This window comes from Mixophyes fleayi, chromosome 4 (genome assembly GCF_038048845.1).
Source record: "Mixophyes fleayi isolate aMixFle1 chromosome 4, aMixFle1.hap1, whole genome shotgun sequence".
Lineage (NCBI taxonomy): Eukaryota > Metazoa > Chordata > Amphibia > Anura > Limnodynastidae > Mixophyes > Mixophyes fleayi.
This window is the reverse complement of record NC_134405.1, coordinates 208,385,672-208,529,850: the sequence shown is the minus strand read 5'-3', so window position 1 is coordinate 208,529,850 and position 144,179 is coordinate 208,385,672. Positions and strand designations below refer to the sequence as shown.

The following is a 144,179-nucleotide window of genomic DNA, read 5'->3' as shown; positions in this document are numbered from 1 at the left end:
TTCTGAACACCTCACACCTCACAATATTGTTTTTAGTCCAAAACGTTTCACCGAGGTAGCTTTCTGGACTGCATAGTGGAGTGGCCCCGGTACCCAATTTGGTACCGGGGCCACAATACCTCCTCCAACTTTCAAGTGTAGTGTTTATAATTTATAAACACTACAGTAATTATAGCACGTCAATAACTCTTGTTTTAGACGACCATGGTACAGAGCATTCATCACTGAGATCCCATCAAGTATGTGAAAGACAGACAGCGTCGAAGTGTTATTTGTTGACTTTGTTAACCAAAAAATTGTCCCTGTTGTAAATATTCGTGCAATGAAGAGTGACTTTTTCATTTCCAGGCATGACGATTGGCTTTTTCATCCCATGGACATCAGCTGTTTCCTCCCCTGGTGCCTCATTTACAATAACCACATCACCATCCTCATCATCAAGTTCCTCCACAGCGCCAGCTACATCAATGGCCTCCTCCCGGTGTACAACATTGACACCTTGATTATCCAAATCTGGATCTACACTGTGGGTGATCCTTCCAACATATGCAGAGGGTGTGCTGCAAATGCTGGATGGAGTCACCTCTTCCCGTACAGTGATGGGAAGGTCAGGCTTCACAACCACCAACACCCTTGGACTCGCCTTGGGGATTTGTGATGTCATCTGTTTAGAAGGCAAAGTTCTTTGCTGTTTTGTTGTTGTTGCTGACAGCATAACTCTCTTAAATTTTTTGTAGGGGGGGGAGGAGGAGGGCTTAGATCCTTGGGTGAAGCTGGACCACTAGTCCTGAACACGGTCCAGGGCCTCAGCCGTTCCTTGCCACTACGTGTCGTAAATGGCATATTGCCAACTTTACGTTTCTCCTCAGATTATTTTAAGTTTCTCTTTTTGCTACTTTTTGAGAACTTGGGCTTTTTGGATTTTACATGCCCTGTACTAGGAGATTGGGCATCAGGCTTGCCAGACAATGTTGATGGCATTTTATCGTCTATGTCATGACTAGTGGCAGCAGCTTCAGCATTAGGAGGAAGTGGGTCTTGATCTTTCCCTACTTTATCCTCCAAATTTTGGTTTTCCATTATATGTAGCACAAGAGAGCATACCCCTAAGCCACACACACTCGGCAAAGCCTTTAAAAATTAACTGCGGCACAGGAGAGTAACACTGGACTTATACTGCTGAATCAGTGAACTTTGTAATATAGCAGTACCAATGGACTTATACTGCAGAATCAGTGAACTTTGTAATATAGCAGTACCAATGGACTAATACTGCAGAATCAGTTAACTTTGTAATATAGCAGTACCAATGGACTTATACTGCAGAATCAGTGAACTTTGTAATATAGCAGTACCAATGGACTTATACTGCAGAACCAGTGAACTTTGTAATATTGCAGTACCACTGGACTTATACTGCAGAATCAGTGAACTTTGTAATATAGCAGTACCAATGGACTTATACTGCAGAATCAGTGAACTTTGTAATATAGCAGTACCAATGGACAAATACTGCAGAATCAGTTAACTTTGTAATATAGCAGTACCAATGGACTTATACTGCAGAACCAGTGAACTTTGTAATATTGCAGTACCACTGGACTTATACTGCTGAATCAGTGAACTTTGTAATATAGCAGTACCAATGGACTTATACTGCAGAATCAGTGAACTTTGTAATATTGCAGTACCAATGGACTTATACTGCAGGATTGTTTTTGGATATTTTTTTTTAATTTCTTTTTTTTATAATAATTTTTTTTTTATTTTTTTTATAACTTTTTTTTAAATTTTTTATAACTTGGGAATAATGGGGAAATAACAATGCCCTTAGAAGGACAGAGCACAGGACACAGCACCACTGGACTGAACAGGACACAGCACAGGACCCAGCAGCACCACTGAACTGAGAAGGACAGAGCACAGGACACAGCACCACTGGACTGAGCAGAACAGAACACAGCACAGCACAGCACAGCACAGAACTGAACAGCACAGCACAGCACAGCACAGAACTAAACAGCACAGCACAGAACTAACCAGCACAGCATGAGATATAGCAGGACAGAGGACCACCTAACACAGCCTCCCTCTACCCTGATCAATGCCCGAGTGAAGATGGCGGCGACTAGCAGGGAATTTATAGAATACGAGTATCGCGAGATCCGACAGCGGGATTATGACTCAGAGCCTCGGTTTCAGTTTTGCAATTGGCGGGAATACCCAGATCTGTCTCGGATCCGGCTCGGATCGGCTACGTTCGGGTGGGCTCGGATTTCAGATATCCGAGCCCGCTCATCTCTATTATAAATACACATTTGCTACAAGGTCAGTGCCCTATACAGGCATTAAGTAACAATTATACCTTCAGAGATGAGATTATTTACTTCCAAAACATCAAATGACTACAGACATAAACAGGATGCACACACAAACATACATGATGGGTTTGTGTGACCAGTAGAGATGAGACAACACAGACTGCTCCCACTCCTGTCAGCCCAATGCAGTGTAGCATGTAAGCAGGGCTGCCGACAGGGGGGGAGCGGGTATTAATTACCCGGGCCTAGGCATGCCAGGGGGCCTGGCCCGGGCCCTCACTCTGGATTTTTTTTTATTTTTTTTTAACTGTAAAATAATGGAGAAACGCAGAGAGGCACAGGGGGATGAAGAAAGGGGGTAAGAGTTCAAGGCACAGGGGGATGAAGAAAGGGGGGGAGATGCAAGGCGTCGGGGGATGAAGAAATGGGTGGGGGGGAGAGATGCAAGGCACAGGGGGATGAAGAAAGGAGTGGGGGGGAGATGCAAGGCACAGGGGGATGAAGAAAGAGGGATGCAAGGCACAAGGGGATGAAGAAGGGTGGGAAGATGCAAGGCACAGGGGGATGAAGAAAGGGGGGGAGATGCAAGGCGTCGGGGGATGAAGAAATGGGTGGGGGGGAGAGATGCAAGGCACAGGGGGATGAAGAAAGGAGTGGGGGGGAGATGCAAGGCACAGGGGGATGAAGAAAGAGGGATGCAAGGCACAAGGGGATGAAGAAGGGTGGGAAGATGCAAGGCACAGGGGGATGATGTAAGGGGGGTCGAGATGCAAGGCACAGGGGGATGAAGGGGGCAAAAGCAGCATGGAGGGCTCAGTGTGATCATAAGAGGGCACAGCGTAGTTGTGATGAAGAGGCACAGTAATGTGTGTGTAATGGCACAGGGGGCTTGTGGTAATATGTGTGATGGCACAGGGGGCTTGTGGTAGTGTGTGATGGCACAGAGGGCTTGTGGTAGGTAGCGTGTGTGATGGCACAGGGGGCTTGTGGTAGTGTGTGTGATGGCACAGGGGGCTTGTGACAATGTAGTGTGTGTGAGGTAGGTGGTGTCTAATGGGTGCTATTTTGTTTGTGGGGTTATGGTGGGGCAAATTAATAGTGGGTACTATTAATTTAAGATGGGGTGGTTTTGGGGCTATTGAATGTGGGGGTGAGTTTGCGGAGAATGAGGTCTCTTTATTAAATGCGACTCTGAATTATTTAATGGCCGTGATAGTTGCGGGAAATAGGTATATTTATGATATGTAAATACTATTAAGTTATTGCTGGGGCTGTTTGCAGGGAGGGAAATAGGTTTATTTATTAAATGGGAATACTATTACTTTAATGTTGGGGCTGGAGGAAGGCCTAATTATTACCCGTGGGTGCTATTGATTTAACGCCGGAGCTGGTTGTAATTTTCTAAATGTAGCCATTTTTTTTCCAAATAGGGCCCCCAACATTTCAGGATCCAGAGACGCTGCAACTAAAGAAATCTGAAACCACAGGTGGTGCAAATAAGAAGAACAGATAGGAGAGAGCAGGAGAGTGTGTGAAATGTTGAGATTCAAGTGGGCTAATCCCAAATTTTTGTGACTGTTCAATGGTGTACACAACAATGCAGGTTTCTCTTCTGTAGGAGGGTAGCCTAGCACTTGTCACCTGGTAGCCACGCCCAATTATGCATAGCCACGCCCCAATTGTATGAACACACCCACTAGTACCTAGCAGTTCTTTGTGCTACCGCATAGCGGAGGCGCAAATTTTTTTTTACCTTCTCAACTATAAGGGGGGCCCCATGAATTTGTTGTATCAGGGCCCTGAATTCCTGTTGGCAGCCCTGCGTGTAAGTAAGTGACTCCATGGAGAGAGTGACTTGTATGGCAGAATGCTGCACAAAACGTGGGGTCACCTGCAGCTGTGGAGTAGGCGCCCATGGACTGAGTGTGATAGTATCACCCTGCCATTACTATGCATCTGCTATCATAACCAACCAACAAGAGGTGCTATACCACAGCACTATCCCACTCTACCTCCTGCCGCATCATCTCTGATGTCAGGAGAGTCACACCGCCAGTATAAATTGTTATTTGTAATGTGAGCCACGCGCCCTCCCAGCATCCTTCACCTGATATAGGAAATTCTTACTACGGCTGTGGGAGAAATGCTGATATACCTCATTGGTGTCTGACCTTTACTGGTTTACATAACATCCAGCAACATTCAGATGGATTAGGCAGTTAGAGGTAACTATTGATACCTGTAATGATAAAAGTAAAGCAGGTAGGTGAGGGGAAGTATAACATCACATACTATGCTATGAGGAGGTACATAGTACAGAAATAAGTAACCGTGTACGTAGCTTTAAGCGCTTTAAATGAAATGTGTCACTATGTCACTGGCACACAGCTCTAAGAGAACACGTGTAACAGATATGTAACATATATCATGCAATGCACAGTATGACGTGTTTGGTGTACATGCTGTAGTTATAGTAGTACAATGTGTTAGTTATAGTAGATGAGTGTGGTATTCCCTGAATACTAGATTATTTTACAGTGAAGACCAAGTAACCTAATTGGCTGCTGTCACTGGCAGAGAATATGAAGCGTGGCAGCCAGGTTTTATATATTAAGTTAGTCCTTTATAGATACTGGTATACCCAATGTTATCATCCAGTGCCATGTTATGGGCACCATATCTCAGTACTGATGCCCGGTGTACCAGCCTGGTTGGAACCCGCATGACATAACACTGCAGTGACATCACAATGTTTCTGGATTCCGCTGCTGCTAGGAAACAGGTTGTATATACTGGAATCTGGGCAGTTGGTGACCATCGATTGAAGAAGATGTGTTGTCGCAAGTCCTCTGTCCGACAGATGAGCCATCTGCTGAGCTACCTTTGTATTCTGTTATTAGTTAACAGACTTTTCTTCAGCTTCCCGTGAGTACTGAGTGTATTAAATTAAGTAATAAGTGAATCAGATTAATAGATCATGTCATATAACTAATACAATGATCGTACCAGGTGTGGAATCACTCTCTGTCTCCACTAAAATATATCAAATATGTCATCTGTGCTTTACCTGTAAACAGCGATCTAGCTATAAAGAGGATTTTACATACCAGGGTTTATGATTCATAATATCCATCATTGTAATACACTAATAACATCTCCACCAATCTGACAGACCTGTCTGGGCTATTCTATGTTCCCTGTATAAATCACGTTACAGTCAGACTGAAGGGAGTGTTCTCCTCTGAACTCAGGGCCCCCTATGCTGCGGGGCCACACACTGTGTCATGTGGTGATATAGATGTTACTATGGCCTTTCATTGCACAGTTCTTAAAAGTTTCTTTATCCCTCCGTGATGAGTTCTCAGTCATGTTTATATCTATGAATAAGGAGGGAATAAAGTAAAATAAAGGAATATTAGGACACATCCAAGCCTAGATTGTGAGCGAATACATTCCATGTTGGTCAGATACAGTAATAGTAATGAGATTATTGCATATCATTACATATATTTTTTTCCTCTTCAGATGTATTTGGTTGGCTGAGCACCACAGCATGGCAGTAGCAATATCAGCTGGGTTAACATTTAACACCCAGATCCTGCTGACTATAGCACTGGGCTATGTCAACCTTAGAAGATCCTGGAGAGGTGAGCATTGTGATATTAATATTACTACTGAATGGGCACAAATGAGATAACATTATATAACGCTTCATGTTTCCCATTAGTTTCATCACAATTACAACAAACCCTGTTTTTCATGCATAGAAAAATGGAAGATTATTATCTTATTACCTGAGCGCACATTGTTTAGTTCAAAATAACTTTTCTGACACTTTTTTTTTTAACAATTTAATTGTTATTAACATTGTGTATACTAAACAATCAGAAAAGTTGTATTTTCTAATCCTCATTTTAGCATCACAAACTGTAAGTTTCATACAAATAAGCAAAACTGGTTATGGGGTCCAGTTACTCCAATATATTGCCACTTTTATACAATAACTTAATATGATTTTGGTTACGGGTATATTGGTCCTTAGGGGACATCATTCTCTATAAATTGTTTGTACTTGTTATATAAATTATCAGTAGTGAATTATTAGTGACATATTGTATTGTCATTGTAGGTTGCTGCTACGATACCATGACTAGACTGAGGGCCATTGACTGGCATGTCATTGGAGCTTGGCCATCGACAACAGAGGTACATGATAATTACCACAACAGTGACATTATAACGTGTGTAGTATTCATAATAGTAGCCAAATAAATGGCTTCTAGTTCTCCCAGTGCCCCCTGCAGCGCCTTATATTGCTAGGCAACACAAGCATGGCTGCCATCTTTCCGCTAACCGTACTTATGGCAGAGAGATCATCAGCTAATATGGGGGCAATGCCCAACATCTTAAGTTACCTGTATTTTTCTTTTAATTGAATTATAATACGATCACTAACATTAATGAATGTGGTACTTTATGTTTTGTCTCTATAGAACCCTACGTGCATGAAGAAAGCTCACCTGTGCACATTTTTCTTCAGCAACCTATGTGTGCACTCGGCCATCCTCCATATATTCTCCATAATGTACATCCTGGAGAACTGGATGGAGGATGTGGGAGCCGAGATGATTAGCACGTATCCTTTATGTAAAAGAACTGGGCAGTAGACAGGAACGTGGCTTCTCCCAGCAATTGGTATTAGGACACCGGGAAAGAACATGACTTTATGGTGCAGACGTGTCACTTGTATATAACTGTACAGCACCTTTACCTGACATGCCTGTAATTGTATTTACAGAACAGCACAAAAGGCCAAAAAGCACAATGTATATAAATGTATAAACATAGGTGAAAAAAACCCAATTAGGCATAAGGTAAGCTGCACATTAAAAACCCACATTAATATTAACCACCTTTAATTAGATCAATCTTGACCATCTTTCCAAACTAACATAATACCTAGTAAGTTAACATAACTTTACACATGATTACTAATCTCACCTCACATCCAATTAAATAGCACAAAATAATTAGAGATGGTCACTGACCCCCGTGTTTTGGTTTTGGATTCGGTTTTGGATCTGGATTACCGTCGTGTTTTGGTTTTGGTTTTGGTTTTGCAAAACTGCCATTGCGTGTTTTGGTTTTGGTTTTGGTTTTGTTTGGTTTTGTTTTGCTATTTTTTTGGAAAATCCATGTTTCTGGGCCTAAATTAACCCAATTTAGTGCTCCAACTGTTTTAGAGAAAAGTAATCTAATTGTTGAGGTAATAAATCATCCAAAAAAACAGTTTAATTCTTCGTTGGTAGGCCTATTCTACACACAAAACAGATTGTCTTCCTCTCCATCTATGCATATTGGCAATGCAGCCATCGTCTTTGAATGTATATTACACCCTACACTTATAGTTAAATATGTAAAGAAATGGAAAAAGCCAGTTTGGTTTCTGTCTCTCTAGGCCCCCCTCCACTTGTATAAAATACCAAAAAATTCATCCATTATAGACTGTACAATATTAATTGACATGGAGAAAGCCAGTTTGGTTTCTGTCTCTCTAGGCCCCCCTCCACTTGTATAAAATACTAAAAAATTCAGCCATTATAGACTGTACAATATTAATTGACATGGAGAAAGACAGTTTAGGGTCACTCTGTCTCTCTAGGCCCCCCTCCACTTGTATAAAATACCAAAAATTCAGCCATTATAGACTGTACAATATTAATTGACATGGAAAAAGCCAGTTTGGTTTCTGTCTCTCTAGGCCCCCCTCCACTTGTATAAAATACCCAAAAATTCATCCATTATATACTGTACAATATAAATTGAAATGGACAAAGGCAGTTTGGTATTTGTCTGCATCAGATCCTCTCTCCACTAGGAGTAAAATAGAAAACTATTCAGCCGTTATATAATCTAGAATATAAATAGAAATTGAGAAAGGCAATTTGGTATCTGTCTGCATCATAATCATCAACATCATCATTAGCGCCCCCGTCGCCTACACAAATCTCCCCCTCATCCTCTTCTAATTCCAAAGTGGCATCCTCAATTTGGGTATCACCGGCTACACTCGGGCTATTAAGGCACACATCAGCAGAATGCTCACGATTAGACATCCCACAGTTGGATGGACTCTCCACAGGGATTGTTGTCATTTGTGAATCAGAGCAAATATTCTCCTGTAATGCCTCACTGTTATCTTGCAGCTCGTCTTTGACGCGTAACAGTAGTTGTGCACCAATTGTAGGCTGGGTAACTTTTTGGGATCTGCCACTAATAGCCAAAGGTGAAGGCCTCATTCTCTCTTTGCCACTGCGTGTGTAGAATGGCATGCTTGCAATTTTTTTTTTATCGTCACTTAACTTTTGCTCAGTTACACTTCTTTTTCGCTTCAATACAGTAAATTTTTTTTTGGTTTTTGTTTTTTGCACTAATTTGAAAACACTCTGTTGTTTGACATCGCCTTGGCCAGATGACGTACTGGGAACACTAACATCAGGACTGGTGACAGAACCTGGTTGCTCATTCAGATCATATGTGGACTGCTTTGAATCCATTCTGAGCGCAAACCACTGGGGAGTGCTAAAAATTATTTAGTAGATACTGCTGACAGATATGACTTTTGACAGCCAGAAATATTAATGCACAATTAGGGAGGACACCCCAAAAGCACTGAGGAGTGCTAAAAATTATTTAGTAGATACTGCTGACAGTTATGACTTTTGACAGCCAGAAATATTAATGCACAATTAGGGAGGACACCCCAAAAGCACTGAGGAGTGCTAAAAATTATTTAGTAGATACTGCTGACAGATATGACTTTTGACAGCCAGAAATATTAATGCACAATTAAGGAGGACACCCCAAAAGCACTAAGGAGTGCTAAAAATTATTTAGTAGATACTGCTGACAGTTATGACTTTTGACAGCCACAAATATTAATGCACAATTAGGGAGGACACCCCAAAAGCACTGAGGAGTGCTAAAAATTATTTAGTAGATACTGCTGACAGATATGACTTTTGACAGCCAGAAATATTAATGCACAATTAGGGAGGACACCCCAAAAGCACTGAGGAGTGCTAAAAATTATTTAGTAGATACTGCTGACAGTTATGACTTTTGACAGCCAGAAATATTAATGCACAATTAGGGAGGACACCCCAAAAGCACTGAGGAGTGCTAAAAATTATTTAGTAGATACTGCTGACAGATATGACTTTTAACAGCCAGAAATATTAATGCACAATTAGGGAGGACACCCCAAAAGCACTGAGGAGTGCTAAAAATTATTTAGTAGATACTGCTGACAGATATGACTTTTGACAGCCAGAAATATTAATGCACAATTAGGGAGGACACCCCAAAAGCACTGAGGAGTGCTAAAAATTATTTAGTAGATACTGCTGACAGATATGACTTTTGACAGCCAGAAATATTTATGCACAATTATGGGGGACACCCCAAAAGCGCTGGGGAGTGCCAAATATGAAGAAAAAATAATAAACCTCTATCCTCCTCTCTGCACTAGCGATTTTGGTTAGAGCAATTGCAAGAACAATATTGTATTCTCTGTCCCTGCTCTAATTAGCCTATGACTACACCCTGCTCTCTCCCTCTGTCAAATGGCGATGGATTGCTGTGGAGGCGTGTATTTATAAAGTTGAAGTATCGCGAGAACCGAGCCCCGAGATCCGACGACGTCACAATGACGTTCGGCCTCGATTTGGATTCGGAATGGGCGGGAGAGTACCGAGCTGCTCAGCTCGGTACTCAGATACCCAAAGTTCGGGTGGGTTCGGTTCTCGGAGAACCGGACCCGCCCATCTCTAAAAATAATACAATGAGTGTTACAGTTACTCTCCCAGTGCTTCACTTCTCCTAGCAGCCAAGAAACTGCATTTTCTTTTTTCCTAGTATAACAGAAACACTAGAGCCAAAACATAAGTAAGAAGAATAACGACCATTTTTCTGAATTCCACAGTTCACTAAAATGGGTCTTATACTGCAGACAAAGTGTACTGCAACTTCTAACAAGTCTTATGTAGTTCTTACTATTAGATCTATGTAATTGCGGCTCTATTAGTGATGTAATAAATTGGATACAATATATCTCTTGATGTTTGATTGCTGTTTGCACAGATGGGACATAGTACTGTGTAATATGACCGTGTACTACATGGACAGCAATGGTAGTGTGCACATAGGAGGAAATGTCATACAAACATAATACAGCATAACACTGCACAGAATGACATTTATACACATCAGTTTCCTATATAGGGCTAAGTAATGATATATAAGAAACACATTTCTGTCATTGTTAGTTATTATTAATGAAAATATTACTTGTGTATTAAGTGATGACATAAATGCCTGTCTATTAGGCAGCCAGAATTATACACACAGGTGATTACTGTCTCTCGTCCATCCACTATTTTTTACATTTCTTTAATAACGGTGCTTAGTATTGTGGTCCTGGTCACCTCATTCATCAGCTGTATATCTACTCCTCTGTACGTAGCCTGCTGCTTTACAAGGGTGAGTTACACAATGACCACAAGAAGGCGACTTATTATGGGGATACACGGGGGTATCTACATAATGATCTCATGCTCTGGAATAAAAATATGATTAAATATTGTGATGAGTGTTTCCCAGAGGTCATCCACATGTCAGTGTGGTGAGAGGTGTAATATAATTATACTTGTCCGGTGTATACGTGGATAGTGCAGGATTTCTGTCACATTATCCCGTTCCCACATCACTGCCCAGTTCACTGGTGTCCCAAATGGGGCTTCATTGTCCATGCACCGGCCCTGGCACATGCTCGCAAGAGAGGGAGGGGGTTCAGGATATATGGGACCTCCCCGAAATCTTGGTGTGGTGCCCAGTGAGGCCGTGTTCCACCCCTGACATGAGGCCACACTTGGGGTAAGCTATCTCCAGGATATAGGAGTGATAAAGGCTATATGGTTGTTAGTAGGGGATTAGGTGAACATATAGGGCACATACTTACAGGAGTAGAACAATATGTCCTGGATGAAACGAGTGATGTTAGCAGGTAACTCAGGGTGTAATCTCAGCCCAGGTTATTGCTATTTCTAAAATATATGGAAAGAGCAGGAGCTTGGTATGAAGTTGGCAGATGTGGGTTATTGGCAGTAACATTTAAGTATGTAGGATAGACAGATATTACAGAGAAGGGACATGGGAATTACATCTGGCAATCTGCAGGATATTATATGTAGTAATATATTTATGTTCCATGTGTCAGGCTCTGCTATTCCAGGCACGTGCCTAGTTCTCCTATTAGGTACTGTGACAAGGTCGTATTGGAGATGCCATCCTCTGTGGTGGATGGTTGCACTTCAGCCAGATAAATCACAAAAATTCAATGTTTCAGGTTCACTAGCCTCAGCTAGTTTTATTCAGAGACTTGCAAACAGAACAAAACATGAACAAAATCCTAGCCGTCTGACTATTAACTAATACAGAGGTACCCCTCTCTAGAGTGAGGGACCTAGTGTCCTTTACTTAAACCAAACAATGGAACTCACAGATCAAAGTTGCAGTTTCTCTCAGGAGCCACCTGACCTCCTTTCCAGACAATGACAGAGGGTGTGATCAGAGCTGCAGGCTTTTACAGGCAGCACGCAGGTGCAACTCCTAATTAGTCTGCTTTGAAACCTGCACTGAGAAGCTTTCCCCACAAACCTAAACAATCTCTCTCCGGTGGTTTAAAATACAAATTACAGAAATCTAGGACTTATATACCTGTCATTCATTTCTTTCCCAGTACTTCTGTTACAGTATATACAGCCCTGTTTCATGCTGGTGGTGTAATACAATCAGTCCTTTAGTCTTACTACGCTTATCTAGAAATATAATGTATTTATGTATATTTTGCAGAGCGTAGACACAGAGGTAGTAGAAGCCATCAGTAATCCTGAGGCAGGAAACATGACCAGCGTATCGTCACTGCAAAATCAGGTAATTATTATGTTTCATGATTAATATTATAACATACTGACCAGTATTATCTGGACCATTTAAGGTATTGTTGGGTCCTGCACATAGATTGTATGATAGGTCCACAATCCTGTGTGTGCATGTACTTAGATGCCCTCATGACTTTGCATAATAAATATGTATGTGATATCACCGTACGGTCAGGTTCTGACCAGATCAGATCATTTATGTGCATCCAACCTGTCACACACACTGGGCACACGCACACACGTGATTGGGAGATGTAAAACGGGTCCCATGGGAAGCATAGTGTGAGACCTGAAGACTCAGCTAGGAGCTGGTCAGAAATGTCCTTTTGTAGAGTAGAAATGTCCATGTTCCCCTCCACTCTTATACATGTGACTCTCCAACACTCTATATTCTGCGGAGATTAGTGTCATGAGGACTTACATTTCTCACCAGCTCCGAGCTGAGTCTTCAGGTCTCACATTAGACTTTCCATGGGACCCATTCAGCTATTAGCAGCCTGGTGTAGTCACATTAATGAAAGCTTTTATCTAAATGGATGTTATGGGTTACTGGACCATTTTACTATGTGTTCCTTTATTACTATTGTTAATACATAGAATTGAAATATCACTATGAAGAGAGGAGGTAAACTAACACAATGTACATTGATATTTTATCTCTTTGCACTTACAGACCTCATTGCCTGAAATAATCTATGAAAGCAGCTGCTGAAAAAACCTGGCTGAAAAATATACTACTTATTATTGTTATTTTATTATTATTGTTTTAATTATTAAATAAATTGTTTGTTAACACTGTGAATGTACATTTTTTTTCAGGCACTTGTTACTTGTCATGTTTATTTTTAACATTTTAATTGTATAATGTGTGCAATACTTAGCAGAAAGAATGAAAATAGATTATCAGGGTAATTTATTGACTAAAATATGTGCATACACAGCACATTTTGTTTTACGCATTTGTGTCTATTTCTCTGCTGGATACTTTTGCGCTGCACGGGAACTTTCCCGCCATATTGGAGTAGCTGTGTGCCTGGTATGTTTGTTTGGCATCATGCTCACTGCTGGACACAGAGCCAGGGCACTTGTTCCACATGTCCACATAAGGTGTGGCGGCTGCTGCTACCACCAAGGAGGCTGCAGAGATCAGCACAGGAGGAACAGAGATGGTAACAGAAATGACAGTTGAACACTCTGGGTCCAGCAGGTGAACTGAGATGGGTCCAGTAGATCTTCAATACAACCCTGTCCTTGGTGTGATGAATCCTCAGCACTACCATGTAATGTCTCACTGCCCTCACAGAATGAACAGATATTGCCCCATACATTCACAGTGTATATCACACAGAGACTAGTACATGTGATGTTGTTTGCCTTTGTGGGACAATAAAAAAATGTTAAAGTTTCTAGAATTTTAATCAAATTGCTGGCAATAATGGACATTAACAAGCCTGATAACTGAATGGAGTAACATGTAATGATAACAGAGAGTGACGGGATACAGCATTTTCCTCCTTAGGATAGGAGGAACTGCCTCAATTGTGGCTTTCTTTGCTCAATGTGCAGCAGCAGCAGCAGCAAGAATATGCCTCATGTGTTGCCCAAATAGTGGAGAAAGAACATGTAGGGGGTACCCAGGGGCCACAGAGCCTATTTACCCCATCACAACTACTTGATTGTTTCATGTCCTCCAAGGTGCTGGATACTGGACTTTGGTCAATACTTTCATTCAAGTCTTTGTGTTACACATTCTATAAAACCATAAAAAGAAACAAATATGACATATGAAATAAAGAGTCACAATATCCAATACTCTCACGATTATATAAGAAATAAACAAGGCTCCAAGAACTAGGGCCGGTTCTAGACAAGATTGACCCCCGGGCAGAGTGTTACCCTGATATCCATCATATCACCATCATTTATTTGTAAGGTGGAATTAAACTCTGTATTATACTAGGATCACGAGGATGTTATAGTTGTCACTACAGGATCCCAATTTGTATTAATTATCCTGGAAGCCACTATAGTCCCCTCGCTGAATAGGCTGGTGCTGGATCACAGTGCTCTATAGCAGGGGAACTGCGTAGTAATACTGTAAATCATCAAATAAAATAAATAGTCACTTAACTGACCCAAAGGTAACAAGAAACTTATTGTTATATGTCCTTACGCTCCTCTCCCTGTTCATGCATTGATAACCGCTATGTGGGATGAGAGCATGTACTGTACTATAAGCACACGGGATAACATCTCCCAGCACATCTGTTAGTGCAGTGAATAAATTAGTGACATCACGTTGCTGGAGGAAATGTAATTACATCAATGACTTTCATCTCTAGTAATAAACAAATGTTCTCTTTGAGAGGTTAATACAACTCTCTGGTGACATTGTCATACTCTCACCTTGTACACAACTAGAACTTCCACACAGAATATAGATTGAAATGACAGCAGCAAGTCACCACCATTTATATGTCTATCCACAAACATAAACATCCTCCATAATGTCTTGTATAGTTGTATAATCCTCTATCCTCTGTGTCTATGAGATAAGACTATGTTGGTTCTGGTTAGGAGCACGGTAATGTCATCCTGACATCTCCCCCAACATTATTATCCACTAGCACAAGTGTACACTTCACTTATGGCCTCTCCCCAGGGACCCCCAGCACTACAGTGGATATAAGAAGTCTTCACACCCTTACTGACATTGCAGGTGTTTGTGTGTAACGCCTGAAATCAGGATCAGTCATGTCAGACCTGTTCCCTCCTGTAATGCGAGTCTGAAGCAGAGATGGCCGAATCCATCCGAATTCCGCCTATCCGAGTACCGAGCCGAGCACGCTCGGTACTTTCCCGCCCATTCGGAATAGAAATTGAGGCAAAACGTCATTGTGACGTATTCGTATTTCTGAGCTTGGATCTCGCGAGATTTAAAAAGCATAAATACACGCCTCCACAGCAATCCATTGCCATTTGACAGAGGGAGAGAGCAGGGTTAGGTCACAGGCAATATCAGCGCAGGGACAGAGCAATAATTGGACACATTATTGTTTCTATTTTATACAATTCTAATATTAATACCAATTGTTACAGCAGTAAGAGGAGGTTAGAGGAGAGGTTTTTTTTAAATTTCTGGCACTCCAAGTGCTTTTGGGGTGTCCCTTATTCCCCATTGTTTTGCAGTATTTTTTCTGGCTGTCAAAAGTCATATTTGTCAGCAGTATCTAAAACAATATTTAGCACTACAAGTGCTTTTGGGGTGTCCCATATTCCCCAGTGTGAAACACTAATTTTTCTGGCTGTCAAAAGTCATATTAGATAGATACTGCTGACAAATACAATTTTGGCACTACAAGTGCTTTGGCCTCATTAAAATGGATTCAAAGCAGTCCACATATGAGCAGAATCAGCAACCCGGTTCTGTCACCAGTCCTGATGGTAGTGTTCCCAGTATGTCATCTGGGAGGCGATGTCAAAGTACATAGTCTTTTTAAATCAGGGAAAAAAACACACACCCAAAAATTTTTTACCGCGTTGAAGCGAAAAAGAAGTGTAACTGAGGAAAAGTTAAGTGCCGATAAAAAAAAAAATTGCCAACATGCCATTCTACACACACAGTGGCAAAGAAAGAATGAGGCCTTTGCCTTCCTCTATTAGTGGCAGATCCAAAAATGTTACCGAGCCTTCTGCTTGTACAGTCACTCGTGACCAAGCAAGACCAAGTAATTTGGAGTCTAAAAGTGGTGCACAACTACTGTTACGCCCGGGCCCGGGATCTTAATGTCAGCTCTGCTCTCCCAGAGTCATCCTGTGGGCGAGGGGGAGGTATCCTACCATACTACATGACCCGTGAATCCTTACGGTACGCAGTTTATTACACCGTCCCCATTTCTATCTGATATTACACATTGGGCGCCCTACTTGTTTTTCTATCTACAGTTACTACAATTCCTCCGGATTAACCATCCGGACACAAGTCATCTGTGGCTGCCGCTCCTAATTGAGCTAGGTGTGTTTTTCATTACGGGACTGATTATCTGGCACATTTTTATACCAATAATTTATACATTGGTGGTTACAGTGTGGTTGTTAGCGCCTTATTATATTGATTTTGTGCATATATATATATATATATATATATATATATATATAGGCACAGTCGTGCCCTTATATTAAGGTTACATCTAAAAAAAAACACATTCTGCCATTGGAAATCTGTGAGAGGGGGCATGGTGTTTGAGGGTCTACATTTTAAAAAGTATTAAAGCTATTAAGCTGAAATTTGGCATGCGAATGGAGAACTGTCCACAGGTGCCGCATGCCAAATTTCAGAAAAAAAGAATAAAAAATGACAACTTAGGAATAATCTAAAATTCAAAATCTCGCTGTTTTTTTTCCACTTCCTGTTTTGCAAAAGTCACTGTTTTTCTGGTTTGTTTTGGGAGAGCGTAACTCAGTGTACAGGAGGTCTAAAGACTCGGGGTTTGTTTTAAAATAAAGCTATTATGACTGAGGAGTGCCTTTGAGGGTTTAAAATGTTGAGTAAGTTATTAGTTTTTTTACAATTTGGTAAAATATGCCCCATTTTAAAGATAGGATTTCATAATGTTGCACATGTCAGTTAGAGGTTTGTGCTGGGTGTACTCAGACTGGCTTCACTTGAGAGCACAAACATGGCTGTGGCTAAAGGATTTTCATCTCTGAGCTGAAAAAATTACCCACATTTTCTGACCACAGGGGGGGCTGGTTAGTGTTTTTGGCATATGGGAGGGACACCCTGTAGTACTATTAGCCCAGGCACAGTTCTCAATTGAGAGTTTAATCTCTCCGAGACAGCTGTTAGTGAATCCATTATAAACCTCCCGCCCCTCAGTGACATCACTTAATTTATTCAAAAGTGCTTTGTGGTACTTGTAGTGATCACACTCAGTGGTAATCACAGCAGGGAGCAGATGTGAGGTATCTGGACATTAGCATCTGACATGTCCCTCTTCACAAGTGACATGTACTGGAGAGAAGCTGCATATAATCTATATACACCCACTTCTCATTGCCTGCTGTGGGCTGTGTTTTACTCATTGGTTTACTCATGGCTTTACTGTCAGAATCTCTAAAAGTCTGTCTGCTTTCACTGGTGACAGCATCAACAAGGACTCAAGTTTAAGGAGTGGGGAGGTGATTACAGTGCTGCAGGTGCTGGTGAGAAGCACATAAGCACAATGTGGTACATACTGCACCATATTTCTGACTGCCAGAACATACATACATACATACATACATACAGCACACCAACACTGACTGCCAGAACATACATACATACATACAGCACACCAACACTGACTGCCAGAACATACATACATACATACAGCACACCAACACTGACTGCCAGAACATGCATACATACATACATACAGCACACCAACACTGACTGCCAGAACATACATACATACATACAGCACACCAACACTGACTGCCAGAACATACATACATACATACAGCACACCAACACTGACTGCCAGAACATACATACATACAGCACACCAACACTGACTGCCAGAACATGCATACATACAGCACACCAACACTGACTGCCAGAACATGCATACATACATACAGCACACCAACACTGACTGCCAGAACATACATACATACATACAGCACACCAACACTGACTGCCAGAACATACATACATACATACAGCACACCAACACTGACTGCCAGAACATACATACATACATACAGCACACCAACACTGACTGCCAGAACATACATACATACATACATACAGCACACCAACACTGACTGCCAGAACATACATACATACATACAGCACACCAACACTGACTGCCAGAACATACATACATACATACAGCACACCAACACTGACTGCCAGAACATACATACATACATACAGCACACCAACACTGACTGCCAGAACATACATACATACATACAGCACACCAACACTGACTGCCAGAACATACATACATACATACAGCACACCAACACTGACTGCCAGAACATACATACATACATACAGCACACCAACACTGACTGCCAGAACATACATACATACATACAGCACACCAACACTGACTGCCAGAACATACATACATACATACAGCACACCAACACTGACTGCCAGAACATACATACATACATACAGCACACCAACACTGACTGCCAGAACATACATACATACATACAGCACACCAACACTGACTGCCAGAACATACTTACATACATACAGCACACCAACACTGACTGCCAGAACATACATACATACATACAGCACACCAACACTGACTGCCAGAACATACATACATACATACAGCACACCAACACTGACTGCCAGAACATACATACATACATACAGCACACCAACACTGACTGCCAGAACATACATACATACATACAGCACACCAACACTGACTGCCAGAACATACATACATACATACAGCACACCAACACTGACTGCCAGAACATACATACATACATACAGCACACCAACACTGACTGCCAGAACATACATACATACAGCACACCAACACTGACTGCCAGAACATACATACATACATACAGCACACCAACACTGACTGCCAGAACATACATACATACATACAGCACACCAACACTGACTGCCAGAACATACATACATACATACAGCACACCAACACTGACTGCCAGAACATACATACATACATACATACAGCACACCAACACTGACTGCCAGAACATACATACATACATACATACAGCACACCAACACTGACTGCCAGAACATACATACATACATACAGCACACCAACACTGACTGCCAGAACATACATACATACATACAGCACACCAACACTGACTGCCAGAACATACATACATACATACAGCACACCAACACTGACTGCCAGAACATACATACATACATACATACAGCACACCAACACTGACTGCCAGAACATACATACATACATACAGCACACCAACACTGACTGCCAGAACATACATACATACATACAGCACACCAACACTGACTGCCAGAACATACATACATACATACATACAGCACACCAACACTGACTGCCAGAACATACATACATACATACAGCACACCAACACTGACTGCCAGAACATACATACATACATACATACACTTCACTTTACAAAAAGCCATGAAATTCCATAGACAAAAAACCTTACGTTTTAACATGTCCAATTAAGGTTCCTTATACACAATCTACAATGTAAGAAAACGATTGAAACCCTTCAACTCAAACTGCAAAAAGCAATGAAATTACGACAATTAAGGCAGAAACCTTAAGGGACGTGTTCCTTGCGCAATACAGACATGGTATGTCCTCACATCCTGTGGTTAGCTGCAGATTCAGCACTATCGTGTAGTGAGATTGCTGTCACTCACAAAATGGTGGAGCTGCGAATTCACAGATTTGTTTGTTTACTGGAATACACACATACAATAATAGTACATTTTCTTAGTTTACCTTTATCGTAGTTTAGGGTCTCTGGACTAGATTTACTAAACTGCGGGTTTGAAAAAGTGGGGATGTTGTCTATAGCAACCAATTAGATTCTAGCTGTCATTTTGTAGAAAGCACTAAATAAATGACAGCTAGAATCTGATTGGTTGCCATAGGCAACATCCCCACTTTTTCAAACCCGCAGCTTAGTAAATCTAGCCCTCTGTGTCTTAGAAAGGGACAATAGAATAACTTCATAAAAAGCTACAAAATAATATATTTGAAATACATTTAAATGGTAGAGAAGCCTCTGCTTAGTTTGGTTATCAGTGAGCAAAGTTTGCCATTGCATCCCCTTACAAGGCCAAAGCTGACTTTTAACAACAATTCAAGGATACATAAAGCCAATAAGACTTAAGTAATAAAATATTTCCCGGTAAACTGCTAAGTAGTGTAAACTGAACGCACAGAGAATAAAGCTGCAAGGGGTATATACATAAAATAAGAATATGTTCCCACAGCAAAAGAAAAATAAAAACTAGTTTATTTTAATATAATAATAAAGGATATTGAATGTATTTATTAATAAAGTAAAAACTTCATGCAAATGGATTGCCAACAATACAAAGTATTTTAAACGTGCAGCGAGTGCTCAAATCAGCATATACAGATAGACACGGATGTTATAATTGCTCAGAGAAAATTAAGGAACCAAAATTAGTCCAGCTGTGGTAAAAATCAAAGGTCCTCAATTGGATAAGTGTAAAAAGGATAAATATAAAAAAAGTAGTAAATAAAGTTGTGATGTGATATAGAGGAAAAAATATGAGCTTAAGCAGCAAGTAAAACAAATGTGAAAAATTAGTGAAGTAGTAATATAGGGCCGCAGAAATTGTTAGTGAGGATTTATATATTTATATAAAAATTGACTCATATTTAATATGATCCTAAATCCTATTCCTTAGTACCTGAGATAGAAATGAAATATTAAAAGGTACCGTTTTAAAAAAAAAAAAATTATCGGCTACTCTTAAGATAGCATTCTTTCAGGAATGACAGTATCACAGCATTCCACGAGGAAGGGGATAAGCCTTTTATTCAGTTCAATCTTGATACAGAGGCTGTTACCTGTATAGAGCCGTCTGAACCTGGTGCAGCATGTTTCTTAATGGCATTTTTCTCTTGCACCTAGCTAATTCTCAGATATAACATTTATTTATCTGTTAAACTTTAAGCAGGTTTTGTTATATTATATCAATTAGGACACTAAAAGAGATTATATCATCTATATTGAAAGATTAACAATTTAGGATCTCATAACAATTTACTACTGTGATTATTGATTCACCACCAATATATACCCAACATAGCGGGGCAGCAGCAGCAGCTGCCAATTTTAATCACACATTTTGCACTTTTGTCACTGTTCATTTTTGTTTTTAAATATTTCGCTACTGGTGGCTCATTGGCCTTTTAGGGATCATTTTAATTATATATCCAATAAAGTATTTGTTTTTAAATATTACTCTATCACTCCAAGAGTGCCCCTATTTACATTCCATGCTTTCTTTCTTTTCCTTTTCCTTTTCTTAACTTCAATGCTCTTTGGCCACATCCCTCTATTTACAGGGGCTCCTTGCAGGATCAGCCGGTTAATTTAAAAAAGCTGCTTACAGGGACTTGATGGCTGCGATGGATATGTCGCATAGCGCAAGACCGCAGTCTGTGAAGCTACAGCCTTCACAGGTGTCAGTCTCATTCAGAAAGGAAAAGATTGAGACTATCAGTCGTCTGTCCCAACAGAAAGGAGAATGTATACAGATAACGGTTATAATAGGATCATAGCAGATAGTTCTTCCTTCTTAACAAAGGCACATTTTTACTGAGGAGAACCGCTATTATCTCACAGACTGCTCACCTCTGCATTGATAATCTGTTAAATATTCTTGCTCAGAATGTGGAAATTATACATTTTCCTTTTCACTCTGTATGGTTTGAGTGTATGTAACTATCCCTGTACTCTTACTATTGAGTTACTGAGTAAGAATTGAATAAGCAAATATATTACTCAATTTACTATTTCCTGGCTAAGGTTATTACTATTCTGTTTGACACTACTTGGATTACTGACTATTGAATTTATTTAACACTGTGGTCTGTTTATTTATATTTAGTGGTACAACAGCTCATCTCTCTCTTGTATAAATTGTGTTATGTGGTGTACCTTTGTTTTTTCCCTTCCTCTGTTTTTCTCTAATGATGTCAGAGAAACGGACTGCACCCAGATCCAATGCTGCTTTGGGAAAATCTGTGTTGTACTTTACATGTTCCAAATGCGAGGCCAAGTTACCAAATGGAAGTTAGGAACCAGATGCCCATGGCATGGGATACTGAGAACCGAGTTACATGCATGTCTAGAAGGGGACACAACCGTTATGGCTGAGCCTACATGGATTAAAGAGTTAGTTCAGTCCATTGTAGAACCGACACAGGGTACAGCGTGTCCTGCAGAGGTAGGTGAACATAACCTTCTTAATCCTTCTTTATGGATCCCTAACTGTGACCCCACTTTCACTAGATACATCAGCTATGGGGGCTTCTGATCCTATGACTACATTACAGGAACCATCCTAACTCCAGAATTTTGTGAAGAATGTACAGGACATGGCTTGTGTGTCTTTCTTTCTGGAAAGGTTGTTGGAGACTACATCATTCACCAAACCTTGAGAGCGCCAGGCTCTCCCCCAGGTACATTTGTCCGGAGACTCCAAATCTGAACTCTCCTCCTTAGAAGAAGGTGAGATTCAGGGGGATTCAGACTATGAGGACCTGACTGGATGGGAGGATGATTCCTTCAGCAGACAGGGTGTTGAGGATTTAATTTTAGCAGTCAGACAGGTCCTTAATATTCAAGATGTAGAAGCATGAGTTCCTAACATTTCTCTATTGAAAAAGAAACAAACAGGATGTTTTCCTTCTTCCTCACAGTTGTCTGTACTCTTGGAAGAGGCTTGGGGGGGGGGGGGGGAGGAAAGGTAGGAGATTCCAAATTCTGATTCAGCTACACTTTTTCTGCAACAGACAAAGAAAGATGGGAGATTCCCCCAAGAGTGGATGCTTCAATTGCCCATCTTGCAAAATCCACTACTATACCTATTCAGAGTTCTGCTTCCTTAAAAGACAGCACGAATAGTGTCACAAACACGCTCCTAGCTCCCGTGACTGTGGGTGTTTTCTGTATGAGGTTACACACTATTCCAGCCTGCAGTCTGTCTACCTATCACACAGGTTATAGACCTGCTGAATCGCCCCCACACAGCGCTCTCACACCCCCATACACTTCAGGTTTGCCACCACCTATTGAATAAGGACAATAGGACCCCAATATACTGTCCCACACTGCACACAAGGCTTCTGGATACCCACAGGTTAGCAAGGCCCACACCAGCAATCAACGGGTTAGCTCTTCATACCTCCAGGCTGTTACACAAATGTAAATGCAAGCACACACTAGGCTTGTTAGTCAAATGTATCAACAAATCACACACCGGCATTCAAAGGGTTAACTTGGTCGAGCTATATTCTTCTTAACAGGCTAATGGATTCATTAGAGTATCAATGACGCCACTTACTAAATTTATAGATTTAATATACAAAAAGGTACAGGGCATTCAAATATAAAAAATAAATAAACAAACAATTGACATAACATACACAAGCAAAAAAATGTTTAAAATGGGGTTAGATTCAGAGTATAACTTACATGTGTTGTATAACCTGTGCCATGGGAAATTGGCTAGGAAGATGGACAGCTTATCAATGTGAATTGATTTTCCCAAAAGACTGTCAATTTGTTGTAACTGGTCTCGAGTTTTCAAAGACACTTCCACACCTGTCCCTACCCCCAGCGGTTGTGGTCGGTGACACTTTTTTCAGTCACGATTTGTATGTTGCCTGATTTACTACCCAATTCTACTATGTGACCTAACTTTTCTGTGGAGCATCGCACAGACCCAATTTTATTATTAATAGAGCCCTAGGTATAGGTCATCAGTTGAGCTTATACTCATTTAATCAACTACTCTATGTGGCAGAATTCTTAATTTGACATATGAGTCCATCATGCTATTGAGGAATATATGGTTGATCACTACTTTTATTGATTTTGAGTGGCATACTTTAAAACTGAATTAGTTTTGTTGTATATAAATTATATCCAAGTCAGCACATGGTATCTTTGAGCCAGACACCATGCTGAATGGTTCCTAAAAGTCTGTTCATGTGTCAAAATTCCATCCCAGGCCATGATATATCTCACCGCAGGGGCCTTTGAAGCAGCTACAGGTGACACTGCTATCTTCTAACTCTGGGATGTGCACCGAATACACACACAGAAGACTTTCTGACTTCACACTTTACACTTTAGTAGCTCAATTTATCAATGGATTCATTTGATATACCATATTTACACTGCTGTTTTGATTTAGGCCTTATTCCCCACAATTATGTGATGGGTTAACCCTTATAAATAACTGAGTTCTCTATGTTCACGACACCTCCCCTTTTTAAGAGATGGCATAGGGATTGACTTGCAGGTCATTGCCCAGGCCAACTCCCACAGATTCCCCCTGGTTCCACTGGGATAGCTGCCTGATGGCTCTCACTAGGGTCTCCGGTGAGAGGGGTAACAAAGGGGTTAAATACCTCATTCAGCTGTGACATCTAGTCTTTCAATGGTTGTGGGCTAACCTCTGCATTCTTAGTTACACTCTCTGTACCTCTCAGTGACTGCATCTCTTTGTGGGTGCTGCCTGAGAGAACGTCTCCTTCCCACAAAAACTCCTGTAAGAGGAAACCCCTTAATTCTGACAAAGCAGAATACCTACTTCCACTCTGCCCTTCTTCCCAGTTACAACATTCCCTGTCAGTGGGACACACTATGCAATTCTTATCTGGGGGGCTACTCGACAGGACACTCCCCTCCCGCTTGGGCTCATCTATCTGGCGATGTAGAGTAACAGAGTTTGGGCCCCTCATCTACCTCCGCTAATCCGTTAGACAGCTGACTAGGAGAGGGTGGGATAGCAACTGACCCCCCCTTTCTCTATAGAGAATTCAGGTGAATGTTCACCACTCAGCTGGAGATCTGAGTGGTGAATATTCGATCTACAGGTCACAGCAGCGATGTAAGGATTGCTGTCGCTATTTCCAATTGGTCATGACTGTGTCTCCCCCACATTCTCAACACACCTGTGTACGGCTGGTTCAGGCACAAAACAGACCGTTTCACTGTACCCTCACTTCTGAACACATTGCCTGGTTAAGATTGTTGCTGTTATCTAACCCAACAGAAATAATCGCATTGTCATCTGTCCCATTCTAGAAATCTTTTATCTACACCAGTATAAATGCCAATATTTGCAGTAACAGTGTAATCTGTCCCTTTCCTCATGACAAGATGTCAGTGTAAAAACAGGTTTAGATTCTAATCCAATACTATTTTTGGCATTATCATCATTATACACATCAGGTACAATAGAATATACCCTTTCCCTGTCACATCCTGGTTTACACATTTTAGGTACAACTGAACAGACCTTTTCCTTGTCACCAGCGGGTGCCTTGGAAAAACGTGGTTACTCTCAGCTGATTCTAACACAGTAACCTGGGTGGCATTTACATCATCATTAGAGACATACTGAGACATCATCCTTCCTATATCCGTCCACAGTAACACATTTGCAGGCATATTATCTGGTTCGCCTACATCTCTTAGACCTCTTCCAGCACCCCAATCAAGATAAACCTTGACCACAGGCACAGTAAGATGAATTCCACCCACCCCTTGCACAGAAATACACTTTCCTGGAATGAAGTCCTCTAACCCTACCAGTTCTGAATGCAGTAGCGTAACATCCGCACCAGTGTCTCTTAACTCCACAGTTACCTGGTCATCCACAGTGACTGTATGCAGGCTGTCCTTCTGGCCCCCTTGTGATCCAGCAACACACAGGACACCTGGAGAAGATTGCAGGGGAGGTACCCTCCAGGGGAGGGTGAAGTGTTGCTCTTCTCTGGACAGGCTGTACTGATGTGCCCCACCTGGTTGCATGCAAAACATTGGCGGGTGTCTCCCAAAAAAGGCTTTGCTCTCACCCTCCCAAAAGATAAAGCAACAGGGGCTGATTGTGTTGAGGGGGGTGGCGTTGATCCTCCTGGCCGCCCCCTTTTCTAGGCCGACTGCTCTGGCACAAAAGTCCCTCTCTTAGCTGCAGGTGCCTGTGTGACTGTATACTTGTCAGCCAGTCTAGCTGCCTCCACAGATGATTCAGGGTCCCGATCCACTACCCATTCCTTCATATTAGCTGGGCACAAAGTGAGAAACTGCCCCTTGATCATCAAATGATTCAGAGCATCAAAGGTGGTGATCGTTAACCCTCCAATTTACTGTTTGACACTTATTCAGGACTTGTGGCCCAACTGTCTGCTTCTGTCAGTTACACTGCGTTTTAAATCACAGAACTTTTGTCTGTGCGCCTCCAGCATGATATTAAAAATGCTGCAACAGGGGACTTTTGATAGCCTCATAATCTCCGTCCATCTCAGGTGGAAGATCTGCAAAGGCCTCTAATGCTTTCCCTCCCAAACCAGGGATTAAATACTGTGACCACTGATCTTTGGGTAGTCCATACTGTCAGCGAGTCTTTTCAAATCCTCGCAAAAACGTATCCAAATCCCTGTCTTTTTCCAATACAGGGAAATTCTCTGGACAGAATCTGCCGATACCAGCCGCCCTGGCTTCTGGCTGGCGTTAGAGCTTGGCAAGCTCCAGCCAATATCTCTTCTTTGTTTCTCGCTCGGTAGCTTCCCTTTCTGCCTGGCGCTTCGCTGCCTCCATAGCAGCGCGCCTCTCTGCTGCCTCCATAGCAGCGCGCCTTTCTGCAACCTGGCGCTCTGCATCTTTCTTCTCCTGGAACTGCTGTATAAACTGCATTTTGGTTGTAATGTCCGCCGGGCCCAAAAATTTTAGGGCAGTTTGCAAATAAACGTCCATAGCAGTGTCCACACAGGAACTATTAGAATGATCCGAAATTAACTGAGCAATATCCACAGTCAGGTCCGCTTCTGAAACCTGGCTGTGCCGTTCCTGGGACACATCTCTGAATTGGTGCTGATCTCTCTGCACGAGGGCTTTAATCAATTGTGCCTTACTTTTGCCACTAGTGGGAATTTCTCCCTCCTCATATTGTGCCATCAGCGCCTCCTTTGTCATGCGTTTATATGCCGCAGCCATAGCCTCAGTGACGATGCAAAATAAAAGATAAGAAAAAAAAAAAAAAAAAAAAGGAAGAGAACTGCTTTGCACGTATGTCTTAAAAAGTAATAATAAGACCTGAGATTTGTCCTTGTAAAATTATTGTATTCCTCTGAAGGTTACAATCAGTGCAATAATTAATTGCTTAAACCATGCACTTAATACACTTAATACTCTAAGAAATTAAATAATTCCACCACTATGCCCCCAATTTGTCACGAACACGCTCCTAGCTTCCAGGAATTTGGGAGTTTGCTGTATGAGGTTACACACGATTCCAGCCTGCAGTCTCTCTCTACCTATCACACAAGTTATAGACCTGCTATATTGCCCCCCACACAGCGCTCTCACACCCCCACACACTTCAGGTATGCCACCACCTATTGAATACGGTCAATAGGACCCTATTATACTGTCCCACACTGGCACACAAGGTGTCACGCTCCGGTTCCGCATACGGGTACCTGTCTCGTTACCGCCTCTCACAGACCATGAAACCGGCATACCTGGCATCAGGCTCATACCATAAATTACTATGCAGTCAGATCTGCGCAGGTGCAGAGTCTGTTCCCTATTAAGACCTCCTCTCTGTCACTCACCGGACTGTGCGTGCCATTTTCCGTGTGTTCAGGAACCGTGGCCATCCGCCATCCTGAGGGTCTGCGCATGTGCAGCCCTTATCAAACCTTCAGTACCTGTTGCTTTTAATTGATTGGATGATCAGGCAACCCTCCCTATTTAAACCACCTGTGATCATTACCTGGTTGCCTGATCTTGGAGTCTCATTCCCCATGAGCCTCTGAAGGTGTTCCTGTGTTCCTCGCGTATTCAGCTCCTGCTGATTCCTGTTTACTGCTATTGTGGTTCCCAGACCACTTCAACTCTCCTGTGTTCATCATGCCTGCACGCAGCCGATTCCTATCTGCTGTTTCCGTTACTACTACAGAGTTCCTGTTCGTTTCAACTCTCCTGTGTTTATCGTGTCAGCTATCCGCTGCCTCCGTTACTACTACAGGGTTCCAGACCGCCTCTACTCTCCCGTGTCAGCGTGCCTTCTCTCCGCTGCCTCCTCCACTACTACTGAATACCAGACAGCCTCAACTCTCCAGTGTTCTTCATGTTTCCAGTTCCACTTACTACTGCTTCCTGAGTATTGCTTAGTTGATTCTGGATTACCTGCCGTGCGCTGCACCAACCTGATTACCGCTTCCACCCTCCAGTGGTCTCTCCTCCTGCCGGCCTTCAGCCGTTCAGGTATCCCTGCACGTCTCTCTGACAGCCTGCTCTCCTGAACCGCGGTATGCATACTTTCCATTGACTTTGCTTTTGTATTGCATATCCATCTGGACTGAGTTGTGTTCTCCTCCGGAGCCTCCTATCCACTGAAGCTATTGTTACCATTGTCTTTGTTTCCTATTGCCTGGATAGCTATTGTGACTTTGTATACTTCAAGCAGCGCTGGTCAGTTATCGTTGTATAGTGGATATCATCGTGGGCTCAAGTCCTGTGTGTCCCGTGTATACTCAGCTTTACATTCATCTCCTCGTGCCCCTCCTCACATATATATATCAGTGGTACAACTTGCTGACGCAGACCACTGACTCCTGTTCCCTGTGACACCAGTTTCAAGTATCCTCTCACATAAGCAGTGGTACAACTTGCTATACGCAGACCACTGACTTCCCCGTTACCTACCTTCACCTGGATTCCCTTCCTTCACTATAGACAGCGGTACAACTTGCTATACGCAGACCGCTGATTCTCACTACCTCCTCGCTACTCCTGGACATTCCTCCTCACTATAGCAGTGGTACAACTTGCTATACGCAGACCACTGACTCTCCTCACGTCTCCTTGTCCATCTGGTTCCTCGTGTACATTCATCTACTCATTACCAGTTGCTGCTAGTCATAGACTTTCCTTGAGCATTCTCTCACCATCTGCTGTTTCTCCTGTTCCGTTGTCACCCTGCTACCAGAGAACCATAGTACCAGCTATATTACTCTGGTAAGTCCATCATCTGGTGATATCCTGGGCAAAGACTCCTAGTGCCCGTGACACTCTCTTTCCTTATTGGCTATGGGATTATGAAGCACTATTTAAACCTCCTGGATTCATCTGTCTGATGCCTGTTCTTCAAGCTTACTTCCTGCAGCCTGTGGTTCTGGTTCCTGACTTCCTTGTGGTTTGCGTTTGTTCCTGACAGTCAGCTTGTGGCCTGTGTTGAACTATCGCTGTTCCAGTATCTCTATTACCATCTCCTGAGTACAACATTGTGACAGCTTCGGTTCTCTCATCGCTGCCTCTCAGAGCTGCTACTGCTCCTGTGACTGCTCAGCTTTTGTCCCGAGTTACCACCGCTACTTCAGTCTGCTCTCAGCTCGTGGCCTGTGTTGATCTATCGCTGTTGCAGTATCTCTGTTACCATCTCCTGAGTACTACATCGTATCAGTTCTTTACTGCTTCTCAAGCTTCTACTGTTCATGTGACTCCTCTGTTGTACTCCCGAGTCACCACCGCTGCATCGACCTCTGTGGTCGACATCGTATTACCACAGTTCCAGTGCCTCTACTACTTACCTTCTAGTACCAGTGTCTGGCTCCTAGCATCTCCTGGCTCCTCCACATCACTCTGCTGTCCACTCACTTCCAGGACCGCGACCTGCAGGTTTGGTGTCGCTAAGACCATACTTCCTTGTGGGGGTTCCTGGTGAAAACCACCTTCCTGTTAGACTCCACGCCCGTGAGTGGGCCTAGCCATACCCAGCAGAGCCTAGGGATCTAATATCCAGCCTTGGCACAGTGACAGTAAGAACAGGCCAAATGTCTGATCCCCCGGTGGAGCCATGAGCCTGACCAGCTGCCTGACGCTCTACAAGCTGCTCAGCCATCTATTGCTGTTACTCCTCCACACCAGCCTTCAGTTCAACAGAATCTGTCCTCCCCTCTCAAAATGCCTACACTCGCTAAGTTTGATGGGGATCCTAAACTCTGTTGTGGTTTCCTTAACTAATGCTCCATTCAATTTTAATTACAGCCCCAACATTTTCCTTCTGATAGGTCCAAGGTGGCCTACATCGTCTCCTTGTTGTCCAGGTCAGGCCCTGGCCTGGGTCTCTCCCCTTTGTGAGCGAGAGGATCCCATACTCAATAACTCTTGTTTTCCTAGCCTCCTTCAGACGGATCTTTGACAAACCTGGACAAGTCTCCTCAGCCTCCACCAGCATCCTCAAGCTTCGCCAAGGTTCTCACACGGTTGCCCAGTACATCAGAGTTTCATACTCTCTCCTCAGAACTAACTTGGCATACCGGGTTAATGATGCGTTGGTGTCCCATGAACTTCCTACTGCTCTGGATGCTATATTCTCTCTTTACAATAAAGTCCGCTCCTCGCCCCGCTCTCCTACTCCAGAAGAGCCTATGCAGATCAGGAGGACTCGGTTAACATCCAAGGAGAGGGATAGGAGACGCCTAAACAAATTATGTATTTACTGTGGCGAGTCGGGGCACTTCCTGAATTCTTGTCCCAGGAGGCCGGGAAATGCCAAGCCCTAATTTGCTCCGGGGAGCTCAGATTGGAGTCACCTAAATCCTTCCCGCCTTCCGCTTGCTTCCTCACAGTCTGCTTCTTATGGGATTCTTCTGAAAAGTTTTCACAAGCACTGGTGGATTCGGGTGCTGCCGGGAATTTTATTTCTTGGTCCTTAGTTTCGCAGTATTCACTTCCTATTTTACCCTTGGAGACACCTGTTACCATCACTGCCATTAATGATTCTCAGCTTCCTGGAGATGTGGTTCGCTACCAAACCAAGCCGCTCACTCTCCGTATTGGGGTTCTCCACTCCGAAGTAATCTCATTTCTCATATTACCACACTCCACTACTCCAGTCATCTTGGGTCTTCCCTGGCTGTGTGTACATTCTCCAAAATTGGATTGGAATTCCTCAGAAGTCCTGGCCTGGGGGCCTCATTGTCTATCCAACTGTTTAACCAAAGTCAAGCCTGTATGGATTGAAGAGGAAGGAATAAATCGGGAGCGGAATGGAACTGTGGTTGGAGCGTGAAAGGAAATAAAACTGTGGTAGAGTGCGTCCCCTTTAATATTTTTGAAGCCAGGTCTGTAGGAAATAATGAACTCAAAGCGAGTGGAAAACAATGCCCAGCGTGCTTGTCTGGAATTTAGGCATTTGGCGGAATCAATAAACAGATTTTTGTGATCCGTAAGCAGAGAAAACATGAACAGCTCCCTCCAGCCAATGCTATCCTTATTCAAACGCCCATTTTATCGCTAAGAGTTCTTGATTGACCATGTCAAATACTCTCGGCCGATGAGAATTTCTGTGAAAAGTAGGCACATGGGTGAAACTTGTGATCCAGAGGATTCTTCTGGGACAGAACGGCACTGGCACCCAAAACGGAGACATCCACTTCAATAACGAAAGGTAATTCAGGATTAGGGTGTCTTAGGACCGGAGCAGAGGCAAAGGCCAACTTCAGGGCTTCGAAAGAAGCTGTTGCATGAGAGGTCCAGTTAGTGGCATCAGCCCCTTTACGGGTTAGGGTAGTAAGAGGAGCTACAATAGATAAATCTCTGGCAAAAATTTGCAAAGCCGAGAAATCTTTGGATGGCCTTCAGATTGGTTGGGCGCACAGATTCCAAGATTGCTTGGACCTTGCTAGGGTCCATTAAGAATCCATCTGGGGAGATAATATACCCTCGAAATTAGACCTTCTGGACCTCGAATGCACACTTTTCCAGCTTGGTGAAAAGTTGATGCTGCCACAGTTTAGAGAGGACCTGTTTCATGTGAAGGTGGTGCTGGTGCATGGACAAGGAATAAATCAGGATGTCAGCCAGATATACCATGACAAAGTGGCCTAAAAACTCTCGAAGAACATCATTAATAAGATCCTGGAAGACAGCAGGTGCGTTGCATAAACCGAAGGGCATGATCAAGTACTCATAGTGGCCTGAGTGGGTGTTGAATGCGGTCTTCCATTTGTTCCCGTCCCCGATACGTATAAGGTTGTATGCTCCACGTAAAATCGATCGTGGTAACGCTGAGGCACCTCTGAGTTGATTAAAAATACCTACCCGATTCCGCTCATATTGGTCGTTTTCAATGATTTTATTTAACCCACGGGAGTCTATGCAGTGTCGTATAGTACCGTCTTTATTTGAGACAAAGAAGAATCCGGCTCCTACAGGAGATTTAGAAGGCCTAATAAAGCCTTTTTTTAAGATTCTCCTTAATATAATCCTCCATGGCCTGTGTTTCTGGCACAGAGAGAGTATAATCTTCCTTTGGGGAGTCTAGAGCCAGGAACTAGGTCAATTGCTCAATCATAATCGCGATGAGCAAATAGCGTATCCGCTTGTTTAGAGAAGACATTTTGAAATTCATGGTAGGTTAGCGGCAGCGGATCTAGCGGTACCGGGAGCAATCAAATGGGCAGAGATAAACAAGATGCGAAGCAAGAAGGACCCCCAGCAAACAATATCTCCCTTGTTCCAATCGATATCGGGATTGTGGAGCTGGAGCCAGGGATGTCCCAGGATAACAGGAACAGAAGGACAATTAATGAGAGTGAACGATAAAGTCTCGAAATGTAGGGACCCAACAGTGAGCTGTAACAGATGGGGTCTGCGAACATATCTTTCCGCCAGGTAGAGGACCACCACCCAGGCCACAAACTAGGATGGTTGACTTGAGTTTAACAGACGAAACCTTAAGAAACGGGCGAAATCAAGATCCAGAAAGTTCCCAGCAGCACCACTGTCTAGGAAGGCAGAGACAGAGGTAGATAGTGCACCAAAGGAAATCACTGCAGGAACCAGGAGTGCATTCTTGGAAGAAATTATCTGCAGTTCTAGACGAACCTCTTCCATGTTCTCTAGGTCTGCTCTTTTCCCGACAGCTGCGAAGGAGATGACCCCTGTTGCCAGAATATAAACAAAGGCCTAAGGTACGTCTCATTTTTTCTTCCAAAGTGAGGCGATAAGCACCTAACTGCATGGGCTCAACGGCTTCAAATGGTATAACAGAAGGAGTCAGAAGAGAGCTTGAGGAAACGGTAGTATCCTTCTCAGCTTTTCTTTTTTTTTATATCTGTGGTCAATTTTGATAACCAATTGCATTAGATTCTCCAATGTAGTTGGTATTGGGTATTGCACCAGGGAGTCTTATTTGTTCGGAAAGGCCCAAGCGGAACTGGCTCCGGAGTGCCGGGTCATTCCACTTGCTGTCCGTGGACCAGCGCCTGAACTGCGCACAATATTCCTCAGCGGTGCAATGGCCCTGCTTCAGAACCCCGAGACGAGATTCAGTCGAGGCCACTCTGTCCGGGTCATCATATGCGGACCCAGGGCACTAAAGAATGCATCAACGGACTGTAATGGAGGACTCGTGGGAGCAAGACTAAATACCCAGGACTGAGGATCACCCTGCAGAAGGGAGATAATGATACCAACCCTTTGAAGCTCTGATCCAGATGAACGAGGTCTAAGGCGAAAATAAAGTTTACAAAGTAAGTTACAAAATAAGGTTCTATCTCCAGAGAACAGATCTGGCAATTTGGGTTCCACAGTAGGGGCCAAGAGAGCTTGCTGGGCTTGTGAAGTTCTAGCAGCTTCCTCTTGTGCAGAAAAACAGACCTTGGACCATCTGGGATAAAGTTTGAATTTGACCCGCCAAAACTTGAGCCGGAGAAGGATTCGTCCTGCTTTCATCCATGGAAATGACTTCCAATCTTCTTGGCCGGTTATGTGACAGCTAGCAGTATTATCATGAGCTTGTAGAACCGGTAGTAGAGGTCTTCACCTATAGCAGTCACCTTTCCCGTAGAGCTGGTTACGCTTACAGGTACTCAGATGCCCCACAGGACTTAAACTCTATGTAGTACAAGCTTATGAACGTACTGCCGCCCAATTGAGCGGGAGAAGGTACCAGCGGAGAAGGGAGAGGCCAAAGGTCTAGGGTCTGAAGCAGTAAACGTGGTCGAATACAGACAAGTGGTCAGGGCTGGCAGCAATCAAAAGAGGTCCAGGTAACAAGGCAATGAGCAAACACTCAAGGGCTATGTTCCAGGCAAAAGGTCATACACCGTAATCAATCCAAGGTTTTCACAAACAGCAACAAGAGCAGGCAGAGGAACTGAGTGTTATAACATATATGCAGACTGGCCAACAGGAGCAGAGCAGAGCAGCCCAGGAGGAACTAATCAGCCTCAGGGGCTGTTAATTTGGATTTCTCCTGCGCACGCGCCCGGCTACTCCTGATGCCGGGACGCGGCTGTAGTTTAGATGGTGTCTTGCCTTAGCAACGGCCGGGTGAAAGCAGGATGGGACGTCCTGGTCATCATGGAGACGGCCGGGAAGCCGTGGCGGCATGTTACAGAATAAGGAATTTCTAACATGGCTTAGCCCATTCCTCTTTCAGGAGCTCAGGTAAGTGAGAAGATGAAGGAAAAGAGACTCACCCCAAGAATCATACACATCTTACATGTCCAAAGGCTAATGGACTGCCATAACCGATTTGTCATTCCTTGACCTCAAAAAGATTAACCCACTATCTACACCTGCTTCCTGCAAAGAGAATTCTAACTATGAGTTTTTATCCTAATAGAACCTGGGAAAACGGCTGGTGCAGTTGAGTTTCTCCAAAGAGGAAGACATTCACGTCAATCCCAAAATTGACCTTTCCAACTTTATGGCCCAAGATGGGTCAACCTGGGCCATAGCCACAGACTGTCTCCAGCAAAAGAGTGTCTGGCAGAATCAAAGAAGGAATTTCACTCGACTCTAGGAGGCACAGCAAGTTTAGTATAATCAGCAACTGACTAAGCCAGGGATCTCATCCCCCCCCCCGTCCCAGGCATGGACAAGTCATGATACCCCGTTTTGCAGACTGCACACCAGCATCTGGATGCTGCCTTTCATTTGGTAATTTAGTTTGACACCTGGAACAGGTGAAATACATAACATACTTACCTCCTCCAGATTTGGCCTTAGAACTGGTCCCTTTTTCAGACATAGTCTGCCTGGTCACTCTGAGTGTTTTCTACTGTGTCCGAATCGGACCCAGAAATCTATCAATTCTGGTGTGGATCCCTTAACAAAAAATCCCTGAGATATAGAATAAAATCAATAGAAAATAAAGAAATGGAAAATGTAATAATCCCACACACACTATACATATTGAACTCAACAAAAGCAGGGGTGGCCAACCAATCAAACCAAGAGCCAAAAAATATCTATAGGTACTGCAAAGAGCCAACTTTATCTTTTATATATGTGTGCATATACCTAGTATAAAAACATATGCATGTATAGGTTACACACATACATTGAAAAAAGAGGATTTATGTACTTACGTTAAATCCGTTTCTCTGATTCCATCTGGGGGACAATGCTTACCATAGGGGTTTTGGAGGGAGCTGGTGGAGTTGGCACCTAACTAGTTAAGTTTTAGTACTGCCGACAGACCCCTCCCCTCTACAATCCCCCTGGACTCTTCAGTTTATTAAAAAGCCCTAGGAGTAAGGCCAGTCAAACAAGAGCACACAGAAGAACAGAAGGGAGGGATCGCAGTGTCCCCCAGACGGAATCAGAGAAACGGATTTAACGTAAGTACATAAATCCTCTTTTCTCTTTCATCCAGTCTGGGGGACACTGCTTAGCATGGGGACGTTCTAAAGCAGCCCCCTAAAGGTGGGACTACACTGAACATCCCGCTCGCAAAGCATTACGAGTGAAATTTGCATCCGCAGATGCAAATATATTACATTGGTAAAACTTTGTAAACGTGTGGACAGAAGACCAGGTGGCTGCCCTGCAAAGCTAGTCCGCAGAAACCCCATTTCTCGCTGCCCACGACGCCCCTACCGATCTGGTGGAATGGGCCGTAAGTCTCTCCGGCACAGGACGGTTAGCCTTTATGTAAGCATGTCTAATGGTTGCCGTAATGCATCTAGCGATGGACTGTTTTGAGGCTGGCCAGCCTCTCTTATTAGCGTCATAAAGAACAAACAAAGAATCCGTACGTCTAATTTGAGAAGTTCTTTTGACATAGATGCGGAGAGCTCTAACCACATCTAACTTTTCCATAGACTGGTGATCAGACTGGGAGGTAGATGAAAAAGCCGGAACTACAATTTCCTGGTTAAGGTGAAAAGCCGAAACTACCTTCGGAACGAAGGGCTCTTAACACCGCTCTGTCCTCGTGGAAAACCAAATATTGTTCCAGACAAGACAATGCTCCTAATTCCGAAACTCTTCGAGCAGATGCGATAGCTAAAAGAGGACCTTCCAGGTCAACTTTTTTAATTCTGCCACACGCAAGGGCTCAAAGGGGGGCCCTTTAAGCATTTCCAGTACCAGGTTGAGGTCCCACGGTTCTGTCGGCAGAACATAGGGAGGCTGAATATGCAGTACTCCCTGGAGAAAAGTCCTGATATCTGGTAAATCGGCTAATTTCATATGAAAAAATACTGAAAGTGCCGATACCTGGACTTTTAGGGAACCTAACCTGAGACCTGCCTCCAGGCCATCCTGAAGGAAAGCTAACAAGCGAGTGAGGCAAAAGGAGGATGAGTGGCAAGTCCTACCTTCGCACCATCTAATGTAAGCTCTCCAAATCCGGTGATAGATGCGAGCTGAAACTGGCTTCCTAGCTCGCATCATGGTGTTCATCACGCTGGGGGAAAAACCTCTAGCCCTCCAGAGGCTGGCATCAACAGCCATGCCGTTAAACTGAGGTGAGGTAAATTCAGGTGACGGAATGGACCCTGAAGGAGGTCGTCTCGAGATGGTAGACGAACCCCAGGTCCTTCCGCCATGGAGTTTATGTCCGCGTACCAGACTCGGCGCAGCCATGAGGGAGCTACTAGAATTACTGGCAGACCTCCCTGTCTGACCCGTCTGAGAATGCGAGGAAGCATGGAGATAGGAGGAAATAGGTATCCCATCCTGAACTCCTATAGCATGGTCATGACGTCTACTGCCACCGCTAAGGGGTCTCTTGACCTTGCGCAAAACCTGAAGACCTTCCTGTTGTGTCTGGAGGCCATGAGATCTATGTCCGGAAGACCCCACCTCTGTACTAGGGACTGAAAGACTTCCGGATGGAGAGACCATTCCCCCGGCATCATCTGGTTGCGACTAAGATAGTCGGCTTCCCAATTGTGTATTCCTGGGATGAATACTGCCGATATTGCCGGAACATGAAGTTCTGCCCAAGACAAAATCTGGGCTGCACTTGTTTCCTCCCTGTCTGTTCACATATGCCACAGCCGTGGCATTGTCGGACTGAATCCTGACAGGGTGGCCCTGGAGGAGGGATTGTCCTCCTTTGAGGGCCAAAAGAATAGCCTTCAGTTCCAACACATTTATGGATAGGGATGATTCCTGAACCGACCAAAGGCCGAAGCCGGAGGTGTAGGATTACCGCCCCCCAACCTTTCAGGCTGGCATCTGTCGTGGCTATGACCCACGCCCACGGGGAGAAGGATCTGCCCACTGTCATGTGGTCCTGAATCAGCCACCACTGAAGTGATTCTCTGGACCTCGGGGATAGAGAGATCTTCTGGAGGTCCAGGCGTAGATGGGATCCTGACCACTTCGTCAATAGATCCCACTGAAAACAGCGAGAGTGGGCTCGACCAAAGGGAATGGTCTCGAAGGAGGCCACCATCTTTCCCAGCAGCCGCATGCACAAGTGGATTGAGGGGCTGGGAGAGGACAAGACCTGGGATGTTATGCTCTGAATTGAAGCGGCCTTTTCGACAGGCAGGAACACCTTTTGCTGGCTGGTGTCCATGATGAGGCCCAGGAAAACCATGCGTTGACATGGAACCATCTGCGATTTCTTCAAGTTGATGACCCATCCGTGGCCCTTGAGAACCGCCAAGGCAAGGGACAAGTGATAACGCAAACAACTCTCTGAGGATTTGAAGAGCAGGTCGTCCAGATAAGGCACGACCTGAATGCACAGAAGGTGAAGACGAGCTGCCATAACCGACATGACTTGTGAAAACCCTCGGCGCCGTGGAGAGGCCGAAGGGGAGGGCCCGAAACTGATAATGGGAGGGTCCTACAGTGAATCTGAGGGACTGATGGCCCTTCCAAATGGGAATGTGGAGGTATGCATCTTTTATGTCTATGGAAGCCATAAATTGATCTGTCTCCAAACCGTTTATGACCGACCTCAGAGATTCTGTCACGGGCACTAGGAGTCTTTACCCAGGGATCACCAGATGGTAGGCTTACCAGAGCAATGTAGATGGTAATAGGGTACTCTGGTAGCTGGGTGATCACGGAACATGAAATGATGGCCGATGAGATGCTCAGGAAAGTCTATGACTAGCAACACTGGTAATAATGAGGTAATGATACACAAGGAACTGTATGGACAAGAACACGTGAAGGTAGTCAGTGGTCTGCGATAGCAAGTTGTACCACTGCTATAGTGAGGTGGAATGTCCAACAGAAACAAGGAGGTGATGAGAGTCAGCGGTCTGCGGGTAGCAAGTTGTACCACTGCTATGTGAGAGGATAATGGAACAGGTGATACCGGAAACAGGGATCAGTGGTCTGACATCAGCAAGTTGTACCACTGCATATATATATGAGGAGGTGCACGGGGGAAGACTGCAACACAGGATATACACAGGCACCTTATACACGATCCACAGTAATATGCACAATATAGGTATATATATATGTAAATGACTGATCAGGTCTGCAATCTAGAAAGTCTCTTGAAGTAGTCCAGCACAATGATAACACAGTCAATGATGGCAATAGACTCAGCGGATAGCAGACTCCAGAGAGAACCAAACACAGTCCAGCAAGATATGCAATACACAGCACAGTCAATGAGAAGTATGCATACCGTGGTTCAGCAGTAGCAGTCAGATGGGATTGCAGCGGTACCTGAGCGGCTGGAGGCCGACTGGATAGGAAGTCCCTGGATAGGAGAAGCAGCGGTCTAGCAGGTGCAGCGCACAGGTGAGTAGACCGACAGGGACACGAATCCACAGGAGTCAGCAACACGTGGAACTGGACTCATAGGAAACCCAGGAGAATGGAGATGATCCAGCAGAGGGTAGTAGCAGAGATACAAATCCAATGCTGACAGGAGGGTAGAGGCCAGTGGAACACGTGAAGGCGTGGAGAGTGGATCAGCAGGAGATGGACGATAGCGCTGACCACAGCGGCAGGACTCAGCGGCACACGGAGGTAACCAGTAGCAACCACAGGAACCAACAGCGATGGGAAACAGGAGTGCAGCGCAGGGCCGGAGCTGTAGATCACGAAGTGTAGCAGATGGTAATGAAAAGCGGCAGTCTCGAGGAAGTCACAGCAAAGATGAGATGAGAGTGTAGTGCACGGAGGCAGCGGATAGTAATCAGCTGGCAGTCACGATGTTGAACACAGGCGAGTTGCAAGCAGGAGACTGTAGTGCACAGAGGCAGCGGATAGTAGTCAGCTGGCAGTCACGATGTTAAACACAGGCGAGTTGCAAGCAGGAGACTGTAGTGCACAGAGGCAGCGGATAGTAGTCAGCTGGCAGTCACGATGTTGAACACAGGCGAGTTGCAAGCAGGAGACTGTAGTGCACAGAGGCAGCGGATAGAAATCAGCAAACAGACTTGATGAGAAGCAGGTGAGTGAGGTAAAAGCTGGAGTGCACGGAGGCAACGGATAGCAATGAGCAAACAGTCACATTGATATAAAATAACGTTGAAGTGGTGTAGAAGACTGTAGTGCACGGAGGCAGCGGATAGGAATCAGCAAACAGTCATGATGATAAAGTTGATGGTAGAAGTGGTATGGAACCACAGTAGTAGAAGTGGTTTGGAAACCACAGGAATCAGCAGCACTGAATACACAAGTAATACAGGAACACCTTCAGAGACTCATGAGGAATGAGACTCCAAGATCAGGCAACGTGGTAGTGACCACAGGTGCTTAATATAGGGAGGTTGCCTGATCTGCCAATTAAGTTAAAGGGGTATACACTGAAGTATAGAAAAGGGCTGCGCATGCGCAGACCCTCAGGATGGTGGACGGCCACGGTTCCTAAATGTCCGGGAAGAGGCACTCACGGTCCGGTGAGTGACAGATTCCATCCAAAATCTGTCTACCCTTAGGTGTACATTGAGTGACTTTAGGTTTAAAATGGGTCGGAAGGAGCCGTCCGGCTTCTTCACAAGGAACAGGTTTGAATAAAACCCCTGTCCCTTTTAGAATTCTGGAACCCTGCAGATAACTTTCTGAGAGACAAGAGAGGCGACACAATCCTGAATTGCCTGTCTTCTGGATGGATCTCAGGGTAGAGGGGTTACGAAGAAACGATGGGGCATGGGGCCCAGCAGGTCTATCCTGTATCCCCTTGATATAATGCCCCGAATCCAAGAGTCTTGGGAGGACGCTGTCCACTGTTGAAGAAAATAAGACAGACGACCTCCCACTGGGGTTTCCCCCTGGGGAAATAGTGGTCGTCAGAACGCAGGCTTCTCCTGTGTCTTGGAGGCCTGGCGCCTGGCTGAAAATGAGGATCTTCCTCTAGAAAAAGAGCCTCAGGCATTGGGCTGTTTTCCCCTAAATGACTGTCCTCTGGACAAGGAGGATCCTCGAAAGGGCTGACTAAAGGAGCTGAACCTGGGTTTCCGGCTTCTACCCGGGAAAACCGGCAAGGAAGTACTCTTGCCCCCAGTTGCCTGGGATATCAAGGTATCTAATTCCGGACCGAACAAACCTGCTGCTGAAAAAGGAATGATTTCAACAGACTTTTTTGATTCCGCATCTCCTTCCCAGGATTTCAGCCATAGAGTTCTTCTGGCTGAAATGGATGCAGCCTGTATAGAGGAGACAGCCGCTGAATTTTGGGCCGCCTCATAAATGTACCCCGATGCCTCCTTCAAATGTAATGCCAGGGGGAGTAATTCAGAACCATGTAAGGACTCTGCCAGCTGGTCTACCCATACTTCCATGGCTCTAGCAACCCAAGCTGAAGCAAATGTGGGTCTAAAGGAAGAACCTGCAGCCGCAAAAATAGATTTCAGCTGGGATTCAACTTTCCGGTCATTGGCATCCGGAAGGGACGCTGAACCAGGAGCTGGAAGTAAGGTGTGTTTAGCCAAACGGGCTATGGGAACATCTACTTTTGGAATATTTTCCCAACGAATTACCTCCTCCTCCTGTAAGGGATACAAGGAGGAGAATCTTCCGGGAACTAAGAACCTCTTCTCAGGTTGTTTCCATGCTCCTTCTGCAGTGTCTTTAAGTTCCTTAGAAGGGGGAAAACGGCTAGCCCTTCTTTTGGCCTTCTTAAAAAGAATTCTGTCTGTAGGCGTAGGATCCTCCGGTTCTGGGAGGTCCAACGCCTGTCTAACTGCAAAGACCAAATCATTAACAAATTGGCTTTTAGAACTATCCTCCTGTTCCGAAGACTGAACTTGGTCAGAATCGGAATAATCTGCCCCTTCATCCTCAGAAGATTCCTCAGAATCTGAAAGAACAGTGATAGGATTATCCGATCTAGGTCTCTTTCTTTTAGTGGACGGGATGTTTGGGGACTCAAGCAACAAGTTAAGCTTATTTAAACCTTTAAGGAAAGCTGTAGACCATGCCGCTTCTGTTGGGATAAGGGTTTGGTCTGAAAAGGAAGAGGAAGGTCCTGGTAAAGATGTTCCAATGGACCCTGTGGTAACAGGGAGGCCCAGATGAGTGCAATTATTACTAGCCACCGAAGTAGCCATATTAGATAGCAATTGGTTAGATTGTAAAACCATCTGAGCTAAGGAGGAAACTGACTGTGTCAGGGAGGCCACCCAGGCCGGCTCCTCAGTCAGTGGGGCCGAGGACTGATGGGTTTGCACAGTGGAAGCCCCTGCTTCACAGGCAGAACAGAGCGCCAAAGGGTCCCCCTGCCCACACACACAGTAATTTTACTTGACACTTTGAACAAGTGAAATATTTTGCAATAGGGCCCTTTCCCTTATCTGTCATTCTTATAAAGGAAGGCACACCAAGCACACAGACTAAATAGTTAATCTAGCTGTGTAAACAGAGAGAATAGAGAGAGGTATGTATGCAGAAAAAAACAGATTTCATAACAAGTAACAACTAATCTATATAATAAAAGTTGAACTTGTAATAGTTAACACCAATGTTTGTAGGCAAGTAGGAGACTATAATGTAAACCTTACTAGCCTACTATTTTGCACAGAAAAAAAACAATATGTGTGTTTAATAAGCAGATACTTAGCCCAGGGGCCACAAAGGGGAGAAGTCCACGGCAGTTTGTCCTGTCTGCTCCCTCAGCTCTGCTCGGTCTTCCCGGGCTTCCTTTGGCACCAGAAGACTGGGATAGACCATCTCTCTGTGGAAGGAGGGGGGGGGGGGGGAAACTCTATGCATTAGCTCCCCCCCCTTCAGTCATTGCTGCGGTGCAGCTATAGCTCCAAAAACAAATAAAAATGGAGCGTGGCAGATAGTGGAGACCTCTAAAAACAGAGGTCTCCGCAGCGACATACCCGGCGCCCTCTTCCTATGTATGAGGGGGGAATCGTGATATAGCCCCCCCTTCCTCCTATCTCCTCAGCGCCGAGTCAGGCAAAAAACAAAATGGCCGCCGGCATTTTCTGTGTCCGATAACCGGCACTCTATGCCTGTAATGGCAGCGCCGGTTATCGGGGAGGCTGGAGGAGTGCAGCGGTCCCTGAGACCGCTTGTCACTCCTCGATTTAGGCATCCTTCTTTTACTCCTCCAGTCCCTGTCAGTGAGAGCCGCTGGCTCTCATCTGACAGGGGAATGCCTGCGCTGCTAAGCTGTGAGTGTGTTCTCTATTATAGAACACACTCCAGCGCTGCCACCTGTAGTGAAAATAAAAATCAAATAAAACATTTTAAAATTACACTAAGCAAATAAAAAAACACTGCCCAACTCCAGGGCACCTGAAAAAAAACTGGAGTCCAGGGGGATTGTAGAGGGGAGGGGTCTGTCGGCAGTACGAAAAATTAACTAGTTAGGTGCCAACTCCACCAGCTCCCTCCACAACCCCCATGGTAAGCAGTGTCCCCCAGACTGGATGAAAGAGAAAATATCCACCAGTGGTGGGATTGTTCAGAATAATCATAAAATCAGCACAGCTCTGCACTGCACAGCAGAGGAGGGTTCAAAGGGCTACTTATAGTCTTCTTCACAGTAGCTCTCACTGCTACTGCATTCACAATTTCTCAGACCTCTTATCAAGCATCTCTGACCTCTTTTCATGCCCATTGGATCTACCCACATGCTCCTTAGCCTCCCCATAGGTCATCAGACCTCTCCACATGCCATCAAATCTACCCACACTTCCATCAGACCTCCCCATACTCAACAGAAGCCATTATACTACTCCACACACAAACTACCCTTGCCGACAGCTAGACAATTACAGTTTGTTGATGCTCACGGCCAGGAGCCACATTTTAAAGCTCTAGAGCCACAGGTTGGCCCCGCCCGCCCCAAGGCTTCCAGACAGCAGCAAGAGCCCCTGAGAGGAGTCACGGAGGAGAGGCGCATCAGCCCCAGACACAGCACAGTCTTGTAGTGCACATCTGCTCAGCTACATTTCTTCTAGGTAGTGATCTTCTGTCAGGTTTTCTCCTAAGGCAGGGGTGGGGCCCTAGAAATCATTTGGTCTGGCCCTGTCAAGGCATCCGCAGGGTGGACTAGAAATTAAATCTATATGCTTTCGGGTGACTGCAGTTCTACCGCTGTTCCATCCATCAGTAGCTGCAGCCGTGCTCAGACCCTGGACACAGAGCATCACTAGAGCAGACAAGTCCCTGTGATAACACTCCCCCCTGCAGCTCTATCTGACCGCCGCACTGCCTTTACCTTTCTGCTCTGTGAAACTGAGTAGAGCCGCCCTGCTTGGCGGGGCACCTCCAGAGCAGACAGCAGTACCAATCATACCCTGGGCTTGTCGGGTAACAGCTGACCCAACAGGGCAAGCTTGCATCCGCAGAGTTAACTGCGCTCCAGACTGACAGACACAAACCTGGAAAAGCAGTTGCGAGTAGCAACATCATTAATACCAGCTAACATCACACACCTCACCAAAGAGAAGCAGTTCCATCCATCACATTAGGGGCGAGTTAAACGTTTTACTAAATATAGCAGGCTAATTTCAAGTTCAATTTTGTATGGCCCGCGAAAGATAAATATCAAAATGGCCCTTGGCAGAAGACAGATTCCCCACCCCTGTCCTAAGGGGAAGCCGCCAAGGAGGAGACACCAAAAGCAGTAAAAGTGTGCCCCCATGTCCTGTGCAATGGGAGCTTCCCTTCCATAGAATGGGTCCCTGGCTGCTCCATGCTCCTAGTGAAATCAGCCCTAATAAATGGATGCCACTTGACCATATATACCCTGGAACTATACCATGGAAGTAATTTTAACTGTCCCTCTGTGCTCCCCTGGGAGCAGGGGAATGGATAGCCTGTCCTGCAACATCCGGTGGTGGTGGCCATCTTGAAACCAGTAGCTACATAGCTCCAGATAAACAGCGTTCTCCCGTAGCAGTGAAAAGCACTCTGCACCCCCCCCAGAGAGCAATCTCTGTGATGGAGTGGACTGAGGAAGTAGCCGATCAGCACTACCTCCTCCTCGCTGACATGCACACTGATGCATGGAAGTGGAATGAATGCACAGCCAGCAGTTGACATGTGTGGATTGCTCCTGTAAAACAATAATTTAAAACAAAAATCAAATATTAACTCATAAGGCAGCCATTGGCTAAAAATAATAAAAAAATAATAATAATACGAGCCCTCACCTCCAACCCAAGGTAGCAGTGTCCCCAGATAGGATGTAGTAGAAAATAATTTGTTCTTGAATGTTGCCTTTTGTAGTACACCTTGGGATCTTAATCTTGTACTGGAGGCTTTGGGAGTTTTGAACATTTATCCCAATAAAGCAGTGCTGTGAACTAATCCTGCTTTCCTACCGAAGACAGATTTAATGTTGATTTATTTTTGATGACTCATGCTTCTAAATTCCATTGTTCAGCTGTTTCTGCTTCTGGGAAGAGGGGGGGGGGGGGGGATCAAAGAAGTCATAACACAGGCCTATAGCATGAAAGAACATGAGGTGCCTGAAATTCTGAGGATACATCAACCTCTTGGGCATGCAAGGCTAAGTGGACTATCCCTGCAAAGCAGACGGGTGGCCTTTGTTTCACACCTTTACTAGGCATTATCTTCTAGATGTGTTATCTTATGTTGAAGTCCTCTTTGGAAGGAAGATGCTTCAGGCCATAAATCAATAAAGTCTTACGTACATTATAATATTGGTGTATATTTAGTTTAAGAACCCAATCTTTGTTAGTACTGCTTGGATACATGTTATGGCTTGGGCCAAGGTAAGGGGTCTCAGAAACTTTAGCCTGCTGGACACACCTTGTCATCCAAACTGTATTTAATAATGTTTGGGTTGCAGTGTGTTATACATAAAGTACAATTATACATGGTTATTAAGATTATTAACTGTCAGGTTGGGGCACACCCCCTACTATTATTGTGCAAACATGTTTTTTGCTTGTACACTGCGATATGCTTCCTGGCTCTTGCGTCTATACACCATCAGGTATCTGAGTTGCATCTTACTTTGCATACATGCTGGAGCCACACACCACAGGGTTCTTGCATGTGAGTTTACTAGGAGCTGCTGTGGACCTCGAGGGGTTTTTTTTTTTTTTTTTTTTTAAACTAGAGATGCAAAGTATAGGGGGTTTCTCTTTAGGACAGTGTTGACAATGTCACTACTCCTGTCAGACTAGGGCAAGTTCATGCCTGTGTAGACTTGGAAGTCTCAGCAGACTGATTTCTTTGTGGGTCTGATAAAGCAGGAGGACATTGAACCAAGTCCCTTAGAAGGCCAGTTAAGCGCACACTTAGCACAATCTCACCTTGTAAAATTTTTGTAAATATACAAATGATTTTTAATTACAATAAATTATGAATATGTGCAGGTAGCATGTACTGTGGTTGGGATTAAGCTTACTCAAAAAAAATAAATGAAAAAATAAAAAACAACAGCATATATGTTCCCATTAACTCAGTCAGAGGCACTTACAAATTTCTTATCAGACAAGTAAGTGTTATGGAGAAAATAGAAAGGACTAGACTATGCACAAGCTTCAGGACAAGTAGAGGCAGAATAGTATTTTGAAATACAAGGTTGCAAAATGTATGCAGTTAAATGTCTTAGTTGGCCTTGCACTCATGAGCATAAGAACCACCAAACTAGATTTAGCCCACATAAAAATTAATGGGAATGAAATTGCCATATTTTTCACACAGCCTTCACCGTCAACTAACTGTTGAACCAATTCTGAAGCGCTACAAGACCCCAACACTCTCTGGCCAACTGGTTGTTTAGACATTGCAGCTTGGATCTGTGAATGGAAAGCGTTAAGATATTTGTTTATTCTACTCAGCCAAATAACTACATATATGGGATGTACCAGAGGAAGTCCTCTTTGGAACCCATTTGGAAAGGCTTCATACAGATGTCAAGTGCAGAGGGTTAATATCTGCACCAAATTTTTTTTGCCACTGAAATATAGTTGTTGGCCACTGTTTGTAATATTGGACATATAATGCCATATGAGGCAATGGTCTTATTTCAATTTGTATATAGCAATAGTAATCATTACAATGACCGGAACGCAGACAACAGTTATATCGACACTAAAATGCTGATCGCTAGAATACTGATATGAACAGACAGCAAACATTTCCATCAGCCAAGGTAGAGACGCAAAAGAAGAAAATTTTGATAGTGACTACAGCCACTTAAAATGGCGACACTCACATTGTGGCATTAAAGGGGGCAATGCGAGGACCCCGTGCCTGTATAATGTCCAACCCTAGTTATCGTTATTTCGTACCCCCACCTGTATTTAGGTATTCTGCATCAATATAACAACCCCTATCAAATGTTGGATACGCCTTACCATTGTTAGGGAGGTACACTGACAGTCCCTTTAACGTGAACAAATTATGGCCAGTATTCTTTCAATGAAAGCAACCCAACGTTTACAGCCCACAAGGTGCTTTTCCTGTTAAGGATATGGTGGAATAGAGCAAAAGCGTTAACAATACTATATCTGCAATTAGCCACTTCTGTTTCAGCCTTAATTTGCTCAATACACAAAGAACACACTCAGCAGCAAATGGGCAATATAACGCAAGGACAAATATAAATTCTACATTTTAGAAAAAGATGCTGCATGTAGGAGCTCATGATTTAATGCAAGGAATAAACACAACCAGGGATACAATTTTATTTGTCCAGCAAAAGTTTACCAACAGGTGTCAGGAAGCTGCTATTTAGGGTAGGTGTTACCTGGAATTAGGCATAAGAGAAACCTATGAAACTGATTATAGCCTTTTTGTCACCTTATTTCCCATGTGTGGAGTAGGTAGGACTATCAAAAAAGTTTATAATGCAGAGCGATAGAAAAAGTTAACGAAAAAGTACAGGAGTATTAGAAAAAATCATAGTGACAATGCCAGATATTATACGCAACATTTAATAAAGCTTGTTTTCTTTATTAGCAGAAAATGGCCTCCTCTCTTGCTGGGCCAACTATTTCAATGCTATATAAATTTTCTCTTGGTATGCTTGTTGTAAAACTTTGCCTATGTCAATGATGCTAGCAAGTCAATATTCAGAAAGGACCATTTGGTATCGCTGAAATTATTTTGGCTTTTCTGCCCATAAGAATCTTATGTCACGCTTATCGCTGTGTGACACTTCTTACAAAACAGCTTGGAACTGTTTGGGGACATGAGCAGGTCTGGAAAGGAGCAGTCTAAGATCTTCCTGCACAGACAGAAAACAAAATGATTATATACATTCCACCGTGGTAGGAAAAATTAAGCAGAGAAAGTGTGAGCTACAGTCCATTAAGTATATTGTGCTTGAACATGGATAGATGTTGCTTGTCTATAAAAAAAAAAAAAAAAAAAAGTTATTCCACGTTAATAGAACCCTTGGCTATCATTCACAGCCCAACAAGATTGTTGTATATATGCAACTTAAAGGGCCACTAAACCTAAAATACCAGTTTCTTTCCGATAATGTTGACCATGACAGAACTTCACATATTTTAAAATACAGTTACATTCAGCTGCTATTGCAGCTGAATGCAAGAAATGATTCAGTGTTACCATCCATTTTAGGCTACAAGTGACTTGCTGTAGTGTACTTAAAATGTGATCACTGACAGCTGCTGTGTGTTAGAAAATGTCTCCCCTCACACTGAGAACGGAAATATCTTCCATTGTGAAAAAAAAACCCAAACAAACTATACAAACAAAAAAAACAAAACACAGACTTGTGTAAATGAGCATGTATTTTTAAAACCTAGATGCACACACTATTTTTTTTTATATTTAAAGATACCTCACCAATTGGTAATGTTCAAATAAAATTAGAACACAAAAAACACAAAGTTAACTCAAAATAGAGATTCATTTTACTTTAATAAGAACATGGAAACCCTAGTCAGCCCTTCACAAAATCAAATTACAGGAAGTCAAATTAAAGTATTCTACAGTAATCACTTAAAAAACTTTTATAGCTGAATATATAAACAGACCCGCAAAGTGGCTCAACAATGCAGGTGGAGAAATGGTCACCTTTCCATAAGTCATTAAGGAAAGCTCTGAAATTTGGAACAATGTGATATAATGACTCAATTTAATTTGCCCCACCATGAAAGTATTTAACTGAAGTGGCTAAAAATATTGGTTTTCTTCTGATGGGTACAATGTAAAAAGGAAATGGAAAAACCATGTGCCAAACATTTTGCATGAAGTTGCTACAGCAACAGTGAACAATGAAATCGCTATGGTAGGATGCCCAATAATGGCTTACTCTGACAACATGAACATTTGTTCTGTTTTACACATCATTGACTCTTCCCATTTCTTGCACGCTTATATCAATGAATCTACAGAGAAAAGTCAATTTTGAAAGGAAGACTAAATGCAATGTGCCTTTCTTGTAATGCAGGAAAACAGAGGTGGCATTTCAAAAGTTCTAAAAATGTCTAATTTCATGAAAGATTAACTGTTTTACTACAAACCTATTTTCCTTAATAAATACAGTTTTGTTCCAATCCCTTGCTTCCCCCAGTAAAAGCATTAATTCAGCACCCCTCAACTTTATTTAGAACTAGCATATTGAACTATGCCGTTTAAAACATTTTAACAACTTGATTTGTATTGCAAATAACTACGAGGACAAATATCTTATCCATTGTGTTAGACATTTGGGTGCCTTATGATCATTTTTCTGTAACGCTTTAACTATATTAGTTCACCTTGAATTAACTTTGCAGACGTCTGCAAAGACTGGAAAAACTATGCACGAGAAGCCAAACGTGCTCTTCTATATTTCTTGTTCTGAATCTTACTAGAAGCACAGTTGTCCAGTGCTAATGTGGCTAGATTTCAAGGCGGCAACAGAAAAAGATGCCTTTCAATTAAGTGCATACGTGAAACATGTCAATAGTACTTCAGATATGAGGCTGTATAGAAAATCGTGCCTAGGTTGTGTAATGGATCCACTCAGTCTTGCAATAATTGCCTCTAGTCAAAGAAGGTGACAAATCCAAAATGTAAGAAAGGCCCGTGTCACAATCTTCCAAGAGAGAAAACCAATGTTTTCTAAGATCTAACCAATTTAGCCTCATGAGCTCTTAGCGTTCCAACGGCATCTTTCACTGCATGGTAGATAATATTCTTCACCTGAAATAAAAAGAACAAATGTAATAAAGATTTATTTTTTCCTTCTAACAATTTAGACTTTTGGTACTTAGAGGCAGATATGTTGGGGAATTCTAAACAAAGTGAAAGCAAATGAAAACCACCATTGCTTTTAAATGAAAAAAACAAAACAAAAACCAAATTATGTTGCATATCAACACAATATAATATGATAAATTGGATTTTCAACAGATTCAAAAAAACACAAGAAGTGTAAACATGTATGTTTTTTTTTTTTTTAACTGGTCTAAATTATTTTCTTTGAGTTCAAAAGGAGTGACAGACTAAAGATGGAGTTCTGGACAGGAAGAAACTAATGATAAGCTTCTTCAGAGAAGCCTCTGATAATGGGTCAAAGTGACGAACCTCAGTCTGGTTATTTCCCCTCTCTAGGTTAAACAAAGGAGCAAGGATGTAGAATAGCAGGCAGACAGGAACCACCCATGAAGGACTGTATAGAAAATCAGAATGGAGGCCAGCAACTTCTGGAAAATGATTATGAGCATACAGACTGCTCCTTCAGAGAGCTGATGACCACCCCTGGAAAAATGGAGGGCAGTAACTCATGAGTAACATGGTGATCAATGCACCACTAAACGTAGGAGTCAGCCCTCCCAATCTTCCACCCCCTGTAGATATTTGACAGTAGCATCTGATCAACTCTGCTTCTGCTATAGCTAGTGTGCTATGGGGATAGCCTTCTTAGTTTCAACAGGTGACTGCTGTGAATTTATAGGACTAGACCCCTATTTCATTGCCCATAAGGAAAGGAGACTAACCCTGATGGGCTAGACAAATGAGTTCCAAGATTTGTATTTGGAAGAGCTTCTGGTGAGACCAGACTCAGTCTGTTTTGCCAGAGCATTCCCCAGTCCTTGAGTCTGGTATCACTGGTAAAAAAAATCCCACAGCAAGTTCAAAATCTGTCAACCTCGAGGGGTTATCTGCTTCTATGTCAGAGCTCCAGACCTGCAGGAAAAGGTGGAAAAACTGATGTTTAAGAGAGACCTGCCCTATGCATTCAATAGTTCCCAATGCAAATTATGCATATAAAATGGTGTGAAGGGAACTGTTTACATGGTAGATATCAGGCCTCTGATAATGAGCATAACCTGGAGTACCACGGAAGGGGGGGGGACAGGCAGCTCTCCAGAACAGGTCCATACCTGAAACTTCTCGTGGGGGAGAGAAACCCATGTAAAAGATGTCAAAGAAGCCCAAGTGCATGTTCATAACTTTTACAAGCGGTGACTTCTGAGGTCTCTTTAAAAGGAAGCCCTGATAATAAGATCATAATGAAGGATGGTAATGCCCTGCCTCTGAAAATGAGCAGCAAAGGTGGCTATTGCCTTGGTGAACACCCTGGCCCGAATGGCAGTACCAGAAACTAAGTGGTTCTTCCCAATGATGAACCATATGAAATTCTTATGCTCTTGTCACTTGGGGACATGGAATCATCATCTTTGGATGCCATAAACAACCTCAGGTGCATTGTTTGGATGACCAAGTAGATGAACTCCATCTTTGATTTCTCCTACTGGAGAACGATATTGAGCACCTTGACATCAAATACAAATAATGAAAGGAATTTTCCTTTTTGGGAACTAGATATAAATTGGAGTAGTAACTCAAGCACCACCGAGGCAGAAATATCCGGGCTACAGCTTCAGAAGTCAGAAACAACTGAAGGTGTGTATTGCATGTGTATGGTTCTCTGTGGGGTCCAAGAATGAAACAAAGGTGAGGAGGCTCATAGAACTCAAGGTAGTCCTCTGGAAAGGATGCCCAAAATCCATTCCTCTGTCCAGGAGCTCTCTTAAAATGTCACAGAAGTGTGCATCTACCTTCCCACTGGCTCAAAGGGGAAAAACTGCTCTCCCGACTTGCGTCATTGTTCATTTGAGAGGTCTTTAAATTGGACAACTCCAACTTTGAGCAAAAAAGTGGTCTTGCAAAGCTGCTGCCTGAAAAATGGAGAGGGCTGGTCTGTTGAAGGAGGAGTTGTTGTAGGATGCCTGGAGGCAAGTATTGCACACAGACTGAACACAAGAGTATAGACTGGCAGTGGTCACACCAAAATGCAGAAAAAGGTATATTTAAATATATATTTTTTTGAGGAGGGGGGGGGGGGGAAAGAACAAAAAAAACAAACCAAAAAAAACACCCCCTTAATACTAAAGTTTAAACAAAAACAAAGACATAGCAGCACCAGTATTATTGACAAGCACAATGTCACACTTCTATCAACAGCAGCAATTGAACACATTCCCCCCTGAGGACCCTCTAAGCACCTCCTATGGGTGGCATTTAACCCTATAATTAGCCTGTCTAAAAAGGACAAAATGAGCACTGATATAACACAAAACGATTTATAACGGAGCTAAACACATTTCTGCTTAATGAATCTACCCAGAAGGCTAAAGTCTCATTCCCTTTTACAAAAACATTAAAAAAGTTGTGATTATGAGAGTGGAGATTCTTGCATATTTGTAGAAGAGGGATGAAGAGGGATGAGCACAGTACTGTAATGCTTCAATGGCAACGAAGGCAAACAAGTTTTTGTAAGATTGCATTTTAGCTGAACAAATTTTAATGTACAAATATATTTTTATAGGTTTAACTTCCTTTAATTATCCTATTGTTTCATTATTATTATTATTAACTAGCTAGGCATGGAATATTATTTTAATTCTCAGATGCCCACATGACCCTTCTCCTACAAATATGCATAGTTCATGCAGTTTTCCACTCCAAGCAACTGAAACGATCAACTAGAACATATCTTGATATAGAAATTGTTTTCTGTATAGGTGTTCTTACTTGTGTTATGTTGTGAAATAAAGAAGACAAAGAAAAGAAACATTTCTTAAATTGGTATGGAAGGTACTTTACCTGTAGTTTGTCCTCATGATTTGTATGTGTATTTGACAAGTGCCTAAATTCCTGTGTTAGGCGGAAGCAATGTTTCACATGTTCTGGAGAGACAAAATCTTCAGCTACTTTTATGCAACTGTATAAATTGTGGACCTTCGAAATAAAGATAAACACATTTTAATACACAGAATATGGAAATGTTTCTCAGCAGAACTATTTCTTTAGATGAAACAACTTGTCATACAAAACCACCTTTCTCCAAATATTCACCTTCACCTTACACAGCCAAGCATTGTTACTTTACCAATGTAGTGTTTTTCCCCAGTTCAACATATGAAGATTGTCACATAGTACATTACAGTATACAGTGAGCTAACATTAAAATGTAAATGTTACACTACTATTTTTCCTTACTATGCTTTGGTAATAAAAGCTCAATGTAAAGCTAACTGGATAGTTACACAACAAGCCAGTTCGTACATTGACATTGATAAAGATCTTTAAACAGAAAAAATAGGGTAAAAACAAATAATTACTGTACCTGATGTGGTGCTCCAGCTGGAATGAACACGGCATCACCCAAGAATTGTACAATTGCCCAACCTTGCACACCATATTCATCATAGAGACGCTTACGCAACGACTGATCTAAATACCAACTTTGATCATGTATCGGATCATGATCTGCTGGATTTTCTTGGCCTTGTTCATCACCAAACTACAGTAATAAAAAAAAAAAAAAAAAAAAAAAAAAAAAAGAAAAGAAGAGGTTATATTACATCTCAATCATGGTATTCAATGTGACAAATACTGTAACTTTGTATCCATACCAAAAGATACCTTTCTAAGTAGTTCACGGATCTTCTCTGCATCCTTGGCAGCGTAAATATGCCACAAAGCTCCAGGTTTTTCTTTACCCTCGTGAATTCGTTTTTTTGTTACCTCGTCAGCATCTCCTTCTTCAATGGTCTTAAGTACTTCTAAAAATTGTATGTCATTAGTTAAATGTGTTAAAATGATCTTAATTACTTAACTATTGGTTATATGGGAAGGATAGTGGCGCTGGTATTTATGCTGCACTGACTTAGGGGCATATTCAATTGTCCGCGTTACTCGCAAAACTCGCGAGCTGAAATCCGGCTTAGAATTACCGTAATACCGGTAATAATCTTAACGCCGCGTTACTTTTGCGAGTAACACGGACAATTGAATATGCCCCTTATATTCAATTTTGCAACAATGAAGGTGAGGGGGGCTACAAATACGTGAAAACAATTTCAGCACATTCCCACATCATTCTTTCAGCCTACAAAGACAAAAAAGTCACATAAGGGTGCTTAAAAAAACACCTGTATCATACACACAGGAGGCAGACATTCAGAAATATGTCACATACCCATTTCACTAGGAACCAATGGCTCATATACTGTTCATGAAATAGCTCAGTAAGGTCACTGGGCCCTGGTGAATTGGTAAGCTGCATCCTCCTGAACATTGTTCAATATTAGTAAATGACTACTGTTTGTTGGTGGCAGTTGTTCGTTTGGCAATACAAGAGCATTGCAGACAATAGGCGTACATATACCAAAAAGAAACATAATTTCATAAGCTCAGCTCTTCACTAGTGTGACCAGACTAAATGGCTCCGGTAACAGATTTCTGAAAATGTAAGCGGTTTGCAGTCATGAAAGGCATAAAAGGTAAAATAGGATATTGCTTTAAGAGGAAAGTCCATTGCCTAGAAATTTGAAGACAGGATTAAAACAGCTTGACAGGTAGGACTATAGCATATTAACATCACTCCTGCTGCTAGGGAACAGTTCCATTTTTTTACTAAGAAAATGACACGAGACATGAGACAGACATTCAGTAAGGGAGAGAAGGGCCGAGAAGTAGTGCAAAGTACATTCCTTCGATGGAAGAATCTGCCAAGGATAATTACATTTTAAACAAAATTCAACTTGGTAAAAAGAGAAGCGTGCAATTTTTGACCTGGGGTTGCATGTTGGCCATCACAAGTCAAAACCTCTAGTGTATTCTAGTACTAAGAGATGAGACGCTCAAGACGACTAACTTTTGTGTCCTGTGCTTCCAAAAGTCTTCAAACAATATCTCATTTTGAAGGCAAATATAAACTAGATATGGATCTTCAACTGCTCTCCAGCAGCCACACAAAGGGGCAAAACAATAAAATCAGTAAACTTCTGAGACTTATTGAACATTCATCTTAAAAATACACCAAAATTCGTGTTACACAATATAACCAGTATTCATTTGGAAAATGGGAACGACCTAAGACACATCCAAAACAAATAGTAAAAATAAGATTTTTACGCACTGTAAAATCGATTTCTCTTACTCCATTGGGGAACAATGCGAGACATTGGGGTATAGCAGTGGGACTAGGAGTTTAGGCACTTAACTTCTTTGATCATCACTCTCCTCCCCTACTATGCCCCTCCTCTCCTGTAGTTACCTAGGGTTTTTTTTAAGTGCCTAGGAGATAGGTCATTCAGTATAGGCTCCTGCCTATACTTTATTTAGATAATGGTTTTCCATGTTTTTATTTTTCTTCTTCCTTTTAGGTGCAGTGCAAGGATTGAACCCAAGACCCAGAGGGGTGAATAGCCTATCAGCTTCCTTCACTGTGGAGGGGGAGCAGCAGCTTCAGCTCACTCACCCTCGCACCATTGCTGGCAGCCTGTCCTTCTCCTAGATTAACGAGCAACAGGGGGACATATTGTAAGTTTGCCATAGAGGCAACATTTACTTAAAAGGCACCATCTGTGCACTATAGGAACGGCAGACAAATGGCTTCAGTTAGTCTCCCTAGTCGGGTGGATATGAAGCTACAGCAGCCTCTCCTCCCGGCGGACATGTCGGCAAGTGCTCCCCTCCCCTAGACTACGGAGCAGCGGGGGACACAGTAACGATCGTGCTCCTTAAGAGGCGATTCGTTTAGTATTCATTTGCACACGCTGCCTGGGCACTCAGAGGCGTGATTGCAATACACGCCGACAGCCATACTAGAGTATGCGCTGATCGGCAGTCTACAGGGGCAGCCATCTTTGGGGGAGGTCCTGGAGGAGAAACTTCAATCCACCCCCTTCCTACTTCCTGGCACAGAAGTGGCCATATTTGGACACCGATCCTGCTGCATGCTGCTCCTCTGCTCTCTCTCTCCTCAACTGGTATCATTTATGCTATTTGTGACTGGATCACATATAAATAACTTATGGTATCAATTTATTTAAGGGAAGTAGTGCAGGATGCTTATTTATATAAATTGACAATGCACTTATTTTTGACATTGTGTATATTGTGAGATAGGAAATCGTTATTTCTGAGACCAGGGTAGAAAATTAGATTTTTCTATTTTAACCTTTCAAAAGCAAATACCTTATTTCTGATGTATACCTGATACAATAATTATTTGTTTTGAAAGCCTTTTGCATAGATCTTAGTGCAAGAAAATGCATTCATGTCTAAGGTATATGTTTGATTTCTGATAAGCATTTTTAAGTCCATTGTGTAGTGTAGAGGCTGTCCTCTCTAAAGCTAATTAAGTCTAATCAATGTGAGTGACAAACACTTGAATGCACTACAGGGGGGCCATTACCTGTATGCAGGTCCTGTTAGACAGACATGAACTCTAAACAATGGAGACAGAACATCTGAAGGGGGAGGGGGGGAGATGTGGAAGTTAAATTGCGTTGGATGCAAAACTAGATTACATCCTGAGGTCTGATGGAATATTCTAGACGGGTTGGAGCCAGCTAGGTCCAAGGGGCTGGCTTACCTCTGCTAGGAGTTAGAACTGTATAAAAAGGTGAGCTGTGTGAGCATGCAATATATCATTCTGATGTTCCATCTGACCTGACCACTGATACCTTAAATCAGCGGAACTGTCCTTGTCAGGACACTTGAAGCAGTGACGTTTATTGCTCAAGAACCTGCTTGACAACTTCTTCAATATTGCTATAATCCTGTGACCTGCTGATTAGACCCTAAAATCTAATCCGTTCTCCGACTGTCTGAGGTTTGGACCCAAGGTTTTCCAGTACCACCGCTCTGCCTGCTACCCATGCAGCTTTGGTCAGTGTGATAGGCCAGGGAGGATCCATCCACAGCAACCTGGATCAATAGTAGGAGGTCCAGAGTTATCAGCCCAAGTGTACCAGCACAAAAGTACACTAGCAGTGACAGTTACCCAGAAGGAACGTGGTTCTGAGCACCATAAAGGAGCTCAGTGGTGGCAGCATTGTAAGCCCCTCTTACTGCAGCAAGAGGGCGCATTTGGGATAATGAAAGGGAATGATGGCAAAGTAAGCCCAGCTGGTTCCAAGCAACAACAGACAGGGTGGCATTGGCAGTCCATCCTGTCACACTGTTTAATACTGTACTCCATAGACACATATTGCGGGGTTTTTTTTTTTTCACAAATCGGGACTATTGTTCACAGTACCTTGGGATTTGGGTATACTCAAGATATTTACCTAGTATAGAGACTTGGTAAGATCTCGCTGTACTGTGTGCAGACTGTAGCCTTTCAGACTATTTCTTTTAAATCTTGTACTTGGCTTTTACTAATTTGTTATACTTTTTAAATATGTCTGAGAAGGGGACGTCCAAAAATAAGGGATCCTCCGGTATGTCTGCATTATTTTATACGTGCCAAATGTAATGTCAAATTATCTCTTGGACAGCCATAACCAGGAAGCTCTTTGTATTGCGAAGCCAAAACCCAGGAGTGGCGAGATCCAGCCCAGGTGACAACAGCTATGGAAGAACCGCTCTGGGCTAAGTTACTAACCACCATGGCGGAGCTCACCAGGGTACTGTTACAGTCCATAGAGGTACGCGAGGTTCCAGTTTCTCTCACTTCTACACACTTCCTATCGGCTGCAGGCACATCCTCTCAGTCCGATTCAGTTCAGGGAGAGGCGTGTCTGCTTACAGCATCACACAGGGGCAAGAGGATTATTTCTGATGCAGCCCATGACTCAGAGCATTACTCAGAAGAGGAAGGAGAGATAGACATTGATCTACAGGAAGAAGACACACTTAGTGCTGTAGATTTTGCTTCTGCCCATAATGTTGATAACCTCATTTTGGGTATCCAACATACTTTAGGTTTTGCAGATCCGGAGCAGACGGCTCCTTTGGGGTTTTCATTGTTTAAAAAGACCAAAGCACAGGTGCCTGCTTTTCTACCATCCCCTCAGCCAGGCGTCTGTTACCATCTCCATCATCCAAGGCAGGGGCCCTCAAACTATGGCCCGCGGGCCACATGCGGCCCGCTGAGGACATTTATATGGCCCGCCGGGTGTTTATGCCGCCGCTGCCTGTCATTTTTTTTACATGAGAAGGACGGTCATTGGTGGGAGAGGGGGCGGCGGCCGCCGCCGATTGGCTGGCCGGCTGAAGCGGTGGATCATGAGAATTGTTGTCCGGCTGCAATCTAGCTTCAGGCGGTGAGAGGAACCGAACAGCGCAGCCGGACTACAACTCTCATCTCCCAGGATACAGAGGAAGCCAGGGCATTTGGGAGGGCCGCCTGAGCGGTGATTTGTGGGCAGTGAAGGTTGGAAACGGGAGCGCGAAGAGCGGGAGAGAGAGTGCGGGAAACGGAGGCATCACAGCGGAAACGATGTCAAGAAAAAAAAAATTGACTCGGAGTGTAGGATATTCAAAGAACAGTGGACTTCTGATTACTTTTTCATGCAGTACAAGGAAAGAGCTGTATGTCTGATATGCCAGAATATAGTGTCTGTGTTCAAAGAATATAATTTGCGTCGACACTATGAAACTCAACATAAAGATAAATATGATTGTTTGGTTGGAGAAGTGAGAAAAGATAAAATATTAAAACTGAAAAATACATTGACAACTCACCAAAATACTTTTGTGAAGCAGAAGCAGCTAAATATTTCATCACTGCGAGCAAGTTTTCAAGTTGCCAAGCTAATAGCACGCACTGGCAGACCATTCGTGGAGGGAGAATTTGTTAAAGAATGCCTTCTTTCTGTTGCCAAAGAGATGTGTCCAGAGAAGGCCGATTTATTTAGTACAGTGAGTCTTTCAGGACCTACAATTACACGGAGGATTGAAGAAATGGGAGACAATTTGCATCAGCATTTGCAAAACTCCACAAAAAAAAACCCTCATATTTTTCCTTGCCACTCGACGAAAGCTATGATGTTCGTCATTCTGCACAACTTCTAATTTTTATTCGTGGGACGAATGATTATTTCGAAGTCTCAGAAGAGCTTGCTGCACTGCAAAGCATCAAAGGAACAACTACAGGAGAGGATATCTATGAAAAGGTTTGCCAAACTATGAATGGTTTGGAGCTGGACTGGGCTAAACTAGCCAGCGTGACAACTGATGGTGCTCCTAGCATGGTGGGGTCTAAGAAAGGAGTAATTGCTTGCATTAACCAAGAGATGGACAAACAATCATTCTCATCCAATAGCCATACACTGCCTCATCCACCAACAAGCGCTGTGTAGTAAATCACTGAAGTGGGACTCTTATGAAAATTGTGGTATCTTGTGTTCACTTCATTAGAGCTCATGCACTAAACCACAGGAAATTTCAGGAATTTCTGTCTGAGCTAAATGTTGACTATGAAGATGTTCTGTATCACACAGAAGTCCGTTGGCTGAGTCGAGGGAGAGTTTTGAAACGTTTCTATGACTTACTTCCACAGACTACAACTTTTCTGCTTTCAAAAAACAAATAAGTACCAGAGCTCAATGATGCAGAATGGAAATGGCACCTTGCCTTTCTGACAGATATAACAGAGCTACTCAACAATTTCAATATGCAACTTCAAGGAAAGGGGAAGCTCATCTGTGATATGCAATCACATGTCAAAGCATTTGAAGTAAAATTAGTCCTCCTCATCAAACAAGTGAAGGAGGAAAACTTCTGCCATCTCCCCACAACTCAAAATCTGTTAGCGGAAAAACCATTGATTGCATTCCCAAACAAAACATGTGTGGATTCACTGGAAAAATTGCAAAAGGAGTTCCAATGTAGATTTAAAGAGCTTAATTTCCATGAACGGGACATACAGCTTTTCCGTAACCCATTTTCTATTGACATTGAAAATGTGGATACAATTTACCAAATGGAACTGGCTGAACTGCAGAATTGTGACTCTCTGAAAGACGCATTCAAGTCAAGCAGCCTTCATAATTTCTATGCATCTCTCCCCTCGGAGACATATCCTCATCTCAGGAACCATGCACTCAAAATGGCAACCATCTTTTGCAGCACTTCTGTCTGTGCAGACTTTTTCTAGAATGAAACATTTGAAATCTCCAACCAGATCAAGACTAACGGATGCACACTTGCATCACTTGTTACGACTAGCAGTGACAAATATGGAACCAGACATTGACCATCTCATTAGCCAAAAGCAGGCCCATAGTTCCCATTGAAATACTGGTAAATTTGTTGATTTAACTTTACTTCATTTTAAATATTGTATTTGTTCCCGTTTTGTTTCTTCACTTCAAAATAAGATCTATGCAGTGTGCATAGGAATTTGTTCATAGTTTTTGTTTTTACTATAGTCCGGCCCGCCAACGGTCTGAGGGAAAGTGAACTGGCCCCGTTTAAAAAGTTTGAGGACCCCTGATCTAAGGCCTAATAAGCAGTTTATGATGGCGGACAGATTTAAGTCACTTTACCCTCTCCGGCAGAAGATTCCATTAAATGGGAGTCCTCCCCTAGGAGTGGACACTCCTGTAGCGCGCTTGTTCTCCTCTTTGGAGATTCCCACTCAGGAGTGGGTTTCACTGAGGAACCCCATGGACAAAAAGTACGATCACAACCTCAACTCAGCTTATGTTCGTCAGGCTGTATGTTTAGACCCACTATGGCGGTGGCCTGGGCTAACAAAGCTATCCAGCAGTGGGCTGAACAGTTAGTTACAGGCATTCAGGGCAACGTTCCACGTGCGGAACTCATCTCATTGGCTGAACAATAGGACTTCTGATTATGTGGGCCAGGCAGCCATGGATGTGGTCTCCTTTAATTCTAGATTCTCGGCTCTCATTACAGCAGCTCATCGTACTTTATGGTTACGCTTTTGGACAGCGGACGCCGATTCAAAGCAAGCTCTAGAGGGCTTGCATTTGACGGGGTTCCTGTTTGGGTCAGAGCTAGAGAAGGTCATACAGGTGGCCACAGGAGGAAAGACCAACACTCTTCCCATCGGTTCCAGTAGACCGCATCAAGGACGTTTTCGGTCCTCTCCCCCGAGGCACCCAGTCGAGAGGCCAATGCTCTGCCCCTAGGGGAGCATATAGCAACCCCCTTTTGTCCCTTCAGGTGCAAGGCACTTCAGGAGGCAATCCAGAATTTGCCGACAGCCGAGTTTATTGTTACCATTCCAATGCAGGAAAGAAATCAGGGGTTCTACTCCAGTCTCTTCCTAGTGCCCAAACAGGACAGATCTTTACGTCCAATTTTAAATCTGCAGTCTCTGAACAAGCAGGTAAAAACTAAAAAGTTTCAAATGGAGCAGGGAGAGTTGCTGGCCTCCAAAGACATCAAGGATGCCTACCTGCATCATCATTTATATATCACCACCAATTCCATAGCACTGTACAGAAAACTCATTTGCATCAGTCCCTGCCCCATTGGACCTTACAGTCTAAAGTCCATAACATACACAGGGGAGAGGGAGGGAGAGACTGACTCTAGGGTCAATTTTGGTAGCCAATTAACCCATTAGTATGTTTTGGAAGTGTGGGAGGAAACCGGAGCATCCAGAGGAGACCTACGCAAACAACGGGAGAACATACAAACTCCACACAGATAAGACCATGGTCGGGAATTGAACTCATGACCCCAGTACTGTGAAACAGTAGTGCTAACCACTTAGCCACCGTGCACCACGCACCTGCATGTTCCTATATGGAGAGGACACCATAGTATACTCCGCTGTGCGGTAGGAAACTCCCATTTTCAGTTCAGGGCCCTACCGTTCGGTCTAGCTACCGCTCCCCGAGTGTTCACCAAAATCATGGCGATCATGGCAGGGCTCCTGCGACAGAATGGTGTCACAATAGTGCCATACCAACACGATCTCCTTCTAAAGGCACCTACGGTATCGCTCTTATCTCATCACATCCAGATTACAATGTAGTTTCTGGAAGCTCATGGATGGATTCTGAACTTACTCAAATCCTCTATCATTCTGGCACAGCGGATGTGCTTCCTGGGTCTCATGTTCGACACAGTGACCCAGAGGGTATACTTATTAGAAAACAAGGACCCTAGACCAGGACCCTCTTGGTACAGAGAGAAGCATCTCTCCTCAGCTGCATGAAACTCCTGAGAACGATGGTATCAGTGTTCGAGGCAGTGCCTTTTGCACAATTCCACTCACACCCTCTTCAACAGGAGATTCTCCAAAAATAGCCGGCTTCTCAGGAGCATTTAGAGAGGCAGATCATCCGCCTGTCCAAACCCACTCGTCTTTCCCTAGCATGGTGGTTATCCAAACAATCTGGAGAAGGGTCAGTCCCTTCAAACTGGCCCATGGAACTTAGTTACGAAGACGCAAGTCTGTTAAGTTTGGGAGGGGCAACAGGGTCCCCGAGATAAACGTCCTAGAACTCAGAGCGGTGCACAGAACGTTGACGCAAGCTCAGGTGGTTTCTTTCAGGGAAGCCTCTTCAGATTCAGTCAGACAATGCCACGGCTGTGGTGTATCTGAATCACCAAGGGGGAACTCACAGTGTAGAGGCCATGTGGGAGACAGCCAGGATCATGGTATGGGCAGAACGCCATGTACCCCAGATATCAGCTGTCTACATTCCCGGCGTGGAAAATTGGGAGGCAGACTTCTTCAGCAGGCAGAGGGTTCACCCAGGTGAATTGTCCCTCAATAAGCAGGTCTTTGCCCTCCTAGTAGAACACTGGGGCATGCCAGAGATTGAGCTCATGGCATCCAGACTAAACCATCAAGTCCCCCTGTATTGCTCAAAGTCTCAGGACTCAAGTTCATTTCACGGATGCCATGACAGTTCCATGGCACTTCGGCTAGTGTACCTGTTGCCACCGATAACCATGCTTTCGTGGGTGGTAAAAAACTTAAACACAGAGCGGGGGTTTCCACACATCCAGGTTTAGCCTTCCTAGGCTGCTGGCCTTCATGCAGGCTGGCCTAGATAAGGGCCACCGTCTTGGGTCCCTTATGCTCCAGGTCTCGGCACTCTCCATTTATTTTCAGCGGAAGCTGGCGGCCGTCAGATGTTCAGACTTTCTCGCAGGGGGTCCTTCATTTGCAGTCCCGCTTCGTCCATCCAGTAGAGCCTTGGGACCTCAACCTGGTGCTCAATGCACTAATACATACGCCATTTGGTTGATTTACGCCATCTCACTTGGAAGATGGTATTCCTCTTAGCTATCTTGTTAGCTTGTAGAGAGTGTCAGAAATAGCAGCGCTCTGCTGCACCTCTCCTTTCCTAATTTTCCATGAAGACAGAGCGGTTCTTTGCACCAAACCCTCTTTTGTTCTAAAGGTTGTATCAAGAGATTGTGGTGCTGGCTTTCAGCCCTCTGCCATCTTCCTCCTTTTCCTCAGTTGACGCATTACTGTTGCTGGATGTGGTTCGTGCTCTTCGTTGTTATGTTGAACGCACGACCTCTGTCCTTAGGACGAAAGATTTTTTGTTCTTTACTACGCTCAGAAGCGGGATTGGCCGGCTTCCAAACAATCACTTGCTTACAGGATCACTTCCACTATTAGACTGGCTTATGTTCGGGCATTTCTGCCTGTCCCAGTATCGTTGAAAGCTCACTCACGGGGCTTCGGCGGAGCAGCTACACGGTCATCCGTCCATACATTCTCTAAATTCTACAGGCTGCAGAGCTCTGCAGAGTTTTGCATCCTCTGATGCGAGCTTTGGGCGCAAGATACTGCGTGCAGCCGTTCCAGAGCATTCCCTTCCTTAGAGGCAGCTTTGGTATGTGCCCAATGTCTCGCAGTGTCCCTCAATGGTAGGAAAGAGAAATTACAACTGTCTTATTTAATCTATACAGATAACAATTTAACAGATGTCAGATTGCCATCATTCATTATTTTGTGTACACAGCCTTTCGGTTTCAAAAAGATATTAAAACACTTCAATTTGGTGCATCACTATTTATATTCAACCATTACTATCTTTGTTTCTTTTACTATTGCCTATTAACTACTAACATCTAATAATTTTGACATACATAATTAGTTATATTAGATGGTATTTCGGCTGCATCACTTGTCTGGCACATCTAGTTTGTACCTTCAATAAAATAAAGATTTGATTTCCATGTGGTGGTAATTGCATCCACAGAGTGAGATATTAGATCCGATCTAAACATTTACTTCTGAATGAGATGTATGGTTTCATGGAGACTCCAGTATTTCTAGGACATTTCAGCAAACCCTTATCTTGGATATGTTCTCTATGTTGGCTGCCACTATAGAGAACATTGCAGAACCCATGAGAGGAAATGAGCTATGTTAGAGTGTGTCCTCCCTATATGTCTACAAATATAATGGAACAGAACAGTCTAGGAGGTGCACAGCACATTCATCTGCCTTTCCCATGTTGGTGGATGTAATTTTGATCCGGATTTGGTGCGAACATCAGAATTGGCAAAACAAACAGTTTAAAAGTGAACAGTACCCAGGAAGCAGTACGGGATGAGAAATGCAAGTCTTCTTTTCTTCTCCTTCATGTGGATTCATCATCCTAAAGAGTCTAAACTTTAGTGGGATTTTACACCCTTTCCTTACAGATACTGTTGGTGACAGCAGTTTGGAGAAGATAAAGGGGGGTGGGGTCACAGTGGTGACACATGATTAACTGGCAGAGTCCCCTCGGCATAGAAGGTTGCACAACCCCCTTTAGTAGCGGTTATGAGATTTCGTGCAAAAAACAAAGTGAGAAAAGATATTTAAATTTTAAGGTCATCTGCTTAAAAGAGGATGTCTTGTAATTTAACAAAAAATCCTACCTTCATCGTGAGCACTTTCTCCAACTGGGATCCCTACATAAACCATGACATTAACTGCATCAGACACATCCAAATGCAAGTTTGTTGTTCCAACCCGTCTATCTTCAGCAGTAATTAAACCTTAATTAAAAGACAAAAAAAAAAAAAGTGGCGTTTCATGAACCATGGGATAAAAAACAAACAACTGAATAGATCAACAAATTGCATATACACTGTTTATATTTGCACCAAAAAATATTAACTAAAAATAAAAAGGCCTCCTTCAAAATCCAAAAAGTAGTTTAAAATCTTCATCTGATCCAGTGTTTCTCAACTCCAGTCCTCAGGACCCCCTAGCAGTACATGTTTTCTATATCTCCTTGCTGGAGCACAGGTGTATTCATTACTGACACACAGTGTAGCAGGTGGTATAATTATTTTACTGGTCACCTGGCAATCCTGCACTGTTAGTGGGTCCTGAGGATTGGAGTTGAAAAACACTGATCTGATCCAATAAATGCTAGACGCAGTACACCTTTAAATGTGACCTAGGAATATTCACATTGTCAAGTAAATCTCAAATGTCATCATTAAAGACAGACGAGAGTTTGTTACTCCTTAACAGGGACAGGGAGGCATTTGCAAACCAGGCCGGTCCCATAGTGGGCCATCTTGGACTTGGGGGTCATCTGCTTTTTTTTTCCCCATCTAAATGTTCCGAAATAGACTGCCTGCCCTCCCCCGGGCTAAAAGTTGCCAGCCCTGCTCTGCACCTTAAACCATCAACATTCCTAATACTGGAAAGAGGATATCATTATTCTAATAGCTTTTGAAAACATTTGTGAAAAGATCATTAGGAGATAAAAAAAAATGAATGAGATACTGAAAACGTAAAGAGAAAAATCTCAGAAATGTAAATTTTTAAATCTATGGTAAAATAATGACGCTGAACAAAACCAATACAAATTAATAGGCCGGTACTAAGGCCCTTAACATCGCAACATACCATAGGCATTATACATCTTAGGCCCAAGATCTGGTCGAACAAAGTAGCTGGGCAATCTAGAAGCCAAATTGAGCCTCCCATCCCTCTTTGTATATTCTGGCAAAGGAAGGTTCTCCATTAAATCTTCAAATCTAAAAAAATAAAGTAAAAGCCTTTGTATCACAAAATATCTTATAAATGCATACAAATAATAAGTCACATTCTTAAGTGGTCAGATTTGGTATGAATTTACACTGGTTCAATTGCATCTGGTCTTTCAACTGGTTTTCTCTATTTCACGGTCCTCCAGAGGAAAGAAACAATATAGTGCAAACAAAGAAAATAAAATTAGCACACTACCCACTTAAAGTAGAATCCCACACAAAATTAAAGCAGCACCAGTTGTCGACAAGTACCAGAATTGTGTACTATTGTCTGAATTGCTAAATGAACACCAATTCATTTCAACCAAAATTAAACATGTTTTCTTTTGATAGTTACATGGTTGTATTTCTTGCCTTTGAATGTGGCACCAATATATATACCGTATATACTAGAGTATAAGCCGACCCGAATATAGGCCGAGGACCACAAAAAACTGGGAAAACTTATTGACTCGAGTATAAGCCGAGGGGGGGGCTTTTTCAGCATAAAAAATGTGCTGAAAAACTCAGCTTATACTCAAGTATATACAGTGTAAATATATATATATATATATATATATATATATATATATATATATATATATATATATACATATATACATATATATATACATACACACACACACACATACATAGTGGATTGTTTGGGGAGGGGGCAGGTATATTTGTCCAAATGTCACAATAAAGTCATGTAATTTTAAGCTCCAGGTACACATAATCCAACACTGCTGCTCTGTGTGATTGAGGGGGAGAGAGTATTAAAAGGTTGTATGAACCCTACCACCCATGATCTCTCTCCTGCATGTGTAACCCACAACCCAACTGTGTCCCCGAGATCCACAAACATATGTCAACCAGAATCTGTTTCAGTTTACACCAGCCAACACGAACATTTGTAATTGATTAAAAAAAAAAAAAAAAGTTGATTCAAACAATTAGGAAGCAACCAGGTTGGTTTGGCTAGTTTTATCAAATCCTAATAACTTATCCCAAACTTAGACATAAGTATAAATTGCCCAAGCAAGAAAAGCAGTTTACCGTGTAGGCATCATGTCTCTAAAATCCTCCCCTGGTGGCCAATCCTTCAGTTTAAGGACCATAGGAGTTCCATCATCCGACCTCAGTCTTTCTGCAATCAGTTATAATTTTTATTTCTTTTTCTTAACATCCTAATATTTCAACTGTTTTACGTTAAAAGCCTTAAAAACTCATACAAATGGGTGCTAATGTCATGCATTCAACATAAAAAAGGTCCATTAAACAAGTAGGATAGCTAACAGTCCTGTACACGCATTGTCCTACAGGCATTTGCTTCACAATTTCAACATTCCCTACAGCATTCAAATATTAATTGCTTGGCATAATACAACGGAATTTTAAGGAAATGCTCAAGTACATACTGCACTATATAGCAAAGCTTTGAAAGAACGCTTTGAATGCTCTGGTCACAGACGAGGACAAAGTGCATAATTTTAACAGGCGTTAAAACAAGCTCTGAAAATGGCTTTTCAAAATTAGACGTGTTTGCAAAATTATAATTTTACGCAAATGACATAAGAGTATTTTCTTTAATAGTAACATGATGTTTTATTGAAGTGGATTAAACAATGCATGGAAACTATGTCAAACGGCTTTTTGCATTTGATCTCCCTGATGAGCAACGAGAGAGAGTGTGTGAAGGAATGCATATTATATACACATATACATACACACATACATATTTGGTCTCTTCCCTCCCCCTTCCCTCCGCAGACTTGCTCTGAGGATGACCCATGACAAGGACAGACCTTCTCCTTTACGGTTGATGAGTTTACCCTCCTCTGATCTCCATGCATACTGTAAGGATCATTGACTCCCCACTAAATTTCACTTCCCACATCCAGTCCCTTGACTAGTCCTGTCCCCTCCATCTTCGCAACATTACCAAGATTCATTCTTTCCTTGCCGAGCATGCCAACAATACCATCATCCAAATTCATGTAATTTCCCCTCTTTTCCCCCCACAAAATCTCCTGAATGAAGCGTCCCAACTAATCTTCAACTGTGCCTCTCTGCAAAGCAGTCCACTGGCTTTCCATTGCCTCAAGAATACAATTCAAGCTGCTTCGTTACCTATAAAACCCTCTTTAAAGCCTCCCCCTCCTATATCTCCCCAATCTTATCAAGAAATACTCCTACTCACCCACTCTGTTCTGTCAATGACCTCTGCATCTCCTCTCACCACCTCACACTCCTGCCTTCAAGACTTTGCTCCTGCTGCTCCCCTTCAGTGGCACCAACTGCCCCACCTGCCCCCAACTTCCCATCTTTCAAGTGGTCCCTCAAAAGCATTTTAATGCTTGCCTCTCCTGCCCAATCCTCAGATAATTCCCCCCCCCCTCATTCTCCACCTGCCCCTTCCAGTCCTTTCCCTCCACTATCTACCCCCACCCTAAACTCCTCCCTCTTCTTGCTCCACCTACCTCTTCCATTCCCTTCCCTCCACCCCTATTGTTTGTTTGCTTCCCTGCCCCTCTTGAATACCAACTCTCCCAAGCTTGCCCCTTGCTACCTCCTCGTCCTCTTTGTAGTTTCCTTTGTCAGAGCTGTGTCTTCTAATGCAGTTTTCTTTTGTTCCTTCTGTATAGATTTTGTTGATCATATGGCGCTGTAGATTCTGTGACGCCTTATAAATAAGCTAAAAACGGGATTTATACTTACGATAAATCTTTTTCTCTGAGTCCATCTGGGGGACACTCCTTAACCATGGGGTTGAGTCGGGGGGAGGAGTCTGGCACCCAAAGAGTTTAACTTTTTTTCAGCTGACAGCATATCACCCCCGCCAATTCCCACATACCTCAGTTTGATTACAAAAGCCATTAGGCCAATCAACCAGGACACACCACTCAACAGAGGGGGGAGTGGAGACAAAACAACTAAAAGACGGGGGGGGGGGGGGGGGGGGAGAATCGGAGTGTCCCCCAGATGGACTCAGAGAAAAAGATTTATCGTAAGTATAAATCCCGTTTTCTCTTTCATTCATCTGGGGGACACTCCTTAACCATGGGGACTTACAAAAGCAATCCCTCTGAAGGGTGGGACCGCTCTGATGTCCTTGCACGCAGAACACTACGGCCAAAGGAGGCGTCCCCAGACGCAAATATATTAAATTGGTAGAATTTCGTAAAGGTATGGACCGGGACCAGGTGGCTGCTCTGCACAGCTGGTTCGTCGTGGCTCCATTACGAGCCGCCCAAGACGCCCCAACCGACCGGGTAGAATGGGCAACAATACGTTTTGGCACAGGGAGATTAATACGGACATAAGCCTCCGTGATAGTCAGGGTAAGCCATCTGGCAATAGTTTGCTTAGATGCTGGCCATCCCTGTTTGGAAAAGTCAAACAACACAAATAGAGACTGTCTTACGTATCTTTGCAGATCTCTTAACATATATACGTAATGCCCTCACTACGTGCAAATATTTATTTGTCTTTGTTCCAGGAGTCTGAGGGTCCTCTCTCTACAGGACCCTGTAGGGCAGGTTTTACCTGCAGCCCCAAGGCCTTGCTAGGACGTCCCTTACCAGTGGATCCCTTGTTCTTGCGCAGAACTCTGGGACTTCCCTGTCTTTTGTTCGGTTCTTGTCCAGCAACCACCAGCTGAGGACCTACCTCCTCCACTGGTACCTCGAACACGGGAATGCTCCTCTGGGGTGGGACCCTGCCCAGGGTAAGGTCGCGAAAGATGTCACCATCTTTCCCAGCAGCTGCAAACACCTGGCTACTGACAGCCTCTTGTCTGACAGGATCCTGCCTGTCCACTCCATCTAGGACCTCAACTTGTCCTGTGAAGACAACCTTCTGCTGCATACCAAGTCCCTCACTAGTCTCAAGAAACTCATTCTTAGACAAGGGATTCTCTGTGACCCTTTCAGACTCTAGAAGTTCAGTCATAGACTGAACAACTCGTCTAGCCTTAGCACCCTGAATGGGTGTGACAAACTTTTTCCCTTACTGGAAATTCGAAGCCTGTATAGCTTCATCTGAACGAAGCAAATCGACAGCCCTGAGCTCTTTCTGATTTGACAGAAGCCAGCGAGGTAATTTTTTTCAAAACCTGAGGTGAGCTAGTCCCATGAATTCTATCACGTATTCTGGACCTACTCGTCTACCGAGGACCCTGTCTGCTGCCGGGCAAACCTAAGCAGCCGTCCTCCCACCCCACCCTCTGGAACCAGAAGTGGGTGGTAGTCATGCTGCTGGTCTATCCGGCAGCTTGGCGGAAGAAGCTCTCCAGGGGCAAAGGATGACCTTCCCCTACGGGACTGTCTCCTGGATTCATCGGCCCCATGACTGGTAGTCTGGCCTCTGCCAGACCCGCCCCCGTAAGGAGGCTGTCTGAAAGAACTAAACCTAGGCCTAGCCCTAGGTCTTAGAGTATTTACAGGCAAGGACGTCTTCTTGCCCCCTGAAGCCTGTAAAATCCAGGAGTCTAATTCTGGACCAAATAACATCCCACCCGTATACGGGATGGATTCTAATGATCGTTTAGACTCTGAATCCGCATTCCAAGCCCTTAACCATAACGCCCTTCTAGCTACTACAGCTGTAGCTGAAATAGACGAAGCTATGGAGGCCAAATTATGGGCCGCTTCATACACATAGCCTGCTGCCTCGCTTAGCTGCATGGCCAGAGGCAGTAAATCTGAATCCTGCAAGGCAGACTCTAACTGCCCTGCCCAGACTTCTATGGCCCTAGCTACCCAGGTAGAGGACAATGCTGGCCTGAGGCTAATACAGGCGGCCGAGAAGATCGACTTCAGCAGGGATTCTAATTTCTTGTCAGTCGCGTCCTGTAAGGTCGCTGACCCGGGTACAGGTAGTGTAGTCTGACGAACCAATCTCGCCACAGGTGTATCTACCTTTGCCACCTGTTCCCAACGGGTCATATCCTCCTCCTGAAGGGGATACAATACGCCAAACTTCCTTGGCATAGAGAACCTTTTATCTGGATATTTCCAAGAGGCCTCTACAATATCCCTCAACTCAACTGAGGGAGGGAACCTGACCACCTGCTTAGAAGCCTTCTTAAAGAGGGAGCGGTCCAAGGACTTCGTCTCCTCTACTTCAGCAAACCCCAGGGTCTGACGAACTGCTCTTACCAGGTCGTCCATACCCTGGTGCCTAGAGTTTCCTTCTGACTATAATGGACACATCTGAATCGTCCAACAATTCCCCCTCCTCCTCTGAGGAACTCTAAGAGTCCGACACTGACCACAGCTCTTTAGCTGTTTGTCTACGTCTTTTAACACAACGCTTGTGTCTGGGGTTCTCCAGTAGATGGGTAAGCCGGTCCAGGCTTTTAGCCACCGCTGACCAACCCACCTCTCCCATCTGGGAAACCCCCGGGAGGGCTGGGGAGGGAAATACACCGACCCCTGGGGAAAATGACTCATCTGTCATTCCTACTGTTATACCCTGAGAAACCACAGATGTAGCTGGGATCTCAACTGGTTTAGATAACAGATTTACAAGGGTGTTAACTCCCTGTGTTAAGGCAGCCGCCCACTCACCCACTACCGTTATGGTGGAGGTGTCTATAGGCTGTTTCACAGGAGCCACAGTGCAGGCTGCACAGAGCCCCCCCCCTGATCCAGCCGTTCATTTGTTAGTTTAACATTACATTTTGAACAGACATTATGTTTGGTACGTGTTTTGCTTTTATCTGCCATCACAAGATAAGAAAAACTAAATCACATTTCAAAATTCACAAACACTTCTCCAATTTATCAGAAAATACAGATTAGGTTATATTAACATATCATAGTATTTCTGATTTAAATAAGACAGGCTTGGAGAACTTTATAGTTTTTTCAAAAACAACAGTTCTCTCCACACATCATTGTCTTATAATATACATGTCTACACATGCACACAGAAGAAATAAAAGTGATACTCAGCGGGGAAGATGTGTCAACAGTGCACTTCTCTTCAAATGACTGCTGCAACTGTCCTCCTTTTGAAGCTTGGCACCAAAAAGGGATCTTCCACATGCTCACTCAGCGGGGAAGAGGTGCTTCTCAACACATTCCCCTACCACTGGATTCTCCTTCTGTGTCTCTGCTAACAGCGATTTCCCCATTCTACTTAGGCGAAATCCTGTTGCTTTATCTTTCTCACATTTTGCTACCACACCGCAAAATAGAGGTACATATTTATCTATGAACCAGTCAAAAGATAGTATTTCTGTTCCTTTTCCTCTATATAGAGTATAAGATATAATTAGTCAAGCTGAAAGGCTGCAGCAGGTTTTTCAGTAATGACTGCAATTAGCACAGAACACCTGGGCCCATTTAGCATTACATTTGGAACAGACAATATGTTTGGCACGCCCAAACACTTCCACAACCTTTATCAGAAAATACAGACTAGGTTATTTAACATATAGTATTTCTGATTAAATAAGACAGGTTTGGAGAACTTTATAGTTTTTCTTAAACACAGTTCTCTCAACACCTCATAGTCTTATAATACACATGCATACACAGAAGAAACAAAGTGATACTTAGCGTGGAAGATATGTGTCAACAGGGCACTTCTCTTCAAATGACTGCTGCAACTGTCCTCCTTTTGAAGCTTGGCGCCAAAAAAAGGGATATTCCACGTGCTCACTCAGCAGGGGGGGAGAAGCGGTGTTCCTCAAACACATTCCCCTTCCACTGGCTCTCCTTCTGTGTTGTTTACCTTAACAGCGTTTTGCCCTTTCTCTTATATTAGGGGAAAACCTGTTAGAATGTGTTCCCCGCTAGCGCTACTCAAAGCGCACCATCCTCAAGAATTCACTGCCATCCCCATGGGAGGAGGAACTTGGTATACTCCAGCTGGCTTCCGGGGAACCTCAGCAGTAAAGGCGCTCTCTGCCTAATGGCAGCGCCCGTCCTGCATCAGCGGGGAGAGTCTCTTGCCGACTGCTTCCCGCTGTGAGGAGCGCTTCTTACCTCTCTGTCAGAAAATAACTGCAAAAGAAAAAGGAAAAAAACCTATAACCAGTGAACCCTGTTCACTGTCTCTCTTGGAGCTCTTCAGGTACAACCTTCTTCCAAGGGCACCTAATTCAAACTGGGGTATGTGGGAATTGGCGGGGGTGATATGCTGTCAGCTGAAAAAAGTTAAACTCAGGGTGCCAGACTCCTCCCCCCGACTCAACCCCATGTTAAGGAGTGTCCCCCAGATGGATGAAAGAAACTTTACTTAACATGTCCACCAAAACTGCGAGAAGAGACTATTTCTTGATCTTTCACCCTTTCTATATAAAAAAAAATAAAAAAAAAAAAATGCATTTTTCATGCAACCTTACAGACTCTACCCAACTTCAGTGTGTTTCCATTGGTTACAAGAAATTCCTGCGACAGGCTGAATAGACTGGACAGGGAGGTTATGGGCGTTGTCAAATTTTTCCCAGTGCCCTGCGTCCTAGGAGTGTAACATAATCCACCATCTGTGTGCCCTACTGCAAAAAGAGAAAATAGTGTGCTTACTTTCGATAACTTCAAATCCATCCCAAAAATCACGAACTTTCACATCGTAGATTATAGCACAGTTCCGACAATTCACCAAGTCAACATCTTGATCTCCAAATTCAATGCTAAATGCCTCAGGCTTCCATAACTCAGACTTGAGCTTTTTCTGAACTCCAGAAACCAGCACTGGCTAAAAAAGGTAGAAAATGTTCATTTTAATCAGTACCAATCATTATAATGTTGGATTTGTTTTTGCATTTTCAATCTACTTCTGCTTTTATCTCACCTGGCCTTGTTTCCAACATTCCCTGAATATTTTCCAGTTATTTTTGTTGCTTGAGTCATGAAGACAGAGAAGTCTTCCATCACAAAGCCAGGAATGTGAGGTGTGTGGATCAAGTACATTTAAGCCCATCACCATTTCCTTTCCCTCTTTCAGACTCTCAGTTGAGCTACTGGCTCTCTTAGCAGCATCCGATGTCTTTTTGTTTTCTACGACAGAAGCAATAATGTGGTCCAGAAAGTTTGGCAAGCTGGATTTTCCCTTTGTCTGAAAGATTCAGAAGTATTTGATTTAATTGTATTAGTCTGATAAATACTGGTAACAAATTGCAATAGAATGACCAAATACTATGGTGGCAGAATGAAAATGCCACCAACAGATACCAAAATGAAACACAATGGGGGGGGGAGTTACATTATATTGAATATATTATTTCGGGACTGTTACCGACACAAATAACTTCAGCAAGGACAACATTTTAAATACATGGGTCTATATTGGAGCTCCTAAAACCACCTATAGATTTTGGGTTGCCCAGTGACAGCACTTTTTTTTTTTTTTTTATAGAATTTGTTTTTCTTAATGCAAGATATCATTTTGGCAGCCTAATTAAATTTTAAAGAATTAACCTTTACCATTGTATTCTGGCTTCAACTTTGTCAGTGCAGTTTAAGAACTTAAATAGTATCAAGCTTCATATTATTTGAATGTTTTTGAAAATATTATAGTTAGCATTAGGCCGCTTTGGACAAAGTGGCATAGGTCAGAAACTAGTTCATAAAGATAGATAATTGATGCCATTCTATCTGAAGAGAATGTTTAATTGGTACTAGATTGTTTTGTAAATGAAAGTTTCATCTTAATAAAAGAGAAAACTTCCCATGCAATCAGTTGACTGATTTAGTTATTCTGGGAAATACTCACTGTAGAATTGAAGACGGGTGGAAATGGAACCCCTGTTTCCATTGTTCCTTGAGAAAGTTTTCCAGGTCCAGAGTGAAGTAAATCTCTTAAACTGGATCCTTCTGTCTTTGTGTTGGAGGCAGCTGGGCCTAATAAAAGGCTATTGAAAAGTTTTGGGGATGAGGATGCCTTAATACTTGAATTAAAGGAATCCAAACCAAACGAAGAATTTGAGTCTTTATGTTGTACTGACCTTAGTGAACTAGGATCTGAAATAATTTAAAACATTTGATCAAGTCATGCTAAATATTTTCATTTGTAAAAGACTGATTTAATTAATGATATCAAATAAAATGTAGACATAATTCATTACAATATGTGGGCCTATAGTTTAGAAATGCATTTAAATTTCATAATTACAGATTACAATAATGTAGTTTGGCTAAATGTTATCTAGCAGACATGAAATCTTCAAGCACTGCATGATACACTGAAGGACACCAGCAACAGACATCTAATAAATATATAACTAATGCGTCATTTTGCATGGGCCACATACTAACATCACTCTACAGTCACAAAACAGAACCATCAACTCAGAAAACACTACATACAAAGACATGACATTATGCAACCACATCATTTTCAGAAGACAAAGGTAAAAAAAATAAAAAAAAATAAAAAAAAATAATGCAGTTGCTTTTTTTCAGGAAAATATAGAAAAGTTGGATTGTGATACAAGACAGAACATAAAACACATCTGCCACCTTTTGTCTCCTCTTTTGCTTTCTGTGCTGCCAGGTCTGCCAGCCAATGCAAGGCAGACGAGGGAGTAGATTCTGGGCACTGCTGTTTGTTTTTATTCTCTGTGCTGTTCTGAAAATTATTTGGTTCGATCCTGGTGTCCTCCGTTATATTGTCAACAGTATCCGCTTTCAAAATGTCCTCCGTTTTAACATCATTTTCGCCTGCTTGCTCGGTAGTGGATGAAGTAGTTGCCTCACATGTAGGAGTAGTATTTACACTTGGCAGCTAAGCAGAAAAAACACAGTCAAAGCACTCATTCACAAAAAGATACTCACTATCATATGGATTTACCCAAAAGGCAAGAGGATATAAACATCACAATGCAAGATAGAAAGGTCTCATACACAAATTATCCAGAAAATACTTATAGCTTTGGTGATACAACTTATGAACACTACTACTATGCATTTAGCTTACTCACAATATATTAAAATCAAAGAGCAAATAGGAGGAAAAAAAGTAAAATATATCTTTTTTTGCACCTTACATTTAAAAGAATGTATGTTGCTCACTAAGACGAGCAATCAATATTCAGGTGAGCAGTATGATCTCTGCTTCTCCTCCCCATTTTAAAAAAATAACATCCAAAAAATTAACTAGTATATTAGCTAAAGATAATAAAGTCACTTAAACTAATGTGCAAATCTTAGGTGGGAAAGGTTTCAACTGAATAAAAATGACGGGGGAAATTATTTTAATAAAAAGTGTATAGCTAGATGACATGAGGGTGTGTGAATAGTGTACATCACTAAGGGTAAAACAGATCAGTTTGGTAGGGGAAGTTTAGATATCTTCGGGCTCATAAAAATAAATATCAGCCATTGAACAGTGAAACTCATGGGGTGATATCCAGAGCAACTGATTCATTATAAATTTAATCAAACAGGTACCAAATAATTCAGAGCCACAGGGACATGTATTGCAAAAAGGAGGAGTTCTTAGAGTCAGGAAGAAAACTTTTTCTGCAATTAAACTAGCAACTGTCATACTAAAAGGCTTTGTTTTGTATTTCTAAAAAAGTTTGAACTTGAAGGCCTTTTTTTTTTTTTTTTTTTTAATAACCTTACTTTAACTATGAATGGAACATTTATGATGAAAATGAACAGGATAACAAAACCGCTTTTCCAGATTCCTTTATATACAGATTTTGGGACATATAACATAATTTTTACTTGTACACCAGAATATTGTTTAATAACCTAAAAGAGCAAAAATACAGAAAGTAAAGGAAAAATGGCAGGGTGCTATCTGCACACATGTAGTAGGCAAGATAAACAACCTTGGTTTTGAGGGGGATGGTAAGCAGCATAGGAGGAAGAGTACATCTAGACCCAATCCAGCGACAAATAAAAAAAACCCAATAGGTAAAAAAGTAAAATGACAGATTCTGAGGCAGAATAAGCAAAGTCAGATACCTTGGCATAAGATAAACATGAAAACCTGAACAAGTAATAAGTGCCATAAGAAGGGGAATACATTCGCTATAAGTTAAAATGCATACAAGATTTCTAGTTCAAAACATAAATTGTATGGAGTGGTGAGGGAAGGAACTTGTAATGTTAAAAAATGTATATAGATCTCCATAAATACCTGGGACATGCCATTAGTGACTGCTGGTCTCAAAACAGTTTTGCTGTGTCTGCTAATACATGGACAGTTGGCTTTGATACCCCATTTCCCCCTTGCTGCATGGACCATATCCCCAATGTTGTAAAGAGCTGTAAATGAAGATACATGAAAAAACATCTGCTTTATTAAACATACTATACAAAGGCAGTTTATTAGTGAACTAAATAGAAATTGTGCCTACCCTACAAAAACCTTTTCCGGTATGCTACTTGTCCTGTGCATTTGCTGACAAATGCCACATTTAGGAAAGCCAACCTTCTCTAGCTTGTATTGCTATGGCCAGAGCAAAGGTAGTCTAAATTACTGGACTATGAAGCTAAATTTTGTAGAGATTTATGGATATCTCAAAGCATGAGTGGAATTGTATGCATTTATTCCTTGTCTAGAGACTGACTCTTGTTGTTGGGGAGGGGGTCCTTCAGGATATTTTCCCATACCAAAGCAACAGTGGAAAGTAAGAATGGGATGCTTTGTTACACTTGAGTTTCTTTGTCCTTTAAGCTAGAATCCTAAAGCTGAAAACAAATTATTACCAGTGCCAGGAATAATCTGAGTGGGCATGAGGTTCTCGGGTTCATGAGGTTGTCCTTTAGCACATTTTAACCAGGCAAAAACTTCTTCATCACCTGCATCGTCTTCTGGAAAAAGCAAAACAAAAAAGACAAGCTTATAAATATTTATTAGGTGGTGGGATAGGCTAGGTCTAAATACTCATGATCTGTAAACATTAAACCAAGGTGAATTATTTTTTTAAATAAAAGAAAAAAAGACTTCACATGGAATATGTCTTAAGGGACAGATGGTATACATCTTTGTAGACCAATCCTTTATTCTAAGTTCCAACTTCCAGCTCTAACATACCAATTCTGGTTTGGTTACTATAATGTTAACACCTTGAAAGATATCTTTTTAATTCTTGCCAGTCACTTTTGCATATTTAAAGCGATCCAAAAGAACTATCTTGACATGTACATGTGAAATTATCCTGAGAAAACCAAACATATACTTTCAAATCAGTTTAATATGGAGTTATAGTGTCAGAAACATAGGGTATACTAAAAGGAACAAGTCCGCCACCAAAAGCTTTAACTATTTAAAATTTCCAATGAACTGAGACTTTATCTCCACAAGACCTCTTGATGCATAGGAATATCTACTGGTTCTACTAGTACCAGAAATGAGACTGTAGTCAATCTAGAATGCAACTACACCCCCAAACCCCACACATACAAACCAATATTATGGTAATGAGATGCAATGGTCAGTGCAGAATTCACTTAATGTAAAAATACTAGTATGGAGTAAGCTATTGCATAGAAAACTAGTGGGCTCTTGTATGCCTGGGTGAGAGGGGCAGGTTAAACATAATGAATTCAAAACAATGTAGGTAGGACTTAAAAAAAAAAAAAAAAAAAAAAAAAGTAGTGACCAGAGCACTTCAGGAAACTCCCACCAGGTCCCGACTTACTGGACCTTCTAATTTTGCCCTACAACTTAGATGCACACAGCCATTGTACGCCAGTTATGTACCTTTCCAGTTTCTGTACTGAACTTGTCAGCCTGTCAGGGCAAAACATGTGGTTGAATTGTAGGTGTCACCAATGGAGACAGTTTAGGAGTAAAACCAAACTATAGAGTGCAATTTAACACAATGGCAAAACCATTGTTGTGCTACAGGAGGGTTGTAAAACGTAAAAGCTAATTTAGAGTTGTTAGGGAAGGTATTCTAGCTCTACTGTAAATTACAGGTCCAATTTGTGTGCTACTTGCAAAAGCAAGCAAAAAATTGCTTGTGCACCCCTTTCATTGCAATATTGTTAGACCGGGTGCAAATTTGTACCATTTAGCTGGATTTGTTCCGAATGCTAAATGAGGTCCGAAGTGCACAGTAATTGTCTATAATAAAACAGGAAGAATAAATCTCCATTTCAGGCAACAATGTGAGAATCAGTACTTGAGTAAATAGAAAAGTAGCAAGAGAACTGTACTCCATGCTGCTTTCATACTTCTTTGAAGCTTTTATTAACATCTCAACATGCTCACTTTATTAATACCATCAGCCCCAAATCAGCATTTTAGTCATAAATGTAGAAAGATACTTACCTCTGCGAGGCCTGTTCTTTCTAAGTCGATAACAATCAAGACACACACCAAATCCACACTTGCGACACACCCAGTGAATATTGAAGAGTGTAGTCTCACAAACATCGCACATCTCCCTAACACCTCTAACTGCTCGCTTCCAGGCAACCTTTTCTGTACGAGATTAAAAAAAAAAAAATGGTTCAAATTAAAATCAAAATCATATAGGTTTAGTAAGAGCAACAGTACGATATGTACAAGTCTATAAGATCATCTGAAGGTGTAATAGTGAGTCTTTGGTACAATATCATAAGTTAAATCTGATCCATAAAGACTTTTCATCTGAGGTCAGTTGATCAGGCTGTCTGACAGGTCTCCTGACATCTTACATGCTCTTAGCGAACTGATGTGCTCACTCCGGCTGATAATGTGCTGGCACAGTGGTCAACATGCTGCCCTTCTGAACAAAAAAGAAAAAAAAAAAAAAAGAGGAAAGCGAGAAGCAAGATATTTTTGCCGGCTTCTCTCAGTGTGAATGGCCACCAAGGAGGTGGGGCTAGCTTTGAGGGTATAAGCAAATCCTCCAGGATCTAGCACAGAACTTGGCCACTGTCCCCAAGAACAGTCCCCCAGGGAAAAGACTGTATCCTAAAGAGTCAGAGGGCTCTGCATCTTCAGCCAAGTGCAGGGACAGGAAAAAGGAGTCATCATGGCTTCTATCTCCCCCATCGTAGCAAGGAGAAAACTTGTGCATTGGTGTGCACTGCACCCAGTGGTACCAACAGCAAGGGAACACTGGTCATTACCTGTGGCAGTAGCCACAGGCTCCACTGGAGGCCATCCCTCGTAGGAAACAGAAGGTAGCCAGAGGAGGTACCATAACAACTTCCTCATCCTGACAGCCACATGCGCTATTAAAAAAAACAAAAAAACACGGGAAAAATTGTGTAGCGACTACCTACTACTGTATGCACTTTAGAAAACAAAATAAAAATGGCTTCTTGCTGGCAGAAAGTGCCTGCATTCCTGGTGTGTAGAGGCTCAGCCAAGGTCTCCAGTGCCTCCCAATTGCATAATAGAGAAATCTAATTAGAATCTACATTTCGAGGTAAATTAAAGCTTTCTTAATTATCACAGAAAATAATTTATATTGCACAAACACTTACGTTGTGGTTCCACCATCATCATGGCTTCTTTCTCTGACATAACCAACTGACAAAACTGATCTCCAACATTAGCAAGAATATATTTTGAGGTCTCCAAGTCAATGCCCTCAGCTGGAACGGCGTTGGGAACCCAGAGACGTATTGCTTCAGAATCACTTTGCTGCGGACTCAAGAAGCCTTCAACACGAAGAATTCCTTTCCTAGTAAAAATCAGCCTGGAAGTAGAAGAACAATGATAGACAAGCATAAATAAAATACATTTTGTTAACAAACTGTTTATATTCTACAACAGAACTTAAGATAAGGCTTAAATAAGACCCTTTGAATTAATCATGTACATTTGCAAAAGTTAACATCTTTCGTTCATACCACTACAAACTCAACTTATCTTTAGCTGTTCGCTTTCTAGACTTATTCCTGTGCTTTTGACTATTCCCTGCTTGCTGTTTTTCTCGGATATAATTTAAAGAAATGCAAACAATGAAGTAAAATAAATTCCCAGCAGCGCTGATCAACATTGGTGGTACATGTTTTATGTGACGCAAAATACTATAAAAAGAACTGGTAGAAAAATGCTTGTGCCTCAGTGACCTCACTGCTGACTGATTATTAATTATTTCTCAAAAAGATTGGTGTGTATGTTACCAAATATCGCAGTACTATTACAAGGACATATCTTTATCTGAATGCGTTTCGATTAAACCATACCTGCGAAAATGAAAGAATCTACAAGCCACAGTGGAATCATCTTGATCGGGTTCCCTGTATTTGCGATATCGTTCTAATCTGCACTCCCGACACTTATGCAAGTGGGGAGCAACATTGATGCATGATCCATCTTGAAGAAATGGTTCGCCAGACTGCTTCAGCTTTCTTACTTTAGTCATGTCTTTTAAAACAGATTGTCCAACTGCAAACAAACAGGAACATTTATGTATATGCAAACAAAAAGTCAAATTGTGCCCTCAGATAATAAACAGATAAATAGCGGTTATACATCTTTGTCAGCAAAATGTATTTGAAAAGAAAAAGCACACAAGTTATAGGGGATGCATTCAAGATGCAGAGTTTTATATATTCAGAAGCTTGTGTTACCAATTATGTAGGTTTTGTGGCCAGTAATTTCAGAATTTTTAGTATCAAGACAGGTACAGGTATCTTCTGAAGCAAAGCCCTTCAACAGTGGTTATAAAACATCCAGCCTGGTGTAGTGACACAATGCTCTGTACTTTTTGTAAACACTTATGTGTAACAAGGGATATGTATTAAAATACATGGAAAACATGCAATAGGAATTGTACGTGAATGGCTTTTTTACAACAATTTAGTCAGAGAATTGAATAGCACCTTTGTCAGTTGTTTCACAACACCAAAAAGCCTTTGCAAAAAGCACAAATGTCTACTTGCATTCTACTTCTTGCACATGTTACCTTTAAGTGGAGTAGTTCTTGGTCTTCCTTTTGTCGCCTGTTTTCCTCTGCCTTTCCCCAAGAACAAGTCAACAGCATGCTCTCCATTAGGTCCTAGCCTCCCAACAAGATGTTCTGGAATACCTTTAAAACCAGCCCTGGAATTCAACTGCTCCTCTGAATCACTCAGGTCACTTAAGTCACTATTAGTACTGGAATCAGAATCTTGCTTTGACGTCCTGCTTCGTTCATCCAGTGTGAATCTGTTAACAGATTCAAAAGCTGCTTTACCATCATGAGAGAATTCTGAGGAACTGAGGACACCAGGTTGTAGCCTACTTGACAGAGCAGTGAAGGTTCTTAACAAGGGATTGTCCAGTTGTCCTGATCCAATTGCAGGCTTATCTTCAGTAGGACTTGAAGACAATGTTGGCATTTCAATTGGTTGAGTTAAGCTATTTGCTGGAGAATCTGACCGCCCATTTCCTAAAAATGTAGAACTTTGAAGCGTTTCATTGACTGATGTAGCTGTAGGAATAGGCAGCCTTTTTAGGGACTCTGTTGAAATAAACAAAGATTTGGTTTTCACCACAGAGCCAGACTCATCAACTTTAAGCGGGTCTTGCCAAATAGGTGATGGAGGAGTACCAGTTACTGAACTTTGAACTGGCTGGGTTGAAAAGCCAAATGGTGAAAGTTCTTTGTTATCTGAAAAAGCCAAGAAAGGATTGGACGGCTCCTCTCTGGATAACTTTGGGGGTTGTAAGAAAAGATTCTCATGGCTCTTAGGTGGTCGCGTGCTTAAAACTTTTCCAGGAAATGCAGGGGTAAGTTTTGGCATAGATTCAGAAAAAGACATTTTTGCATTTACTTTAGGTTCTGCTGAAGGGAGAGCCTTCGGCTTGAAAAGAGTGGAAGAAAGAACCTCCTTGCATGGCTTTCCTGCGTCCTTTGAAGGCTCTTCCACAACACTCTCTGATATGGCAGTAAAGTAGTTGCTTGGTGGGAGATTTTGTGACATACACTGGAAAAATAGATTTTTAGACAGATCAGTGTCTTTTGAATCCTCCTGTACACTGCTTGTCCCAAACTGGAACCCAACAGATTTGCTTCCTTGAACGGTCCCATTTGATTGATTTCGGTCCTCTCCAAAAGTTGACTGGTGGCCAGACATGCCAAAACCACTTTTGGCAGGTACAGGTTTTCTGAAATTCTACAAAAGATTAAATAATGTTGAGTAAACAAATATGTTACGAGTTCTGGGAGAGTCAAACATCTACATGTGTACCATGTTACAGTAATACAAACATACATTTTGCTACTTGATGCCAAATGGGGCTTTTTTTAATTGCTCTAGTATCTGTGTTATTTGTTTTATGTACGAATTAAGTCTTTGGCATATTCTAATATTTGCACAGAGAACACAACCACACTAGTTCAAAGTAGATTGCATTTTTTTTCTTTTAGCTATGGTTAATCTGTGCTCCCTCTGTTTTGATGAATATCTGTTTCTAACAACTCATATCTAAATGTATTTGTTACTGTATAAATTCAACAACATTACTACTTATATGCCACCAAACGTAAAATAATTACAACCCATCTATGTCTAACTGATAAACAAAAGAACGGGAAAAACAGTCTACAGGAAAATGGTGCTGTAACCCATTAGAACCAGATATTTGTTAAGTTGCTTAAATTGCTTTACTGCACTAGAAAATTTGTTGGAACTTTATTGGTTAGCACACTCTCCCTGTGCAGCAGTTTACAGAGCAGATGTATACACAATACCTCTCCCATTGCCCAGCTGGATTTCTTATTTTCCTCTCCGGTCACAGTGGCAAGGCTGGTGTCAGAGATTCTTACTGTGGTTGGTGTTGCTGCACTTGATGCCAAAGTCTCGGCTGTATTTCCAACGTTATCAACAGACAAAGCGCCTTTACTCCCAGATCTCCCCGCTTCCGACACTGAGTTTTGACTAGTCATTGCAGAAAACGATGGAAAGGCTAGTGACGCCCCGTCACCAACAGGCTGGTCTTGGACAACCAACGTGCGCCCATTCTCTTTGGTGTAAGTTGCAAAGCGAATATTGCGATTAATTTGTGGAACATAGTGTAACATTTGTTTGGATCTAGAATCGGATGTGGCATCTGCACTGCTGCTTCCTTTCAAAGAACCGCGATTTAGCTCATTTGAATCGCCACCATTACTGTCTAAATCTTTCTTTTCCGGTTTCTGTTTTTTTCCAGAAGAATCACTTTCTGCATCTGGGGGTATTTTTCTTCTACGACCATCTCTTCCCTCTGCATTTTCTTTTTTTTTCTTTGTTTTTGATGATTTAGTTACTTTTAGCAGAGCATCCTAAAAACCATGTCAATAATTAGTACATCAATTTTATGGCAACCAAACGCTACTGAAAGGAAGAATCTTAAGCATTTAAACTATTGCACCTGGCAATAAATGAAAACATTCTAACATTTTATGCTTCTCAACCTATGCAAGTTTTATGTATCTAAAATAGGAAACACACAGGTTGATGGACACACAACAGCGCACTAAATGGAAAAAAATACAGTGAACTGCCTTTGAGGGGGGTGGGACTAATGCTTGCTTTTAAAAAAAAATATTAAAATACATCTTTTAAATTTGTTCAAGATTGACCAAATAAAGCCTATACATAAATAAATTTACAAGAATTATGAAAAATTTCAAGTGTAGGATTAAATTGTCATTTTCAAAAAATATGCTCTTAATAGCTCTAACATTTTAATTTGTTTGTGCCAATAAATTAGATAAATCAATGAGATGTCTGCCCGTAAAATGATGGGTAAAAAATATATAAGTACTCTGTGAGAACATTAAACACAACCTATTTGATATATTTTGCAACACATTAAAAAAAAAAAAAATTGTCCATAATGTAGATTTGAAAGTTTTTATCCAGAAACAAGACTACTTTCAGGCAAGACAGATTTCACCCGCTTCACTAATTTAAGAACTTGAGATCATTGATTTACTGACTATTCTTACAGTTGTTTTTGGACTAGAATTGGCAAAGTTTCAAGCACTTTATTAAGTTATTAAAGCAGTTTTTTCCTTCATTGTAACAATATATACCACGATGAAATTGCCATCTCACCACTTGGAAGTACAACCTTATACTGAACACTTCTAACAAAGTACTTTTTATTCCATTTTTATTTATCATAATAAAGAGACTTCAAATTACACACATGCTTCCTGGTGTTGAATTTTTTTTTTGTTCTAGAACGCTCATGCTTGGAGTCAAAGTTACATATATCCAGGCCCGGCGCTCCCATTAGGCAACCTTAGGCAGTTGCCTAGGGCGCCGGGACCTGCAGGGCGCCGCCGAATAGATTTTGTAATCTAGTCAGCGGTGTTTGGGACATAGTACAGCGGCGGAATGGCGACTGCTGTTTCCGTTTTTTTTTTTAATGGATGCCCCCGTCCGCGCAGCACTCACACATGACCACTGACATCAGTCAGTGATCATGTGATATCAGTCTTCTTCGGCGGCGTCTTCAAGGTCCAGAGAAATGTTGTCCCCACCCCCCGTGTGCTCACACTGTCTGTCACTGACAGACAGTGTGAATAAAGTTATTTCCCAGAGTCCCCTCCCCTCCCAGCATGCACCCTCCTCTGTTTTTGGAAGCCGAGGAGCGTTTTTGGCAGCCAGTGGAGAGAACAGAAGAAGTGTGAAGAGCCCCCTGCATCTGCTGACAAGAGAAAAAAAGTAAGCAAATAGAATATTATTTTTTTAAAAATTTTTTATTTTTATTTGATTGTCAAAGTGTTCCTGCGGCGCGGGGGGGGCTGCCTTGGGGGGGGGGGGGGGGGAGGGGGGGGGGGCGCGCCGATTTTGAGAAAGTGCCTAGGGCGCCATGGACCCTAGCACCGGCCCTGCATATATCTGACAGTGGTCAATACAATTTTTCACTTTTATTGAACCCACCCCTCCAATGTCCCACTACTGTCTCAAACTGTTTTCTCTCTGGGTCACTGATAAACAGCTGCTGATAAAAATATACCCTAGTGTGCACGTGTTACTGTAAGCTCCAATGGGACACTACAGTCCTGGGTAATATGGTGAGGCATAATAATTAACAAGTAAAATAAACAAAAAGTAAAGCATTTCTATAAATTGCCTGTCCTTTAAAAAGGTCAGTAATAGCTCTGGCAACACACTCACTAAAACAATATAATCTGGCAGTAGATGGTTCTCATTCACAAGCTAAATATATTGCTTAAATACTGCATTAGAAATTCTCCAAACAGCTAAATCATTGCCATTTAAACTCGAAACCAAGCACATACAATCTAGGAATTTAGCAGCCCTGCACTATTCCTTTAATAAATCAGCAGTACAATTAAAATCAAATTACCCAATAACAGCAGTGTTGACAGATTAAAATTTGTATTCTTTCCCTATACAAGGAGCATAAACATTTATAAAACAAAAATGATCTTCACCAAAAGACAGCTATTTAAGAATCCCACCCAATTATCTCTTCAGCTATCACACAATCAGCTTTAACATCTTCCGATAAGATAATTGCTCATGCACTAAAATTAAAACCACGGCTTTATTCATTCAACCACGGACTCATTGTTTACACCCACGTGTGTTTGTCACAGTGAATTGCTGTTTATTTTCTTGCTACAAACAAGAAAAAACAGCCACAAAGAAAATAAATAAATCATGGTTTGTACTTCACAAAAGGTACAATCACACATGTTTTGTACCGGTAACATGAAGCTGATCAATTTTCCAAAACATGCTCCTATTATCAGTGTTAGCCACTTAAATCTCTCCCAAAGAGAGAGATTGCAAAGTTGTCACTACACACAGACAAAAAAAACCCCCAAACAAAAACAAAAACATCTCTCTCCTGAACCAGTCAGGAAGCTACTTGGTAGTCACATGATACGAATGAGTGGAGGCATGGTTTTATGCTATGGACATTACAAAGCCCCTATTGCTCACTAACACCATAAAACATGTGATTAGTGATAATTATAATCACATGACACTTCGCAAACTGTAAATCATTAATAGTCACTTGAATCAAAACCCTAAGAAAAAAAACCGCAAGTAGGTCTTCCTACATGTGACTACTGTAATTAATATTAAAACACCACAACACCTATACTAGAGGGGAGTGCAGCATTACAGAAATAAACTTTTAATTATTTTCTTTAGACACTGATTGTGTGTATTTAACTCCGCAGTAAAAGCATTTTTTAGAAACACAATTTTTTTTATTTTTCTCAGTTCAAATAACAGGTAAAAGCATCAGGTATCAAAAACAAATACAAGAGTAATTACAACCTAAAGAGAAGAAGCAGGGAGGAGGGGAGGGGAGGTGGAGATGTCACCAGGAGCTGCTCTAGGATAAGTCAATGGAGTTCGTGGAGGACCCTACATTTGGAGGATCAAAATAAAAAAACAGAGGCCTTTATTGGACCTAGGGGACGAGGCCTTAGCCGTATGAGTAGCATAATAGTTAGACCAGGTGAACCACTTTCTCATTTAAATGAAAAATACCTGAAGCCAATAGTTTCTATCACATAATTATGCTGGGTCTTTTCTATAATTTGGGAGAGAGGCAGGGGAGCTGCGCTTTTCCAGCACTGAGTGATAGCTGCTCTAGCGGCGATTAAAATATGACCCGTGACATACTGGTGGTGAGCCAGGAAATCAGGCAGGTATAATTGTAGCCAGAGAGGTTTGTGGTGCGACAGATAACGAGGTTACTTGTCGGATTAGTCCAAACACGTCGTCCCATAAAGGTTTATTTTTGGGGCAGGTCCTGAAAACATGTTGAAAGAGAGATCCGGCTTCTCCACACTCTCTCCAAGACTAGCATACCGTGGGCCAAATTTTATGTAATTTAACTGGGGTATAATATAACCTGTGGATCATTTTAATGATCATATCAGAGCGAATACATTGACATTTTGTACATATTCCTAAAATTTTGCTCCCCATCCTCCTCTGCTAGGGGGTGATCAAGATCAGATTCCCATTACACATGGGCTTGTAGCTTGGTGCGCTCAGGCTCTACCAGGAGACTCCAGTACCAGACATGCCCCCAGCATGGGCATGTGAGTAAATCAGGAGCTTTAATAGCGGCAGGGATTTAGTAGAGATGGAGCGAACTGCTGCAACTGGATCCAGTGGCATACCAAGATGTATTTGTAGAAGTCAGAGGCCAGGATCTAGAAGCACTCCTGAAAAGAGGAGAACGGTACCAGGACACCCTGCTCAAAAAGAAACAAGACCCTAGTGACTCCCTGGGAGATCCAAAGAGCTGCTGCCGGTCCAGGATTAGAGATGCAACTGCAAAAGAGAGATGGGGGGGAGGAAGGGAAAAGTCCTGAACCGCCCTCACCAGCTTATCCCAACTAGCTAAGGTGTCTGACCGTAGGCAAGATGGGCACTGTGGCTGCTCTAGACCTCCCCTCCAACCAGAGAAAGTCTTCCATCAGGAGTGGGGAAAACTACGTGGACTTCAATAGACACCCAAGGTTTACGAGGATGTGAAGCTGTCCAGTCCTTAAGCTGACCAAGCCTCGGGGCTTGTTGGTAGAGCGTTCGTCTCTTAACAGATTGGACCGGGTTATCCTAGGACACTTGACTCTCCAGACAAACTGCAAGGCACTCGTGTAAAACCTATTGAGTATTTGGTGTGGAATCACAACGGGTATGGATCAGTACAAGTACAGAATTTTTGGTAAAAACATCATTTTCAGCGCCACTATCCTACCGAGCCATGAAGTAGTAAGAGCTGTGAAATTATGTAGGAACAGAGTGCAATTACATTGTATAAGATCCTTATGGTGGAAGGGGATATTGATTCCCAAGTATTTAAGTGACGAGAGGCACCAGTGAAATTTAGAAGTGAACTGGAGGGAGAGAAACCTATCCTGCCGGGTTGGGTAGGTTAGTGTGATGATCGAAACGTTGACAAGACTTACCCTGACTACTTGAGGGCAATACTGTCATTCCTGGCAAACTTACAATTCTTACTGTTTGTAAAACGGATGTCCAAATATTGTGAGCACAGAACATCCCGGCACGAGTAAATGATGTGACTATGACGCAACTATTATTTCTGTTGTTAAGGGGGTAATGCAAGGAGGCGGCGGCTGTACAATATTTGTGACAAACGCTTGTACATTGCCTTATGTTGCATATCTCTAATCCAAGTGCCAGTAATAACGGGCATTGTTCGGATATGGAGAATGCAGGGAGAAATGGGTCTCCTGGACCACTACTATATCCGCTTTATGAATGGCAAAATATTTAAAGGGCTATTCTATGCTTATTGGGGAATTCAGCCCATTGGCATTTACAGACAGGATCTGGACCATGTAGAGGTGAGAAACAACCTTGAACATAACCTGAGAAGAGGAATACATGAACCTATTGACAGTCTTCATAGGGCTGGGGGAGAAGAGGGACTGGGGTGACACCAGGGAAGGAGCTAACAGGGGGGGGGAAACAAAAATAATTTCCATGTGGAAACTAGGGATTTTGCCAAAGGAGGGAGGGGAAAGAAAAAAAAAGTAGCAGAAAAGTGGAACAAGTATGAGGGCATGGATCTGGACCTGGTTGACCCAACACCAGGGTATTTAAAAAGGAATACCAAAATGTAACAGATAAATGCAACAGTAAAATATAAGCAGCAACAACAGAGCTAGCCTGCCTAAAGAGAAACAGTATTATAAACATTTGCATTCAGGATATTGCTATAAATGTGAGAAGAAAACAAAACAAACTATAACAGGCATCAAGCACCATACCTGCCTCCCGGAGGCATGAGGGACAGAAACGGGTGAACCAGATGGTTGTGTGCCTCAGAGGAGAGCAGTAGAGCAAAGTAAAGCTAGGGACCTGGCTGATTAAGCCAGTCTGCTAAAATATAACAATAGATTGCGGTGAGAGGTGGAGGGCCTACTGCTTTCGGACCAAAAATAGGTTGGAGTAAAAACCCCGTCTTTTGGCATTTCGGGACTTTCCGGATGACTGTCTTCTTTGTGGGTTGTGGGGTAAGCTGGTTGTGAAAAACCGACGAGGGGCTGGACCCAACAGGTTTATTAGGTAACTTCTCATCATAATCCTGCGAATCCAATGGTCCTCCCGAGGACTCTGCCCACTGATCTTTGAACAGAAACAGAAGTCCCCCCATTTCCGCCGCTGCGAGAAGGGGGGCATCAAGCTGCCGGTTTATCGGGGAGTTTGGGAGAAGGACGAAATATGGAGGAGGAAGACCTACCTCGGTATGAGTGTCCTCTGTGCCAGAAGGTCTGTACCTGTGTGCCTGGGCCCGACCAGATCAGTGCAACCGCAAGGGCTGTCTAAATGATCCAAACCTGGGAGCCCTAGGCTTTGGGACAATGACTGGTAGAAAGCCTAGTAAATTATGCTGTCCAATTCAGTCCTGGATAGCACTCCAGCTGAGGAAGGGAGAGATTCCAGAGATTTCTTTAATTCGGTGTCTGCATCCCAGAACCTCAGCCATAGGGTTCTCTTGGCCGTGACTGCCACTGCGAAAACCGAGGAGGAGATGGAGGCTGCGTTTTGGGCCGCCTCACAAGTATCCTGAAGACTCCTTGAGGTGAAGGGCAAGGTGAAGCAAGTCTGAATCTTGCAGACTCATTGCCAACTAGTCAGCCCATCTTTCCATAGCCCTGGCAACCACTGCTGATGAAAACATGGGTCTAAATGAAGTGCCTGCTGCAGTGCAGATGGACTTTAAGAAAGCCTCTATCTTACAGTCAGTGGGATCCTGCAGGGAGGCTGTCCCTGGAACAGGGTGTGGCGAGCCAAGCGTGTCACTGGCGTATCAACCCTTGTGACTTGTTCCCAATGTTTTAGATTATCTTCCTGTAATGGGAATAGAGCAAGGTACCTTGTGGAATAACAAACCTGCAATCAGGTTGTTTCCAAGATGCTTCTGCGATTACTTTCAGCTCCACTGATGGAAGGAAACCGGAACGCCTGTCTCCTGACCTTTTTAAAGAGACTTTGATGTTTAATTCTAGTCTCCTTCTAGACCTAGAGGAGACTAGAACTGCTGTCAGTGAGAGCCGCCCCTCTCCCTGAACGAGTGTACTTTGTAGGACAGAGCACACTTCTGTAAGAAATATATATATATATATATATATATAATTTTTTTTTTTTTTCCCCTAAAACATCAAACAGACGGGGGTGCTTCCATAGTGTTATCCAAATAGCGCTTTTTAAAAATAACAGAATTTGCATGTATCAGAAAAGAAAAGGTTTCAGGCATAGATCACAAAAGACGCTAACTTCTAATTTCCAATCTCGGACATCATGAGAGGTTACTTTTATCAAAGTATATCCACAACCATCTTTACGAGTTTCGTCTCGTAAGACTTCGTCGAGTCTTAAGACACGAAACGCGTAGAGGTGGTCCTGTCTGATATTTTGGGAGTCTTGCTTTACCAGTGGAGATCGTGTGGTGGAAGGGGAGGACGCGCAGACTAAACTCTGCTGTTTACCCTTTCCGTGGAAAAAGGAGTGACCACAGACATTATATATAGCACGATATCTATTTGATTGTATGTCTACAAGTATGTAGAATTGAAGTTTATTAGCTGTGCGCACTGTGAACAAAAAATTATATATATATATATATATATATATATAATAAAATCCTTTTAAATAAAGAAAATTAACCATCTAACATAAGTAAGCCCAACTCCCTTGGGTACTCAACTAAAACTGAAGAGGCTAGAGGGGGGTTGCAGAGGGGAGGGGTCTGTTAACTAGTTACCTTGTTAATGTATCATGCCAAGTGCCAAAATCCACTCCTTTCACACAGCCCCATGGTAGCAGTGAAATAGAACAGCAGCCCCAGATAGGATGAAATAGAAAATGGAGATCCATGCAGGAACTTTGCGACAGGGTAAGTGCCTAGGCTTCAGAAAAGGTCCCTGGTGGACACAGCAGTATTTGGTGGTGCTGCTTATATAGAGATAAGTTTAGGCTAAAGTCACGCATCGTGATCGGTTATCCATCAGCCGGCCGCGGAGTTATGGTCAGAGCCAAGAGCAAGAAGGAAAATGTTGTGCAGCTCCAAATGTAACAAAGGGGTCCAGGGCACTCAACCACCCAAGTGGGCACTAGATAATGTTGCCGACCACTTGTACAATCAGGAGTTGGAAAAAGCAAATGTTTCTGGTTGCCTGCAATATCTCAGATGTCCACTAGATGGCAGTGTAGTCCAGTGGAACCAGCAGGAATAGAAAAAAAGTCAATGTTACTAGGAGCCTGCAATAACTCAAACAGCCACTGCGTGTCTATGAGTTACACATATGGATTCAAAGAAAAAAGGACAGTTATACACTGTACAGGGCGAGTCCACAGCGGACATCCACAGGTGCAGAGACAGCACCAAAGCGTCTTAGAAATCAGGTGAATGACAGAACCCTGAGGCAGGGGGCAGCTTATCAGTGTTCCAGTGTTATGCATGGTAACAAGCCTTTCCAGATGAAAAGGGGAAGACTCGCATGTTATAGTGATGCCTCCCAATAGCATTGGCAATCTCTGTAACATGGTGCGGACAGGTAGACTATGTCCAGGAGGTCGCCCGCTGTATAGTTGCAGTGGTGGTGTACTGTGGCCTATGCAGACAGCGTGGCCTCAGTCGCTATGAAGAGCCCCAGATAGGATCCCAGCCACTCCACACAGGCACAGAGGTGGGAAGGAGTACGATAGCTCACCAGCCAGGGGAAGAGCAGGAAGGGGAGCGTATGGCCACAGCAGTGGGTTGTGAGCTGTAGTAAGGGACGGGAGAAAGGCAGGGTGGAGTTGTACCCAAGTCTCTGCAGTATCTTTATAGTAATACACAGGCAAGGTCTAAACTACCGGAATCGAGGCTGGCAGCAGGCTTCGCAAAATGGCGGCCCTGTCTCCCTCTCACAAAATGCAGGTCTCAAGTCCACTTTGTGCAGGGCAGGTCTTTGGTTCGGGTCTAAAGCTCCACAAACACAGCACCGGCTGCAAATTACTTTCATGGGCGGTCAGCGGGAGCCCGCAGCTAGAGAGAAGGCAGTCCGTCTCGTCCAAACCACGGAATCCTCAGGACTAGAGTTGGGTCCCGTCTGCGGGAGGGAGGGGGGTTAGGACCCAGACCAGGCCTCAAATCAGACCGGAGCCTGGGTGGATGCAAGAGACGTCAGACTGTCTTTCAGGGCTAGCAGACTGGTCCTGAAGGAAAGCTATTGGCCGCCTGGGAGCACACAGCATGTGCAGGGTGTAAAAGTTTGCGTCTCAGGGGATAATACAAAACGGCTCCCAGAGTCCAGGTAAAACGCAGCTGCTCAATTGGCGTCCAAACTACACTCCAATCAATTATGTATTTTAAATGAACATTTATAGAGCACATTCAATTAGCCTCAAAGTCTGGCTGTGCCAGCTACCACGGTACAGAAATCTGTCCATTTTCCCTCAGGGCTCGAAAGAAAATGAGAAGATTTAAGTAAAAAAGTAAGACAGCGATGTGTCTCTGTGGAAAGTTCGGGAGACACATTGAGTCATCCCGAAGCCAATTGAATCTCCCTCCCCTTAGTGTGTTATTAGGACTATTTAAAATCATAAACATTTCCCTCCTATCGTTCATACTTAATGTCCAGTGATTTACAAGCCAGAGATGTCAAATCTAACTGGGCTGGTTAGCTTTCCATATCAGGACAATTCATGAGCCAATTGTTAATTCCTCAAAACACATTTACTACGTGCACAAACATAACTGTCTGATTACTAGTAACACATTTGTTCCAACAACTTAAACCTACAGATAGGCAATCCTGATCACCAATTTACCGCTGGAGCTAGCCTTACAACATGCCCTCTTCTCAAAACCTCAGTATAAAAGTGAAACCATAGGTGAACTGAATTTGCTCATGTTTGGGAGGCTATTTGAGATTACATAGGCTATGTAGATGCAGTTGAACGGAGCAGGCAGTGCTCAGAAAATCTCAACACTGCTAACTGCAACTGGGTATGGGGTCATAGGAAAAGGTGGTTTACATTTTCAGACCCATTTACATGCATTGTACTAGGGATAAAAACACTAGAGCTAGAGAGGGTGCAAGTGGGAGGGACAGATATGTATATACGCATCCCCAAAAACATTACAAGTTGTAGAAGAGATTTAAACTATCTGTGGGTCCTACACAACAGGCATAAAAATAAGGGGTGGAAGCATGCTTCTCAGTTTTTTATAAATATCCAAATTTTATATATATATATATATATATATATATATATATATAAATATATATTTAAAAACATGCATGGATACACTGCACTCTCCAAATACATAATTAATGCTGTACTAACTACTTTTCTATATTAAAAACTGGAAATGTTACTTCCACATATTGCCATATAAGTTAAGCTGACCAACTCACACCAAAGTCTTCCCATTCGGGTCAGTCCTAACATGACAGGTGTTCCAAGGCTGCTAGTGCTTGGAAAACACTTGCCTTTAAAAGCTGTGTGCAGGTAAGCCTCTAGCCCAGATAAAAAAAAAAAAAGAAGCATAGCATTTGATCACGTTAAAACCGACCAGAATGGGAAGACTTTGGCGTGAGTCAGCTTAACATATATTGCAATATGTGGAACTAACATTTCCTGTTTTTAATAAATAGTTAGTACAGCATTATTATTTATTTGGAGAGCATCCCTGTTTTTGTCTATACAATGTGAGCAACCCACTCTTGCACCCCAGTCTGTACATGGAGTGTAGAGGATATAGATATACACATATACATACACTCTATTGAGCTACCAAAATAAACTACAAATTGTATTGAGAAAATAAAATGGGTCTACCATGTAAGTTATTAATTACAAAACAAGCATATATTTAGAAACATAATAATTAGCTACATTACCTCAGGTTCTAACACCGATTCATCAACTAGCACGACATGCACCAATTTTGGATCAATTGTCACAGTCTCTGCACCCTATGAACAGTAGGGGGGAGAAAAAGTTACTATGAGAAGAATTAGAAAACCTCGCACATAAATACATACACACACATAATCATGCATTATAATATACACATGCCATTTGTTAAAGGGGCTGGTCTCCCAATGCTATTTACAGGCTCACTTGGTACACTACTACCCATTGCCTTGGGACTATCACGGTTAACGCATTGCAACTACAAAATGCCAGCTCAGTACGTATGCTGTGAATATGGGTTTACCCAACCTGCATGTAGAAATAGGACAAGAAAAATCTGCCACACTGACAGCGCTCTACCCCTTAGTGTGCAGCTGCATGTAAGTAGGGAGGAGGAAAGGGAGGGGGCGGTTTGGAGTGGGTACACCTAGATGTCGTCCAATGATGAACAAAAGTCAAACAAAATTCAAGGATAGTTGATATATCTCATTTCAATTTAGAGCTATAATATATTAAGTAGGTAAATTAAAGCAGGGATTCCATCTGTATTGCATGACCACTTATGAGGAACCTTTCCTTGTACTTTGTATAAGTTTCTACAAAGTACAAAAATGAATCATTCCCATTTGTCTTTAAAAGTGTGAAAATAACCCATTCCTAGAGGTTCTGTATAAGACTTTTTTTGTTACCAATACATTAAAAGCTGCACTATCATCTATATTTTTCTTACAACCCCGGCTTGTGAATAGTCAACTCCCGCTCACACCAGCCCTCCTCCAGGAAAAAAACAGCAGCTACTGGGACCCCAGCTGGTATATTTTTTTACCTAGACGGCAATGCAGCTTTAAAATAATTTTGAGATAAATTTAACAGGTGGATGGTACTCCTTGAATCTAACTGAAGTACATCTTTTAGTATACACAGGACATGTTTATGTAAGCAAGCGCTACAATTTTTGAATACTGTGAAGCCAATGAAATGTCTATGATTTCTACACACACACACACATATATATGTACACACATTACACACTATACATATACATATACATATACATATACATATACATATATATACACATATACATATATATATAAAAATGGAACTAAAATTAGATTCACTGCAATATATTTCCAAGAAAAAGCCCTAGCTGAAAGATGATTGGGTAGACAAAGAAAACGATGTAGGCGACATATAGGAGTGGAAGTCACAAAGGTCATACATACCTCTTTCATTGTAACATTTATTATACGGGTAAGAGGGTCCTGATGGGTCACAATTCCACAAACCCATGCTTGTTCTTCATCTGGTCTGAAAACCTTAACTTCCTGACCTTGAATACTGCAAATACCTAGAAAAATATTTAGAAATGTTAAAACATTTATACACAATGTTAAAAGTTAAAATAAGGGAAGATTTGAAAAAAAAAAAATAAAAAAAATAGACAAGTTATACTTCAAAACACGAATTTAAACTACACAACTTCAAAGTGAATGATACCATTTCATTATTCCTTGGCAGTTGCTATTATAGTATTAATGACAGGAGAGCATGTTTCTCTCAGGGGCTAATCAAAGCGGTGGAACCTTATTCTCTGCCTGTCAGGCAAGGTCTTCTATTACAAGGTCCAATAAGTTACCTGTACCTTCAAAGTTTTTCTGAGGTTATGGAGATTGAAAGGGTAAGTTTGCAAAACAATAGCTTCACAGATCAATAATAGTCTCATAGAAGGTAAGGAAACCTTCAGACATGGTTTGACCTTTTCTTGTTACATGTGATGTGCAATACTGGGGAAGAGTGATGATGGGCAAGGAGGAAGTAACCTTATATACTTCTGGTGCAAACTTCTTTCCTGCCTAACCTTCAGCAAGTATGAGGATTAATCCCATAATAGCAGTTGCCAAGGAGAGATTTAAGGAAACACAAAAGGCAATTTCTGCATTTTTCCATAGTTTGGTTTAGCCCTGAAGTTACTTAGATTGAAGAAAATTCAGATGCCAGTCAAGGATGACATTTCTGATTTATGACAAAGCTATCCTATTTAGCAGTTTTACAGTGTTTTTACAGCAGACTATATTTGAGTGTAAAACTAAAGCTTTGATTATTGCTACTAGTGAATACCTAAATAGTGACCCTCCAAAAACTTAAAGGAGTTACAGATTTCACAAAAGGATTCCAACAAGTTAACCTTTGATTTACTGGGTTTTTTCCCCCAATAATTTCCTTATTTCATACATTCTTTGTAAGTCACTGAAACCCAAGCAATTATAGAAGTCATTTACATGTTTACAAAGCACTGTACTGAAACAAATATGGCTATTGGAAAAAAAAAAATTAAGGTTTGTTTGCCTAGAGTCTGAGCACCCAACTCTATTTAATCTTCATCTCATCCTTGTCTGGGATGCTGCCCATTTTGAAATATGTGGGAATAATACAACCTGTAGCTAAACATAATGGAATGATCACAATAGCAGACACTATTTCAGGAGAAGAGTGCAGAATGCAGTGACCTATCTATGTTGATTGAATGAGGACAGGACAACATCATGATGTGAGCAAGGGCACTTAGACAAGCAGAAAGCCAAAGAGTGTATTGAGCAAGGTCCTCCATTAGCATGTAAGGGTCCTGTGAAACAGATATCACAATACTGTGGTGTTTCAAATAGAGAGTGTAGTAACAATCCATATGTTCAACTTGTCTTTATCAAGTTTGGTATTGTATTTCATAGGAAATTAAAATGCACAATATCGTCAAAATGGCCGATTATGCGAGTGGCCTCCAAACAGTTATCAGCCCAGAATAATTTGTGTGTGATTATTCTTGGCCATGCCAACAGTAAAGACTAAAGTCATGCCGACTGCACCAAAATGTATTATGACCCATCTGTACCCAACTATATAGCCACACATGTATGATCTGATCTCTCAGCATTTGCTAGAATAAGCCTCTGTGCTTAACATTACTCAGTAGCCAATGCTCACTTGGTCTTATCTTTTAATCAATTTACTCAACTAGCCTGACAAGCCTATTAACGAAAGACACAAGTTACTTAGGGATCATACAAATACATTTTTAACAATGAGAAGTGGCAAAAAGAGGATTTATGTACTTACGTTAAATCCGTTTCTCTGATTCCGTCTGGGGGACACTGCTTACCATGGGTTGTGGAGGGGAGCTTGGGAGTTGGCACCTAACTAGTTAAACTTTAGTACTGCTGGCAGACCCCTCCCCTCTACAATCCCCCTGCCTCTTCCTGTCCAGTTAGTTTTAAAAAGCCCCAGGATAAAAAAGGGCAGTCAAACAAGAGCACACAGAAGAAAAACAGAAGGGAGGGATCGCAGTGTCCCCCAGACGGAATCAGAGAAACGGATTTAACGTAAGTACATAAATCCTCTTTTCTTTTTCATCCGGTCTGGGGGACACTGCTTACCATGGGGACGTTCTAAAGCAGCCCCCTAAGGGTGGGACTACTCTGAAAATCCCGCTCGTAAAAAACACTACGAGCGAAATCTGCATCAGCTGATGCAAAGACATTAAACTGATAACATTTTGTAAAGGTGTGGACAGAGGACCAGGTGGCTGCCCTGCAAAGCTGGTCTGCAGAAGCTCCATTCCTTGCTGCCCACGAAGCCCCTACCGATCTGGTGGAATGGGCTGCAAGTCTCTCCGGCACAGGACGGTTAGCCTTTATATATGCTTGTCTGATGGTAGACGTAATCCATCTTGCGATGGACTGTTTTGAGGCTGGCCAGCCTCTCTTATTAGCGTCATAAAGGACAAACAGAGAGTCAGTACGTCTAATCTGGGAAGTTCTTTTGACATATGCGGAGAGCCCTAACAACATCTAACTTATCCATAGATTGTTTATCTGAATGAGAAGCAGATGAAAAAACCGGAACTACAATTTCTTGGTTAAGATGGAAAGCTGACACTACTTTGGGGACAAAGGAAGGAAGGGTCCTTAACACCGCTCTGTCCTCGTGGAAAACCAAATAAGGTTCTCTACAGGACAAGGCTCCTAATTCAGAAACCCTACGAGCTGATGCGATTGCCAAAAGAAAGAGGACCTTCCAGGTCAACCATTTTAAATCTGTCTCCCTCAAGGGCTCAAATGGAGGCCCCTTGAGCATATCCAGTACCATGTTGAGATCCCACGGAGCTGTAGGAGGTACATAAGGAGGCTGTATGTGCAAGACTCCTTGGAAAAAAGTTCTAATATCTGGCAAATCAGCAAATTTCATATGAAAAAATACTGAAAGTGCAGATACCTGTACCTTTAGGAAACCTAATCTGAGACCTGCTTCCAGGCCCTTTTGAAGAAAGCTAACAAGCGAGGAATATGAAAAACTGACGAATTGCATGTCCTGTTTTCGCACCACCTAATGTAGGCCTTCCAAATCCTGTGATAGATGCGAGATGAAACAGGTTTCCTAGCTAACATCAAAGTGTTAACTACGCTGGAAGAAAAACCTCTAGACCTCCAGAGGCTGGCTTCAAAAGCCATGCCGTTAAACTGAGCCGAGGTAAACTCTGGTGATGGAATGGACCCTGCAGAAGAAGGTAGTCTCGATGCGGAAGATGGACCCCTGGTCCTTCCGCCATTGACAATATGTCTGCGTACCACACTCGGCGGGGCCAAGAGGGAACAACTAGAATTACTGGCAGACCGCCCTGCCTTACTCGTTTGAGGACGCGAGGAAGCATGGGAATTGGAGGGAACAGGTATCCCATCCTGAACTCCCATGACATCGTCATGACGTCCACTGCCACCGCTAGGGGGTCTCTTGCCCTTGCGCAAAACCTTGGGACCTTCCTGTTGTGTCTGGAGGCCATGAGATCTATGTCCGGAAGACCCCACTTCCGAACCAGAGACTGGAAGACTTCCGGGTGGAGTGACCACTCTCCCGGCATCATCTGGATTCGGCTTAGATAGTCCGCCTCCCAGTTTTCTATTCCTGGAATAAAAACTGCAGATATTGCTGGAACGTTTAGCTCTGCCCAAACCAATATTTGAGCTGCAATGTCCATGGCAGCTGCACTCCTGGTTCCTCCCTGCCTGTTGACATATGCCACAGCCGTGGCATTGTCGGACTGAATTCTGACCGGGTGGCCTCGAAGAAGCCCCTTGAGGGCCAAGAGAATGGCCTTCAATTCTAATACATTTATAGATAGAGCGGATTCCTGAACCGACCAGCGTCCCTGAAGTCGGAGGTGCAAGATTACCGCCCCCTAACCTTTCAGGCTGGCGTCCGTCGTGGCTATGATCCACGACCATGGAGCGAAGGATCTGCCCACTTTCAGATGATCCTGAACCAGCCACCACTGAAGAGATTCTCTCGCCCTCGGGGATAGGGAGATCTTCTGAAGTTCCAGGTGTAGGTGTGATCCTGACCACTGCGACAGTAGATCCCACTAGAAACATCGAGAATGGGCCCGACCAAAGGGAATGGTCTCGAAGGAGGCCACCATCTTTCTGAGTAGCCTCATGCATAAATGCATTGAGGGGCTTGGGGAAGACAAAACCTGAGTAGTTACAGTCTGAATAAAGCTGATCTTCTCTACTGGGAGAAACACTCTTTGTTTGCTGGTGTCCATGATGAGTCCCAGGAAAACCATGCGCTGACATGGAACCATCTGGGATTTCGCTGAATTTATCAGCCAACCGTGGTCCTCGAGAACCGCTCGGGTGAGGGATAAATGATGAAGTAGGCAATTCTCTGAGGAAGCCTTGATGAGTAGGTCGTCCAAATAAGGAACGACCTGAACTCCCTGCAGGTGAAGACATGCTGCCATTATTGACATAATTTTCGTGAAGACCCTTGGCGCAGTTGAGAGGCCGAAGGGGAGGGCCCGAAACTGGTAGACTGATGGTGGATCCAAATGGGAACGTGGAGGTATGCGTCCTTTATATCTATGGACGCCATATACTGGTCCTTTTCTAGGCCGTTTATTACTGACCTCAGAGATTCCATCCGAAATCTGTCCACCCTTAAGTGAACATTGAGGCCCTTTAAGTTTAGGATGGGACGAAAGGAGCCGTCCGGCTTCTTGACTAGGAACAGGTTGGAATAGAACCCCCGCCCTTTCTGGCAATCTGGGACTCTGCAGATGACCTTCTGAAGCAGAAGAGAAGCGACACAATCCTGTATAGCCTGTCTTCTTAATGGATCACGGGGTAGCAGGGTCTGGAAGTAACGCTGCGGGGCCGGGCCCAACAGGTCTATCCTGTACCCTTCTGAAATAATATCCCGGATGCAAGGGTCTTGGGAAGACTCTGCCCACTGTTCCCAAAACAGAGTCAGACGTCCCCCCGCTGGTGCCCCCTGGTACAGGGTGGTCGTCAGGAAGCAGGCTTCTCCTGGGTCTTGGAGGCCTGGCGCTTAGATGCAAACGAGGATTTCCCCCTAGTGGAGGAGCCTCGAGAATTAGATTGTCTGCCTCTAAAGGACTGTCCCCTATGAGAGGAGGTCCCCCGAAAGGGCTGACGGAAAGAGCTGCCCCGTGGGTTGCGGCTCCTATACGAATATACTGGCAAGGAAGTGCTTTTGCCCCCCCGTTGCCTGTGAAATGAGGGTATCTAATTCCGGGCCAAACAAACCTGCTGCAGAGAACGGAATAGATTCAACGGACCTTTTTGATTCCGCATCACCCTCCCAGGATTTCAGCCATAGCGTTCTTCTTGCAGAAATAGAGGCCGCCTGAATAGAAGAGAAAAACCGCCGCTGAGTTCTGGGCTGCCTCATAAAGGTACCCGGAAGCCTCCTTCAAATGCAGGGCCAGGGGAAGAAGTTCTGAGTCCTGTAAGGCCTCTGCCAGCTGGTCTGCCCATGCTTCCATGGCTCTAGCCACCCAAGCTGAGGCAAATGTAGGTCTGGAAGAAGAACCCGCAAAAATGGATTTTAGCTGGGATTCAACCTTGCGGTCATTGGCGTCTGGAAGGGACGCTGAACCAGGAGCTGGGAGTAAGGTATGCTTTGCCAAGCGGGCAATAGGGATATCTACCTTGGGAATAGTCTCCCAGCGAACCACCTCTTCCTCCTGTAAGGGATACAGGGAGGAGAATCTCCTAGGAATAGAAAACCTTCTCTCAGGCTGCTTCCATGCCCCTTCAGCAATAACCCTAAGCTCAGCAGAAGGGGGAAAATTGCTGGCCTTTCTCTTATCCTTCTTAAAGAATCTTCTGTCTCTGGGGGTAAGATCCTCCGGCTCTGGGAGGTCCAACGCCTGTCTAACCGCTAAAACCAAATCATTAAATTGTTTTTTGGGATGGTCTTCCTGTTCCAATTGGAGTAATTGGTCAGGATCCGAATAAATTTCCCCCTCTTCCTCAGAGCCTTTTCAGAGTCTGCTAGGACCATAAGGGGATTTACTGATCTAGGTCTCCTTTTAGCAGGCGGGGTACTAGCGGTATCAAGCAACTGGTTAAGCTTGTTCAAGCCCTTTAAAAAGGCTGTAGACCATGCCGGGTCTGTAAGAACAGGGGCCGGGTCAGGCTGCAATGAGGAAGGTCCTGGCAAACCCGCTGCACTCGAACCTGAGGAAGATGGGAGGTCTGACTGTGGGTTAGCATTATTAGCCACCGAAGTTGCTACAGTAGATAACTGATTTGACTGAAAAACCATCTGAGCTAAGGAGGAAACCGACTGTGTCAGGGAGGCCACCCAGGCCGGTTCCTCCGTCGGTGGGGCTGACAGCTGCTGGGTATGCGCAGTGGGAACCCCTGCTTCACATGCAGAGCAGAGCGCCAAAGGGTCCTTCTGGCCACACAGTAATTTTACATGACACTTTGAGCATGTGAAGTATTTAGCCATGGGGCCCTTTCCCTTATCTGTCATTCTTATAAAGGAAGGCAAACCAAACACACAGAGTAAAAAAAAAAGACTCTAGCTGAGTAACAGAGGGAATGGAGAGAGAGAGATATAGAGAGAGCAAGAAATATATATATGTATATACATATAAATATATATATAAATATGGAGGAACAGATATAAAAAACAAGTAATCAACTGATCTTTATATAAAAGTTGTACTTGTAATAATTAACACCACCAATATATATAAACCAGTAGGAGACTATAATGTAAATCCTACTAGCCCAGTTATTAAAACATTAGATAAGTGTTCAAATAAAGGTGATACTTAGCCCATAGGCCACCAAAAGGGGAGAAGTCCAACAGCAGTTTGTCCTGTGCCTGCTCCCTCCGTACTGTTCACTCTTCCCGGGCTTCTCTTGGCGCCAGAAGGCTGGGAAAGACCATCTCTCTCTGCAAGGAGGGGGGGAACTCTATGCTGTAGCTCCCCCCCCTTCAGTAACTGCTGCTTTGCAGCTATAGCAAAAATTAAATGGAACCTGTTTTAAAGGCTTGAAGCGTGGCAGAGTAGTGGAGACCTCTAGGACAGAGGTCTCCGCAGCGATAGCTACCCGACGCCCCCCTCCTATGTATGAGGGGGGAAATCGGGGTATAGACCCCTTTTCTCCTTCTCCGTAGCACCGACAGTAAAAAAAAATAAAAAAAAATGGCCGCCGGCGTCTGTCAGTTGCCGATAACCGGCACTCTCTGCCTGTAATGGCAGCGCCGGTTATCGGGAAGGCTGGAGTGACAGTGGTCCGTGAGACCGCTTGTCACTCTTCAATCAGGCACACTCCTATCTCTCCAATTCTATGCCAGTGAGCGCCGCTGGCGCTCATCTGACAGGGGAATGCCTGCACTGTTCTGCTGTGAGTGTGTTCTCTATAATAGAACACACTCCAGCGCTGCCACTGCTGAAAGAAAAAACCTAGACAAATCAAATAAAATAAAGTAAATCTATTAAATTTACACTAAGTACTAAAACACTGCCCCAACTACAGGGCACCTAAAAAAAAACTGGACAGGAAGAGGCAGGGGGATTGTAGAGGGGAGGGGTCTGCCAGCAGTACTAAAGTTTAACTAGTTAGGTGCCAACTCCCAAGCTCCCCTCCACAACCCATGGTAAGCAGCGTCCCCCAGACCGGATGAAAGAGAAATGTAGATATAGTGAAAAGCTACAAAAACATTTATAGTTTCCTGCAATTAAACAGTCAAAATGGACACTTGTGCAAACTTGCATCAATGCAATTACACCCTGTGTAATGCCGTACCAACATTAATATTTTTGACCATAGCATCCATTAAAAAATATGCACAAAAAAAAAAAATGTGTGTAAAGGAATACAATTACCACAGTTTTTCCTTAAGCTCTGAACTTATTTTAATAAGAAACAAACCTTTTAAGCGGCTTTAAAATGTTTAAGTCTACATAGGGTGATTACAGAAGTTTGAGCAAAGCTACACATGCAATTTTCATTTGGATTCGGTTGAATACAAGTCAGTTATGTAAAATTAGTCTCGGGCATACAGTGACACATTTATAAAAACAAAACACAAACCACCCCAGAAAATCAAATGTGCAAAACACTCATTTTGATTCTGTATTGACTGAATTTCAAATTTAAAGTCTAAATAACAGTAACTTATGAAAATGCAGATAGTGTAATTATAGTTAGCGCAAACATATGCTTATTGAACAGTACCTCTTAAAATTATCTCCTGAATTTTCCTTGAATTAATCACATCAGTTACAGCATCTCGCAGTAATGGCTGTTCTTTTAAAACCAGCTTATGACTGTCTACTCCCATCTGCTGCAAATTGGAGGAAAAAAAAAAAAATAAGTTAACGTCTTGAATAGAAAAACAAATGAAATTTGTTTAATTATTATTTTTTTTTTAGTTTAATCAAGTCTTGTTTTTACCTCAATTAACAATGATATATGTTACCTGGTAAAGACGAAGGGTGCTGGCATCTGGTAGGAAATGCAAAATTTCTTCCAATAGAAACTCTATAGGGACCAGGGTTCCCAGACCCAACTTGTCCACCAGAGATGTGAATGTCTGCAAACAAGGAAACAGATTTATCAGTTGGGCTTACAGATTTAGCTGTGCATCATACTGGGTAAGACAGTGTGAAATTAGTGGAGAGAAGTTAAAGAAATCTCACTTACCTACGCTCTGCTCCCTTGACCCAGTGGGTTCCACACTGACCTAAGTCACTGTGCAACAGTCCTAAGCAGGAGATCATCATCATTTATATAGCGCCACAGATTCTGCAGCGATGTCTAGCGAATATTTGTAATTCACATCAGTCCCTGCACCAAGGGAGCCTACAGTCTAAATTCCCTAAACACACACACACACTAGGGTTAATTTTGTCAGCAGCTAATTAACCTACCAGTATGTTTTTTGGAGTGTGGGAGGAAACCAGAGCACCCAGAGGAAACACGCAGACATGGGGAGAACATAAAAACTCCACACAGATCAGGCCTGTCGGGAAACGAACTCATGAAGCAGAAGTGCTAACCACAGTGCTGCCCCTGAGATAATGTCTTGTTCAGGAGACCTTCATTTAAACAGCTATGGGATATGTTGAAGCCGTACACCTCAAGAGTTTCTCATTTATCCAAATGGTCAACTCATGAGGGAGGGGCTGTTAGCAGAAAAGAGGACCTCCTACTCTGGACCATTCGTTAAGAGTGGGACTTACTGGATCATAGCAGTGAAAGCCTATGTAGTGATATTTAAACTAATATAACCCATTTGTACCGAAAACACATCCCCTTCCCCGTTTTTGACTGGAATTATCCTTTAAAGCATTGTGACATTTTTGGGAGCCCAACTTTGCATCTTTTCTTTTTATAACCTCTTTCTTCTATGTATTCTGATAACATTTCCACTGCCTTTAATACAACAAATTTCTCCTAGGTAATCTCAAAACATACAACACAGAATATATTTATTCTTGTTTTTGGGTCATATATATGTAGGCTAAGTTGGGGCATTCATAAATTCCAATTTATTAAATAAAATAAAAAAAATACAATATAAAAAAAAAATCCTAATGTTATGCTAAAATCTATTCGCCCTTATCAATAACACTAACCAATGGGCAAAATATAAAATGTGTGAAAAAGTAAAGAAAGTTTACTATGTGCAAAGAAATTAAACATGACAAACACGGGTTTCCCAGGTCATAATTATAATCAATTGCCACATCCAATACATTTCTGAACTTTAATGGCACATATATAAAATTAAAAGGCCAACATCCTATAAATTCAATATTTATTACTTTATAATCGCAGAAATGCCCTTCTCATGCACAGTAATTGAATTAGTTTTTTATTTGTGCAGCCAATTAAAAATGTTCAAATATATCTAAAATATCCTAGATCTCAGTAGGTAATTCTTATGAGAGAAATGTGTGGAATTACAGCTGGTAACTGCCGTTCATAGGACAAATGAAACAAACTATTTCTTGTGAAAAGTTATTGCTATTTTCTTGAAATGTCTCATTAACTATTAGGACATTGCTTTTAATCTTCTATATTGTAATTTGAATTATAACAAACAAAAGGCACTATGTACAACCTCTCTTAATACTGTGCCAGCGCAATTTCATTCATTAAGCCCACACTCAGAAGTGTTAATTGGGAAGAAGTGAGGAGTCAGTGATCAGTGCGTTCATACTACTTGCATAATGGTGAGCATGCTCCCTGTGTGAGCATTCCGACAGGCTACCTACCGCCTGTTTATCTATTCAATTGCCCTAATAATGTGGAGTTTGTTCTCCATACAAGCACTCTCCTGCAAGGAGGGGGGGTTATCATTTATTCATTTATATAGCACCACTAATTCCGCAGCACTGTACAGAGAACTCGCATCAGTCCTTGTCCCAATAAAGCTTACAGTCTAAATTCCCCAAAATACACACAGACATAGACTACGGTCAATTTGATAGCAGCAAATTAACCTATTAGTATGTTTTGGATTAAATTCTACATATTTAGATTCTAAGAAACTCAATTTTAGACCGTAACAAATTATAGACCTGGGGGTAAATGTATTAAGAAGGGATTTTTACAAATAGACGATATTTGGCGACTGACAGCTAAATTTAAAACTGTAAAATATGTAAAGTTGACAAATAAGGGCGATTTGCAACAATCGCTCCTTAATACATTTACCCTAGGTCTCTGAGCCACATACCCACTTTTCCTATACTTTTCCTATCTATGCTCACTATAACTTGTATTTTGTCTCTAGCTTTTCAACCATAAAAAAAAAAAAAACCCTGTAAAATTAAATTTGCATCTGTTCTTAGGACAGAAAGTAAATACCATAACAGGTGCCTTTGTAAAATATTCTTGAGAACATGCCATCTACTGGCAATTTGTACACATTCAAACTCCCATATTATCACTGTTCTGTATTATCCGTTAGCCCACATACAAGCTGCATTTTTTTTTTCTTGTTAATTTAAACTACAGTAATAAAGAGTCCACACCTCTAATTCAAGAGGAGGGGCACCATATAAATTGGGGGGGAAGGGGGGAAAAGAGTGCTCATTCCACTGCACTTCTTACATTGTGAAACGAAACTGCATCCCTGGACCAACAGGGACATCTCACCCCAGCATAGTTTAATTTTAGATGCTCTCTCCTTTCTGAGTCATTCCCTTACTATTTATGATATCTAGAAATTTGGTACAATTTATAGGTTTAATACTGTGGGATAGGAGTGGGGTTGGTTCACAGTTTCTGCAAATAATGTTTTTTTTGTAAGTGTTCAGATTTTAAACCAACATTTCAGCAATGTGTGTTGAATTATAGCTTTGGTGTATGATTACTTTGCATACAGCCAGTAGTGTGTTTGATGTGCTGTAATCCATATTGCGAGGGTTACACAGATGTAACATCAATGTGCCTGGGAGACTGCATACTTTTAAAAACAGGGATAAACAAAATCTATAGTTTAGGAGCAAGACAGAGAACTTTAAGAGCTAGCAGAATCACTTAATGAGCCAGGGAAGATGCGCGTTCATTGTGATCAACAGCAATCGCATTGGCTACCCCTGGGTCCTGGGATTTTAAAACATAGATTAGTATTCAATCTAATTTTGTACAAATGAAATCATCATTTAATTTCATATTACATTTATTGTCAAGGTAACTAAACAAGATCATAAAAAATAAATTAAATAATTCCAAACAAAAAACTGTTCTAAAAGAATTGTGTTTATAGGAATGATAAACTAACCTGATGAATAACAAAATGAAAAAACAAAATAATGATCTAGCTACCCAAGGTACATAATATTACTACCCCCCCATTGCAGTAAAAGGTTAATATTTTGATCAAAGCAAGTTCTATGAGTACATGCTACAGGTATTTAACATTATGTACTTACTGATTTCGTTTATTAAAAAAAAAAAATAGTGTTTTACCTATTTTTCCAAAATAAACATTTATACATTCAGATGTCAACTAGCTAAACAAAACACAAAATAGTTCAAAGTAACCATCTGGCTACTTACCAGTGCAGGCCAATGTGTGGGGCATACCCGGGTGCCTTGGATAATAATTGGTTCTTTCCTAGGTGACCAAACTAGTGGACCTTCCAGGAGGATTACCAAAACATCTTCTCCATGAACTTGAATCCATGAATGTGGCCTATAACTTTTTTCATCAAATTCCACATACACCTGAGGGAATACAATTCACATAATCGTCTGAGTAACATATTTTGGTTGGTTACTGTAAATACATTATTTTGGATTTGTCTCATAGTTCCATTATAAATGATCTTAGTAACACTAATTTTCCAGCAACCGTATAAATCTTAAATCCAAAACCGTTCTGATGATTTTGGAAAACGTTTGACAAGATGGAGTTGTAGAGCTGTCATCTTATTCATCACTGATATCCTTCACTAAATAATATGGAGGTGTAAACAAAGGCCAAGTATAACTATAAGGGTATGTACCCATCGGAATTAAAATTATGCATTTTACTAGTGTAATAAGTAAACAGATGCGAAAAGATCCATTCTATTAAATGGGACAATAACCAATGTCATTTTTACGCGAGTTTAACATATCTAGCTGCATTTTAGTGTGTACAACACAGTTGAAAGTCCATTCATCTCTAAGGGGTCTATTTATCAAGGATTTTTCCTGTGTTAAACACCCGAAAACAACAGTTTTCGGGTGTTTACTGTGAAATTGCTATGTATTATTGAAGCATCACAGCAGATATCTCAGATATTTGCTGCTTTGCATTTGCTATCGTTTTTCTGAGCACTCCCCATAACAGTGTATGGGAAGTGCTCAGAACCGCTATGTATGAAAGTCTATTTAGAGAAACTTTTCTCTTTTTTTACATGTTAATGTACGCCATCTGAAGCTGGCGCCATCTGAAGCTGGCGTACATTAACATATCTGAAAACTTTCGCGCTGTCCAGCTCTGCTCTGAAGAGCAGAGCTGGACAGCGCATGTGTGGAGGGATCATGTGATCCCTCCCTGTCAATCATCCTGCAGTTTGCCGTCCAGTATGCTAGTGCGCATGCACCAACTTTTCAGTCGGGGCATGCGCACTAACAAAAAAGGAAAAAAAAAAAAAAAAAAGAGAAGATCACCGCAGCCTTTAAACTTGAAAAAAGACTGCGATGATCAGGTGAGTCACTTCTCAGGGACAGCAGTCTATCAGCACTGCTGTCCCTGAGAAGCTTTTTTAATACATAGCTGTTACTTTTCAATTCTTATCAAGGAGATAAGGATTGAAAAGTATCAAGTGAAAAAAACGAAGGGTCATAAATAGACCCCTCAGGGAGGTTATCATGTGCAATTGGCTTTAACATGACGACAACTTCCTATTTTCAGGAGGCATAGCAGATACCACATTTTGAAAGTATTTGCCAGTGTTTATATTAGCATTTCATATGTTTTTTTCCAGAATTATAAATGTTTTAATGTAGCAGAATTGTATCGCTTACCCGGAAAACAGTTATATTAACGTTTCAAGAAACAAAAGGAAAAAAAAACATCATTCACAGCTCAGTGATTAGGTCATAACACAGTCATTACCAAGGGGGGATTCAATTCACTAAGGTGACCTGTAGGTTGTTTTATATTTCAGGTAATGTGCACCAAATAACAAAACACATACATAAAACCCCAAGCATTGTGGATAATAGATCCCAGTTATTCACAAGAGTATTGCCAAAATAAGGTCATGAAAAGTGAACTTTTGATTTTCTTTGTTTTTAGAAAACTGAAATGACCATAATAGTGGTAAATGGTAATGAGCAGCTAGTAATATGCCCAAACAACATGGTACAAGCTTTTTAGTGCAATAAGTTATGCAAGCAGAAACATAGGGAAACATTTATTAAAGCTCTAGGGATGGAAAAGGGTACATAGTTGAAGACACACCTATTTGTCCCTATTGTGACTAATGCAACCTTTAGGAATCCTGCAGCTGACATGGGGCTTGCATTTGTAATGCACAAAATTGTGGCAATCACCAAAAATGTAGAACTTGCACATTTATCCTAGCTTTCCAGTAAATCCTTATTAATTCCATATACAATTTGCATTAAAAAAATAAAAAAAAGCAAAAGCTGTTTTACATTGTCTTCATGCAAATTCATCTTAACATTGCGACTACATTTTTCACCACTTGGGGTTTTATGAAAAAGTTCACACACATTTTGTTTGTTAGTGTAGTTTTCAAGCTTTGTACTTGTTTCTCTGGGCTGATCAAGAAGTAAAACCTGCAGGATTAGAGCTCCTGTGAGGTCCACTCATACTTGCTTTAAACTAAACGAGCCAAGAAGCACTAACACGGATCAGGCAGTTTAACACTTTCAATGCCAATCATGTGTCCTGAAGTGCAGTGAGCGGTGTCACCTACTGAGACCTCAGGTGGGTGCACACCTCGGTGACTAGGACACTGTATACCGGACCCTGCGAGCTGCACACAGCAATCACAGCACCATTTTGTGGTGTAACTAGGGCAGGACGGCAGCGGTGTTGTGTTGGCTGCAGAGGGCAGCACAATTCGTTGCTCATTGATCTGCAATCTAATGTGTTTACAGTGGGTGTGGGGGAGGGGCTGCAGTCACGGGACCGGGGAGGTTATCACCGGGCGGGGGGACGGACTAGGCCCAGGCGGGACGCCGAGCCCCGAGTACACAGGAGGTCCGGAGTAACGAGCAGGTAAAGGCGTGGAGTGGCCACTTACCGCCAGCTCCTCGGGCGCCGCTCCCTTCAGGCCCCGCACGGTTCCGCCCTCCCAGGCCCGCTTCCCTAGCGGGATAGACGGATCGGGGGCTCCCTCTCGTCCCGAGGAGCTCTCGTCAAACAGAAGCCTCAGCCGCTTCCCCACCGGAGACACAGGGGCCGTCATGTCAAGCACCGCTCTCCTCCCGGTACACCGAGGCTACTGCGCGCGACCAGCGGACGTGGAAAGAGCGAGGCCTCTGCAGCACCCGCGGGGACAACGCGTTACACAACAACGCCGCCGTGCGGCTGGGAGTGCACTGCGAGGAGTCAACAGCTCCCCGTGTGGCGAGGAGGAGAACCACGGCCCAAAACAATAAACTAAAGCGCCTTCCGTCCTCTGTAGTCCAGACCTTATTATATGCACATGAGCGCCCTCTTCAGACAGGGAACTCAGGCAACAGGGTGTGCAACAGCGCCCCATGTTCTATGCAGTCGAAACAACGCTTTAAACCACAGTGCCCCTAGTGGTGTGGAGTACACAATGCACATTCTAGGAAGCATAGCAATGGGATTGGTCAGCGTATACTCGGAGAGGACATCTTTCTGAGACAAAGAGGTGGAAGTGGTTGTTGGTTGACTAATGACTTGCAGGCTCCAAGAGCAATATCATCTATATCACCATGGAAAATGTATATATTGTATGTTTTTTTAAACATGATTAATGGGTATGAAAACCTATTGGACTTAAATATCAGTAAACCCTATAGAGTGAGATAAAATGGGTGTGGCTCTTAAGGTAATGACTTGAATGACCTAGAAAATGGGTAGAATTAACCAATATAGTTTAAATGAAAGGTCAAGTCTTGTTGTTCCTTGCTTCTTTCTTTCATATAGGGCAGTTCTGAAAGTGTTGTGGGAAAATAAGGATTCATAACAATAAAGTAACAGCCAGTACCCCAACTAAAACTAAGTAGCTATGAAACCATGTCCTTTATTTTTAAAACTTCTGCCTTACAAAATATTTTGATGGAGAGATTATGAGAAAGACACGTCAATGTTAAGTTACTAAATAGATGTTTGTGGTTTTTGTGCTTGAGATTGTTTCATACAGCATTGAAACTGAAGCTTATTGCAGAAATTTATGAAAACTGGTGCAGAAAAATGGTGATGTTGCCCTTAACTGCCCTTTCACTTGCCAAGCAAACCTACTTCACTTCTATAATATCCACACAGTCTTCTAACCCCCAATGCCCCTTTGTCACTTTCAACTTGCTTTTCTGTCCACTTATACCACATCCACCTTCCTCCTTCTCAGTTCAAGAATTTGTCATCTACCTCAAAGACAAAATGACCACCATTTGACAGGACAACTCATAATGCCAGACCATCACATACCCCACTCACTTTCAGTTCATTCTCACCCATAACTGCTTGAATTCTCTGTACTCATCTAATTGTTTCACCACACAGTCTGCTTCCTCAATACTATTCCCTCTGCTCCCTCACTGTATGCCCCCTTTAGCTCACCACTTCCACCTCTCCCACTCACTGACACATTCCCTTCTTTAAATATGTGCTCATTTCACCAATCCTAAAGAAACCGTTTCTTGATTCAACCTCTTTCTTCAACTACCACACTATTTCTCTCATCACTGTTTGAGTGGCTTGTGTGCAACCACCTATCAAATCTTCACTCCTTTCACTTACTTCTCCACCCCCTACTATCAGGCTTTCATTCCCAACATTCAAGTGATTCTGTCCTCACAAAAGTTATCGACAATCTACTTAAGGCAAAGTCTAAGGTTCACCCTATTGTCTTCCCAGCCTCTCTTTTGAGTTATTCCTCCCATTTCTACCATCCGGCCCTAATGTTGCTGTCTCTTCCTACTACATCCATCTTTCCGCAGCCATAGACAAAGCAGTCTCAGCCACCTCACATCTCCGTTGATCCAAAAACCAACCATGGCACTCTAAACAGACTCAATAACTGCAAAACTGCTCCTACTCTGCTAAGCATCAGTGCATAAAATCTCGCTCTGATGCCGACTTCATCCACTTCAAACTTATATTGTCTATTATACCACCCTCTCTTTAGCCAAGCAAAATTATTTCAGATCCCTATTCACCAAAAATGTCCAACAAACCCCAATGTCTCTTTGCTTAAATCAACTTCTCTGCCCTCACCGTTCATGAGTTTGCCACTTATTTTAAAGGCAACATTGCCAACATGTATCATATAATCTCTGGACAGATGCACCTCCCCCATCCAGCTTCTACTCCAGTCATCTAGCAAATCTCAGTTGTCACCTGTAACTGAGTCTGAGGTCTTTATACTCCTCTCTTCATTTTCTCTCTCAGCCTGCCCCCTAGCACCCGTTTTTCACAAATCCACCACTCCCTTTACTCCAATGGTTCCTGCATTTAGTTCATCTCTTTAACCTATCCCTATCAACCAACTTCTTCCCCTCCGACTTCAAACATGCACTCCTCTCTTCTGTTCTTAAAAACATCTTTTTATCCTACGTCTCTTTCCATCTGCTGCCCCAGTTCCTCCTGACCCATTTTTTCTCCACCCACTCTCTTCTTAACCCTCTGTCAGGCTTCCGACCTCTTCACTCCACTGAGACTGCCCTCACAAAGTGACCAATGATTATAATCTACACTTAGCTAAGTCAAAGGGTCACTTCTCCCTGACACTTTAGTTACTGTCAACCACCCTCTTCTCCTTGACATTCTTCACTTCCTCATCCTTGCAGCACTGTCTTTTCCTGGTTTGCTTCCTACTCTTCTCTGATAGTCCCTTCAGTGTCTCTATTTCAGACTCATGCTCTCCTCCCGTTCCTCTATCTTTTTGGGTCTCTCAAGACTCTGTTTTTGTCAATCTTTTTTTGTTTTCTTTTTTATCTCTTTACACCTCTATTGGTGAACGCATATGCTCAATCGGCAACCATTACCACCTTTATTCAGATGACACTCAAATCTTCCTCTCTTTTGTTGACCCGTGTCCAACTGTCTCTCTGTGATGCCATCACGCTACCTCAAACTCAATATGTCCAAAACAGAACTCATCATCTTCCCGCCTCCTAATACCACTAAACCACTCTTCGTCTCCCTCATGGCTCACATCATGCTTTCCCCTTGTTCCTAAAGCTCGCTGCCTTGGTGTCATCATCATCATCGACTCCACCTTCACTCTATACATCCAGTTCCTCATGCAGTCTTGTTACCTCCACCTTCTAATCTTCCTCTCCCACTGCACCACTCTGCAAATCAATTTACTGGCTCCCCACTCCCTCCATAATTCAAGTAGCTCTCCCTCATCAGCACCTCCCCTAATACATCTCTGACCTCACTTGACAGACCACGGCACAACCTCTGCATTCCACCCTGACCTACGCCTCTCGCTCCGACTTCAAAGACTTCTCCCGTGATTCTCCACATTTATGGAATTCCCTGTCCTGTCTGACCAGACTTTTCCCCAGCCTCCAATCTTTCAAGCTCTCTCAAAGCCTACCTCTTCAGTATAGTGCACCCTACTGTCTCCTAAACTAGGCCCTCTTCAAATCTTACTTGCCACATCCACTTTTGTCCCATTAGCTCCAATAATCTCTGCTTTCCCCTCCCTCTAGGCTGTAAGCTTTAATGAGCAGGGCTCTCTCTCTCTACCCAATGTCTGCACTTCCTATATTTATGTGTTTTTTTTGTTAAATTTGTACTTTTATGATTCATACTTGTAATCATACAAGTATGAATAATACAATTATACTTGATTTATTGTTTGATTTGAATTTGTGTGATCTGTATGGCGCTGTGGCATTTGTGGCGCCTTACAAATAGATGGTATTCATCCCCCTGGACCGCTCCTGCTTTCAACACAGTAGGTCACAATCTTCTGATCATCCTCCATTGGTTTTCGCAACAGTTCTTTTGAGGTTTACTTTATAGTTAGCCAACCGCTCCTTCTGTGTCTACCTCTGACACATCCTCCTGATTTATTTTTTTTCTCTGTACACCTCCACTCTTGGTGAACTATTTTGAGTTTTACCTGCATTTATAAAATTACAAATATAGAAGACTAGATGAACACTAACTCCATTAATGAGTTTACCAATTCACCTAAAGGGACTTTAAGCTTTTATGTGACATAACTAAATTGACCTGTACCTATCTAATTTTCCATTATCTGAAATTAACAATCAGATTTCAGCAAAGGGGGTGGGAGGCTGGTTGAGGATGACTCCTTTATTAATAATGATTGTGAATTTATCAATCACCATGTTGTATTTACTTCACAAATTGTGTAATTGTGATGCATCGTAAATTGTCCTACAATTATTCAGTAGAAACTATTGAGTGTTTAGGTCACATATAATAAAGAAAGAGGTACAGCAATAATGGGACAGAAAATACATCATACCCCTTCTGAGCCACATAATTCATTATAAGAGTTGGATGTAGGAACTTACAAGCCTTACTTTTTGGAAGTTGCATTTTACATAAAGCTACTCTAGCCTTTTTTCTACCTCCAGGCAAAAGACATTAAAAAGCAATTTAAACAAGCGACAACTTACATTTTGTTGCCCTTTTAAAATGAAAAGCAGTCATAATAATGGAATTAGACATTCCAGAGCCTTTTAAAACGTTGCCACTCCTCTTGATCAACCTAAGGTGTTGTATTCAGGATACTGATCATCTGGACCATCAGGGTTACTAAAGAAACTACCAGCGGCCCTGACCTTAAAAAGGAGCAACGCTCACTTCATATTATTTTATGCACATTAATGTGTGTCGTCTTGGCTGTGCTGAGGCAAGTTTTCTGGAGCTGCTGACATCACCACCTGTCTATCCCACATTAGTGTTACCTGGCAGAAGAGCCAGCCATTATTACCAGAACAGAGCTCTGCAGAACAGTGGCCCTAGAGGCTCATATCGAGTAGGAAGCATTTGCGCCCAAAACATAAGCAGGAAAAGACACATGCACAAAAAAAGTGTATATACACGCTATTGTTCAGTTGGTTGCATCTCAGTTTGCGCCCAGCTGTACAATACTACGATATGCGCCAGGTTTACTTCAGGAGTAACATGTATCCTTACCGTCACAATAGCATAGAGTTTAGTTTGTGGAAATGTGGCTTGACAGTGTTATGGTATTGCATTTTTTGCATTAACTACTATTTGTACACAATAATGTAATGAAATGTTATATAGAGAATAGAAGAAAAAAAAATGTAGTGTGATGTTGCAAAGTCCTACCACCACTTTATTTTCTAGGTGACCATGATTTTTATAAATTCAACAAACTGTTTTAAGTAACAATTCACTAATGTTTTGCAAGCATTCTATCACCCTTAATTGTAATTTTAAAGCTGCACTACCACCTTCAGAAAATATTTTACTAACTGCCCCTAGCCAGAGCCTAGTGGCTTCTACATGCAGCCATTTTTCCTGGGGCTTCTACTCTTCTTTTACAGCAATATGTTGATTGCAGCTTTTGATCGGACCCCCCTCTCACATACTCCCTCTGCCACCACTTACCATTTGTGTACCAAGTTGTAAATGTATTATAGAACCAGCTAAGAAATCAGAGGGGCACATCCGTTGTAGTATAGGTTTAAAAAAAAATAAAAATAAAAAAAATCACTTTAAAAATGGTGTGAGGGTCTAATACTGTCCATAAAAATCATTTGTTAATGCAGTTTTAGGGGGAAACAAATAAATCTTTAACATAAGAAATGCAAATAGGGAAAAAACATTTTATTTTCTTAAAGATATTTTCTCAAAAATGTTATTTATAAATTTGATTGCAAAATAGTCACTTAACTGATGCCATTAAAACAAGTCACATACTTTAAGAAGCTCTTTAAAAAACATTTGAACAAATTCATAAAGACCACCACTAGAGTACTTTTTTACAGATTTATTATGCCAATATCTAGCCAGTTAACCTATTTGCCGAGGCTCAATGGAATTTACAGATATTTCATGGCTGAGCAAAATAGCACAGCATTAATACTGGCAATGGATCAGAGGGAAGGTTCTCTTGGAAAAGGTCTGATGCTCATATTTCACCAAACATTTTATAGAAAATGCTTCATTATGAACAGGGTATACCTTACCTGCATTACTATAATACATTTACATTGTATTTATATGCACAGATCATCATCTGCCCTTTTCAGATTTTTTTATGTGAACTGAATGTGTCTTCTGCATGTCAGTGACTGTCCCACCAATAATCTGCAATGGATTAGTTCCTATTATGTAAACTATTCATATTCAACAAATGTTATCCAACTTTCAATACGTTCTACACAGTGGTGTGTTGTATCCTAATCAAGGACTCTCGTACAAAAGCAGATTACTCATTTCATTTTCACCAATTTACTAGATGAACACCACAGACAAATAGAACATTGGTTGTAGGACTTTATTAAAATATTATAGAGAAATGATTAGGAGACAGAAAACTATCTTAACAAATCATTTTCTAAGTACTACAAGTGAAAAATTAAAGTATTTGCAGTCAGACAAATTAAAAAAAAAAAAAGGAAAAAAAAAAAAAAGGAATAATGAAAATACAGAACACTTGTTTACAGACAGCTTTTCAATGTTTCACAGTTTTAGCTATCCAGCTGAAAAAAAGGCATATTGTTCATTGTCTACAAAAATATATTTCTGACACTCCAAGTAATTTATAAAAAGCTGGTCAGCTGTGCATAACCTGTAACAAACCAACACAAGATTGACCACACAACACTGCACCTTTAGGACACAGGGTCACATCTCAGCTCAGTCCATGCAGGGTTAATACAAGATCACCCATTGCAGATGTGGGGCCACTGTACAGGGAAATATACGCTCTAATATCCTCTCCATGCAGATTGGGACATCGCCAATACAGAAAAATAAATGAGGCAAGACCCCAGTCATTAGAAGTCCTTGATGAGGGTTATTGGGACCCTCAAAATACCCCATGTAGCATGGGAAGTATAGGGAAAATAAAGCAAATTAACTATCCCACATAAACAGGGAAAACACCCCAAAAATAAAACTCTCATGTAAGGAAATAAAGCTCCTTGCCAATATTTAATGCATGGTCTGTTTACACAGGTTATCACAAGGGCCCTCCCCTTATCTACACAAACTCATTTGCAGAAACCTGAATTTTATTAACCCCTAGTCATCCACAAAAATGGTTCATGGAAGAAAAAGAAACCTGCTATGTGCATGTCATACTGAGGCGCAGAAAAGTCTTGCATTGAGCTGATTTATGAAGCTGGTTTTTAAACAGTATAAAAAAAGGCTCCTTTTAAAGGAGAGCGGATAAAATACATGTCATTTCACAGGACGAGGAGATTACTTTCTGTGTGCTGGGTTGCTGTTCAATAGAAAAAACCCTTAAGACTTTGGTGATTTGCTTCCTAGACATCCCAGTTACAAGTGATTACATCCGCACTACCAAACTGCGCTAACCTTTTCAGCTACAGAGAGGTTAACAATGTTGTGCTCTGCATTTTGACATTGATACGCCTTTCCTATATTAAACTGTTTAGTTATTTTACTTTGTCCAAAAATTATACCATCAGCAACTTACTATTCCCTACAGAAATTAGATAAATTATGGTTTATTTGCTAATAAAAAGAAAACCCTCACAATGTCGGATGGCCCACACTTGCTGATGCACGAGCACACTTTTGTAATGATACCACAGAACCTTCACTAACTGGACTTAAATGGGATTGCAGTGTGATTATATTTACCTGGAAATACTATATGTGTTGCTGTCAATTCTACTCATTAGTAAGGCCAAATGTCTCAACCCTCTAAAAACACCATAAAGCTAAAACCAAATGAATGTTTTTGGCGCTTGACAATTGGTGCTGCAACAATTTAACCGCTAATTAGCTTCCTGCTTTCCCAATAGAAAAACAAAACTGGTAGAAACAGGCACCAGGAGATTAACATTTTAAGTTGCAATAAAGTGTGAGATTTTCGTTTCTTTTTTTTTTTTATTTATGGTCTAGAAAGTTAGGCCCCTTAACATTAAAAAATATATAGTGTCCCATGTGATGTAAAAAAAAAAAACAAAAACACAGTGACAGACAAGAGGGATCAATTTTCTGCTTCCCTCAGTCAATAACCAGTATCAAACGTCTTTTGCGGTAAAAGGCCAATGAGCTTGTGCCAATCAACTGGTGAACTAATGTAAACAGCCAAATGGAAATGTCACACAGCCATATACAAATGCCAAAAGTGAGATGTTAATGTAAAACGAGAAAGAGTTGAGAAATTGGTGTACAAAAAAAAAAATGAAAATGTAATGTTGGAAAACGGCAAAAGAATGAGTACATTGCACTTTATGTTGTCCTAGTGTCCTCAACTTGCAGTAACCTGCACCCACTTTACTCAATCCATAACCATTTTTAAAAACAAAAAATAAATTAAAAAAAATTCTCATTTTTAAAAGTTTTTAGTTATACATTTTTAATAAAAAAACAAACAAACAAAAAAATAGAATAAAGGACATGATTTACAATTGCATATACAAATACAGCTTAATAGTGTAAAAGGTATTTGAATTCCACTATTGAAATGGCAATTTTTCATATGGGGACTAAATTATTGACAAAACATTTGAACATTATAAAGCATGCAATTGCTAATCAAGAAAGGCATAACAAATGTGGAACTCATCTTTGTCAAAATTGTCAATAAAAATATACCAAATATGCTCAAGCATTCAATTTGCCAAAATAGCAATAAACTAACTAATAGCCTGTAAGGTACCTACTCCATTTCTAAAACAAGAAGGGACTGGTGGGTTAAACAGCTGTTAATCTACACCCTCTGGCATTTAGGGTAACTGCTATTAGATCATGCTGTTAGTTGTAGTACACAAGCTGAAGAGCATGGTTGAGGCGTTTCTTCTGTACCGTGTAAAGCAAAAACGCCAACTATGGCCAAAAACTGCACACAAATTTTATTACTGTAAATTGCTCTGTAATTGCTTGGAGAGAAAACAAAAAAAGTCCAACAGTGGCAGCTAATTATTGACAACTGGATATTGTCACTCTCTGACAATACAAACCATTAGGTTCCACTGGCAACATGAGATTTCAGGCTATTTCCATTGTCAATGTCAGTGGTTGTGTCAATTTGATGATTCACAAGTATTTAAGATGAAATATGATTAAATGCAAAGCTGGGTCTTGAGGATGAGAAACCAAGAGCCGATGATGCACTAACCCAAATGGGTATGGAGAACAATCAAATAAACATTACCAGCAAGCCAGAAACAGCCCAAACAAGCCCATTTAAAAGGGATCACTAACCTAACATAAATGTGCTAGAAGTTGGAATGCAAATATAAGGATATGAATTAAAACTGGGTATGCGTGTTTTTATAATAAGTAACAAATGGAAGCCAGAGTTATCAAAGCCCAGTATTATACACTCACAAAATAGACAATCAATAGCAAGAAAATTTACCAACCATGCGATTTATACTAGGGTTTGCAGCACCCTAATTAGCCAAATAAAACATTAAAATAAAAAAAGTACACAGGGAGAACAAGGACAACGAGGTGGTACAGAAACACTGCACAGATTTAAAGAATCATTCCACCCAAAGCTGACAATTGAGTTTAGTTGGATTATCACATTATTCCTCTGCAGGCAATGTGATATCGATGCAGAACACGATGACAGTTTGGCAGGAGAGAGAAGTCCAGCGATGTCGACCACACTCTCCTTTCTCCTGTTGATGCAGACTTTTTTCAGACAGGAACTGTGATGTCCCCCCCCCCCCCCTGACCGCTCGCTGCTATATGTGGTATTCCAACAGAACAGAATTTTCAGTTTTAGGTGCAATTATCCTTTATAATGGACATCATCTTTCAATATCAGAGAGGCAGAATTTATCCCAGAATGCATAACAAGTATTGAGACATACTCCAATAAAATATCTGTCTTTGCTGATGTAAAATGTAGAATTTCCCAATATTATTTACATATGAGCCAGATAATTTAGTGAAGGTACTTAAATTATGTTACATTGGAGCACCATATTTTAGCTGCAGAAATCTCAACTTACGCATTGTGAAGTATTTTAGGGCCATGGAAATTAAAATTTAATAAACTAATTATTTTGTATTAAAGTATAACTACCTTAAAAATTAAGCTTCCCACATTAGAAGTCACCCAGACACCCTTTCCGAGGCAAAATGGTCTAGTGGGACACCTCCCTGCTGCTTGAGTGTAAGCAGGAGCTTCCAACATGTGAGCACTGAAGTTCTTGGAGAGAATTTGTGCCCAGCAGCAGCTTCTCTCCAGCAACTGTTGGGCTCACAAGTAGCGGCTTATGCAGCTGCAGCAGAAGCAGCAATTGCTTGGCAAGAGACCCCCTCCACTGGACTACTATCAAAAAGGAGGCTTCCTAACGGAGGGAACTTCAAACTAAACAAAGGAGGGGGAGGTTTAAATACTAAATCAATGACCTTAATGTGTTAATTGATGTGCAATGCTAGATTGAATTCAGTAATTGACAGCAATCACTCAAACATTACACAACTAGTCACTCCCATGATAGGTGGGTTAAGCACAGACACATGGAATCATTGATTCATGATAGTAAATGTAGACTGAGCATGGTGAGCCGGAGTTCTTTGTAAAATCAGCCATCTTTCCTTCTAAAGGGGATTCTTTTTTTACTTCATTCAAAAGTGTGCATTTAGATTTAAGACGACAAAACGGCACAATAAAAGCTTTCGTATGTATGGTTAGTACAGCAATAAGGATAACAACAGATTGGTAAAAGTGCAATTTCAAGAGATGCAGAAATTAAAAATTACTTTTTTAGGGGGAGATTAAGGGCCTCTTTAATAAGATTGGTCATAATTTGAGCCATGACCCACTCTATTTTACTGTTGACTTTTTGTGGCGTTTAAACAAAACAAACAAATCATACACATAAAAAATTAAGGATTCATAACTATGTGTGCAAGCATACACTGAGGCAGATTCACCTAAAGACAAAAAGATACATTATATGGTATTTAGATTTAAATTTGTATTAAAATGGGACATCCACTCCATATTAAGTCTGCACACTGCAGATCAAACACACTATCCATCCATAATCATGTATGCCATCCCAAATCTGATTCAGCATGCAACTTATCCCAAGACTTGACAGGTTATACTAAATAAAAATTATGAATCTTATGCACACTAGTCACAATTATCTCACGCTACTGAAAAATATTCATGGCATCTTTACTAATCAGACATACAGAGAGAAAATAAAAACCACATTCCTAAACCACTTACTATATGCAGCAATGTTCCCTCAAACAAAATGGAATCCTGCTAGTCAATCACTAATGAAGTGCAATAAATCACCTTTAACAACTGTTTGGGTTTAGCCCGACAAAATTTCAATTCGTTCAAACGCTAAAAACCTTCACCACTACAAACAGACATAATTGTGAGGAACAACTAAATTAATGCCCAAGTCCACATTTAACACCTTCCGCAACATAAGACTTGCAGCCGTGTGCACTTAAACCATATCCAGTTACTGTGCCCTTCAGCAGAGAAATGTTAGAAGGACTGTAAGAACCTGAGATATAAACTCCACAAAAATAAATTTACACGCATTAAGCCATCATTATTTTAACAAATTAAATGCTTTTTGGTCATTTCTTGGTGGAAAACAATGAACCTCTTGTAGAACAGATATACTCTCCTTAAATTATTTTCAGTTAGACAGGAGAGCAACAGGTTTGTTAGGAAAATAATGCATTTCAGGCACCTTCTAGCACTGAAGGGGTTAACGTACATTTCAGACTAGCAGACACCTACTACTCTTAAAATTTGGTGATGCCTCAGCTCCCTGAGACAACTGGGCATGTCTTGTACTAGAGGAAGCAGAAAAGATCAGCCTGCCCCAGCACACAGAAGCACAACCCACCCGTATTGTATTTCACTTAAAACTAAATTATTTAAAAAATAGATCTGTTGAAAGGCAATATCTAAAGGTTTCCAGACACTGATAAGAACATTCTCCTTTCCGGTGTGAGGAGAGATGATACACCTCAGGGCTCGCAGCCTGATTCCATCAACCGGGTAAAGCTGCTGAAAAGACCTGGATTCCCGCCCTTCTCCCCCAAACCATACTGAGGGGGAAACAGAGCACAAATATGGGAGTGGTGGTTAAAAGAAAAACAAAAACAAAGTAAAACAAATGTAATAAACAAAAAAGAGAAACCAAAATGAAGAGTAGCATCGCTACTGGTCAGTAGGAATTTCTCTGTCTGGGTCAGGTTTGCTGGTCTGTCCAGGTGATGGAGTGTGGGAAACAGAAGGGATTAAAGGATGTGAAGGGGCCATCAGCCCTTCCACTGCAGCTGGGTGTCCTGTGGCAGCTACTCCCACAACTCCTGGGGGAAACCTGTAACAAGATAGCAACCGATTAGTTTTCCATCATTTCTGACAAATAAAGGCATAAGACCCCTTAAGAAACTGTAGAATTGCCATAGGTAAGGATGGGCAGCAGGCGGTGCAAGCACTTTAATATAATAATAATTAAAAAAAAAAAAAAAAAGTAGATTGCATCCAGAAGTCATTATACTTTTTGAGCAAGTACCATTTGTTATAATATAGAGAGTGTCTGGGAAAATACATAAATGACATTTCTATGGACCAGTCAATCAGCCATTCCTCTTAAGTAATGTACATTATTAATTCTTGACGCTAAACTGTTTGCCAATTAAAGATCCATAAAAACCACTAACACAAAACCCTTCTAGTGAATGACATCTATTTTACTCTCTCCTCTCGTTGCAGTCCATTTAATCAGTCCATCTTCATACTGGTTTAAAAAGGGCCAAAGGCTTAAAAATTTAAAGAAAATCAAGCAAAAGCAAAGACCAAGCCTTACCTAGAGGGTGGTAAAAAAAAGTCTGCTGGTCAACCAAGTTGGTGGCATCAACCAAAAACACTGTACATAAATGGTAACCAGAAGTCACCCAGGAAGAGCTTTACATGAACTTACTACGATCATGTCACAACTAGCTTATCTTAACCTCATATGTACACTTTTCAGTGGACCACATACAAATTATTAGAACGAGTGGGAGAGAGCAAAATGAGGAAAAGGCACACACTTAAATATGCTCCTTCAAAACACTTTTATTCCAAGAAAACAAAATGCAGATTTTCTCAGAATCTCATAATATAAATACATTAGACTGCTCATGCTGGATTATGTACATCTTATAAATAATAGACCATGCTATCCATGACATATAGTAAAGTCTATAAGAGCCATGGGGAGGAGGCAGACAGCAATGGTCTAGATATAGTTAACTGATGGCTAAAGTGAGCAACTAGAGTAGTTGAACTAGGTGTTCATTATGGTGAATCTATGAGCACACTGCAGGAAATGGTTACACAAAGATAAACAGGATTATAAAGGGACAATAGGAAAAACAAAGAACAACTCTTAGGGAAAAGTAACTTATGGGCAAGTAAATTTCAGTTTGAGTGGATTTAGTGTTGTACCAATCGGTTCACAGCAATAAAAAGAAAGCAGAAATATATACCATGAAAATGACCTACCTATATCCCGCTGCCCCATTGAGCTCTGGATGAACAGATTCCATTCCTGTCCACTGTGCAGCTGCCAACAAGTACTCCTTATTTACACAATTTCGCAAAGCATCTGGAATCGGACCTAGAAAGATACCAAACTGCAAGTCAAACTCATATCGAGAGATAATACACAATTTTGTTTAGATCAAAGGCCCAAAAACCTTAAGATTTATATTAAGGTCAGTACAGGAGATTTTTATACACCTGCAATGGCTCTACGGATTTCTTTAGCTGCCTCTTCTCTTGATTCAATTGAAGCATGTTCACTGTACCAGGCAGTGTGTGGGGTGCAGATCAAATTAGGGGCATCTTTCAAAGGTCCCTGAGAAAAGCTGCAAGTGAAAACAGAATTAACTGGGCAGGTAAGTATGAACTGATTCAACTATAAGCCTGTCTGCATGTACAAACAATACCTGAAAGGTTCAGACTCATGGACATCTAAAGCAGCACCACGGATTCGGCCATCTTTTAAAGCCTGGGCAAGTGCTTTTTCGTCGACCAGTCCTCCACGAGCAGTGTTCACCAAGAAACAACCTTGCCGCATCTAGGCAAAATATACAAAGAAAGATAGACCAATTTTTAATAAATGAAATATATTTATATTAAAGTGGACCTATCGCCTACACACAGCAGTTCTTTATTTCATGAGAATGTAGGTTATGCATTCACAAGGAACTAGTACTTACTACAAAAGAAGTCAGACCTCAAGTAAATTAGACTGTCTGTGATGTTATAGGTTCCTAGGAAATCGGTTGGCTGCCTACTGAACTAGCCCACAAGATACCTTAAGTGTGAGTAGATAACAGGAATAGGAAGATACCGAGTTATTTACTCCTAATGCTTAAAGGCACAATTCTGCAGTGTAATAGCAATAGGGCTAATAATGGTGAGGGTAATTCTCTTTGTGCATTGAGATTATAGTATACACTACGAAGAGCAAATAGTCATATATTTGTTAAATCAAGGTATCATATGGCTTTACTGCTTTAAAGAGCAACTGAACTCGTCAATTTTTAAGTAAATGTATATTTTAAAAGGCTCAATTTAAGTGGAAACTTAAAATCACTCCTACGTCTCAAATATATTTTGACATCATTGTCAGCTATTGTCATGTCTGCACATTTCATTTCAAGTGAGCAGAGAAAAGAAAAACGTGCAACCCATCTCCTAAGCACTTGAAAAAACCCCCCCAAAAAAAACAAGGAATCTGCAGGAGAGAAGGGGCATAGTAGGGGAGGAGTGTGTTGATTAAAACAAGTCTAAGTGCCTAAACTCCTAGTACCACTTACTATACCCTAATGTCTCGCAGTGTCCCCCAATGGAGTCAGAGAAAAGAATTTTACGCGGATTAAAAAAAAGTTATTTTTAGTTAACTTTTTAAAACAAAACAAAAAATCTCTTTCGTTGCACAACAATTTAAATGTGACCGTTTCAAAGTAGTTATTTCCACTCCAAAATCTGGAGATCTGTCATTTGTAAGGAACACAATGGGTGGCAACAGGGACTTATAGAGTTCTCTTAGCAAAAAATCAAGTGATGTCACTTGTGCGTGTTTGGCAGGACTGTTACAAAAGTGACAAGCATGCATACAGGGTGACAAAGAATTTTCCTTTATAAGATAGCTTCTCAGCAGATCTGCCAAAACTTTTTCAAATCAGAGATGCAGCATATGGTTCCAGCTGTGAAGACATTTTTTATCAATATAATACAAGTATTACTTGGAATGATAATGCTTGAATAAAACAGAGGCGGCAGTTCTTCAGTGCGGTACTCTGAAAGCCAATTTATATCCGACACCAGATAATTTGTATACGGGATCACTGTGCATCCTGTATGCACTCGCATGAATCTCAGTCTAAATGCAGATAACATAACAGACAACCTTTCACAGAAGTTTATACATCATTTCTCAACCGCAGATGGAGAAATCAATCAAGACATCATATATGGATCTCAATACAGGGAAAGTCCATAAGAAACACACGAAGGCCGATTTATGATCCCCCAAAAAATGTGGCCATGTACTGTTTTTTTCTGTTTTTATTTGCGGTGGCGCCTCTGATTTTTCTCAAAGCTCATTTCAAGGCGCAGGCCCACATTGTGACCTTTGGAAACACCCTCGTAAAATCATTCTGCACCGACCTTTAGGGATTTGTGAATAATCACAAAAACACACATGCAGGACACTGAAAACATCACAACAAAATCTCACCTACTTCTAGTTTAGGGACATCCCCTCAAACAAAATACTGTACAGTTTAGTGTCATTTATTTCTTTACCTATGAGAGTGACAGAACATTGCCTTATCTTCATTATGTGTTACTTCTGTGGGAACACTATTACATGGTCAAAGCGCACATAAAAAAAAATAATAGGATTTTTGTACTTACCAGAAAATCTTTCACTTAACCCAGTTGGGGGACACTGATCATCTTGGGGTATAGAGTGGGTATGTGGAGTAAGGCACTAAAAAAATGGATCTGCCTAGCCTGCTCACCTCCCCTCTTTGCCCCCTCCGGCCAACATCTTCAGTTGATTTAATAACAAAGCCACAAGAGAGGGTGAACACAACAAAAAGAACAAACAGAACAAAGGGTGGGAGCACAGTGTCCCAGGAAAACTGCTCATCTTGGGGACGTCCCAAAGCAGCCCCTATGGGTGGGAATTGCTCATATTGAGCGGCACATAAAACCTTTCGGCCGAAACTAGCGTCTTTGAAAGCAAAGACGTGGAAACTGTAGAATTTGGTGAAAGCATGGACGGAAGACCAGGTAGCAACCAATGCATAACTGATCAACAGAAGCCTCATATCACGCTGCCCAGGAGGTGCTAATCAATCTGGTAGTATGTGCAGTAAGGCCGTCAGGAACAGGCGATACATACGAAATGTACTCCGGACAAATATAGTGTCAGTAAGTCACCTAGCAATCTTCTGTTTGGTAGTGTACCAGCCAAGCTTGTGATCATAAAGATCCAGAAGGTCTTCCAAACAGAAGATGTACTATCCACATAAATCTGCAAGGTCCTAACCACATCCAATAGAGGGCAAGAACACTGCTGCTCAGAAGACCTGTCAAAAGACAATGCAGGAATAATTACTTTCTGCTTGATATGAAATTTTGACACCACTTTTAAAACCACCATATTTGTCATGAAAAATCAAGAAAGGAGATTGACAAACCGCCAATTCCGAAACTTGTCTGGCTGAAGTAATAGCCAACAAAAAGGAGATCTTCCAGGTAAGAAATTTCAATAGGACTGACGCCAAGGGCTCAAACTTAGATTTCTGCTGCGCCAAAAGAACCAAATTAAGATCCCACGGAGCCACTGGAGGAATAAACGGTGGTTGGACATGCAAGACTAAAATACACAGATAAGGCCAAAACCTGTACCTTAAAGGAAGTAAGACCCTTACCCAAACCTTCCTTCAGGAAAGCCAGCTCCCTCCTGTCCAGATGAAATGAAAAGGTAGGAAACTTATGAGCTTCACACCATGCCACATAAGACTTCCATATGCGATGGTAATTACTAGAAGACGAAGACTTTCTAGCTTAAAGCATTGTCTAAATCACCTTGTCAGAAATACCCTTCCTTATATGGATCAGGGTCTCAACCACACCGTTAAAGCCAATCGATCTAGGTCCTGATAAAAGAAGGGACCTTGTCTGAAAGGTCCTCCACATTAGTCTGTGGCTCCTTCTTGGCGACATCGCTAGAAGGTATGCATACTATGACCTTCTTGGCCAGTTCAGTGCCAAGAGAATTACTGGAACTCTTTTGCATCTTACTTTTTTTAAAACACATGGTAATAACGGAAGTGGAGGAAAGATGTACCCCAAGCTGAAGTGCCACAGAACTGTACAAACACCTCCGGGTGCAAAGTACATTCCCCCGGATGAATCGCATGGCGACTTAAGAAGTCCGCCTCCAAATTCTCCACTCCGGGAATAAAGACCACCCAAGTGGCAGGGACTCACTGTTCCACCCATTTCAAGAATTTAGAAACCTCCTTCGTCGCCAGGGAACTTCTGATCCTGTCCTGATGATTTATGCAGGCCATCGCCGTGGCATTGTCCGATTGAATGCGAACCAAGTTTTGGCAGAGAGGACACTGGGCGTGAACGAGGGTATTGGATACTGCCCTTCGTTCCAGCACATTTATGGACAATTTTGTCTCTTACTGAAGGACAAACACTTTCATGAGAGCCAATAAATGTTTAACCTGGACCTGCAACCATAGAACTTTGTCTGGAGGTAAAAAAACATTGACACCTGGTGTCGACCAGGAGACCCAGGAACATCATACACTTCAAATGAACCAGGCTAGACTTCTTTATGTTGAGGATCCAGCGGTGGGGCTGTAACGTGTCCGCTGTCAAGCGTAGATGATCCTGAAGAAGGATCTCTGAATCTGCCTTTATCAGCAGGTTGTCCAGATAAGGTATGACTGTCAAACCCCGTAACCGAAGAATCACCGCCATCACCTTGGAGCCGTGGTAAGCTTGAAAGACAGGGCCTAGAACTGAAAGTGGTCCACACCCACCGCAAACTTTGAACCTGCCCCTATTTCTGACATCATAAAAACAGTAAAGAGTAACAGATAGGAGAAAAACTGGTGAACAACACTATATAGCAGAAGGTCCAACAGTGTGCACCCCTCCCCCCAGTTATTAGTCAGCAAGTGGGTGTAGTTATATAGTTCTGTATATACGGTACCAGATCTGAAAATGATATTGTCTGAAACAGGCAGAAAGAGAAAGGACACTTTCAGACACCGTCGGAAAAATCTAAGTCAATGAATAAATCTAACTGAAAACACTCTTCCACCGCATGAGCACTGTGTATGTCTCTCTGCAGACTGTAATGGTGACCGAGTAGCCTGAATGCCCGGGAAAGCAAAGAATGTTTATTAACCCCTTTTGCTCCTCCTTGTAAAATGGCTTTTATTGTAATAGGCCTGCCCACAGAGAATAACCAGTGATGGCTGCTATCTGAACAACAGCCCCAGATACCTTCCACGTCCACCGCTGATGTTCCTCTGCCTCCACCCGGAGCGGATCAATCACAGACCGCCGGCAACGCCACAGTCTCCTCTCCTGGGAGAGGATGTCTGCAGCAGCGGTCCTCCAGGGCGGCCTGCAAGGCTGCCCTGGACATCGGCTGGATCCCTAGGTACATTAAAATAAAAATTTACAAATAACTAATGGTGAAGCAAAAAAAGTGCCCTACAACGTAGGCACAAACAAACTGAAGATGATGGCCGGAGGGGAATAGAGGAGAAGAGAGCAGACTAAACACATCCTTTTTTAGAGCCTTACCCCACAGCACCCTCTATATCACCCAAGGTGAGCAGTGTCTCCCAACCGGTGGTGTATGAAATGCAAGTTATATTAGTCCTAACCAAAGCAAAAGGTTGAACAGTCTCCAGAATTGTGTGATCTGTACACTCACCTGCTTAATGGTGAAATCATTGATGAGGTGATGGTTGTGCTCATTCAGACTACAGTGCAGAGTTATGCAGTCACTGTGCATTAGCAGCTCCTGAAGAGTCGCCATCCTCTGCAAACCCAGAGAACGCTCAACCCCATCTGCTAGGTATGGGTCATAAAATATGACTGCGAAGCCAAAGGCCTTGGCACGCAAAGCAACAGCTTGACCAACTCGACCTGTAAATGAAAAGAAAGTGTAATGTAGGTACAAATACCTTATTCATGGCCATGTCTCTAATTGTCTAAGACAAATATAAAGTAAGGTCAAGATTAAAATAAATCACTGGCAAACTATCAATCAATTAGCTGTTTTCTGCTGTCTATGTTTCTATTAGACTAAGTTTTACCAAGTCCAATGATGCCCAAAGTTTCCCCACGGATTCTGGCAGCCCCTCCAGCAACCTCTCTGATTTGTTCAACACTAGAGGCTCGATTCCCCTCCCTCATAGCTTGGTGAAGCCATGTGACTCGTCGGTACAGGTTCAAAATGTGGCAGAGAGTAGAATCAGCTGTCTCCTCCACAGAGGATGAGGGAACATTACAAACAGCAATACCTAGAAAAGAAGAAAGAAACGCATTTAATCAAGTTAGTCTTGCACAAAAGTAACTCACACAAAGTTACTACCAAGACTTACCCAAGTCAGCTGCAGACTTAATATCAATATTATCATATCCACTACCAATTCGTATAATAATACGAAGGGCTTTGAATTTTTCCAAGTCTTCTCGAGATAGGGAGATTGTGTGATACATAAGGGCTCCCACAGCTTCACTTAATACCTATTGTAAGAGAATGCATTGAGAAGAAAACAGGGATTGCATAAAACAAATCCTTAAAGGCCAATTCTGCCGTCAAAAAAAAAATAAAATAAATATTGAAAAGTCTTAGACACAGTTATTTTATGTAAAAGAATGACCTACCTTAGTTAGATACACTATCTGTTAGAGTGTACCCAACAGTTCCTCACTTATTACAGTAGTTTCCATGGGAAACCATCAGACCTGCAGGGGAACAAAGTCTATCAAATGCCTTCCCTGTGGCATAGTTTATGCCAGAAGTCAGAGCTTAAAATCCAGTGGTGGTGGGTCTTTGAAACCCAGATGGTATGGGAAAAATGACTGGGACGGAAGGCATTCCACTGGCCAATCCCATGTTGGTCTTCCCATGAAACTATTGTGCATAGTGAGGAGATTATTATATAACCAACTAAAGCAGCTAAGTAGATCATTATTTTACATAAAATGCCTATTAGGCAGGACTGGACAAATTCTGTTTGCCATGGTGCCAAAAAAAAAAAAAAAACATACTGGGAACCAGAGAACAGAACAGGGGTTAAAGGCTATGGTGGAACTATTTCTAACACACAGGTTAGAAAGACCAAGGGGTATATTTACTAAACTGCGGGTTTGGAAAAGTGGAGATGTTGCCTATAGCAATCGTTCAGATTCTAGCTGTCATTTTGTAGAATGTACTACATAAATGACAGCTACAATCTGATTGGTTGCTATAGGCAACATCTCCACTTTTTTTTTTTAAACCCGCAGTTTAGTAAATCTAGCCCCAAGTCAGTCTCAGTATGTAGCACACAGGACTTCAAAAACAGCAGGGCAGCTCTCATAATCTTTGACTTACATGCAGGGGAAGAATACTGGCAGAGAAGAACAGATCAAGTACATGCCGTTTCAACAGACACCCATACATAGCTTACATTGAACTCATTAGGCGTTTTGGTTGAAACAACTGTGCTTTGAAGCCTTTACAAGTTTAGTTTTAGAAAGCACTTTTATATGGGGCATACTGATGCAGGTATGTAGAGGGACCCTGGTGCTGATATTATATGGGTAACACAGATGCAAATAAGATAAGGAGGGCACTTCTGGTGGGATCTAATGGGGAGGAGGGACACTAACAATAGTAAAACGTGGTGATACCACTTTATGTGGGAAGCATGAATACTGGTAGTATATTATGTAACTGATGCTGGTGTAATGTAAGGCCAATGACGTTCTGTTGGGTACCTTGATGCCGACAAGGTGTGAGACACATGCAGATATCATTGTTGAAACACTGGCTAGTATGTGGGGGTAGATGTGGTAAACGGAGGTGACATTGTTACTGATAATGTGAGGGCAGCATTTGTTATGTCACTGACACACAAATATAAACAGAGGTGACATGAATGCTGATGTTACGTGGAGACACTGGCTGGGGATACTATATATGCTTCTCACTTGTGCAGCATAATTTTACAAATTTCTGTCTCCGATTTCTGAGAACTTTGTCCAGGCCTGCATTTGGGACGAAGACTTTTAAAGAAATATATTTTTAAAGGTAGGGACAGTCGTTTAAAAACAAGGCCTCTGTATACTGAAGATCCTCAGAAGAAGGTTAAGAACACACAAGCTGTGTCACCTGTTCACCTAAACTTACATTGACATGACTGATCACTTCAGCAAAAGTTTGCAAAGAAAACTTGTAATTTTTTTTTTTTTTTTTGAAATCTCACCCAATTATCTAAAAATAACCTGCAATTTAACAATTATCGGTAATGTTTGGGAGGCCAGATAAGTTGTTCCTGATGAACCTCTCAATTGAGGTAAAGAAACTAGTGACATGGTATTACTACCGCTCACAACATTTATAGGTAACTGTCAGCAAGAAACTGGTGCCAACAAATCCAGGTATGCGTTTTCATGCAAGCAGTATGTAAACATTCATAAGACTAAAATGGAAAATCACACAAAGGCCTTACTTTCTCATGAATTTCTTGTGTAGACTGGGCATCACAAAATGCCACTGTAGCAACATCCTTTAATATAGGCATCTCGACTGTGCAATCCCTTCCATCCAGAAGGGCCACCAATGGACGGACAGGCATAGGACCATTCAGAATTGGTGGCCGAATACCTGAATAATGCAAACATTAAAATTAAAAGGGTCAAGTGTGTTTGCATTCTCTCAATATTTTAAAATTGAACTAAAAACAAAAAAAGGTTGCTCTTAAAAGGAGAAGCCCACCATCAGAACTGTATTGTCCAGTCAGCTTTGATTATTTTAGTTGCCCTTAGATGCTGCAAAACTCTGCTGTGTACACAACAATGCACAGAGATGATTTATCTGTTGCCAAATGCAGGGATAAGAAAAAGCAAAATTACTTGGACAATAGAATTTGCTGAAGAAGGACTTCATCCAACATAAAATATATATATAAATATCTATCTATATATACACACACACACCACAATTGTGATTTGTATTCCTCAGAGGAATTCAGGTGACAGTAAGGAAACCAGAATTTGTACTAATGTGATATACAATTAGAGCTGCCAGATTAACTGAAAGTGGGGAATTAAATAACTGCAATGGCACAGGGATATCTAGCTGTGCTTATTTCCGGGTACAAATGTACCCAATCTTCACAGATTTCCTGTGCACCTCTATGGAGTGCGATGAAAAAGCCATGATGTAACATCACCTCAGAGTGTCTTCACAGAATTGAATTCCCTAAAACAGTCTGGAACATCCCCCACCCCAAGACACTCAGACCTTTCTTGGCAGTTTAAATTAAAACCGAAAAAGCCTGAAATCTGGTTCTTCAGTGAGGATTATGAGAGCACAGATCAGTGCAGTAACTTTAGTATGTTGCTTCCCACATCGGTGCAGCCAGAAAACTGCAGGGCAACAGCAAAAAGTGATCTGTTGCTCAGACTCATCTCCTCCAAGCTTCACTGGACAAAACTGGAGTGGACCTTCAAGCCTTCCAGCTTTCTGACTTCAAAGTCATACCTTGAAATCTCTTACATTGCTAAGAAGGCAGAAGCAAGGTTCCCAGCAATGAAAGGGATTTTGAGTGACAGCAAAGCCAGGTGATGTGACCACCCGGGGTGGGAGGGGACAGGTTCTCTGCAAATCAGCAGAGTGGATAAGAAGAAACATGGAGGAAAAAAAAAAAAAAAAAAAGAGAGACCATTAAGAGAAACAGGAAAGACTGAGGTAGTAAAGAGGAAAATGACAGAAGGTGGAAATTATAATGGTAGATACAGATTAATTGGCACTTCATTTAATGTACCATCTCCCCCGACACCCCTCCTCCATTCTCTCTATCCCCTAGGACCCTCTATCATGTCCTTTGACACCCTCTTACTCTCCTAGTGAAAAAAAAAAAATATGTTTACATTTAAAACAAGGTAAACACCAATTGATAAGGAGTCTGATTTTATGCATGTGAAAAAATAAGTAAAACCGGAATAAACAGCAAACCTCCAAAAATAAACATTGAAAACCAAAATCTACAATGCAGAACCTGTTTAATTGTCGATTTTAATTTCAAAGATCAGCCCAGGTTTGGGATATTTTACATATACATTTTTGTTTGGAAGCACTTAATGAACAAGGAAGTCATCCTTACACACGAAAACCTGTGCTAGTGAATTGTCTAAGCCATCTTACAACTGATGTATTTATGCATAGCTACATCTGTTCAGCTTGCTGTATGTCCCTTCCTTTAGAAAAAAAACCTGACAATATTTAGGTATGTTGTGCTTCTCTATGAATGTGCGTGATTGGCTAGAAAATGTTTAATGTGAGAAATGCCTACAAATTGGTGTAATATGATATATATGTGTAAGACCAGGAATGGCACAGCAAGCTGTGTTACACTATGACCTTTATGTCCTCTATCACATAGGAAAACACTCAATGCTTTGTCTGTAATGGAGGCAAGGCCGATAGCACAATTACGCTAAATTTTAAAAATATTTGTAGTCATATGGACAGACAAGTCTGAAAACAGCAGTTTGTCTTCATGCTTTCTATATAAAAACAATAATCCAATTTAATTATATACAATATAATATATAAAATAAAATTCAATTTGGAGAGCAATTTAGGCTGTAAAAATGTGCATTACCTCAATACAGTGTATAATACAAAGTAACAATACTAAGAAAATAAAAAAAAAAAATTTGAAAACTGAATGAAACACAGTAGGCTTTGACATAAAATGATAGCTAATGTAAAGTGTGCTTAAAGGACTCCGCAAACTCTGAAATAATATTTTCTAACCCTCACAGATTCGATCCAGGCGTTGCCTCTTGACTTTGTGCTTGTCCATGGTTCTGTTCTTAGAAACCTACTGGAGACAAACAGAGAACCATTATTTCCATTAAAGAAGATGGCTATAAGTCAACTAGAAATATGAAATGAATAATTTGCAAACAAATACAATTATAAAACACCACAAGAAAGGGACCAGATCAATTGTTGAGACAGATACAAAGAAAAAAAAAAACCGTAGAGATTCAAATTAATAACAAAAGAGAACGTAAAATAAAAAAGTGTTCACATTTCAACTGGTGTGCGGATATAAAGACCTAGAGGGCAGTCTCCATACCACATTCACATGCAGGAATATTCCCAAAACAATGTCTCACCCATAGGGATTGGAATTGTGAACACCTGGCTTAATTGCTGGGTATACTCAGCACAACAACTATCCAGTCCAGTGGTTCTCAAATCATTCCTTAGGGGAACCCTTAGCAACCAGATTTCCTGTCACCTTGGTTTGCAGGATAATTAGATGTAGTCTTATTGATAATTTTACCTTTGTTTCAGCAGGCATGCATAGGATTCCCTAGACATGATTTGAAACCTGAATACTTAATACAAAAGTTATAGGTAGAATAAGCTTGCCATTGTATAGTTTTTCTTTAAGTATAGAAAATTTAACGTGAACAAAATAATTATAGCAAAGAAATAGAGATGGCATTATGGGCATATGTAAAAGTAAAACACACATGATTCAATGTCCAAAATACATTGCATGGCATACTGTTATAAAGTAAATTCTCACAACATTGTTATATAGTAGAAGCATATATAAACAAGAAAAGTGTTTACAGAAAGTAAACATTCTGTTTAGATTGCAGAAGACACTCCTGAGTAAAAGCCTGAATTCACTTTATGGCACAATTATACAATTATTCTCTGGAATAAACAATTAAACATATTCAGTTGAAACGACAATTATCTGTACTTACCAGACAAAAGAGACAGAAGTCTAAGAAACACTTATGCAAACAAGACCTAAATTAAAAATAATGGAACTAAAAAGCCTTTTTAAATACAGAAAATGTTAGAAAAAAATGCTACAAGTGTTTGCCTGTTCACTTAAAGAAACTGATCACCTTACTGCAAGAAAGTCAGCAATTAGAGCAAGCCCCATCATCACACTGCTGAAAAAAGGTCATCATTTTGGAAGTTGTGGCACACCATAGACTTCATAAAAATATTTGGGAGAAAGCATATTTTCTTCAAATTCATATGACCTATAAATGACATTACAAGGTCTTAATATTTGCTTTACGGATCTAAAACCTATTATTAGCCCTACTGAAGTGACAATTGAGAACTGCAACAGCTTACAAGGGGTGGAACACTTATTTGCCCTTATCCAACATCTATAGGGCTACAATTATTAATTTATTGGTGGAAAAGCTATAGAAAGGTCAATGCTCTGCCACAGCACAACCTGAGAAACAATGGTTTAAGGTGACAGCCAAACACAAAGATAATGTGGGTCAGTTTGGTTGATTGCTAGCTCATAGGCCAGCCACCAAATTTGATGACCATGTTAGCCAATCAAAATCCAATGAACCATGCAAGGATGTAAGTTAAGCATCACATTGCACATATGGTGTCATCGGCAGCTCTGAGAAATTAAGCCATGTCAAATACGGTCATATAACATTGCCTGATTAGAGAACCAAATATATATGGTAGCAGGTTTTAGCACAAGAGTGTATTGGACAAACTATATCTGCAAACTACGGAAGCCATGTAGCTGACCTGATCTCTGTGGCAGCTAAAATAAATGGGGACCTAGCAAGAACCTTTTTCTGCATGTTTTGCTTACTCTGGAAGGAAAAATGTAAGAACAGGAAGTGATGGGAACTAAATGGAATTGGCAATGTGCAGTCAGTGAAACATGCCTGGCTCAAAACATATTTTGGGCTATAAACTAACAGTGTGAATACGCAGTAGCCTATAGTAACCAATTAACAATTAATTTTGATCTGAAATAAACAATAAAATAAAGATCTTATTGCTTGATGTGAGCATTTGCACTTTGTTCGTAAACAACCTCTTTTATCCCACAGCCATTTTAATATAAACATCAAATACTAGAGTATGAATTTCTAATGTAGGGTTATGAGACAGTACTGTTAGTCCATGCACACACAGCCATAGAACACGCTCCAAGCTTCCCCATCCCTGCACCAACATTAGCGTCAGTAAAGTACCAGTGTGCAGTGCCAGTTCGCTACTATATAGAAATCAATCAACTCTATGTAATTCTACATCTCTACTCTTCTGTAAAAAACATATTTTTTTAAAACTGCAACAAAGCAGAGATGGAAAGAATAGCAGCCATGTGTACATGGCCTTACATATGTTCCAATGCTCTCAACAATACATGGAACAGAATAGAATTCAGTAATAAGATAAAGGGCACAAAAAGTGCACGATGGGCACATGTCCACTTAATAGTTCAAAAAAAGATGAAATACACAGAAATCACAATCAATACTGAAAACTAAACAAATGGAGAATATGTACAAGACTGTAACCAGAAATACATACATTCACCACTGGACTCTAACCGCATAGCCATAGCGAGTATAACTGCCCGAGTGATAGAGGGCAGTAATCAGGACAGTCACCCATAGAAATTATAACTAGTAAGCTGCAGCGCCCATTCATAGAGATTATTGTAGAGCAGCAATGTCACTGCCTAGTTAGAGAGATCAGTAGTAGGGAGTACTACCGGCGAGCTCTGACAATATGAAGGGCTCTACAGCAGGCAGATGTAAAACATGACACATGCATAGGACGCCGGGGGTACACAGCCCATTGCTGCTCCCGTACATTGATAGGTAAAATGAAAAGATAAGCTACGTAGAGTGAAGGCAATGTTTACTTGGTGGAGACAAAGTATGTAAGTAGCTCTGGCTCCGTCCCGTCGCCCTGCGCTTCCCGTCCTCTACCCGGTACCCGCTCTCTGCCCATTCTCACCTTCTTCTCCCCCACCGGACCCGTCGCGCTCTCAGCAGCGGATCACGCAGGAAACAGGAAGTGACTGCTCGGAGTATCATAGAGACCAACGACAGCAGGAGCGACACGTCTCCTTAGTCCCTAGGTCGCCCTCTACTAGTCGCCAAGCACAGCTTGGCAGCAGGCGCCACCAAGTGACCAACGCTTGCAGCTACACTTCGCGTCAGACGCTTCACCAAAAAAATCCTAACTAGAAATAGGAACGACATCATGTAAACATTTAGATATTACTATTTCAGTTCTTTTCCCCACAAACTCCTCCAGAACCACCCAGGTTTTTACCCTCCTCTTAATATATTTCCCTTCTGCTATATAAGTATATTTTTCCTGACAATTGTCATGTACCAAGATATGATCTCTTGTTTACTTTTGTGCGGTTGGGTGGTTATGCTAACATTTCTGCTGTGCTGTATCACTGGCCAATCTATGATGGAGTCCTTTTTATGGGCTCACTTACTCCTCCCATTCCTGTTTCTCAGCATTGGCTGGGTGTCGGTAACCACTGGGCCATGAACTGATCTGTATGTTAACAATGGTTTCATAATTATAAAGATGATCCAATATATTGATTTTTCTCACATTTAGTTACAAAAAATGTTTACACACAGTTTTTGAGATTTTTCCTGACTTCCTTAGATGGCAAGTCCAAAGTTTAACAATCTTTGTTAAAGACTCAAAAACTCAAGGCAGTGTTACGAGATTATTTATTGTTCCAGGAATGCTTGTGTTCAAACATCTTACTGTAGTACATACAGGACCAGCACATATTGTTCTTTCCTCTTCAATCCTTCATGGCATTCATAATGCTGGGTAGATTCCCTTTCCAGTTTACATAGAGACAGGTTAAAAAAAAACACACCCCACATAGTATATAATATAAGCTAGCTCTTCCTCTTCCCCTGTCTTTAGAATAGATAGGGCAGGTATTGTTTTGTATATTTTTGTAGTGCAGGGGCATACCTTCCTTGGTCCCAGGCCAGCAACACATTATTCCATTCCATAGACAACTGTATTTGGAGAAAGAAAATGAGGTTTCTCGCCATGACACACCAACAGGAGATCCTAATATTCATCAATGTTTTTCAAGGTTGGAACAATTGCTGAAAGCTGAAACAAGACATTGGTGGTTTAGCGTCAGCTTACAAAAATGCATTGATGCTAAAATAGTTCCTAGAGGTTTGAGACTCTTTAAATCCTTTGTGTTTTCAGAAGATTCAGACTTATTGGATGAATGGAATCAGTCACTAGAGAACTGCTCTCTATCTCTTATGAAAATCCTCATTAAATATAGGGAGAAGAAAATTACAATCATTAAAAAAGGAGATAGATACCCTTAAACTAGAGTTAGAGTCATTTAGGGATGATGAGATTTTTGAGGAAAAAGATAGAATTATTAATAAGAGAGTAGAAGATTATGGGAAAGAGATCATTAATATTAAAATGAGGAAAATTAGTAGAGATAAGGAGGACTATAGACTTGATAGGGTGAGAAGTTTTCGTAGTTCTTAACGGACACGACATAGGTCTGATACCCACAGAAATCATGGGCAGTACGGTACTTCTCACACTGGGGTCATGAGTTCAATTTCCGACCATGGCCTTATCTGTGTGGAGTTTGTATGTTCTCCCCGTGTTTGTGTGGGTTTCCTCCGGGTGCTCCGGTTTCCTCCCACACTCCAAAAACGTACTGGTTTTTGGAGTGATGGGAGGAAATTGTCTGCTAACAAATTGACCCTAATCTGTCTGTCTGTGTGTCTCTCTGTCTGTGTGTGTGTGTGTTTGGGAATTTAGACTGTAAGCCCCATTGGGGCAGGGACTGATGTGAGTGAGTTCTCTGTACAGCGCTGCAGAATTAGTGGCGCTATATAAATAAATGGTGATGATGCTGATGAAGATCACATAATGGATATAGTAAGTATACCACTCAAAAATAGAAAGTATTTGAACACAAACGAAGTTTCAAACAAGGGATTGAAGAAGAATCTTCCAATGGGAGAGAACCTCTCCCGTCTAAATTATTGTTAAATTAATCCTCTATGGACAATCCCCTGGGTGCTAGACGCAAAAGGTTTAGAAATACTTCACCGAACCCTGATAAGGATGAGGAAGTTTTTTTGGGAGGAACCAGGGTTACAAGAAATGTTACCATCACAATTCATACCAATCAGTGAGAGAAAGGACACCAAAACGTTCAAGAGATTGTTTAGAGGCAAGAGAGGAGGAAAGAGATCTGGGCAGGAGAACAAAATTAAGATAAACCCGAAGGGAGTTCTTAATCTTTCGTCTAAAAAATTAAGTGACACTGAGCTTTCTTTACTAGCGAAGGGCTTAAATTGTGCCCCTTCAACTGAACCTAACCTATTTGAGTTATTTGTTGAATAAAATCGATATATACGAACACTCTCTAGGAAAAAATATTTTGCTAACAAAACCTTAAAGAAGATGAACAAAGATCTTAACCCTACCGGGCTATGCCACTGATGGCTGGTGATGGCTCTACCACTAATTGGCCTCCCTTCCTCTGGATTGTTCCCGCTGAGCCTCTGCCACTTTTGTTACTCCAGGCCAGGGCTTCTGCACCACGCTCCGGCCTCTCCTGGTTCTCCTGGCCTCTCAGCTGAATAGGTGCTCCTACCTGTTGCCGACCTCCTGCCGTCTTCTGGTCCATCGCTCCGTTCCCGGTGTTCTCCTGTAGACTCCCGCTGCATCACGTGGGTGCTGACTTCCACCCTTCCATACCGACAGACTGTGACAGAAGATTTTAACTGTTAGGTGTGCCTGGGCCAACTTCTCCTGCCTACTCGGACCCTGCTTACCTGATGCCAGCCAGCCTGAACACTTCCGCTGCCTGGACTCCCGCTGTCTGGTCCGCCTGCCTTGTACTCTTGACTCCGGCTGCCTGGTCCTGGTTCTCCTAGGCCACTCCCTGGTCTCTGGTGCTGCTCGTCCCGCTGCCGGATCCCTGTCTCTGACCCCACACAGCTTCTCACTGCCGCCGTCTCCCGGATACATTGCGGCTAACACTGCCTGCTGCCTACCCTCGGGTGTCCCGACCTCATCTGGTGCCATTACACTTCGTGCTGCTTTGTGTCTTCGCCTGCAGCTCGCCCTCCGCAGAGAGTCCCTGGATTTGCCTTGTCTTTGTGGCCCACCGGACTCCTGTCTCACCTGTTCATGATCTGCTCCGGCGACTATCTGAGCCACCCTGGACTGGCCGGAACTCTGGTCTAGCTGGACTTTCCTGCCCTGGACCTGGTACCGGCTCTCTGCAGCCCTACATCACTTTCACCACCTTGTGCTTTCATTTCTAACTTACCTTAAACTCATTTTAACCTTAGTTTAACCATATTTTACTGCAATTTTACTTTAATTTTACTGCAATTTATTTTACTGCAATTTAATTGTACTGCAATTTAATTTTATCATATTGTACTGTATTTTATATTAATTATTTTATTTTAATTATTGTACTTTATCTTAATTATTGTACTTTATTTGCATTTTAGCTTTCTCCGTTTTTATTTTATGCTTTATGGCACCTTATATCGCTTCAGCGACCGCCTTTTGTTCTTGCTCCATTGCTTTGTTCCTTTCAGTCCTATCTTTGCCTTTGTCTTACATTGTTCCGTCAATCCCTAATCTAACTAAGGTTAATCTAACTAAACTTAATCTAACTAAACTTAATCTAACTAAACTTAATCTAATTTAGTCTTTGTCTTACTTTGGCTTAATCTAACTAAGCCCTTATCTGCTATGGTCCATTTCTGTCTCCCTTTGCTGCCCTCACCTCTGTTAATTACCCTTGCCTCTTCTCTTATTCCCCGTTCATCCCTGTCCCTCACCATGCCGCCCCGCTCCTTTCCTATACCCATACTCTCCCCCAGCTCCCTTCTCTCGCCTATCTTTCGCTGCCCCACCCCTCACTCTCCCCCACGCCCCATCAACCCTGACAATCTCATCCGCATCTCCCCTCTTCCCTCCCTCCCCTTCTCATGTGCCCTCTGGAACTCCAGGTCCATCCGTAACAAACTGGCCTCCATCCACGACCTATTCATCTCCAACTCTCTAAATCTTCTTGTCATCACTGAAACCTGGCTCACTTCTTCTGATACTGCCTCACCTGCCGCCCTCTCCTATGGGGGCCTCTCCTTCACCCACTCCACCACACCGGATGAGCGTCCAGGAGGTGGAGTGGGCCTCATCCTTTCCCCTAACTGCACTTTTCGGGTCATTCCTACTTTACCTTCCCTCTCCTTCTCTTCCTTTGAAGTACACTCCATCCGGCTCTTCTCCCCCATCCACCTCCGTGTCTCCGTCATCTATCGCCCCCCCTGGCCCCACCTCCATTTTCCTTGACAACTTCGCTGCATGGCTCCCCCACTACCTTTCCTCTGACCTTCCCTCCATCATACTTGGTGACTTTAATATTCCGATTGACAACTGTTCTGACCCCGCCACCATCAAACTTCTTGCCCTCTCCTCCTCCCTAGGCTCACTCAGTGGACCTTTTCCCCCACCCACTGTCTTGGTTACTCCCTTGACCTTGTCTTCTCTCATCTCTGTGATCTCTCTGACTTCTCCAACTCTCCCTTCCCACTCTCTGACCACCATCTCCTCTCCTTCACTCTGTCCTCCTCCCCTGCTCCTGCCTCGCCCAAAGCCACCCTCACCAGGCGCAAACTTGATGCTATTGACCCTACCACTTTCTCCTCTCTTGAAACTGTCCTATCACCCCTTCCCTCCCTGGTCTGTCCTGACCAGGCGTCCTCTCTCTACAATCTCTCACTACTGCCCTGGACGGTGTCGCCCCGGCCTCTACTGTTAGCTGACGCCGCATTATTCCCCAGCCCTGGCACTCTCCCGCTTCCTCCAAAAGTGCTCTCGCACTGCTGAACGCCTCTGGAGGAAATCTCGTTCCCTGGCCGACTTCCTTCACTTTAAATTCATCCTTTCTTCTTTCAGCTCCGCCCTCTCCCTCGCCAAACAATCCTTTTTTAAGTCCCTCATTTCTTCTCAGTCCTCCAATTCCCGCCGCCTCTTTGCCACCTTCAGCTCCCTACTCTCCCCCCCACCCCCTTCTGTCCCGTCTTCTCTCTCCGCTTCTGACTTTGCCATCGTTTTCTCTTCCAAAATTGAGGCCTTCAGACTGAACATCTCCTCCTCCCCTTCTCCTGCCTCCCTCTTCACTTCACCTCCCACCAACACCCATCTCTGGTGCTCCTTCTGCCCTACAACAGGTGAAGAAATTCGCTCTCTCATTCTTTCCTCACCACCCTCTACCTGCCCTCTCGATCCCATCCCCTCTCACCTCCTTCACTCTGTTTCTCCCACTGCCTGCTCTTACCTCGCACACCTTTTCAACCTATCACTCTCCTCTGGTGTAGTACCCTCCTCATTTAAACACGCTCTCATCTCTCCTATCCTCAAGAAACCCAGTCTCAACCCCACATCTCTTGCCAATTATCGCCCTATCTCTCTTCTCCCCTATGCCTCAAAATTACTTGAGCGGATTGTCTGCAGCCGCCTAACCAGGCACCTCTCGGACAATTCCCTTCTTGACCACCCCCTCCACTATACCGAAACTGCCCATGCCAAGGTTACCAATGATCTCCTATCGGCCAAATCCAGGGGTCACTTCTCCCTACTCATCCTCCTTGACCTCTCCGCGACCTTTGACACCGTGGACCACCCCCTACTGCTGCAAACTCTTCTCTCTCTTGGCCTCTCTGGTTCTGTCTACGCCTGCTTCACCTCATACCTTGCTAACCGCTCCTTCTCTGTATCCACATCTGGTTCTTCCTCCTCGCCCTACCCTCTCGCTGTAGGAGTCCCACAGGGCTCCGTTCTCGGCCCTCTACTCTTTTCGCTTTATACTTCCTCCCTGGGTGTTCTCATCTCCTCTTTTGGCCTTCAGTATCCCCTTTATGCTGACGACATTCAACTCTACATCTCTTCACCTGATCTTTCCTCCACCCTCCTCGCTCAGGTATCTGACTGCCTCTCCGCCATCTCCTCCTGGATGTCGGAGCGCTTTCTCAAAATCAACATTTCCAAAACCGAACTCATTGTCTTTCCTCCTCCCAGCCTCCCATCCCACCATGACCTCTCCATTGTCGTTAACAACACCAC

At 42.1% G+C, this 144,179-nt stretch overlaps 2 protein-coding genes across 12 annotated transcripts; both read right to left on the bottom strand.

The window, feature by feature from the left end:
- Positions 1 to 48,636: 48,636 nt before the first annotated feature.
- On the bottom strand, positions 48,637 to 111,195 carry KDM3B (lysine demethylase 3B). 2 transcript variants are annotated; one of them, XM_075209226.1, is made up of 24 exons: positions 110,813 to 111,195; positions 108,105 to 108,272; positions 104,512 to 104,625; positions 104,268 to 104,376; positions 95,940 to 96,064; positions 94,698 to 94,772; positions 83,538 to 84,107; positions 81,768 to 82,959; positions 81,046 to 81,247; positions 80,338 to 80,552; positions 79,193 to 79,345; positions 77,623 to 77,724; positions 77,051 to 77,178; positions 75,421 to 75,685; positions 74,675 to 74,922; positions 73,754 to 74,017; positions 73,486 to 73,657; positions 67,007 to 67,097; positions 65,826 to 65,956; positions 64,841 to 64,960; positions 53,657 to 53,796; positions 53,358 to 53,534; positions 52,835 to 52,969; positions 48,637 to 49,924 (listed from the first exon to the last, which is right to left on the bottom strand). In XM_075209226.1, exons 1-24 carry the CDS (start codon positions 110,975 to 110,977, stop codon positions 49,844 to 49,846), a joined length of 5,142 nt encoding a protein of 1,713 aa, XP_075065327.1. In that variant the 5' UTR covers positions 110,978 to 111,195; the 3' UTR covers positions 48,637 to 49,843. The 2 variants fall into 2 exon arrangements, with proteins under 2 accessions (XP_075065327.1, XP_075065326.1); XM_075209225.1 differs by having other exon boundaries at positions 77,623 to 77,727; positions 110,813 to 111,194.
- An 8,027-nt stretch (positions 111,196 to 119,222) lies between these two features.
- Positions 119,223 to 138,077, bottom strand: LOC142152507 (C-terminal-binding protein 2). 10 transcript variants are annotated; one of them, XM_075209219.1, is made up of 11 exons: positions 138,012 to 138,061; positions 136,124 to 136,264; positions 135,003 to 135,069; positions 132,691 to 132,845; positions 130,573 to 130,717; positions 130,285 to 130,491; positions 129,900 to 130,114; positions 124,861 to 124,991; positions 124,652 to 124,779; positions 124,415 to 124,529; positions 119,223 to 123,245 (listed from the first exon to the last, which is right to left on the bottom strand). In XM_075209219.1, the coding sequence occupies exons 3-11, from the start codon at positions 135,049 to 135,051 to the stop codon at positions 123,083 to 123,085; spliced, it is 1,308 nt and encodes a 435-aa protein (XP_075065320.1). In that variant the 5' UTR covers positions 135,052 to 135,069; positions 136,124 to 136,264; positions 138,012 to 138,061; the 3' UTR covers positions 119,223 to 123,082. The 10 variants fall into 10 exon arrangements, with proteins under 10 accessions (XP_075065320.1, XP_075065319.1, XP_075065315.1 ...); XM_075209218.1 differs by having other exon boundaries at positions 135,003 to 135,072; positions 136,129 to 136,264; XM_075209214.1 differs by having other exon boundaries at positions 136,129 to 136,264.
- Between the last annotated feature and the right edge of the window lie 6,102 nt (positions 138,078 to 144,179).

Bases quoted from the DNA above. Each gene is read 5' to 3' on its own strand.
- LOC142152507 (XM_075209214.1), bottom strand. From the start codon at position 136,164: ATGATGGGGCTTGCTCTAATTGCTGACTTTCTTGCA. The intron at 130,718-132,690 runs GTAAGGCCTTTG...CTCTTACAATAG, and splicing joins CACAAGAAATTCATGAGAAA to GTATTAAGTGAAGCTGTGGG. The intron at 124,992-129,899 runs GTGAGTGTACAG...TATTTTGCCTAG, and splicing joins ATGATTTCACCATTAAGCAG to ATGCGGCAAGGTTGTTTCTT.
- KDM3B (XM_075209225.1), bottom strand. From the start codon at position 110,977: ATGACGGCCCCTGTGTCTCCGGTGGGGAAGCGGCTGAGGCTTCTGTTT. The intron at 104,626-108,104 runs GTAAGTAGCCAG...CCTTGTTTGCAG, and splicing joins CCACACATTGGCCTGCACTG to ACATTCACATCTCTGGTGGA. The intron at 94,773-95,939 runs GTATGTATGACC...TACTGTTCATAG, and splicing joins TAAATGTTACAATGAAAGAG to GGTGCAGAGACTGTGACAAT.